Source organism: Emys orbicularis, chromosome 13 (assembly GCF_028017835.1).
Source record: "Emys orbicularis isolate rEmyOrb1 chromosome 13, rEmyOrb1.hap1, whole genome shotgun sequence".
Classification (NCBI taxonomy): Eukaryota; Metazoa; Chordata; order Testudines; family Emydidae; genus Emys; species Emys orbicularis.
The window spans coordinates 15,345,279-15,489,457 of NC_088695.1; the positions used below are offsets into that span (position 1 = coordinate 15,345,279).

General features: G+C 44.9%; 8 protein-coding genes, 1 non-coding gene and 4 pseudogenes across 9 annotated transcripts; 11 read left to right on the forward strand and 2 right to left on the reverse strand.

Annotated features, from left to right (window-relative positions):
• Window positions 1-13,794: 13,794 nt before the first annotated feature.
• LOC135888476 (olfactory receptor 6N1-like) lies at window positions 13,795-14,760 on the forward strand. The gene has a single exon (XM_065416280.1). It carries the CDS (start codon window positions 13,795-13,797, stop codon window positions 14,758-14,760), a length of 966 nt encoding a protein of 321 aa, XP_065272352.1.
• A 9,356-nt stretch (window positions 14,761-24,116) lies between these two features.
• On the forward strand, window positions 24,117-25,082 carry LOC135888474 (olfactory receptor 6N1-like; annotated as a pseudogene).
• A 5,888-nt stretch (window positions 25,083-30,970) lies between these two features.
• Window positions 30,971-31,933, forward strand: LOC135887283 (olfactory receptor 6N1-like). Its single transcript, XM_065415036.1, has one exon. It carries the CDS (start codon window positions 30,971-30,973, stop codon window positions 31,931-31,933), a length of 963 nt encoding a protein of 320 aa, XP_065271108.1.
• A 12,110-nt stretch (window positions 31,934-44,043) lies between these two features.
• LOC135888478 (olfactory receptor 6N1-like) lies at window positions 44,044-45,006 on the forward strand. Its single transcript, XM_065416282.1, has one exon. The coding sequence runs from the start codon at window positions 44,044-44,046 to the stop codon at window positions 45,004-45,006; it is 963 nt and encodes a 320-aa protein (XP_065272354.1).
• Window positions 45,007-53,512: 8,506 nt separating this feature from the next.
• Window positions 53,513-54,491, forward strand: LOC135888014 (olfactory receptor 6B1-like; annotated as a pseudogene).
• Window positions 54,492-62,933: 8,442 nt separating this feature from the next.
• LOC135888013 (olfactory receptor 6N1-like) lies at window positions 62,934-63,943 on the forward strand (annotated as a pseudogene).
• A 2,847-nt stretch (window positions 63,944-66,790) lies between these two features.
• Window positions 66,791-67,800, forward strand: LOC135888473 (olfactory receptor 6N1-like; annotated as a pseudogene).
• Window positions 67,801-72,826: 5,026 nt separating this feature from the next.
• On the reverse strand, window positions 72,827-72,936 carry TRNAL-CAA (transfer RNA leucine (anticodon CAA)). Its single transcript has 2 exons — window positions 72,899-72,936; window positions 72,827-72,873 (listed from the first exon to the last, which is right to left on the reverse strand). It is a non-coding gene; the product is annotated as a tRNA-Leu (tRNA).
• Window positions 72,937-88,332: 15,396 nt separating this feature from the next.
• Window positions 88,333-89,345, forward strand: LOC135888244 (olfactory receptor 6N1-like). The gene has a single exon (XM_065416054.1). The coding sequence runs from the start codon at window positions 88,380-88,382 to the stop codon at window positions 89,343-89,345; it is 966 nt and encodes a 321-aa protein (XP_065272126.1). The 5' UTR covers window positions 88,333-88,379.
• Window positions 89,346-100,316: 10,971 nt separating this feature from the next.
• LOC135887498 (olfactory receptor 10A7-like) lies at window positions 100,317-101,324 on the reverse strand. Its single transcript, XM_065415242.1, has one exon. It carries the CDS (start codon window positions 101,322-101,324, stop codon window positions 100,317-100,319), a length of 1,008 nt encoding a protein of 335 aa, XP_065271314.1.
• An 18,734-nt stretch (window positions 101,325-120,058) lies between these two features.
• LOC135887499 (olfactory receptor 11L1-like) lies at window positions 120,059-121,009 on the forward strand. Its single transcript, XM_065415243.1, has one exon. The coding sequence runs from the start codon at window positions 120,059-120,061 to the stop codon at window positions 121,007-121,009; it is 951 nt and encodes a 316-aa protein (XP_065271315.1).
• Window positions 121,010-134,360: 13,351 nt separating this feature from the next.
• Window positions 134,361-135,311, forward strand: LOC135888439 (olfactory receptor 10A7-like). Its single transcript, XM_065416250.1, has one exon. The coding sequence runs from the start codon at window positions 134,361-134,363 to the stop codon at window positions 135,309-135,311; it is 951 nt and encodes a 316-aa protein (XP_065272322.1).
• A 7,674-nt stretch (window positions 135,312-142,985) lies between these two features.
• LOC135887936 (olfactory receptor 5AP2-like) lies at window positions 142,986-143,936 on the forward strand. The gene has a single exon (XM_065415736.1). It carries the CDS (start codon window positions 142,986-142,988, stop codon window positions 143,934-143,936), a length of 951 nt encoding a protein of 316 aa, XP_065271808.1.
• The last annotated feature ends 243 nt before the right edge of the window (window positions 143,937-144,179 follow it).

The window sequence follows — 144,179 nt, forward strand, 5'->3', positions numbered from 1 at the left end:
CCCAGGACAGCTTCCGCCACTTTCTCCAGATTGTCTGTGTGGCTCTGTTCATGATGGCCAAGAAACAGAAGGGAATTGTTGCCTTCTGTAGCTTCCACGGGAGCCCAGGACCGACAACATGGAAAAAGCGGCGAGAGCAGAGTTTGTAGTGGAAGCGTGAGCAGAGTTTGCGGTGGAACTGTGCGTCTCTGTTCACGATGGCCGAGAAACGGCAGGGAATTGTTGCCTTCTTAGTTTCCACAGGAGCCCAGGACAGACAACATGGAAAAAGCAGCAGAAGCTGTGTGGCTCTTTTCACGATGGCCGAGAAATGGCGGTGAATTGTTGACTTCTATGGCTTCCATGGGAGCCCAGGACAGACAATCTGGAGAAAGTGTCAGAAGCTGTCCGGCTCTGTTCATGATGGCCGAGAAATGGTGGGAAATGGTTAGATGAAAGCGTAGATAGAAAGAAGAGAGGACATTCGAAGTGGATTCAACATACCAGGAGACAGGTGGTGCACCGTGCTGCACCATCTGCTGGCAGCATGGCATCTGCCATAGCTTTCACGGAGGGAGGAGCAGGTGACGGCACACACCCAGAAAAAACCCGTGAGAATGTTTTTGCCCCATCATGCACTGGGAACTTAACCCACAATTCCAATGGGCGGCAGAGACTGCAGGAACTGTGGGATAGCTACCACAGTGCAACGCTCCACCATTCAATGCTAGACTCGGTACTGTGGACTCACTCCACCGAATTCACGTGCTTTAGTGAGGACACATAACATCGAATGTATGAACTCGATTCTGGAAATTCGAATAAAATAACTTCGAATTAATTTCATACTGTAGACGTACCCTTAGCCTCACCTTCCCACCGCAGTGCCAATCAGCGTTCATAGCACCATTTCACAGAGATGGAGCTTGAGATCTATGTCTTGTGACACGTCCTCAGTTGGGGATCTGCTGTTATACCAATAGAATTAAAACCAGCAGGATCTTATTAAGAGGGATAAGGCAAAGATGCCACATTTATTGTAAATATAATGGTAAAGCAAAAGATAAAAGTAAACAACGTTGTTTGACTACTTATTCCTATCACTACTTTTTTCTTATATACACACACACACATATATATATATATATTCATTCACACAATCATTCATTCAAGTTCTGTATAGGTGTTATAGTTACCAGCCTAGAAGTTGCTCATGCCAAGTTACTGGCCAGGTATCTTGGTCATGAGGATGGAGCCGAGTCTGTGTCAGGTGCACCTGATGCTCCTGGAGGTTGGCAGCAGAGCCAGAGACTCAAAATCCTCAGTCTTGAGAGTCCATTCTTACAGGAATTAATTCCTATGTTAGTCTATGGGAGCTGTTTCATTCTGCTGTTGCTGACTCAATCAGCAGATGGCACATTCTGGACACATTCCTGGGCACATTCCTGGTGGCTCCAAACTGTCCAAAGTTTGTGTTTCTCATCCTTCCAGGTGATGGGGTGGATCCCAGTTTACCCTCCGGGGGTTCTGGTGGTCCACTTTACACATTCTTCGGCCGATGGATACTCCCTTTCTAGGCTGGCACCATTCATGTACATCAAGCATTCATCAACATACATTCCATATCTTAACCATATTTTAATTTACTGTCTCCACCACTTTCGGGGTGTGTGATAATTCATTTGAGACTCCCAGCCCTTTAATCTCAGAGGGTGGAGGTCTGTTCCTAGGGGCCGTTGCTGTTACAATGAAGTGAAAGTCACTTAACGGCTTATAGTGTTTGTTTACATTGTATCAATTACTTCAAGAACAAAGTCAATTAACTTGTTTGTAAGTTTTACATAGTAATAAAGAATCTTTCACAGGATAAATACAATCAATGGTTTCTACAGACAGTAGCTTACAAGTTTTAACAGAAGACCCAAGAGATTTTTGTACTTGGTGAAACTGTTGGATTTTAAAGTGTGGGGGACAAATTATGAGGGGTTATAATGACAGCCTTTTGCTTGTGCTGTCCACTGGGGTGGAGTGGCAGGGTGCACAGAGCCTCCCCTCCCCGTGTTCTTACACGTCTGGGTGAGGAGGCTATGGAACTTGGGGAGGGTGGTTATACAGGGGCTGCAGCGGCACTCTGTGATCCTGCTGCCATTCCTGAAGCTCCACCAGATGCCGGAGCATGTCCGTTTGATCACGCAGCAGCCCCAGCATTGCATCCTGCCTCCTCTGATCCTCCTGCCGCCACCTCTCATCTCGGGCGTCCCTCCTGTCCTCACGTTCACTGGCAGCTTTCCTGTACTGTGATACCATGTCCTTCCACACATTCAGATGAGCTCTTTCATTGTGGGTCGATTCCATGATTTCAGAGAACATTTCATCTCGCGTGCTTTTTTTTCACCGCCTTATCTGAGATAGCCTTTGGGACGGAGGAGGGAGGCTTGAAAAATTTGCAGCTGCGGGAGGGAAAAAAGGGAGAGAAATATTTTAAAAGATACATTTTACAGAACAATGCTTGTACTCTTTCACAGTGAAAAACACTATTCACATTACATAGCACATGTGATTTCGGTACATGGTCGCATTTTGCATCTTAATATTGAGTGCCTGAAGCTTTGGTGTTAGAGATCACAGACGCAGGTCCGGGCAACAGAATTCGGCTTGCATGCGGCCACGGTAAGCCATTGTCTTTCGGCTTCTGCAACCTTCCTAAGAGCAGCGCCCTCCTTTCCCACATATAAAGCAAAGTCCGTTGAGTGCTGCGGTTTTCCTGTTAACGTGCAGCACCAGAAACCAAACGAACTCCCCCACCATTCAATTATCTGGTATGATCGCTTTACCCCTCCCCGCACCGTGTGGCTGGTATCAGAGAAGATCCCTGCTAGCCAAACGTGAAAAGCTCAGCGCCAATGCCTCTGCACAGTCTCAGGTTCAATCTATGCATTTCCATTGGAAACAGACCCCACCGCAACAGAAATGCACTGGATGGATGGGAAACCCCAGCTAAACCTTTGAGAGCCACTGCTATTGTTGTATGTGCTTTTGTAGCCACAAATGTCGCAATCATGCTGTTGTACAGTTTTGTTCCCAGTGGCTCTAATTTGGAACAGCGAACTCCTAGCAGTCGGTAAGAAATGAGGAAAGATGTGATTATGCTCGCTAGGGTCACTAGAGTTTAGAGATATGGGAAGGTGCATCGGTGCTACCCAGTGGATAGCAGCCAAAGTGGAAGTCACGAAAGGAGAAGTGATGTTGCCAAATGACCAGCAAAGGGAAGTGGACAGAGGTAAAGCTGTATAATGCAGATTAGATGGCATCAGTGTAAATGGTGAGGAAAGAATTTTGTGGATCAATGGACCTCTATGCTATGTAATGAACTGGAAATATCTTTAGAAACCAAAGTGAGGAATGTGGGTGAGCAATGTATAATTGACGATACTGAGGAATTCTGAAGCCGTGTAATAAGGGAATCAGAGACAGCCAGCCTAGCTAGTCCTAAGTTACCAACACTACCTAAAGATAGGAAAAGTGTACCATGGTGGAACAATGACCAACGGAGACACAAGAGGATCAAGGATGGAAAGAGGCAGCTACAGTATCCACTGTAGTTAACTCCAGAAGAGAGCAGAGGGTAAGAACAGAGCAATAGATTGCTCATTTCCTTCAATCTGCTGCCCCTAGGGTCGATTACACAGCATGTCAAAGGGCAGTCGTCTTGGCCAGTATATTTCAGAACAGGATAAAGTCTTGTAATGTGAAAAAGAAAGGTCAGTGATGCTGCAAGGTGTCCACTAGAGGGCAGCAAATTCAAAGCAGGAGAAATGGGCAGCTATTTTCTGAAGTGCCCAGTAGGTGGCAGCAGATATAGGCTTAATATTGTTTATTATTCTATGGGCAGTTGGTTTTAAGAGGCCATCACCTGGAGTTTCATCATTATGTGACGTATTTTCCCCTGTGGGATTTTTTTCCCTTTTATAAGTGTAAGCAAGGTCTGCATGAACTCTCCCCTGACCTCTAGTGATGAACTAGGGAAGAAGACTTCATGAACTGACCTTGTTTGCATAGACACACCTATTCTGCCTAGCATGATGGAAATGCTTTGCCCAAATAACGACTTTTGCTGGTGTTGTATCACAAGTCACTTTGTTATTGGAGCAGGTGTAATAAAGAGTTGTGTATCCCTATGTTGGGATCAAGGGTAGCAGAACTATACTTGGCATACCCTGATGGAGGGACTCACCCTCAGCTATACTGCATTTGCTAAGCAGGAGACATGGGTGCCAAAGCTGAGTGGAATTGAGAGAGGGCGGGGGCAGGTAGTTTGTGGTGTGGGCTTTGCTGAAGGGTACCAAACACTACTTGACCCTTCTTTCTTCCACTGTTTAATAATAGAGTTTAGTAAGACTCACTTGAAAGTCTTGTTGCAAACCAACAGAATTGAAATCACTAATAACCAGCTCTAAGCATTAGACCTGTTTTGTGGCGGTGTCTCTGATGCCAGAGACTGTCCAATCTGCACTAGTAGTGGGGCTTGCCCACGAACAGCTGAAATCACAGAGAGCTGTGTTAAGTTGTGGGCCCTCAAACCACTCCAGAGGGTACAGGGAGTGACGGGCAGAGTGGCAGGTGTCAGGGCATGAACCTGGGTAGCGGACGGAACAAGGTGCTTTTTTCTCCACAACACCCCCGGGTGGGAGGTGAACTCACGCCAATACACTTCTGAACTCTGGGTCTTTACTGACCAAGGACAATAACTGTGAGTGGTGTGTGGTGAAGGGAGGGGCACGCTAAAGGAAGTTTTGGTTGCTGGACTTAAGAACCTGAGGCACAAGGACACTGCCCAACATACTCTGGTGTGGGTGTTTTGCTCATGGTTTTATGTGATGAATCCTGCTTGCAGCATTTTCCCAAGTTAATGCCGGGTTACTTTCCCCCTTTTTATTAAAACTTTCTTTTCTGCACTCAGACTCTGTGCTTGTGGGCGGGGATCTGTTGCCTCTAGAGGCGCCCCAGGGGTAGTGTGTAATTATCTCAGGTTACTGGGTTGGGGTTCGAGCCGGTTTTGTGTTGAATTGTTGGAAAGGAAACCTTAGATATTGAACCCGGCCCCTGTTGCTGCCAACTCCACCTGGAAGAAGGGTTACATGAGGAATCACTAATTCACATTGGGCAATGTTCGCAACAAAGATTTGGAGACACAATATAAGTCAGCTGAAAGATAGGTTAAAGTGGGACCCTAATTAAAAAGTTCAAACATCATCAACATAACAACAAACCAACCACACAAAAATGGGTTGGGAGTAATGTTTTCCCAATCTATTTTGCAACCAAACTAATAATAAATACATCAAGTGGTTTGTTGCCGTAAAACTGAAACAATAATTTTATTTGTGTTCATATGAGAAAACTTGGGTTAAAAAAATGAGAATTTCATGCTTGTATACCAACTTCTGGAAAGCAGGTGTATGGAGATTTGTGATACGCAAAAACGGAATGGATCTATAGACAATATACAAATAATTTAAGGAAATGTGGGGGAGGGGCTGCCCCCTAGTGGATGGAGCTAGATCCTATGAAATGTGCCCTCTTCGACTAGTATCTAATTCAAGTATTCCAGAACTCAGATACTGGTCTGTGCTTTGATCAGGTTGACCCCAGATTTACCTGTTCTCTTTTCATAGGAACATAGGAATTGCCAGACTGGATCAGACACTAGGTCCATCTAGTCTAATATCCTGTCTGACAGAGGCCATACCCAGATGTTTAAGAGGAAGTTGGAAGAATTGCATAGGAGGTAGAGGTGGGATAATCTGCCACTCATTTAGCTCTCATCTTGGTCTTTGTTACTTAGAGATTGGCTCAAGCCCTGAAGCATGAGGTTTAATACCCTTCCAGAATGTTGGTTGTCACTAATTATGATAAAACTGCACATTACTGATATCCATGTAAATATCCAATCCCTGACATTCCATAAGTGATCTCTCTCCTGCCATCCATCTCCACCCTCTGACAAACAGAGGCTAGGGACACCATTCCTTACCCATCCTGGCTAATACCCATGAATGGACTTAACCTCCATGAATTTATCCAGCTCTATTTTAAACCCTGTTATAGTCCTAGTCTTCACAACCTCCTCAGGCAAAGAGTTCAATAAGTTGATTGTGTGCTGTGTGAAGAAGAACTACCTTTTATTTGTTTTAAACCTGCTGTCCATTAATTTCATTTGGTGGCCCCTAGTTCTTATATTATGGGAACAAGTAAATAGCTTTTACTTATCCACTTTCTCCTCATCACTCATGATTTTATATACCTCTATCATATCCCCCCTTAATCTCCTCTTTTCCAAGCTGAAAAGTCCTAGCTTCTTTAATCTCTCCTCATATGGGACCCATTCCAAACCCCTAATCATTTTAGTTGCCCTTCTCTGAACCTTTTCTAATGCCAGTATATCTTTTTTTAGATGAGGAGACCACATCTGTACGCAGTATTCAAGATGTGGGCATACCATGGATTGTATAAGGCCCATAAGATATTCTCCATCTTATTCTCTATCCCCTTTTTAATGATTCCTAACATCCTATTTATTTTTTTGATCACCGCTGCACACTGCACGGACATCTTCAGAGAACTATCCACAATGACTCCAAGATCTTTTTCCTGATTAGTTGTAGCTAAATTAGCCCCCATCATGTTGTATGTATATTTGGGGTTATTTTTTCCAATGTGCATTACTTTACATTAATCCACATTAAATGTCATTTGCCATTTTGTTGCTCAGTCACTTAGTTTTGTGAGATCTTTAAGTTCTTCACAATCTGCTTTGGTCTTAACTATCTTGAGCAGTTTAATATCCTCTGCAAACTTTGCCACCTCACTTTTTACCCCTTTCTGCAGATCATTTATAAATAAGTTGAATAGGATTGGTCCTAGGACTGACCCTTGGGGAACACCACTAGTTACCCCTCTCCATTCTGAGAATTTACCATTTATTCCTACCCTTTGTTCCCTGTCTTTTAACCAGTTCTCAATCCATTCAAGGACCTTCCCTCTTATCCCATGACAATGTAATTTACGGAAGAGCCTTTGGGGAGGGACTTGTCAAAGGCTTTCTGGAAATCCAAGTACACTATGTCCACTGGATCCCCCTTGTCCACATGTTTGTTGACCCCTTCAAGAACTCTAATAGATTAGAAAGCCATGATTTCCCTTTAAAGAAACCATGTTGACTTTTGCCCAATAATTTATGTTCTTCTATGTGTCTGACAATTTTATTCTTTACTATTGTGTCAACTAATTTGCCCGGTACTGACATTAGACTTTCTGGTCTGTAATAGCCAGGATCACCTCTAGAGACCTTTTTAAACATTGGCGTTACATTAGCTATCTTCCAGTTATTGGGTACAGAAGCCAATTTAAAGGACAGGTTAGAAACCATAGTTAATAGTTCTTCAACTTCTCATTTGAGTTCTTTCAGAACTCTTGGGTGAATGCCATCTGGTCCTGGTGACTTGTTACTGTTAAATCTGAGGAATTGTCACAGATTGAGGTCACTAGAGGAAGTTTTGGAATTAATTGATACATTTATTCCAAAACCTCCTCTAGTGACCTCAATCTGTGACAATTCCTCAGATTTGTCATCTACAAAAGTGAGCTCAGGTTTGGGAATCTCCCCAACATTCTCAGCTGTGAAGACTGAAGCAAAGAATTCATTTAGTTTCTCTGTGATGACTTTATCGTCTTTAAGTGCTCCTTTTGTATCTCGATCATCCAAGGGCCCCACTGGTTGTTTAGCAGGCTTCCTGCTTCTGATGTACTTAAAAACATTTTGTTATTAACTTTTGAGATTTTGGCTGAAACCGTGATGCTTTTCAGTTTAATAATAACCATGACATGCCCACGGGTTAGTTACCTTAGAACAACCCCTGTGCAGTGACTCGGTACTTAGTGCTGCTTTTCACCACCTCAGATATTTCAATTAGGATGTGAGTTCGAATACACTGTCCCGCTCCATATCTCTTGAGTCAGTAAGACCAGGGATAGGGAAGACTAGTTAGGCAGCCTCCAAATGTCCAGGTTCCATTCTGTAACCAGGCAGGGGTTGAAAAAGAACTGAATATAAAAAGGACACATTTATGGAAAACCCTTTCCAAACTGTCATCTCTACAATCTCTCAGGCACTTTTGCAGGTACAGATTTGAGAACTCCTCAGTGCCACTTGGGATGAATATTGGCCAAATCAAAGAGATCAGAAAACCTAAGAAGTTTACTTTAAAACAGGGTTTCCCCCAAAAGTGGGCACCGTGCATCACCCCAGTAGCCTCAGGACAGAGAAGGCTGGACATTTCCTTTCCCATATCAAACGATTTATTTTCTGTTCCTTTGGAAGAGGCAGAAACCTCTCAGAAATGAGAATCCAACACACTGAATGCTCAGGCAACCCATAGGGCACATACTAGGAATGACAGTGGATCTATAGGGAAGTTATTGCAATAGTTATTAGGATACAGACCAGAGGGCTGTTGCATCAAAAATATGTAAACACATGATGGAATAGCATTAGAAAGAAGCACAGTGACACTCGTCAGAGAGGTCATGCAGAGAAGTACCCTGCCTTGCCCAGCTCCCACTCACTGGTAATGACCCAGCTTTCACCCTTAGTGTCCTAGGCTGAAAATATTGTGTGGGGAAAAGGTCCTTGCACACTAGTCCTGTTCCTTGCGTACGCCTGAGATCCCTAAAAGAGGGGAGACCCTGCTTGTTGTCTGTGGCCACCTCTGTTCCAGGATTGGTGTATATAGTGTAAACATACAAGTTACACTAAGAGGCCACACCACTGGATTCTCCTCCAATGGGAAACTGTGACAGTCTAGGTGGTTACCCAGGGTACAACCTGGAACTGTGAGACGTGATCTGCCCCCTGAACACACTAGCCTGGGTGACTGTCACAATGCTCTGCTAGTGACAAGAAGCAAACCCCTCCAGGTGCTGATATCCCTCAGTCCAGCAGCAGGTGGTGCCCCACACCCAGCTAAATTGCATGAATGCTCCCACAACCACTCATAAATCTCACAGAGAAGGACACCAACCGGATCCCACCAGCTCCCAGGCTTCTACCTCAGGGATATACCATCTTGGACAGAACAAAACCAATTTATTAATTGATTCACCACTTACTTCAAGGGAAAGTGGAAATGCACAGCCTTTGCCACCTGAATAGATTTACCAAACACTTCAGACAAACTCACTGGTGAGGATAAACATAAAAGTAAGTTTATTGGCTAAAAAAGATAGATTTTAAGTGATTATAAGTGATAGCCAAAAAGTTCAGATAAGTTACCAAAAGAAATAAAAGCAAAACACATTCTAAACTAATCTTAACACTCAGTAGCCTTACAACTTAGATGCTTCTCAGCACAAGGTAACTGGTTGCCCTTCAGCCTGGCTCTCCCCTTTGATCAGCGATTCAGTCGCTTGGTGGTGGTGTTTGTAGATGGAGATGGAAGAGAGAGAGCATGGCAAATGTCTCTCCCTTTTATAAGGTTCTTTCTCCCCTCGTGTATTTGCCCCCCCCCTTTCAGAGTCAGGTGAGCATTACCTCATCATACTCCCAAACTGACCAAGGGAAGGGGGATGGCTGACTCGAGAGTCAAACTAATTCTTGTTCTTGCTACGCTGGGTTGGTGTAATCAGGCGCAGACTCACCCCTGCGGTGCCTCCTCCTGGTCTTCTCGGGAATTAGCTCACCAGTCATAAGAGCACCCTCTGCAGGCCAGGTGTCCCGCCTGTCATTGGCCCCCATGTCCCTCCCGGACCCTGGTGCCCTTGGCTGCCCCCCTGGCAGTACCCCACTCTCTCTGGGTCTCCCCACCCAGGGGGACCCCCACCCCCTATCCCCACGTCACCTCAGTCATGGCTACTGCCAGTCACCGTCTAGCCTCCGTGCCCTTCCCAGCCCCCAAGACCTTTCCCCAGCCCTGCCTCACTCTAGGTCCCCAGGTTAGTTCCCCAGCAGGCAGGCCTGTCTCTCTCTCCAGTCAGAGTGAGACTCCTGAGCTTCTGGCTGCCCTGGCCTTCTTATAAGGCCTAGTTGCTCAGTTTGGGGCATGGCCCCAGCTGCAGACACTTCGGCCAATCAGCCGGGGTTTCACTCCCTTCCGCAACCTCAGCCCTCTGCAGGGCTTTTCCAACCCCTTCAGGGCAGGAGCGGGTGTTCACCCTGTGACAGTTAGGTTTGTATCATAAACATCCTGATGAGGTGTGAACTGTCCCTCTGCTTCTGGAGCGTTTTGTCTGGGCTTGTTTTAAGCCTTGAGGATACATTTTCAGCCTCATACCTATATACATGAATTTACAACTAGTACATTACTACACCTCTACCTCGATATAACGCTGTCCTCGGGAGACAAAAAATCTTACCGCGTTATAGGTGAAACCACGTTATATCTAACTTGCTTTGATCCGCTGGAGTGTGCAGCCTCCCCTCCCTCTCTGAGCACTGCTTTACCGCGTTATATCCGAACTCCTGTTATATCGGGGCAGAGGTGTATAACAATGATGATCAGTGCGTCATGAGCCTTCCAAAGACACCCATCCTGACAAACTTTGCATTGGATGCTACACAATCATATTATAAGGATGAACATGAGGGTGCAGGGTGTTCCCCCGATGTACAGAATGTCACAGAAACCTATTTGCAAGATTGCAAGATGCTGAGTTCCACTACTGCTCAGAAGAAGTGGGAGAGTATTGTTAAATAAACATTTGTAATTAAGAATAACAAAAGTTCCTTGGGAGCAATATTTCCGGGGGGGGGGGAGGGAGGGAGAGTCTTTCATTTGCAAACTATGATTAAATCTACTTTACATTCAGTTTCCTGTGTGTTGGTTAAACTGCGTTGCTTCAGCACCAGTCTGGCAGGCCTGACCTTCTTAGACATTGTTACTCACGTAGTTGCCTTCAACAGAACAACTGACAAGAGTAAAGATGACTGAGTAGAGTCAGTCTCTGCACAGTCATGCACTCCATGGGTGTTGCATTAGATTTCAGCCATGCAGAGCTATGATCTAATTCATCAGAAAGGCGATTCCTTTGGGTGGGGGAGGTTGGTTGCATCAGGACAGCCGTTTGTGTCTGCAAACACAGAAAAAGTACTAATTCCCCAGGCTCAGCCTCTTCAGAGGTTGAATCAAGGGAGACGCAGCTTTCCATGGAGAAGGATACAAGTATGAGGACACCTCTGCACTTTGTAAATAGTGGGGGAAGAGCATGTTCTAAGACAGATTGCAGCAGCCGCTCATCCATTCAAGGATATGCAGGTCTCTCTACTGAGAAAATCCAGCTTTTGCAGAAAGAGGAGATAGAAGAACCTCAGCTGAGGATCCTGAGTCCTGGTGGCCAAACATTGGTAAACAAGAGCTCATTGCTTCAAGCTTGGGCTGTGCTGTGGTTACAGGTGAGCACCGTCTTCCTGACTGCATTTCTGTACCACCTTCCAAACAGGGGCATGAATGTGCTTTGTGAGTATTACAGGGATAAGATGGGTGAGGTAATATCTTTTATTGGATAAACTTATGTTGGTGAACAAGAGAAGCTTTTGAGCTACACAGAGCTCTTCAGGTGAACATTTACAGTTTTAGCCTCTCCTTCCCACAGCAGTGACAGTCAGCGTTTATAGCACCATTTAATAGAGATGGAGCTTGAGATCCATGTCTTGTGACAGGTCCTCAATTGGGGATCTGCCCCACTGACACAAATGGGGCTACCTTGATTTACACCAGATGAGGATCTGGCTTAGTGTGTCCCCAAATGGGGTGGTGAGTGGTGACAGAGTGTTACTAGCCCGGATCACACATGCCAGATTGTTTCTAGACTCTGAGTTCAGGGACAGCATCTTTTTTCCCCAACCCTTCAGTGCCATTCTTGTTCTTGTATTATCATCCCACACTCATTATGGAGTGCAGAGGGTCACTCCCCAGTTCGGGTTGCACATCAGCCTGGTTTGGTCCCTTACTAAGATACACCGCCCAAAGAGCTGTATTTTATTACTGCTACACAGTGAACGTCGGGAAATAGAAAAGGCATTGCCAGTCCCTCACCACGTCACCATCACCACCGCAGTAACTAAGGGAGAATTTACTCCACTTCATAATTTTCAACATAAACTGATCTCTTGTGAGGGGATGAAAATTGTTCCTTTTCCTATAGGGCATTGAAATGTTGAATATACCAGGATATATGTTGTGACGTTATAGACACAAACTGTGACTGTATAGACTGCAACCAAGCTCTTGTACAGAGAGGATTAAGTAAGGTGTCTATGAGGAGGTTATAATTTGCTGGTTATGATTATGCTACCTGTTCCCATGTATCATGTTTGTATTTAAAGTTATAAGTATTGTCTCTATACTATCTGTATTTCAAACTTGTGCTATGCTTCAGGGTGAGACCCCACACAATTTGCATCTGCCTGGCATGCTTGATGACCCATTAATGACCATGAGCTGTATAACTGACCCATTGAGAGAAGGCAGATACACCTTGTGACTCAGAAAGGCATACAGGGAAATGCCTATGGACAGAACTCTAAGGTTTTTCTATGCCATGTGCTGGGTAGCATGTATTTGAGACAAAGGAAGAACAAGCCACATGGAAAAGGACTATAAAAGGCAGCTGCATCATCTCCATTTTGTCTTCAATCCTGCTTCTTACCTCTAGAGGAACTTTGCTACAAACTGAAGCTCTGAACAAAGGACTGAATGACCCATCCAAGCTGTGGATGTACTCCAGAGACTTGATTTGAATCAGCAGTTTATTCCATCACCGCTAAAAGCCTGAACCAAGAACTTTGCCATTACTGTATGTAATTGATTCCATTTAACCAATTTTAGCTCTCATCTATATTTCTTTCTTTTTATGAATAAACCTTTAGATTTTAGATTCTAAAGGATTGGCAACAGTGTGATTTATGGGTAAGATCTGATGTGTATATTGACCTGGGTATGGGGCTTGGTCTTTTGGGATCAGGAGAATCTTTCTTCTTTGATTGGGATATTGCTTTTCATACCAGTCATCCACATAAAGAGTGATGTTGGTGGTGATATTGGGAAATTGGAGTGTCCAAGGGAATTTCTTGTGTGACTTATGGTTAGCCAGTGAGTTTAAACAAAGTTCTCTCTGTTTGGCTGGTTTGGCGTCCCTTAATAGTAAAGGAACTCTAGCTTTGGGCACTAACTGCCCTGCTCAAAGCAATTTTATCCTGAATTGATACTCTCAGTAGTGTACTGCCAGAGGCTGCATCATTCCATATAGTTAGATTAATTTCCATTATTTCTAACAAGAAATCAATATATATGGAAACTAGACTTCAATGAAAAATCTGAGGCCAAGATTTTAGTTGACGTAATTATTCGTTTTGACTCCTAAGACCTGGCATGGTTCTGGCTATTGACAGAAGTGAAATATAGAACTTAAGCATCATTGTTAAGCTCTGGTATGTCACAAGATGGGATATGATAGATAGCCAAGGTCTGATATGACAGATCAGACCAATTCTCTATCAGAGATATAGACTGTTATATTAGTCATTGCTCTGATATGGCAGAGGGAGGTCTACATATGCACGAATGTTTTGTCTCCCGACTGAGACTGCTGGCACTTTGCTCTGAAATCTACATTTAGCCTTAAAATTTCAGCCTGTAACCAGGAGAGGAAGGGAATGTTCTGAATATTTATGGTATTAATTCACAAGACATGATTAACTTTTAATGCTATGTTCTTCCAATTCTATTTCCCAGCTTGTTTTTTTGTTCCTAGCCCCAACCCATGGCAGACACAGATTGGAGAAACCAAACGACCGTCACACAATTAATCCTCCTGGGATTTGGGGATTTCCCTCACCTGCAAATTCTTCTCTTTCTACTGTTCCTAGTGATCTACATGGCAACCGTGGCTGGGAACACTCTCATCGTGGTGCTTGTTGTCACTGGTCAGCACCTTCACACCCCCATGTACTTTTTTCTGGGCAACTTGTCCTACTTGGAGATCTGCTACACCTCGACCTTCCTGCCCCGGTTACTGTCTAGTCTGCTGACTGGGGACAGAACCATCTCAGTGAGTGGCTGCATCACACAACTGTATTTCTCTGGCTCTCTGGCAGCTACAGAATGCTATCTCCTAGCAGCAATGTCCTATGATAGGTATTTAGCGATATGTAAACCCCTGCACTATTCAACTCTTATGAATAACAGGTTTCGCCTCCAGTTGGCTGCTGGGTCATGGTTAAATGGTTGTTTGGCCAGTACTGTCTTAATATTATTCATATCACAGTTAACATTCTGTGGCCCGAATGAAATTGACCATTTCTATTGTGATCCCATCCCACTGATGGAACTCTCCTGCAGTGACACTCACCTGAGCATGTTGGTGGATTTCATAATAATCTCCGTATTCACCCTGCCTCCATTCCTACTAACCCTGATGTCCTACGTGTTTATCCTTGGCAGTATCCTGAGAATCCCTTCCACCACCGGGAGACAAAAGGCCTTTTCCACCTGCTCCTCTCACCTCACTGTGGTGACAATTTTCTATGGAACCATAATGACTGTCCACATGCTACCAAAACGTGATACACTCAGAGATCTGAAGAAAGTGCTCTCTTTTTGCTTCACGGTCCTAACTCCCCTTGTAAACCCCCTCATCTACAGCCTGAGAAACAGAGAGGTCAAGGAAGCACTGAGCAAAGCAGTCAGTAAATATAGCTTTCACCAAAAAAACATGAAGAGACTCTGAGATAATAATTTAGCCTGAGGTTTTGGAAGCTGCCTGGTTGTTGAAGCAATCAGTCTGCGATGCACTGTACCTCAAAATACCATCCTGTAACCCCCATATTCATCTTTTGTATATGGTTGTGATATGGTTGTGAAAACATGCCTTGTAAGGTATCATATGAAAGGTCATGATCTGCTGAAACTCATTCTTCTGTCAATATATATATATATATATATATATATATATATATATATATATATATATATATATATATATATATATATATATATATATATATATCATTAAATATGGCGTTATGATATTTTTTTATATGGTTGTTATTGAAATGTGTTGAAAGTTTGGGAGTCGACCACTGTTAGTTCTCCAGTTACAACATAGGAGCTGGCCCACACCCAGGCGGACATTAAATGACCATCACCAGCCATTGACCAGCAGGAGAATTGTAAACAAGTGTTTTACAATTCTGTAACAGACAGTGTGCAAGCACCACACAATGGGAATTGCTCAACTCTGTGATTCAGCAAGGCCCACCAGGACATGTTTCGGCCAGTATTTTTCCAGGGACATGAATTGAAAGTATAAAATAAGGGACAGCGGCATCATGAGACCACCTCTCAACTCCCCCACCTATTCTGGAAGCAACAAGAATGCTGGGAAGACAAAGACTTTGAACTGGGGAGGTTGGTCCCAGGCTGAGAATTGAATTCATCCTGTGTATTAAGAACTGTAACCTAGCTGCAACATCCAGTGGTGTGAGAAAAGCTTTTTGATTCAGATCTTACTGAGTCTGATAAAGTTTAGGATTTAGAATGTGTTTTTAATTTTTTTTCTTAGGCATAAAGGTCAGTGATAGATTTTAAGTGATCATAAGTGTTAGGTAGCTATCATTCTGTAGTTAATAAACTTATTTTAAGGTTCAATCTTAACCAGTTTTTTCGTCTACAATGCTTGGGGAATCTGCTCAGATTACAAGGGCTGGTGCATGTCCACTATCCTTTCATGAAAAGCCAGGCCCCAGCAATGACCTCTGGACACTTCACCAAGAATAGCTTTATAGCTCTTATCTGAACTAAACCTGGCTGTGATACATGGAGTGTTTAGACCCAGCTCGTAGATTGCCAAGGCACCCATAGAACTGAGGCAATTTCTGGGATTGGGTCTGTCAAATGATCACTGACGAAGGACTCTGCTTGTGTCCCTGCAGGGCACCAGCTGTTTTGCTGCCACCAATTGCACACAGCAGTCCAAAGGGAGGGGACCTGTTAAAAAGAGTGTCCCCAAAATTCACTGCAATGAGTACATGCCCGGAGAGGGCTAGTTCTCAGGACATGGTGTCCAGCTTTCCCAAGCTGTCTTGGACAGCTCTACTGCATGCATGTCCCTCTCCTCAGGGCATGACACAAACTATGGTGAGAGGAAGTGGCTACCGCCTAGCAATGAGCAGAACTCCTGTGGTGCCAAACACAGCAGTGCTGGCTCAGCCACTGTGAGTACGTCAGGATTTGGCCAGAGGCAGGGGAGCTGGGCACCAGTGAGAACTGTATGACCTCAGCACTGTGGAAAGGATTTTCCAAGTGACCTAACAGAGTTAAGAGTCCATCTCCCATTTCAAAACTCCTTTAGACACCACCTAGAATCTCAGCCTGGAGAACCACTGGGCTGCTGTCACTGTCGCTTCAATCTATGTATTTCTACTGAAAACAGAGTCCACAGCAACAGAAATGTACTGGATTAATGGTCAACTGCTGCTAAACCTTTGAGACCCGCTAATGTTGTACGTGTAGTTGTAGCCACTAATGTTGCAATCATACTGTTGTGTGATTTGGTTCCCAATGGTTATAATTTCAAACTGTGCACATGTAGCAATAGGTAAGAAATGAGGAAAGTTGAAGTTATGCTGTGTAGGGCCACTAGAGGGTAGAGGAATGGGAAAGGTTCAGCCCAATGGACAGCAGCCAAAGTGGAAGGGCAAGAAAGCAGAAATGATGTTCCCAAATGACCAACAGCAGGAAGTGGAAAGGGAGGTGAAGCTATAAAATGGTATATAAAAGGTAAGGAAAGAGCATTGAAGAGAAAAGGATCTTTATGCTTTGTCATGAACTGTGGATAGTAGCAGATATTATGGAGTGAGTTATGGGCTGTTTTACTAAATAATGTCCACCAGGTGACATGAGAGTCAAAAATGGGAAAAAGAACAGGAGTACTTGTGGCACCTTAGAATCTAACAAATTTATTTGAGCATAAGCTTTCTTGGGTTAAAATCCACTTCATCAGATGCATGCAGTGGAAAATACAGTAGGAGGATATATATATACACACAGAGAGAACAAGAAACAATGGGTGTTACCATACACACCTGAGTGATCAGTTTAGGTGAGCTATTACCAGCAGGGGAGAAAAAAAACTTTTTGTAGTGGTAACCAAAATGGCTCATTTCCAGCAATTGACAAGAAGGTGTGAGGAACAAACAGTAGGGGGGAAGAATAAACATGGGGAAATAGTTTTACTTTGTGTAATGACCCATCCACTCCCAGTCTTTATTCAAGCCTAATTCAATGGTATCCAATTTGCAAATCAATTCCAATTCAGCAGTCTCTCGTTGGAGTCTGTTTTTGAAGTTTTTTTGTTGTAATTTTGCGACTTTTAGGTCTGTAATCGAGTGACCAGGGAGATTGAAGTGTTCTCCAACTGGTTTTTGAATGTTATAATTCTTAACATCTGATTTGTGTCCATTTATTCTTTTACATAGAGATTGTCCAGATTGGCCTATGTACATGGCAGAGGGGCATTGCTGGCAAATGATGGCATATATCACATTGGTAGATGTGCAGGTGAACAAGCCTCTGATAGTGTGGCTGATGTGATTAGGTCCTATGATGGTGTCCCCTGAATAGATATGTGGACAGAGTTGGCAACGGGCTTTGTTGCAAGGATAGGTTCCTGGGTTAGTGTCCATAGGGTGCAGGGAGCGGCCAACGGAGAAGGAGATGTCAGGGGAAGAACCTGGGCAGTGGAGCGGGCAAGGTGCTTTCCACCGCCCCCAACAGGATGGGAGGTAAACTCACGCAGATGCACTTCTGAACTGTGGGACTTTATTGACCAAGGACAATAACTGTGAGTGGGGTTTGGTGAAGGCAGGGGCACACTAAAGGAACTTTTGGTTGCTGAACTTAAGAACCTGAGGCACAAGGTTGCCTCTAGAGGCTCCCAAGTGGTAGTGTGTAATTGTCCCAGGTTACTGGGTTGCGGCTCGAGCCAGTTTTGTGTTGTAATGTTGGAAAGTAACCCCTAGATATTGAACGTGGCCCTTCTTGCTGCCGACTCCAACTGGCAGAAGTGTTACATAAGGAATCAATAAGTCACCTTGGGCAATGTTCACAACAAAGATTTGGAGATACAAAATTAGTCAGCTGAAAGATAGGTTGAAATGGGACCTTTATTAAAAAGTTTAAACACCATCACTTTAAAAACCAACCAACACAAAAATGGGTTGGGATTAATGTTTTCCCAATCTATTTTGCAACCAAAATAATAATAAATAAATCAAGTGGTTTGTTGCGGAGAATCTGAAACAGCAATTTTATTTGGGTTCATATGAGAAAACTTGGGTTAAAAGATAAGAACTTAATGCTTGTATACCAACTTCTGGAAAGCGTGTGTATGGAGAATATCCTGATAATATCAAATAATATCAATGTCAAAATAATTTAAGGAAATGTGTGTGGGGGACAGTCCTCTAGTGGATGGAGCTAGAACCTGTCAAATGTGCCTCTTCTGCTAGTATGTAATTCAAGTATTCCAGAATTCAGATATTGGTCTGTGCTTTGAGCAGAATGACCCCAGATTTACCTATTCTCTTTCCATAGCATCATAGGATTTGACAGACTGGATCAGACACTAGGTCCATCTAGTCCAATATCCTGTCTGACAGTGGCCAGACCCAGATGTTTAAGAGGAAAGTGGAAGAATCCCACAGGAGGTAGAGGTGGGATAATCTGCCCCCTCCCCGCCCCCCATATAGCTCTCACCTTGGTTGCTATTACATAGGGATTGGCTCAATACCTGAAGCATGAGGTTTAATACCCTTCCAGAATGTTGGTTGTCATTAATTATGATAACCCTGGACATTACTGATATCCATGTAAATATCCAATCCCTGATGTTTCAAACGGTGATGCTTTGCAGCTTAATAATAACCATGACATGCCCACAGGTTAGTTACCTTAGAACAACCCCTGTGCAGTGACTCTGTACTGAGTGCTGCTTTTCACCACCTCAGATATTTCCATTTAGGGCGCGAGTTCGAATACATTGTCCCGCTCCATATCTCTTGAGTTAGTAAGACCAGGGATAGGGGAGACTAGTTACGCAGCCTCCAAATGCGCAGGTTCCATTCTGTCACCAGTCAGGTGCTCAAAAAGAGTTGACTATAAAAGGACACATTTATGGAAAACCCTTTCCAACAGTCATCTCTGCAATATCTCTGGCACTTTTGCAGGTACAGATTTGAGAACTCCTCAGTGCCACTTGGGATGAACATTTGTCAAATAAAAGCTATTAGAAAACCTAAGAAATTCACTTTTAAAAAGGGTTTCCCCCAAAAGTGTGAACTCTGCATAATCCCAGTAGCCTCAGGACTGAGAAGGCTGGACATCTCCTTTCTCATTTGAAGCGATTTATTTTCTGTTACTTTGGGAGAGGCAGGAATCTCTCAGAAATGAGATTCAAACACAGAGAATGCTCAGGCAACCCACAGGGTGTGTCCCAGGAGCAACAATGGACCTATAGGGAAGCTACTGCAATAGTTATTAGAATACAGACCAGAGGGCTGTTGCATTGAAAATATGTAAACACATGATGCAATAGCATTAGAAAGAAGCACAGCAACACTCATCAGAGAGGTCATGCAGAGAAGTACCCTGCCTTGCCCAGCTCCCACTCCTTGGTCATGACCCAGCTTTCACCCTTAGTGTCCTAGGCTGAAAGTATTGTGTGGGGGAAATGTCCTTGCACACTTGTCCTGCTCCTGGCATATGGGCTAAGATCCGTAAAAGAGGGGAGACCCTGCATGTTGTCTGTGGTCACTTCTGTGCCAGGATTGGTGTATATAGTGTAAACAAAGAAGTTACACTAAGAGTCCACATCACTGAATTCTCCTCCAATTGGAAACTGTGATGGTCTAGGTAGTTTCCCCGGATACAACCTGGAACTGTGAGACCTGCTCTGCCCCCTGAACTCACTAGCCTGGGGTGTTTGTCACAATGCTCTGCTAGTGACAAGCAGCAAACCCATACAGGTGCTGTTATCAGTCAGTCCAGCAGCAGGGAGAGCCCCACACCCAGCTAGATTGCATGAATGCTCCCACAGCCACTAATGAATCTCACAGAGAAAGACACCAGCCAGATCCCCCTGAACTCCCAGCCTTGTATCTCAGGGATATACCGCCTTACAGTGAATAATGCCAATGTATTACTTGATTCACCACTTACTTCAAGGGAAAGTGGACATGCACAGCCTTTGCCACCTGAGGAGATTTACCAAACACTTCAGACAAACTCACTGCTGAGGATAAACATAAAAGTAAGTTCATTGACTACAAAAGATAGATTTTAAGTGATTATAAGTGATAGCCAAAAAGTTCAGAGAAGTTACCAAAAGAAATAAGAGCAAAACGCATTGTAAGCTAATATTAACACTTTCAGTACCCTTACAACATAGATGCTTCTCACCACAGGCTGGCTGGTTGCCCTTCAGCCAGGCTCTCCCCTTTGATCAGTGCTTCAGTCACTTGATGGTGGCGTTTGTATATGGAGGTGGAAGAGAGAGAGCATGGCAAATGTCTCTCCCTTTTATAATGTTATTTCTCCCCTCTTGGCTTTGCCCCCCCTTCAGAGTCAGGTAGTCCTAGGCTGGGCTGGGTTTCTCCCAAACACACCCTGATGAGGTGTGAACTGCCCCTCTGCTCCCAGAGCATTTTGTCTGGACTTCTTTTAAGCCATGAGGGTACATTTTAAACATCATAACTATATACATGAAATTACAGCCAGTACATTACTATAACAATGATGATCAGTGCATCATGAGCCTTCCAAAGACAGCCAACATGACAAAATTTGCATTGGATGCCACACAATCATATTATAAGGATGAACATGAGGGTGCTGGGTGTTCCCCCGGGTGTCACAGAAATCAATTTGCAAGATGCTGAGTTCTGCTATCGCTCAGTGGAGTATTGTTAAATAAACATTTCCAATTCACAATTATAAAGTTCCTTGGGAGAAATATTTCCGGGGGGGGGGAGGGGCAGGAGGAGGGAGATTCTTTCATCGAAATCTTTCTTTTGCAAACTATGGATTAAATCTACTTTACATTCAGTTTCCTGTGTGTGTGTTAAACTGCATGGCTTCAAAACCCAATCTGGCAGGCTTAATCATCTTAGCCATTGTTACTCTTGTATTTGCCTTCAACAGAACAACTGACATGAGTAAAGATGACTTGGAAGAGTCAGTCTCTGCACAGTCATGCACTCCATGGGCGCTGCATTAGATTTCAGCCATGCAGAGCTATGATCTCATACAGCAGGAAGGCGATTCCTCTGGGTGGTGGAGGTTGGTTGCATCAGGACAGTTGTTTGTACTGTCTGCACAATAAAAAAAAGCGCTAACTCCCCAGGCTCATCCCCTTCAGAGGAGAAATCAAGGGAGACGCAGCTTTCCATGGAGAAGGATAAAAGTATGAGGACACCTCTGCACTTTGTAAATAGAAGAGGAAGAGCATGTTCTAAGAAAGATTGTGACAGCCGCTCATCCATTCAAGGAGATGCAGGTCTCTTCACTGAGAAAATCCAGTTTCTGCAGAAAGAGGAGAGAGAACAACATCAGCTGATGATCCTGAGTCCTGGCGGCAAAACACTGATAAATAATAGCTCATTGCTTCAAGCTTGGGCTGTTCTGTGGTTACAGGTGAGCACCATCTTCCTGACTGCATTTCTATACCACCTTCCAAAGAGGGGCATGAATGTGCTTTGTGAGGGACATGATGGATGAGGTAATCTCTTATATTGGATAAACTTCTGTTGGTGAATGAGAGAAGGTTTTGAGCTACACAGAGCTTTTCCGCAGGTGAATATTTACTGTTTAACTTCTCCTTCCCACAGCAGTGCCAGTCGGCATTTATAGCACCATTTAATAGAGAGGGAGCTTGAGATCCATGTCTTGTGACAGGTCCTCAGATGGGGATCTGCCCCACTAAAATAAATGGAGCTACCTTGATTTACACCAGCTGAGGATCTGGCACAGTGTGCCCCAAATGAGGTGGGAAATGGTGACAGAGTCTTACAAACCCAGATCACACATGCCAGTTTGTTTCTACACTCCGAGTTCAGGGACAGCATCTCTCCCCCCTCCTCCCACCAGTGCCTTTCTTGTTCCTGTATTATCATCACACACTCATTATGGAGTGCGGAGGGTCACTCCCCAGTTAGGGTTTCACATCAGCCTGGTTTTGCCCCTTCCTGAGATCCACCCTTTAAAGAGCTGTATTTTATTACTGCTACAGCAGTGCTACTTAACATCAGGAAACAGAAAAGGCATTGCCAGTCGTTGACCATGTCACCATCACCACCAGAGGAACTAAGGGAGAATTTACTCCACTTCATAATTTTCAACATACACTGATTTCTTGTGAGGGGATGAAAATTGTTCCTTTTCCTACATGGCATTGAAATGCTGAATATACCAGGACATATGGTGTGACGTTATTGACACGAACTGTGACTGTATAGACCATTGTTGTAACCAAGATTCTGTAGTGGCACTAAATCTTGTAAAAAGGGAGATTAAATAAGCTGTCTACGAGGAGGTTATGATTTGCTGGTTATGATTATGATATCTGTATGCATGTATCATGTTTGTATTTAAAGTTATAAGTATTGGTTCTGTACTGTCTGTATATCAAACTTGTGCTATGCTTTTGGGTGACACGCCACACAATTTGTCATCAGCACTGCCTAGCCTGCTTGATGACTCATTAAGGACCATCGGCTATACAACTGACCCATCGAGAGAAGGCAGATACACCTTGTGACTCAGAAAGACGTACAGGGACATGCCTATGGACAGATTTCTAAGGTTTTTCCATGCCATGTACTGGGTAGCTTGTATTTGAGACAAAGGAAACACAAGCCACATGGGAAAAGGACTATAAAAGGCAGCTGCATCATCTCCATTTTGTCTTGAATCCTGCTTCTTACCTCTGGAGGAACTTTGCTAGAAACTGAAACTCTGAAATAAGGACTGAATGACCCATCCAAGCTGTGGATGTACTCCAGAGACTTGATTTGAATCTCCAGTTTATTCCATCACTGCTACAAGCCTGAACCATGAATGTTGCCATTACTGTATGTCATTGATCCTATTTAACCAATTTTATCTCTCATCTATATTTCTTTCTTTTCATGAATAAATCTTTAGATTTTAGATTCTAAAGGATTGGCAAGAGCGTGATTTGTTGGTAAGATCTGATTTGTATATTGACCTGGTCTGGGACTTGATCCTTTGGGATTGGGAGAACCTTTCTTCGTTTACTGGAATATTGGTTTTCATAATCAGTCATCCGCATAAAGAGTGATGCTGGTGGTGATTTTGGGAAACTGGAGTGTCTAAGGGAATTGCTTGTTTGACTTATGGTTAGTGAGTGGGGTAAAACAAAAGTCCTCTCTGTTTGGCTGGTTTGGCAGGCCTTAATAGTAAAGGAACTCCATCTTTGGGCTGTAACTGCCCTGCTCAAAGCAATTTGTCCTGAATTGATACTCTCAGTAGTGTCCCGCCAGAGGCACATCATTCCATATGGTTAGATTAATTTCCATTAATTCTAACAAGAGATCAGTGCCTAGGGATACTAGACTGCATTGAAAAATCTCAGTCCAAGATTTTAGTTGATGTGGTTTTGACTCCTAAGACATGGCATGATTCTTGCTATTGACAGAAGTGAAATACAGAACTTAAGCATCATAGTTAAGCTCTGGTATTTCACAATATGCGATATGATAGATAGCCAAGTTCTTATATGACAGATCAGACCAATTCTGTACCAGAGGTATGGGCTCTTATATTAGTCATTGCTCTGATATGGCAGAGGGAGGTCTACATGAGTATCAATGTTCTCTCCTCGGATCGAGACTCCTGGCACTTAGCTCTGAAGTCTACATTTAACCTTAAAATTTCAGCCTGTAACCAGGAGAGGAAGGGAATTTTCTGAATATTTATGATATTAATTCACAAGACTTGATTAACGTTTAATGCTATGTTCTTCCAATTCAATTGCCCAGTTTGTTTTTTTGTTCCTAGACTCAAACCATGGCAGACACAGATTGGAAAAACCAAACGGCCGTCACACAATTAATCCTTCTGGGATTCGGGGATCTCCCTGACCTTCAAATTCTTCTTTTTCTAACGTTCCTAGTGATCTATATTGCAACCGTGGCTGGGAACACTCTCATCATGGTGCTTGTTGTGACAGATTAGCACCTTCACACCCCCATGTACTTCTTCCTGGGCAACTTGTCCTACTTGGAGACCTGCTATACCTCGACATTCCTGCCCAGGTTACTTTCCAGTCTCCTGACTGGGGACAGAACCATCTCAGTCAGTGGCTCCATCACACAACTGTATTTCTCTGCTTCTCTGGCTGCTACGGAATGCTATCTCCTAGCAGTGATGTCCTATGATCGGTATTTAGCAATATGTAAACCCCTGCATTATTCAACTCTTATGAATAACAGGTTTTGCCGCCAGTTGGCTGCTGGGTCATGGTTAAATGGTTGTTTGGCCAGTACAGTCTTTATATTATTCATATCACAGCTAATATTCTGTGGCCCGAATGAAATTGACCATTTCTATTGTGATCCCATCCCACTGATGGAACTCTCCTGCAGTGACGCACTCCTGAGCATATTGGTGGATTTCATAATAGTCTCCGTATTCACCATGCCTCCATTCCTACTAACCCTGACTTCCTACGTGTTTATCCTTGCCAGTACCCTGAGAATCCCTTCCACCACCGGGAGACAAAGGGCCTTTTCCACCTGCTCCTCTCACCTCACTGTGGTGACAATTTTCTATGGAACCATATTCATTGTCTACATGCTACCGAAAGGTGATACACTCAGAGATCTGAAGAAAGTGCTCTCTGTTTGCTTCACGGTCCTAACTCCCCTGGTAAACCCCCTCATCTACAGTTTGAGAAACAGAGAGGTCAAGGAAGCCTTGAGCAAAGCACTCAGTAAATGCGGCTTTCACGAAAAAAACATGCAGAGACTCTAAGATAATAATTTAACCTGAGGTTTTGAAAGCTGTCTGGGTGAATGAAGCAATCAGTCTGTGATGCACTGTACCTCAAAATAGCACCCTGTAACTCTCATATTCATCTTTTGTATTTGGTTGTGATATTTTATAAAAAGCATTCCTTGTAAGGTATCATATGAAAGGTCATGATTTGCTGAAACTCATTGCTCTGTCAAAATATGTATATCATCATTGTATATGGCGTTATGAGATTTTGTTATATGGTTGTTATAGAAATATGTTGGAAGTCTGGGAGTCGCCCACTGTTAGTTCCCCTGTGACAACATAGGAGCTGACCCACACCCAGGCGATTGTTAAAAGACCATCACCAATGATTGACCAGACGGGGAATTATAAAAAAGAGGTCTACAATTCTGTAACAGGTAGTTGCGCAAGCACCACACAATGGGAATTGCTCAACTCTGTGACTCATCAAGGCCCACCGGGACATGTCTCAGCTAGTATTTTTTCCAGGGACATGAATTGAGAGTATAAAATAAGGGACAGCGGCATCATGAGACCAGCTCTCTCCTCCCCCACCTATTCCGGAGGCAACAAGAATGCTGGGAAGACAAAGGCTTTGCACTGGGGAGGTTGGTCCCAGGCTGAGAAGGGAATTCATCCTGTGTATTAACAACTGTAACCTGGCTGCAACATGCAGTAGGGTGTGTAAAGCTTTTTGTATTCAAATCTTACTGAGTCTGATAAAAAGTAAACACACATTCTAAATCCTAAACTTTATTTCTTAGGCATAAATTTCAGAGATAGATTTTAAGTGATCATAAGTGTTAGGTAACTACCTTTCTGAAGTTAATAAACTTACTTTAATGTTTAATCTTAACCAGTGAGTTTGTCTAAAATGCTTGGGGAATCTGCTCAGATTAAAAGGGCTGGTGCATGTCCACTATCCTTTCATGAACAGCCAGGCCCCAGCAATGACCTCTGGACACTTCACTGAGAATAGCTTTATACCTCTTATCTGAACTAAACCTGGCTGTGACCTTCTCCAGCAAAGCAACAGCATCAGGCTCAGAGGGCCCTTGGAGGCAGGGTGGTTGGGCAAACAAAAACCTACACTCACAAGCCAGGGATACTGGGACTGTTCAGACGCAAGTGGGAGTTTTCCAGGGCACCCGTAGAACTGAGGCAATTTCTGGGGTCAGGTCTGTCAAACGGTCACTGACGAGGGACTCTACATGAGGCCCTCCAGAGCACCAGCTGCTCTGCTGCCACCAACTTCACAGAGCAGTTCAAAGGGAGGGGACCTGTTACAATGAGTGTTCCCAAAAATCACTGCAGCAAGCGCACATCCTGAGAGGGCTCGTTCTCAGGACACAGTGTCCTGACAGCCCCAGATGTCTTGGACAGATCTGCTGCATGCAGGGGCTCTCCTCAAGGCATGACATAACGTGTGGTGAGAGGAAGTGGCTACCGCCTAGCAACGAGCAGAACTCCTGTGGTGCCAAACACGGCAGTGCTGGCTCTGCCACTGTGAGCACGTCAGGACTTGGCCAGAGGCAGGGGAGCTGGGCACTAGTGAGAACTGTAGGATTTCAGCACTGCAAAAAGGATTTTCCAAGTGACCTAACAGAGTTAAGCGTCCATATCCCATTTCAAAAGGGTTTGGGTGCCTAACTCCCTTAAACGCTGCCTAGAATCTCAGCCTGGAGAACCACTGGGCTGCTGTCACTGTAGCTTCAATCTATGTATTTCCACTGGAAACAGACTCCGCAGCAATAGAAATGCACTGATTAATGGTAAACCGCTGCTAAACCTTTGAGACTCACTAATGTTGTACGTGTAGTTGTAGCCACTAATGTTGCAATCATGCTGTTGTGTGATTTGGTTCTCAATGGTTATCATTTCAAACTCCGCACACCTAGCAATAGGTAAGAAATGAGGAAAGATGCAGTTATTCTGTGTAGGGCCACTAGAGGGCAGAGGAATGGGAAAGGTGCAGCCCAATGGACAACAGCCAAAGTGGAAGGGCAAGAAAGCAGAAATTATGTTCCCAAATGACCAACAACGGGAAGTGTATAGGGAGGTGAAGCTGTATAACGGTGTATAAGTGGTGAGGAGAGAGCATTGAAGAGAAAAGGAGCTTTATGCTATGTAATGAACTGTGGATACTAACAGATATTATGGAGTGAGTTATGGGCTGTTATACTAAGTAATGTCCACCAGGTGACATGAGTCAAAAATGGGAAAGAGGTGGCTATAGCAAGAAGAATCCTCTAGAGCAGTGGTCTCCAAACTTTTTTGATCGTGCACCCCTATCAGTAAAAACTTTTTGAGCACGCACCCCCAATATATGTATATTTATTTATGTATAAATTATAAACATGTACTACTCTACTAATATATTATGTACATTATAAAACATACAGAAAAAATATAAATTAAAAAAGAATGAGATAAAAATGAAATAAACAATATTTCTTAAATATTTTTTTATTTTATTTATTAACTGTACAAAAAACCTTTTTGCTCTCACAAAAATATTATGAATAATAATATTTTTAGTGAGAGCAATGTGATTGAATGTGCTTCATTATGTCTGAAAAGCTTGGTTTAATGCTTTGTGAGGCATGGTTTTCAGCTATTACAGCCATTAAAACCAATGTGCGAAATAAACTGAACTTAGAACCAGACCTTCAAATCGCTGTATCACAAAGATATGTAGATCCAAATGGAAGAAGTGCATCGTTGGCTGCGCTTACTAAATCACGATACTCATTTTTCAATCCCATCCACCAATTATGCAAAGGTTTTTGTTGAAATTCGGCAAGTAAATTTCCATCTTCCCTGATATCAATCAGTTGTTCTTGTAAACTAATCGGAAAGTGTTGCATTTTTATATTTTTAACAAATGGGTTCAAAACCCACTGAAACTCTTTGTTTGGAAGATTTTTAAACAGGTTAGAAAATTCTGTTTCCAAGTTTTTTAAGTGTGCAGATATGAGAGTTTTTATAGGTGATACACTTACATAGTTTTCAGCAAGAAAAGCACATAACGATGGAAACATTTCCAAACATACGTTTTCAAAATGCTCTCTCCATAGCACGAGTTTCTTTTGAAAAGCAGTTACTTTCTCACTCATTGTTAAAACATCACCTTTACCTTGAAGGGACAGATTAAGTGTGTTTATTTTTTTGAAAATATCTGTTAGGTAGCATACTACTGACAGCCACGTGTCTTCACAGAAAAGGTCAGCAAATTTGGAACACTTGTCTTTTTGTAAAAGAAAAATGCATAACTCAACTTTAAGTTTGACAACTCTTTTAAGCACTTTGCCATGAGATAACCAGCGAACCTCTGTGTGGTAGAAAAGCTTTTCATAGTCACTCCCCATGTCATTACGAAGTATTGTAAAGATTCTACTATTTAAAGGTCTTGTTTTCTTATAAAATTAACCACATTGATGACATCCTGTAGCACTTCGTGCACTTCTGGCTCCAACTTCTTTGCTGCAATAGCTTGCCTATGAATGATGTAGTGAATGAACTTCACGTGTGGTGCTATCTCTGTAACCTTACCCCGGAATCCTTTCTTTATTCCAATCAAAGCAGCAGCTTTGGTTACACTTACATAGTTTTTCCATGAAACATTGTTTTTATTAAAGAAGTCATTTACTGTTGAGAATATATCTTCTCCGGTATATCTTTCCTTTAGTGGCTCACAAAAAAGTAGTTCTTTGTGTATTTCATTATTGAAACAGAATATAGCAAATACCAGAAGCTGAGACATGTTAGAAACATCTGTACTTTCATCCAATTGTATAGCAAACCTCCCACACTGCGTAATTTGTTCTAATACTTGTTTCTTCAAATCTTCAGTAATGTTTTCTATGCGTCTTCCAACAGTATTTGCTGACAAAGGAATGCATTTTAGTTTGTCGCCATATTGTTTTCCATATATTATTTCATCCATTTTTGCCACAGCAGGAAGAACAAGTGTTTCTCCAATGGTATGTGTTTTTTTGTCTTTTGCTATTAAGTAAGAAACCTCAAGAGAGGCTTCTAAACATTTATCATTAAGTTTAGTGAAATTTTCTAAAGTACTGGATTGAGTATCGCATGACTTTAGATATCGCTGAAAAAATTGTAGAGGTTTGTCTTCATGTTCCGGAGGCTTAGTTTTTAAATGTCTTGCTATTCGTGATGGCTTCATACTATCATTAGCTAATTTCTCAAGGCACAACATACACTTAGGGTGAGGTTCATCGTTAACGATAGTGGATGTAAATCAATATTTCAAATAGTCTTCTCGATAATTTTGAATGTTTTTGGCCGACTTCTTGTCAGATCTGATTAGATTTTCATTGTTTTTACCTCGTAATGTGGCTGATGAAGAGCTCGTACTAGGAGTAGGAGAACTGTCAGCTCTGCTATTTTCTTGTTGTTCGCTTGTGCTCACGTTATTAGTATTATCTTCAATCCGCAATTTCTTTGCAGGAATCTTTTTAAGCCACTTGTCCATTTTAGATAATATAAACTATAAATCCACTTAACCGGGCACACATAAACTACAATCTGTCGCAATATGCTGAAAGCGAACGAACAAGTGAGGGCACCACTGTCAACCCTTCCACATTGTGGAACTCCCACTCTTCCCTCAGGATACCTTGCAGGGCCAGCTCCAGGCACCAGCTTAGGAAGCATGTGCATGGGGTGGCACACTGTAAGGGGCGGCATTCTGGCCAATCTTAGGGTGGCGCTCCTCCTGCTGCGCCGCCCTTCTGCTCCAGCGGCGCTCCACCTGCCGCGCCCCACAATGGATCATCTTGCACACCCCACTGTGCTAGAGGAGAGCAGAGTAACAGGCTGTCATGCTGGGAAATCAACATTAGATGGCAGCAGAGTAGAGAAAATGAAATGGGGGGGTCAGAAATATTGACGAGTGACCAATAGATTTCGGTGGCCAATAAAATAATGAGAAAGTTACACTGTTAAATGCCCCCCCCCCCAGTGCCCTTCTTGTCCTTCTATTATCATCCCACAATCATTAAGGGCCACAGTCTTTCTTGTTCCTGTATTTTCATCCCACAATCATTATGGAGTGCGGAGGGTCACTCCCCAGTTAGGGTTGCACATCAGCCTGGTTTTGTCCCTTCCTACAATCCACAAGAGCTGTAGTTTATTACTGCTACATAGTGAACGTTGGGAAACAGAAAAGGCATTGCCAGTTCCTGACCATGTCACCATCACCACCACAGGAACGAAGGGAGAATTTACTCCACTTCATAATGTATGGCATAAACTGATCTCTTTGTGATGGGGTGTGTGTGAGTGTGGAAGAAACTATTCCTTCTCCTACCGCGCACTGAAATGCTGAATATACCAGGAAACATTGTCAGATTGATTTCCATTTTTTCTAATTCTTCTGATCGATGCCTAAGGACAATAGACTTCACTGGAAATCTCAGTTCAACACTTTAGCTGATGTATTTATTGATTTTGACTCCTAAGTCATGGCATGATTCTGGCAATTGCCAGAAGTGAAATACTACCTTTAAGCATCATTGTTAAGCTTCAGTATGTCACTAGATGGGATACAATACTAGATAAAGAAAGAGTCTGATCTGTCATATCAGTACTTGGCTACCAGAGATATGGACTGTTATATTAGTCATTGCTCTGATGTGGCAGAGGCTGGTCTACATGGATACAAAAGATCTGTTGTCGAACTGAGACTCCTTGCACTTTAACTGAAGTCAACATCTAGCCTTAAAATTTCAGCTGGTAACCAGGCGAGGGAGGGGAGTTTCTGAATATTTATGCAATTAATTCACGACACTTGATTACCTTTCAGCTCTGTTCTTCCAATTAAATTGCACAGTTTGCTTTATTATTCCTAGACTTAACCCATGGCAGACATAATCAGGAGAAACCAAACAGCTGTCACAGACTTTATCCTCCTGGGATTCGGCGATCTCCCTGACCTGCAAATTCTTCTCTTCCTGATGTTCCTAGTGATCTACATGGCAACCGTGGCCAGGAACATGCTCATCACTGCACTAGTTGTGGCTGATAAGCACCTTCACACCCCCATGTACTACTTCCTAGGGAACTTGTCCTGCTTGGAGACCTGCTACACCTCCACCCTCCTGCCCAGGATGCTGGTCAGTCTCCTGACTGGGGACAAAACCATCTCATTCAGTGGCTGCCTCTCACAACTGTATTTCTTTTGTGCTCTGGCTGGTATGGAATGCTGTCTCCTAGCAGTGATGTCTTATGATCGGTATTTAGCGATATGTAAACCCCTGCACTATTCAACTCTTATGAGTAACAGGTTTTGCCTCCAGTTGGCTGCTGGGTCATGGTTAAATGGTAGCTTGGCCACTACCATCTTTATATTATTCATATCACAGTTAATTTTCTGTGGCCCGAATGAAATTGACCATTTCTATTGTGATCCTATCCTACTGATGGAACTCTCCTGCAGTGACACACACCTGAGCATATTGGTGAATCTCATATTCGTCTCCGTATTCTCCCTGCCTCCATTCCTACTAACCATGACATCCTATGTGTGTATCAGCGCCACCATCCTAAGAATCCCTTCCACTACCGGGAGAAAAAAGGCATTTTCCACCTGCTCCTCTCACCTCACTGTGGTGACAATTTTCTATGGAACGATAATGATTTTTTACATGCTACCAAAATGTGATACACTCAGAGATCTGAAGAAAGTGCTCTCTCTTTGCTTCACAGTCCTAACTCCCCTTGTAAACCCCCTCATCTACAGCCTGAGAAACAGAGAGGTCAAGGAAGCCTTGAGCAAAGCAGTCAGTAAATGTGGCTTTCACAAAAATATGCAGAGACTCTGAGATTATAATTTAGCCTGAGGTTTTGAAAGCTGCCTGTGTGATTGAAGCAATGAGCCTGTGATGCACTGAATCTTTTTTATGTACTTGTGAAAAAAACATGGCTTGTAAAGTATTATATGAAAGGTCATGATCTGCTGAAACTCATTCCTCTGTCAAAACATGTATATCATCATTGTATACGGTGTTATGAGCTTTTGTTATATGGTTGTTATTGAAATATGTTGGGAGTCTGGGAGTCGCCCACTGTTAGTTCTCCAGTGACAACATAGGAGCTGACCCACACCCAGGCGAGCGTTAAATGACCATCACCAGCCATTGACCAGCAGGGGAATTGTAAACAAGAGATTCATAATTCTGTAAAAGACAGTTGCGCAAGCACCGCACAATGGGAATTGCTGAACTCTGTGACACAGCAAGGCCCACCAGGACATGTCTTGGCCAGCATTTTTCCAGGGACATGAATTGAGAGTATAAAATAAGGGACAATGGCATCATGAGTCCACCTCTCTATTCCCCCACCTATTCTGGAGGCAACAAGAACACTGGGAAGACAAAGAGTTTGAACTGGGGAGGTTGGACCCAGGGTGAGATGGGAATTCATCCTGTGTATTAAGAACTGTAACCTGTCTGCAACATCCAGTGGAGAGAGAAAAGCGGTTTGAATCAAATCATACTGAGTCTGATAAAGTTTAGGATTTAGAATGTGTGTTTCCTTTTTTTCTTAGGCATAAAGGTCAGAGATAGTTACCTAACACTTATAATCACTTAAAATCTATCTTTCTGTAGTTAATAAACTTATTTTAATGTTTAATCTTTACCAGTGAGTTTGTCTAAAATGCTTGGGGAATCTGCTCAGCTTATAAAGCCTGATGCATGTCCACTATCCTTTGATGAAGTGGTGAACTAATTAATGAGCTTGCATTGTTCAAGAGAAGGTCTTGAGCAGTGTAAGATGGTACATTTCTGGCGATGCGAGGCTGGAGGGATTTGCTGCTGTCTCCCTCTGTATAGTTCATGAGTAGCTTGGAGAGCATTCACGCTCCTCAGTTGAGTGTGTCTCTGTATGCTGGTGACTGAGTGATAACAGCAACTGAGGAGGGTTGCTGCTTCTCACAATTAAAGCATCATGAGAGACAGCCCATGTTCCCATCATGAAGTTTTCAACTGGGCACCAGGAGCAGTGGAGACAATATTAACCATTTTTTTATATCTGTAAAAAAGCCAATATTATCATAATAAATGTTAGTATTTTTATTGTCCAAACTCTTGGTGCAGCCTTTGTGGGGTCATAAGCCTAGGAAATCTGCCACCTCTGAAACTGTGCCTAATTCCATCCCCATCATACCCCCCCTGCAAACCAACCACCTTCATTACAGCCAGGCCCCAGCAGTGACTTCTGGACACTTCACTAGGAACAACTTTATAGCTCTTATCTGGACTAAGACCAGCTGTGACCAGCTCCAACAAAGCACCAACACCAGGCTCACAGGGCCCTTGGAGGCTGAGAATTTGGGCAAACAAAGAGGTAGACTCACAAGCCAGGGGCACTGGGAGTGTCCAGACCCAGCTGGGGGTTTGCCAGGGTACCCGTAGAACTGAGGCCATTTCTGCGATCGAGTCTGTCAAATTGTCATTGGCGAGGGACTCTGCATGCGGCCCTGCAAGGCACGAGCTGCTTTGCTGCCACCAATTGCACAGAGCAGTCCAAAGGGAGGGGACCTGTTACAATGAGTGTCCCCAAAACTCACTGCAACAAGTACATGCCCTGAGAGGGCTCATTCTCAGGACATGGTGTCCAGCTTTCCCCAGCTGTCTTGGACAGCTCTACTGCATGCAGGTCCCTCTCCTAGGGGCATGACACAATCTATGGTGAGAGGAAGTGGCTACCGCCTAGCAACGAGCAGAACTCCTGTGGTGCCAACCATGGCAGTGCTGGCTCAGCCACTGTGAGCACGTCAGGACTTGGCCAGAGGGAGGGGAGCTGGGCACCAGTGAGAACTGTAGGACTTCAGCACTGGAGAAAGGATTTTCCAAGTGACCTAACAGAGTTAAACGTTCATCTCCCATTTCAAAAGGATTTGGGTGCCTAACTCGCTTAGACGCCTCCTAGAATCTCAGCCTGGAGAACCACTGGGCTGCTTCAATCTATGTATTTCCACTGGAAGCAGACTCCCCAGCAACAGAAATGCACTGAATTAATGGTAAACCCCGAAAAACCTTTGAGACCCACTAATGTTGTATGTGTAGTTGTGGCCACTATTGTTGCAATCATGATGTTGTGTGATTTGGTTCCCAATGTTTAAAATTTTGAACAGCGCACACCTAGCAATAGGTAAGAAATGAGGAAAGATGCAGTTATGCTGTGTAGGACCACTAGAGGGAAGAGGAATGGGACAGGTGCAGCCCAATGGACAGCAGCCAAAGTGAAGGTGCAAGAAAGCAGAACTTATGTTGCCAAATGACCAACAGAGGGAAGTGGAAAGGGAGGTGAAGCTGTATAACACTATATAAGTGGTGAGCAAAGCGCATTGAAGAGAAAAGGAACTCTGTGCTATGTAATGATCGGGGGATAGTAGGAGATGTTAGGGATTGAGAAATGGGCTGTTATACTAAATGTCCACCAGATGACATGAGAGTCAAAAATGGGAAAGAGGCAGCTATAGCAAGAAGAATCCACTAGAGGAGACCAGAGTAACAGTCATGCTGGGAAATCGACATTAGATGGCAGCAGAGTAGAGGAAAGGAAAGGGGTGGTGGTCAGAAATACTGACCAATAGATTTCAGTAGCCAATAAAATAATGGGAAAGTTATACTGTCAAATGGCCACTAGGCGGCAGCATAGAACCATAGGGTTAGAAGGGACGGCAAGGGTCATCTAGTCTAACCCCCTTCCAAAATACAGGATTTGTTGAGTCTCAGCCATCCAAGACTGATGGCTGTCCAGCCTCCTTTTGAAAACTTCCAGTAAAGGAGATTCCATGACTTCCCTAAGCCATCTGTTCCATTGACCTACTGTCCTTACTATTAGGAAGTTTTTCCTGAGGTTTAATCTAAATCTGCTATGCTGCAGTTTGAACCCATTGCCTCCTGTCCTGCCCTCTGTGGCAAGAGAGAAAAAAAATTTTATGGCAGCTTTTCAAGTATTTGAAGACCACTATCATGTTCCCCCTTAGTCTCCTTTTTTCCAAACTAAACATACCCAGTTCTTCAGCCTTTGCTCTTATGGCTTGCATTCCATCCCTTTGATCATCTTTGTCGCTCGCCTCTGGATCCTTTCCAGTTTCTCTACATCTTTTCTATACATTGGTGACCAAATTGGACACAGTCTCCACCTGAAGCCTAACCAGAGCCAAGCAGAGTGGTACTATCACCTCCCGAGATTTGCATGTTATGCCTCTGTTAAAGCAACCTAAAATTGCATTTCCGTTTTTTTGCAACAGCATTGCACTGCTGACTCATGTTGAGGTTGTGATGCACCACCACTCCCAGATCCTTCTCAGCAGTGCTGCTGCCAAGCCATTTATTCCCCATTCTGTATTTGTGCATTTAGTTTTTCTTCCCTAAGTGAAAACATGTTGTAAGGGTGATATATGGGCAGCTATTTTCAGAAATGCCCACTAGATGGCAGCATATATTGAATATTGTTAAAGGGATAGTGTAAGTACCTTATAACAGGCCATCACCTTGTACAGGAATTTCCCAAAAATATAAGCTGGTGTTTGTTCATGATCTCAAATATTTTATACATAGGTTCATTAGACTTAAAAAAAGTTGCAATTATAGAAATCACGCTGTACAAGTCCCATTGCACATCGTTAGCTACAGATGCATCCGAAGAAGTGGGCTGTAGCCCATGAAAGCTTATGCTCTAATAAATTTGTTAGTCTCTAAGGTGCCACAAGTACTCCTGTTCTTTTTGCAGATACAGACTAACATGGCTGCTACTCTGAAACCTGAAGATATTGAGGAATTCTGAAGGGAATCAAAGACAGACAGCCTAGCTAGTCCTAGGTTACCAACACTACCTAAAGATAGGAAAAGTGTACCATGGTGGAACAATGACCAAAGGAGACAGGAGCATCACAGATGGAAAGAGGCAGCTACAACATCCACTGCAGTTAACTCCAGAAGAGAGCAGAGGGTAACAACAGAGCAATAGACTGTCATGCTGTGTAATTGACCGTAGGGGCAGCAGATTGAATGAAATGAGGAAAGGTCTGTGGTATTGGCCAATATATTTCAGAACAGGATAAAGTCCTGTAATGTGAAAAGGAAAGGTCAGTGATGCTGTAAGGTGTCCACTAGAGGGCAGCACATTCAAAGCAGGAGAAATGGGCAGCTATTTTCTGAAATGCCCAGTAGGTGGCAGCAGATATAGGCTTAAAACCTACTGCTCATAGAATAATAAATAACATTAACAGGCCATCATCTAGCGTTTCATCATTATGAGAAGCATTTTCCCCTGTGGGATTTTTTTCCCTTTTATAATTGTAAGCAAGGTCTCCCCTGACCTCTAGTGATGAACTAGGGAAGAAGACTTCATGAACTGACCTTGTTTGCATAGACACGCCCATTCTGCCTAGGCATGATGGAAATGCTTTGCCCAAATAATGACTTTTGGTGGTGTTGGATAACAAGTCACTTTGTTATTGGAGCAGGGGTAATAAAGAGTTGTGTATCCTTATGTGAGGATCAAGGGTAGCAGAACTATACATTGCATACTCTGATGGAGGGACTCACCCTCAGCTAAACTGCATTCGCTAAGCAGGAAATAGGGGTGCCAAAGCTGAGTGGAATTGGGAGAGGTGGCGACAGGTAGTTTGTGGTGTGACCTTCTTTTCTCCACTGTTTAATAATAGAGTTTAGTAAGACTCACTTGAAAGTCTTGTTGCAAACCAACAGAAATCACTAATAACCAACTCTAAGCATTAGACCTGTTTTGCAGCAGTGTCTCTGATGCTAGAGACTGTCTAGCCTGCACTAGTAGTGGGGCTTTCCCACTAACAGCTGAAATCAGAGAGAGCTGTGTTAAGTTGTGGGCCCACAAACCACTCCAGAGGGTACAGGGAGTGGCCGGCGGAGTGGCAGATGTCAGGACAACAACCTGGGCAGCGGAGTGAGCAAGGATCTTTTTTCTCCCCAACCCCCCCCCGGGTGGGAGGTGAACTCATGCAGATGCACTTCTGAACTCTGGGTCTTTACTGCCCAAGGACGATAACTGTGAGTGAGGTGTGGTGAAGAGAGGAGCACGCTAAAGCAACTTTTGGTTGCTGGACTTAAGAACCTGAGGCACAAGGACACTGTCCAACGTACTCTGGAGTGGGTGTTTTGCTCATGATTTTATGTTATGAATCCTGCTTGCAGCGTTTTCCCAAGTTAATGCCGGGTTACTTTCCCCCTTTTTATTAAAACTTTCTTTTCTGCACTCAGACACTGTGCTTGTGAGAGGGGAACTGTTGCCTCTAGAGGTGCCCAAGGGGTGATGTGTAATTGTCTCAGGTTACTGGGTTGGGGCTGGAGTCGGTTTTGTGTTGTATTGATGGAAAGGAACCCTTAGATATTGAACCCGGCCCCTGTTGCTGCCGACTCCAACTGGCAGAAGGGTTACATGAGGAATCGATACGTCACATTGGGCAATGTTCGCAACAAAGATTTGGAGACACAAAATTAGTCACCTAAAGGATAGGTTGAAGTGGGACCCTTATTAAAAAGTTCAAACACCATCACCATAAAAACAAACCAACCAACCCAAAAATGGTTTGGGAATAATGTTTTCCCAATCTATTTTGCGACTAAACTAATAATAAATAAATCAAGTGGTTTGTTGCCGAAAAGCTGAAACAATAATTTTATTTGGGTTCATATGAGAAAACTTGGGTTAAAAAAAATGAGAACTTCATGCTTGTATACCAACTTCTGGAAAGCAGGAGTATGGAGACAATATAAATATATTGTATGGAGACAATATAAAAATAATTTAAGGAAATGTGTGGGGGGGACTGCCCTCTAGTGGATGGAGATAGATCCTGTCAAATGTGCCCTCTTCGACTAGTATCTAAGGGCTAGTCTACACTACTCGCCTGGATCGGCGGGTAGAAATCGATCTCTCGGGGATCAATTTATCACATCTCATCTAGACGGATAAATCGATCCCCGAATCGACACGCTAACTGCCACCTCGTCAGGAGGAGTAAGCGTCGTCAACGGGGGAGCCCCGGCGGTCGATTTGCCACCGTCCTCACAGCGGGGTAAGTCAAATAGGATACGCCAAATTCAGCTACGCGAATTTGCGTATCTTAAATCGACCCCCCCCCCCTTAGTGTAGTCCTAGCCGAATTCAAGTATTCCAGAACTCAGATACTGGTCTGTGCTTTGAGCAGAATGACCCCAGATTTACCTATTCTCTTTTCATAGGAACATAGGAATCACCAGATTGGATTAGACACTAGGTCCATCTAGTCTAATATCCTGTCTGACAGAGGCCATACCCAGATGTTTAAGAGGAAGATGGAAGAATCCCACAGGAGGTAGAGGTGGGATAATCTGCCCCCCTCTCCGCCCCCCATATAGCTCTCACCTTGGTCTCTATTACGTAGTGATTGGCTCAATACCTGAAGCATGAGTTTTAATACCCTTCCAAAATGTTGGTTGTCATTAATTATGATAGCTCTGGACATTACTGATATCCATGTAAATATCCAATCCCTGACATTGCAAATGGTGATGCTTTGCAGCTTAATAATAACCGTGACATGCCCGCAGGTTAGATAGCTTAGAACAACCCCTGTGCAGTTACTCTGTACTGAGTGCTGCTTTTCACCACCTCGGGTATTTCAATTAGGATGCCAGTTCGAATACATTGTCTCTCTCCTTATCTCATTAGTCAGTAATGCCAGGGATAGGGGAGACTAGTTAGGCAGCCTCCAAATGTCCAGGTTCCATTCTGTAACCAGGCAGGGGCTCAAAAAGCGCTGACTATAAAAGGATACATTTATGGAAAACCCTTTCCAAAGTGTCATCTCTACAATCTCTCTGGCACTTTCGCAGGTACAGATTTGAGAATGCCTCAGTGACTCTTGGGATTAACATTGGCCAAATCAAAGAGATCAGAAAACCTAAGAAGTTTCTTTAAAGTAGGGTTGCCCCAAAAAGTGAGAACCGTGCATCACCCCAGTAGCCTCAGGACAGAGAAGGCTGGACATTTCCTTTCCCATTTCAAACGATTTATTTTCTGTTCCTTTGGGAGAGGCAGGAACCTATCACAAATGAGAATCCAACACACAGAATGCTCAGGCAACCCATAGGGTACGTCGCAGGAGTGACAATGGACCTATAGGGAAGTTAATGCAATATAGGGAAGCTATTAGGATACAGACCAGAGGGTGTTGCATTGAAAATATGTAAACACATGATGCAATAGCATTAGAAAGAAGCACAGCAACGCTCGTCAGAGAGGTCATATAGAGTAGTACCCTGCCTTGCCCAGCTCCCACTCATTGTTCATGACCCAGCTTTCACCCTTAGTGTCCTAGGCTGAAAGTATTGTGTGGGGGAAAGGTCCTTGCACACTAGTCCTGCTTCTGGCGTACGGTCTGAGATCCCTAAAAGAGGGGAGACCCTGCTTGTTGTCTGTGGCCACCTCTGTTCCAGGATTGGTGTATATAGTGTAAACAAATGAGTTATACTAAGAGTCCACATCACTGAATTCTCCTCCAATGGGAAACTGTGACGGTCTAGGTGGTTTCCCCGGGTACAACCTGGAACTGTGAGACCTGCTCTGCCCCCTGAACACACTAACCTGGGGTGTCTGTCACAAGCTCTGCTAGTGACAAGAAGCAAACCCCTCCAGGTGCTGTTATCACTCAGTTTAACAGCAGGTGGAGCCCCACATCCGGCTAGACTGCATGAATGCTCCTACAGCCACTCATGAATCTCACAGAGAACGACACCATCCGGATCCCACCAGCTTCCAGTCTTGTACCTCAGGGATATACGACCTTGGACAGAACAATGCCAATTTATTAATTGATTCATCATTTACTTCAAGGGAAAGTGGACATGCACAATCTTTGACACCTGAACAAACACTTCAGACAAACTCACTGGTGAGGATAAACATAAAAGTAAGTTTATTTGCTACAAAAGATAGATGTTAAGTGATTATAAGTGATAGGCAAAAAGTTCACATAAGTTACCAAAGAAAATAAAAGCAAAACACATTCTAAACTAATCTTAACACTCAGTACCCTTACAACTTAGATGCCTCTCACCACAGGCTAACTGGTTGCCCTTCAGCCAGGCTCTCCCCTTTGATCAGCGATTCAGTCACTTGGTGGTGGTGTTTGTAGATGGAAGTGGAAGAGAGAGAGCATGGCAAATGTCTCTCCCATTTATAAGGCTCTTTCTCCCCTCATGGATTTGTCCCACCCCCTTTCAGAATCATTACTTCATCATAGTCCCAAACTGACCAAGGGACTCTCTCTCGAGAGTCAAACTAATTCTTTGTTCTTGCTAGGCTGGGTTGGGTTTGTCTCATACACATCCTGATGAGGTGTGAATGGTCTCCAGGACCGGCTCTAGGCACCAGAGTCCCAAGCATGTGCCTGGGGCGGTACTTTTCAAGGGGCAGCATTCCGGCCCTTTGGGCCGGCCCTTTCTTTTTTTTGCTTTGGAGGCAGCACTCCGGCTCTTTTTCTTTCTTTTTTTTGCTTGTGGCGGCAAAAAACCTGGAGCCGGCCCTGACTGTCCCTCTGCTCCTGGAACGTTTTGTCTGGGCTTGTTTTAAGTCTTGAGGATACATTTTCAGCCTCATACCTACATACATATATACATGAATTTACAACCAGTAAATTACTATAACAACGATGGTCAGTGCATCATGAGCCTTCCAAAGACACCCAACATGACAAACTTTGCATTGGATGCCACACAAACATGTTATAAGTATTAACATGAGGGTGCAGGGTGTTCCCCCGAGATACAGAATGTCACAGAAACCTATTTGCAAGATGCTGAGTTCCACTACTGCTCAGAAGAAGGGTGAGAGTGTTGTTAAATAATCATTTGTAATTAAGAATAACAAAAGTTCCTGGGGAGAAATATTTCCAGGGCGGGGGGAGGGGGGGAAAGAGTCTTTCATCCAAATCTTTCATTTGCAAACTATGGATTAAATCTACTTTACATTATGTTTCCTATGTGTTTGTAAAACTGGGTGGCTTCAGCACCCAACCTGGCAGGCCTGACCTTCTTAGACATTGTTACTCATGTAGTTGCCTTCAATGGAACAACTGACATGACTAAAGATGACTGAGTAGAGTCAGTCTCTGCACAGTCATGCACTCCATGGGTGCTGCATTAGATTTCAGCCATGCAGAGCTATGATCTCATACAGCAGAAAGGCAATTCCTCTTGGTGGGGGAGGTTGGTTGCATCAGGACAACCGTTTGTACTGTCTGCACACAAAAAAAGCACTAATTCCCCAGGCTCAGCCTCTTCAGAGGTTGAATCAAGGGAGAGGCAGCTTTCCATGGAGAAGGATACAAGTATCAGGAGACATCTCCACTTTGTAAATAGAGCAGGAAGAGCATGTTCTAAGACAAAGTGCGGCAGCTGCTCATCCATTCAAGGAGATGCAGGTCTCTCTACTGAGAAAATCCAGCTTCTGCAGAAAGAGAAAAGAGAAGAACCTCAGCTGAGGATCTTGAGTCCTGGCGGCCAAACACTGATAAATAAGAGCTCATTGTTTCAAGCTTGGGCTGTGCGGTGGTTACAAGTGAGGACCATCTTCCTGACTGCATTTCTGTACCACCTTCCAAACAGGGGCATGAATGTGCTTTGTGAATATTAGAGGAACAAGATGGGTGAGGTAATATCTTTTATTGGATAAACTTCTGTTGGTGGAGGACAAAAGCTTTTGAGCTACACAGAGCTCTTCTTCAGGTGAATATTTACAGTTTTAGCCTCACCTTCCCACCGCAGTGCCAGTCAGCGTTTATAGCACCATTTAATAGAGAGGAGCTTGAGATCCATGTCTGGTGACAGGTCCTCAATTGGGGATCTGCCCCACTGACACAAATGGAGCTACCTTGATTTACACCAGTTGAGGATCTGGCTCAGTGTGTCCCCAAATGGGGTGGTGAGTGGTGACAGAGTGTTAGTAGCACGGATCACACATGCCAGATTGTTTCTAGACTCTGAGTTCAGGGACAGCATCTTTTTTCCCCAACCGTCCAGTGCCGTTCTTGTTCTTGTATTATCATCCCGCACTCATTATGGAGTGTCGGGGGTCACTCCCCAGTTCGGGTTGCACATCAGCCTGGTTTTGCCCCTTCCTAAGATCCACCCTCCAAAGAGCTGTATTTTATTACTGCTACATAGTGAACATCAGGAAATGAAAAGGCACTGCCAGTCCCTCACCACATCACTATCACCACCACAGCAACTAAGGGAGCATTTACTCCACTTCATAATTTTCAACATACACTGATCTCTTGTGAGGGGATGAAAATTGTTCCTTTTCCTAAAGGGCATTGAAATGCTGAATATACCAGGATATATGTTGTGACGTTATTGACACGAACTGTGACTGTATAGACCATTGTTGCAACCAAGATTCTGTAGTGGCACTAAATCTTGTACAAAGGAGATTAAGTAAGGTGTCTATGAGGAGGTTATGATTTGCTGGTTATGATTATGATACCTGTTTTCATGTATCATGTTTATATTTAAAGTTATAAGTATTGGCTCTGAACTGTCTGTATTTCAAAATTGTGCTATACTTTTGGGTGACACCCCACACAATTTGCATCTGCCTGGCCTGCTTGATGACCCATTAAGGACCATCAGCTATACAACTGACCCATTGAGAGAAGGCAGATATACCTTGTGACTCAGAAAGGCATACAGGGAAATGCCTATGGACAGAACTTTCAGGTTTTTCCATGCCATGTGCTGGGTAGCTTGTATTTGAGACAAAGGAAGCACAAGCCACATGGCAAAAGGTTTATAAAAGGCAGGTGCATCATCTCCATTTTGTCTTCATTCCTGCGTCTTACCTCTGGAGGAACTTTGCTACAAACTGAAGTTCTGAACGAAGTACTGAATGAGCCATCCAAGCTGTGGATGTACTCCAGAGACTTGATTTGAATCTGCAGTTTATTCCATCACTGCTAAAAGCCTGAACCAAGAACTTTGCCATTACTGTATGTAATTGATTCCATTTAACCAATTTTAGCTCTCATCTATATTTCTTTCTTTTTATGAATAAACCTTTAGATTTTAGATTCTAAAGGGTTGGCAACAGTGTGATTTGTGGGTAAAATCTGATGTGTATATTGACCTGGGTCTGGGGCTTGGTCCTTTGGGATTGGGAGAACCTTTCTTCTTTTACTGGGATATTGGTTTTCACTTATGGTTTTTTTGGACTTATGGTTAGCCAGTGAGGTAAAACCAAAGTCCTCTCTGTTTGGCTAGTTTGGTGTCCCTTAATAGTAAAGTAACTCCATCTTTGGGCTGTAACTGCCCTGCTCAAAGCAATTTTATCCTGAATTGATATTCTCAGTGGTGTCCTGCCAGAGGCTGCATCATTTCATATAGATAGAATAATTTCCATTCATTCTAACAAGAGATCAGGGTATATGGACACTAGACTGCAGTGAAAAATCTGAGTCCAAGATTTTAGTTGATGTACTTATTGGTTTTGACTCCTAAGAACTGGCATTATTCTGGCTATTGACAGAAGTGAAATATAGAACTTAAGCGTCATTGTTAAGCTCTGGGGTATGTCACGAGATGGGATATGATAGATAGCCAAGTTCTGATATGACAGATCAGACCAATTCTGTACCAGGGATATGGACTGTTATATTAGTCATTGCTCTGATATGGCAGAGGGAGGTCTACATGGCTACCAATGTTCTGTCCTCGAACTGAGACTCCTGGCACTTTACGCTGAAGTCTACATTTATACTTAAAATTTCAGCCGGTAACCAGGAGAGGAAGGGAATATTCTGAATATTTATGGTATTAATTCACAAGACTTGATTAATTTTTAATGCTATGTTCTTCCAATTCAATTGCCCCGCTTGTTTTTTTGTTCCTAGACTCAACCCATGGCAGGCACAGATTGGAGAAACCAAACGACCGTCACAGAATTAATCCTCCTGGGATTCGGGAATCTCCCTGACCTTCAAATTCCTCTCTTTCTAATGTTCCTAGTGATCTACATGGCAACCATGGCTGGGAACACTCTCATTGCAGTGCTTGTTGTGACTGATCAGCACCTTCACACCCCCATGTACTTTTTTCTGGGCAACTTGTCCTACTTGGAGATCTGCTATACCTCGACCTTCCTGCCCAGGTTACTGGCCAGTCTCCTGACTGGGGACAGAACCATCTCAGTCAGTGGCTGCATCACACAACTGTATTTCTCTGGCTCTCTGGCAGCTACGGAATGCTATCTCCTAGCAACAATGTCCTATGATAGGTATTTAGCTATATGTAAACCCCTGCACTATTCAACTCTTATGAATAACAGGTTTTGCCTCCAGTTGGCTGCTGGGTCATGGTTAAATGGTAGCTTGGCCACTACCATCTTTATATTATTCATATCACAGTTAATTTTTTGTGGTCCGAATGAAATTGACCATTTCTATTGTGACCCCATCCTACTGATGGAACTCTCCTGCAGTGACACACACCTGAGCATATTTGTGAATCTCATATTAGTCTCCGTATTCACCCTGCCTCCATTCCTACTAACCATGACGTCCTATGTGTGTATCAGCGCCACCATCCTAAGAATCCCTTCCACCACCGGGAGAAAAAAGGCCTTTTCCACCTGCTCCTCTCACCTCACTGTGGTGACAATTTTCTATGGAACCATAATCATTGTCTACATGCTACTGAAACGTGATACACTCAGAGATCTGAAGAAAGTGCTCTCTCTTTGCTTCACGGTCCTAACTCCCCTGGTAAACCCCCTCATCTACAGCCTGAGAAACAGAGAGGTCAAGGAAGCCTTGAGCAAAGCCGTCAGTAAATGTGGCTTTCACAAAAACATGCAGAGACTCTGAGATAATAATGTAGCCTGAGGTTTTGAAATCTGCCTGGGTGATTGAAGCAATGAGCCTGTGATGCACTGTACCTCAAAGTAGCCCCCTGTAACCCCTATATTCATCTTTTTTATATGGTTGTGATAAAAAACATGACTTGTAAGTCATGATCTGCTGCAACTCATTTTTCTGTCAAAATATGTATATCATCATTTGTATATGCCATTATGAGATTTTGTTATATGGTTGTTATTGAAATATGTTGGGAGTCTGGGAGTCGCCCACTGTTAGTTCTCCAGTGACAACAAAGGAGCTGACCCTCACCAAGGCGGGCGTTAAACGACCATCACCAGCCATTGACCGGCAGGGGAATTGTAAACAAGAGATTCACAATTCTGTAACAGGCAGCTGCCAAGCACCACACAATGGGAATTGCTGAACTCTGTGACTCATCTGGGCCAGTATTTTTCCAGGGACATGAATTGAGAGTATAAAATAAGGGACAGTGGCATCATGAGACCAGCTCTCTCCTCCCCCACCTATTCTGGAGGCAGCAAGAACGCTGGGAAGACAAAGACTTTGAACTGGAGAGGTTAGTCCCAGGGTGAGATGGGAATTCATCCTGTGTATTAAGAACTGTAACCTGGCTGCAACATTGAGTGGGGTGAGAAACGCTGTTTGAATCAATTCTTACTCAGTCTGATAAAGTTTAGGATTTAGAATGTGTTTTTAATTTTTTTTCTTAGGCGTAAAGGACAGAGATAGTTACCTAACACTTATATCACTTAATCTAGATTTCTGTAGTTAATAAACTTATTTTAATGTTAACCTTAACCATTGAGTTTGTCTAAAATGCTTGGGGAATCTGCTCAGATTACAAGAGCTGATGCATGTCCACTATCCTTTGATGAAGTGGTGAACTAATTAATGAGTTTGCATTGTTCAAGAGAAGGTCTTGAGCAGTTTAAGATGGTACATTTCTGGGGGTGTGCGGCTGGGGGGATTTGCTGGTGTCTCCCTTTGTATAGTTCATGAGTAGCTTGGAGAGCATTCATGCAACTCAGTTGGCTGCTGGGTGTGTCTCTGTATGCTGCTGACTGAGTGATAACAGCAACTGGGGAGGGGGGGTTGCTGCTTCTCACTATTAAAGCATCATGAGAGACAGCCCAGGCTGGAGAGATAAGGGGGCACAGCGGTCCCACAGCTCCAGATTGTACACCGGGGGTCCCGTCGCATAGCCCCATTAAAATTAAGTTGAAAACTCCCATTGTCCATCTAAGTGGAAGGGCCAGGGAGGGAGGTGGCCAAAACCATGTTCCCATCATGGAGTTTTCAACTGGGTATCAGGAGCAGTGGAGACAATTTTTTAATATCTGTAAAAAAGCCATTACTATCAAAATAAATGTTAGTATTTTTATTGTCCAAACTCTTGGTGCAGCCTTTGTGGGGTCATAAGCCTAGGAAATCTGCCATGTCTGAAATTGTGCCTAATTCCATCCCCATCATACCCCCCCTGCAAACCAACCACCTTCATTACACTCACACAAGCCAGATGCAAACAGCAAGGCCCCAGCAGTGACCTCTGGACACGTCACCAGCAACAGCTTTATAACTCTTACCTGGGCTACACTCGGCTGTGACCAGCTCCGGCAAAGCAACAGCTCCAGGCTCACAGGGCCCTTGGAGGCAGGGAGGTTGGGCAAACAAAGAGGTAGACTCACAAGCCAGGGGCACTGGGACTGTCCAGACCCAGCTGGGAGTTTGCCAGGGTACCCGTAAAACTGAGGCCATTTCTGCGATCGAGTCTGTCAAATGGTCAGTGGCGAGGGACTCTGCATGCGGCCCTGCAGGGCACGAGCTGCTTTGCTGCCACCAATTGCACAGAGCAGTCCAAAGGGAGGGGACCTGTTACAATGAGTGTCCCCAAAACTCACTGCAATGAGTGCATGTCCTGAGAGAGCTAGTTCTCAGGACATGGTGTCCAGCTTTCCCCAGCTGTCTTGGACAGCTCTACTGCATGCAGGTCCCTCTCCTTGGGGCATGACACAACCTATGGTGAGAGGAAGTGGCTACCGCCTAGCAACGAGCAGAACTCCTGTGGTGCCAAACATGGCAGTGCTAGGTCAGCCACTGTGAGTACGTCAGGACTTGGCCAGAGGGAGGGGAGCTGGGCACCAGTGAGAACTGTAGGACTTCAGCACTGGAGAAAGGATTTTCCAAGTGACCTAACAGAGTTAAGCATCCATCTCCCATTTCAAAAGGATTTGGGTGCTTAACTCGCTTAGACGCCTTCTAGAATCTCAGCCTGGGGAACCACTGGGCTGCTGTCACTGTAGCTTCAATCTATGTATTTCTACTGAAAACAGACTCCTCAGCAACAGAAATGGACTGGATTAATGGTAAACACCTGCTAAACCTTTGAGACCCACTAATGTTGTATGTGTAGTTGTGGCCACTAATGTTTCAATCATGCTGTTGTGTGATTTGGTTCCCAATGTTTAAAATTTTGAACAGTGCACACCTAGCAATAGGTAAGAAATGAGGAAAGATGCAGTTATGCCTTGTAGGACCACTAGAGGGAAGAGGACTGGGAAAGGTGCAGCCCAATGGACAGTAGCCAAAGTGGAAGGGCAAGAAAGCAGAACTTATGTTGCCAAATGACCAACAGCAGGAAGTGGAAAGGGAGGTGAAGCTATAAAATAATACATAAAAGGTGAGGAAAGAGCATTGAAGAGAAAAGGAACTTTATGCTATGTAATGAACTGTGGATAGTAGCAGATATTATGCAGTGAGTTATGCACTGTTATACTAAATAATGTCCACCAGGTGACATGAGATTCAAAAATGGGAAAGAGGCAGCTATAGCAAGAAGAATCCATAGAGGAGAGCAGAGTAACAGGCTGTCATGCTGGGAAATCGACATTAGATGGAAGCAGAGTAGATGAAATGAAAGGGGGGGTGGTCAGAAATACTGACTAGTGACCAATAGATTTCTATTTATGCTACAATAAATTTGTTAGTCTTTAAGGTGACACAAATACTCCTATTCTCTTTGCGGATACAGACTGATACGGCTACTACTCTGAAACCTTTCAATAGATTTCAGTGGCCAATAAAATAATGGGAAAGTTATACTGAAAAATGGCCAATAGGTGGCAGCATAGAACCATTGGGTTAGAAGGGACCGCATGGGTCATCTAGTCTAGCCCCCTGTGAAGATACAGTATTTGTTGAGTCTCAGCCATCCAAGACTGATGGCTGTCCAGCCTCCTTTTGAAAACTTCCAGTGAAGGAGATTCCTGAGATTTAATCTAAATCTGCTATGCTGCATTTTGAACCCATTGCTTCTTGTCCTGCCCTCTGTGGCAAGAGAGAACAACTTTTCTCTTTTTTATGGCAGCCTTTCAAGTGTTTGAAGACTGCTATCATGTCCCCCATTAATCTGCTCTTTTCCAAAGTAAACATAAACAGTTCCTTCAGTCTTTTGCTCATATGGCTTGCATTCCATCCCTTTGATCATCTTTGTCGCTCGTCTCTGGATCCTTTTCAGTTTCTCTACATCCTTTCTATACATTGGTGACCAAAATTGGACAGAGTCTCCGGCTCAGGCATAACCAGAGCCGAGCAGAGTGGTACTATCACCTCCCGAGACTTGCATGCTATGACTCTGGTAATGAAACCTAAAATTGCATTTGCTTTTTTTGAAACAGCATCTCATTGCTGGCTCATGTTGAGGTTGTGATCCACCTAATGCCCAGATCCTTCTCAGCAATGCTGCTTCCAAGCCAGTTATCCCCCATTCTGCCTTTGTGCATTTGGTTTTTCTTCCCAAAGTGAAAGCATGTTGTAAGGGTGATATATGGGCAGCTATTTTCAGAAATGCCCACTAGATGGCAGCATATATTGAATGTTAATAAAGGGATGGTGTAAGTACATCATAACAGGCCATCACCTTGGACAGGAATTTCCCAAAAATGTAAGCTGGTGTTTGTTCATGATCTCAAATATTTTACACATTAGGATCATGAGAGTTAAAAAAAGTTTCAATTATAAAAGTCACACTTGTTTCAACCTCTGAAGGGGCTGACCTGGGAAATTAGTGCTTTTTTCTTACATTCAATCTCCTGTGTGTTTGTTAAACTGTGTGGCTTCAGCACCCAGGTAAGCCTGAGTCATGTTAGCCATTGTTACTTGTGAAATTCTTACACTGAAGGCTGTTGTCACTTGTCGGCTCTGTGTGTGTTCTCTCTGTGCTGCACCAGCTCTGTGCAAAAAGCTGGCCTAGCAGACTCTGATTGAACTGCCCAAGAAGACTACAGTCTCGGTTCAGTGGCGAAGGTGCTCGGCCAGGTTTATTGTCAATGAAGCATGATCCTAGTGTCCTATATGTACTACAGGTACACTAACACATGTATGCCCATTACAATGGACTCGGCTCAGTGAGTGGCAGGACTCTCTGCTCCCCCTCAGCCAGACCAAGACACCCCCTCTCTGACCTCTCTTTTATACACTGATACAAACAAGTGACCTATTGCCCCTCTGACATGGCTAGTTACCACTTTACCTTCTACCTGTGGCTATGATCAAAACATCTCTATCCATCACCCTGTTATCCTGACCTTATCTTTAGGAGGCATCAGTGTGTCCCTGTTATCTTTGGGGAGTGTGTTTACACCATACTTGGTATTGGGGTGTTCTGGTACTACCCTTCTGGCATGAGTTTACATGAGTGTCCTGTGCCTAGCACTTCTGAGGAATGTTTTGTAACGGCCTGCTCACAGCCTGACTTTTCCTACCTTTGTTTTATATCAGCCGGGCCTGGCTACTTTAGTTCAGTCCTTAGGTCTCCAACAAGGCCCCTTATACCAGGCCTCATGTCTCAGGCTCTCTTCTTCTATTAGAAAGGCAACGGGACAACTGACATGAGTAAAGATTGCTGAGTAGAGTCAGTCTCTCTACGGCCAGGCACTCCGTGGACACTGCATTACATTTCAGCCATGCAGAGCAATGAGCTCATACAGCTGGTATCAGAAAGAAGATTCCTCTGGGCGTGGGAGGTTGGTTGCATCAGGACAGTTGTTTGTACTGTCTGCACAGAAAACACAGCGCTAACTCCCCAGGCTCAGCCCCTTCAGAGTTGGAATCAAGGGAGACGCAGCCTTCCACGGAGAAGGATACAAATATGAGGACTCTGCACTTCGTAAATGGAGGGGGCGGAGCATGCTCTAAGACAGATCGCAGCAGCTGCTTGTCCATTCAGATAGATGCAGGTGTCTTTGCTGAGAAGATCCAGTTTCTATTGAATGATGAGACCCAAAAACCTCAGTGGTGGAAACCGAGTCCTAACTGCCAAACCCTGAGAAATAAGAGCTCATTGCTTGACGCTTGAGCCATCATGTGGTTACAGGTGAGCACTCTCTTCCTGACTGCGTTTCTATACCACCTTCCAAACAGGGGCATGAAAGAGCTTTGTGAATATTGTATGCAGCATTATTGTAGCCGTGTTGGTCCCACAATATTAGAGACAAGGTGGGTGAGGTGATATCTTTTATTGGACCAACTTCTGCTGGTGAGAGAGACAAGCTTTCGAGCCACACAGAGCTCAACTTGAAAGCTTGTCTCTCTCACCAGCAGAAGTTGGTCCAATAAAAGATATTATCTCACTCACCTTGTCTCTGTGAATATTAGCAGTTTTAGACTCACCTTCCCACAGCAGAGCCAGTCGGTGTTAATACACCATTTAACAATGGGGAAATTGAGATACATGTCTTGTGAAAGGTCCTCAGCTAGGGATCTGGCCCATTGACTCCAACGGAGCTACGGCTGATTGATACCAGCTGGGGATCTGGCTCAGGGTAACTAGAGTGAAGCATGGAAGAGAATAATGGAAATCAAAACTAAGTGAAGCTGATAGAAAGGAACATTCAAATGGCATGTAAGGTGGGTAAAGTGTAAGAACAAAATTAGGAGCATAAGAAGGAATTTGAAGAACAAATGGTAAATAAAACTGTTTCACTATATCTGAGTCAGGGAGGTTGCAAGAGAATCCATGGGTCCACTGAAACATCACGGAATAAAAAAGATATAGACATTACAGAAGGGCTAAGTTTGAGATTTGCAAAGCCACCAAGGAATTGGGTGTCCATGTCCAGAACCCTAATTTGACAACTTCACCTCAAATGATTTCTTTGTATCGATCTTCACCAAAAAGTGTTACAAAAAGTTATCTATGCCAGGTCAACCTTTTTCAGGTAACATCCTATCAGAGGCTGAAGTATAAAAAGTGTAGCTTCTTGAGCTAATTGGAATTTGGGGTTTCTCTGTATCACTTTAGGAGAACATAATAACATAGGAACTGCCAGATTAGCTCACACCCAAGGGCCATCCTGTCCAGTATCGTTCTCCGAGAGCGGGCAGTACTAGATGTTTCAGAGGTAAATGTCAGAACACTGCAGTAGCAGTTCTGGGATGATCTCCCCCAACATGTGTCATGTTGGACTGCAATAGTTAGAGATTGGCTTAACCCCCCAAACATGAGATTTAATATTTATTCCAAAACTGTTGTTGCCATTAATTATGAAACTCTGGATATTTATATCTGGATATTGATATCAATCTCTTCTGCAATCTAGTTAACTCCTTCATATCAATGACTTCCTGTAGCAGTGAGTGTGATGCTCCCAATGAGGATGCAACAGTGTTATTGCTAAACTCAGGGCAGACAGTTACAAACCAGGGCACAAACCCCTCGTTGGTTGTGAGTTCTAAACTTAGATTTCACCAACCAACTGCACCGAGTGCAAACTCCTTAGGCACTTTAACAGCCCTGATAGTTACTTACAGTCCCCTTGGCTGCACCAGTCTGTCCTGCCACCCAGGTGACCGTATCTGTGGTACATGGCCCCTTACGCCAAGAATCACAGCAATATTCAGGTTACTCCCGACTTCCCCCAGGTCAATTGCGCTTTAGGTCTCATACCAAAGATGACACTTGTAGCCAATGCTGTAGTGAACTATATGAAGATTTCTTAAATAGGAAAAGGAAATGAGAGTTATTTACAAGATTAAAGCAAGAAAACAGACCCGTGAATGAGTCTCAGTCGGAGGTTTCAAAAGGTAATACAGGCTTCTCTCAGCAGCAAGGCTGATTGCAGCTGTGTATCTGTCAGTGTCCCACTGAGACAGGGAGACCTTGGCAGGAGCTGGCACCTGGTCTGCCAGCATCACAGTGAGTGCCACACTTTAACTATACCCTGTGTGAACAAGTATTTCATTTTATAGATTTTAAGTTTCCCACCTTTTAATTTCATTGTATGTCCCCCTTGTTCTTGCAGTAAGTGGCAGGGAAAACAGAAGTTCCACATTCTGCCTTCTCCAGATCATTATTTATAATGTCCCCTTTTATCCCTCTCCTTTCTAAGGTAACAATCCTGACCTTTGCAATCTCTCTTCAGATGGTAGTCTTTCCTATCTCAATCATTCTTGCCACTCTTCTCTGAGCACCTCACCCCTACCCGCCCCCCGACCTGAGAAGGCCTTTAGAGTGTAGATAACATTGAGGTTCTTCAGCGGGACATGTTAGTCCTTATGGAACACAGGACTGAGTCCCTATGGGGTGGATTACAAGATCACAGGGTAGCACGTTCCAGATTGTTTGACTTCAGTGGCATCTTTCTTCACCAGTCCTGTTCTCGTTCCTGTATTATCAGCCCACAACCATTCAGGAGTGATGAGTCACTCCACAGCTAAGGGGCAAAACTAGGCAGATTTGCAACCCTCCTAACACCCACCAACAAGACAAGCTGTAGTTTAATACTGCTACATAGTTAACACAGGGAATTCTCATCCAAAAGAGAAAAGGGATTGACAGTCCCTCATCATGTCCTTCGTCTTCTCATTACACGAGCTAAGAATTTACTTCACTTCATAATGTCTGACATAAACTGACCTTTTGTGAAGGGTTGAAAATAATTATTCCTTTTAAAATTGGACACTAAAATGCTGAATATATCAGGATATATTATATTAATTTCCATTAATTCATAAATTCTATTAATTAACAAGATCCGTGCCTAAGGACACTAGACTGCATTGAAAAATCTCAGACCAAGATTTTAGTTGATGTATTTATTGATTTTGACACCTAAGACATGGCATGATTCTGGCCCTTGCCAGAAGTGGATGCTGCATTTAAGCATCATTGTTAAACTTCAGTATGTCACTAGATGGGATATGATAGTAGATAAGGAAAGGGTCTGATCTGTCATATCAGTTCTTGGTTACCAGAGAAATGGGCTGTTATAGTAGTCATTGCTGTGATATAGCAGAGGCTGGTCTACATGGATACCAATGTTCTGTTCTCAGACTGAGACTCCTGGCACTTTGCTCTGAAATCTACATTTAGCCTTCAAATTTCAGTCTGTAACCAGGAGAGGAAGGGGAGTTTCTGAATTTTTATGGAATTAATTTAAAAGACTTGATTAACTTTAAATTCTATGTCCTTCTGATTCAGTAGCAGTTTTTTTATTCCTAGACTAAACCCATGGCAGACACAGCCAGGACAAATCAAACGGCCATCACGGAATTCATCCTCCTGGGATTTGGGGTTATCCCTGACCTGCAAATTCTTCTCTTCCTGATGTTCCTAGTGATCTACATCACAACTGTGGCCGGGAACATCCTCATCATTGCACTAGTTGTGGCTGATCAGCACCTTCACTCCCCCATGTACTTCTTCCTGGGGAACTTGTCTTGCTTGGAGACCTGCTACACCTCCACCATCCTACCCAGGATGCTGGCCAGTCTCCTGACTGGGGACAAAACCATCTCATTCAGTGGCTGCATCACACAACTGTACTTCTTTGCTTCTCTGGGATGTACAGAATGCTATCTCCTAGCAGCAATGTCTTATGATCGGTATTTAGCGATATGTAAACCCCTGCACTATTCAACTCTTATGAATAGCAGGTTTTGCCTCCAGTTGGCTGCTGGATCATGGTTAAGTGGTTGTTTGGCTACTGCCATCTTTATATTATTCATGTCACCATTAATATTCTGTGGCCCGAATGAAATTGACCATTTCTATTGTGACTCCATCCCATTGATAAAACTCTCCTGCAGTGACACATACCTGATCACATTGCTAGATTTCATACTAGCCTGTGTATTCACCCTGCCTCCATTCCTACTAACCCTGACATCCTATGTGTGTGTCATCGCCAGCATCCTAAGAATCCCTTTCACTACCGGGAGGCAGAAGGCATTTTCCACCTGCTCCTCTCACCTCATCGTGGTGACAATTTTCTATGGCACAATAATGATTGTCTACATGCTACCAAAACGTGATAAACTGAGAGACCTGAAAAAAGTGTTTTCTCTTTGCTACACAGTCCTGACTCCCCTGGTAAACCCCCTCATCTACAGCCTGAGAAACAGAGAGGTCAAGGAAGCCTTGTGCAAAGCAATCAGTAAATGTGGCTTTCACAAAAACGTGCAGAGACTCCTAGAGAATAACTTAGCCTGAGGTTTTTAAAGCTGCCTGGGTGATTTAAGCAATCAGCCTCCATTAAAATTAAGTTGAAAACTCCCATTGAAAAATCTCAGCACTAAAATGAAAAAGAATTGGAGATGATCTGCATAGCATTTCTAAGACAGTTTTTGTGGTCCCTCGCTGTGTCCATGTAACACAACTTATAGGAAAGTGCCATTGTGGACAGCTCTGTCACTCTCTCATGTTCAGCACTGATACATGCTGTATTATGGTATTTTTCTCCATGGTGTTGGCCGTTCACCCTATGTGAGAAGGGTGTACAGTGTCCGAAACTGCACAGAGCAAATATTGTGTAAGGCACAAAATCCACTAAACATCAAAGTAAATCCCTGTGTACATCCCCTGCTCTCTATGTTAGATAATAAAGTCTTCTAATCAAATTCAGATGAAGTGGGAATTTTTCATAATGTTTCATATGAATATTGTGTGTGCCTCAGTTTCCCTTATGTGGTGCATATTTAATTAGGTGGGGGAAAGGACTGTTTACTCTTTGCAGACACTTAGAGACATAGGTATGACCGACGCCTAGCTGCCTGGGGCCTGGGTACCCATGCCCTTGGAGACTACCAGAAGACAATGGCCACTACAATTGCCCGGACATTTGGCGCCTAGCAACAAATGACCATGGATGGCCCACCCTCAGCAGGAAGCCAGCTGGGTGTGACAAGCTGGAGGACAAAGGACTGGGGAGGGGCCAGGTGGGATTCTTAAGTGTGGGCTGCTGGAGGCAGGGAGAAGCTGTTGGAGTGGGACTACAGAGGGGTCAGAGAGCTCTGGGCTTTGGGACTGACCCAGATGTAACTTTCCGTTCTCTATGTTAATGAAGGACTTTCTACGCTGTGTTCCAGACATCTCATAAACTCTCCTGCTTTTACAAGGCTGGCTGAAAGTAACTTCAGAGTCAGGAAGTCAGGGATGCATTGCTCCCTTTGGGTTTGCAAATCTTCCCCAGGTGTCCAATTCAAGTGGACTCACTGAAGGGAGCTCACAGTGAGGAGCAGCGGTGCCAAAGGCTGCTACATTAGGTTCCAGGAGGCGGTGAAGCCAAGAGGCCTACCCTAGTGAGCGTGTGACCCTAAGGGGGTTGACAACCTGAAGGGGTCCTCCCAGGAACTCTTCCAGAGCTGTTCAAGAGCACCAGACCTGTGGATCTGTGACAGGATGACTTCATCATGCTTGTAGCTACAGGTCATTTCTTCTGCCCCTAAGGACACAATGGAGAATCCTAACAGAGTTCAGGTCAGTGTTGTCCTTTTAACCAGGGAGGGAGGTGGCCATAAACATCGTTCGATCATAGACTTTCTAACTGGGCACCAGGCGGAGTGGAGACAATTTTAACCAATTTTTTATTTTCATAAAAAAGCCATTTCTGATCAAAATAAATGTTTGGACAATAAAAATACTAACTCCCGGTGCAGCAGAGATAGAGAAGTAAGCCTGGGAAATCTGGCACCCCTGAAATTGTGCTTGTTGCCGTCATATAGACATATTGCCCTGAGGTAAGTGGGGAAATGGGATCCTGGGAGGAAGCACAAGCAGGAGAGCGCAAGAGGGGAGGACTCCTGTCTCATACTGAGAAAGAGGGACGATCCATGAGTTATCTTAATTGCCTATTCACAAATGCAAGAAGCCTGGGAAACAAGCAGGGAGAACTGGAAGTCCTGGCACAGTCAGGGAACTATGATGCAATTGGAATAACAGAGACTTGGTGGGATAACTCACATGACTGGAGTACTATCATGGATGGATATAAACTGTTCAGGAAGGACAGGCAGGGCAGAAAAGGTGGGGGAGTTGCGTTGTATGTAAGAGAGGAGTATGACTGCTCAGAGCTCCGGTATGAAACTGCAGAAAAACCTGAGTGTCTCTGGATAAAGTTGAGAAGTGTGAGCAACAAGGGTGATGTCGTGGTCGGAGTCTGCTATAGACCACCAGACCAGGGGGATGAAGTGGACGAGGCTTTCTTCTGGCAACTAGCAGAAGTTGCTAGATCGCAGGCCCTGGTTCTCATGGGAGACTTTAATCACCCTGATATCTGCTGGGAGAGCAATACAGCGGTGCACAGACAATCCAGGAAGTTTTTGGAAAGTGTAGGGGACAATTTCCTGGTGCAAGTGCTGGAGGAACCAACTAGGGGCAGAGCTTTTCTTGACCTGCTGCTCACAAACAGGGAAGAATTAGTAGGGGAAGCAAAAGTGGATGGGAACCTGGGAGGCAGTGACCATGAGATGGTCGAGTTCAGGATCCTGACACAAGGAAGAAAGGAGAGCAGCAGAATACGGACCCTGGACTTCAGAAAAGCAGACTTTGACTCCCTCAGGGAACAGATGGGCAGGATCCCCTGGGAGAATAACTTGAAGGGCAAAGGGGTCCAGGAGAGCTGGCTGTATTTTAAAGAATCCTTATTGCGGTTGCAGGAACAAACCATCCCGATGTGTAGAAAGAATAGTAAATATGGCAGGCAACCAGCTTGGCTAAACAGTGAAATCCTTGCTGATCTTAAACGCAAAAAAGAAGCTTACAAGAAGTGGAAGATTGGACAAATGACCAGGGAGGAGTATAAAAATATTGCTCAGGCATGCAGGAGTGAAATCAGGAAGGCCAAATCACACTTGGAGTTGCAGCTAGCAAGGGATGTTAAGAGTAACAAGAAGGGTTTCTTCAGGTATGTTAGCAACAAGAAGAAAGTCAAGGAAAGTGTGGGCCCCTTACTGAATGAGGGAGGCAACCTAGTGACCGAGGATGTGGAAAAAGCTAATGTACTCAATGATTTTTTTGCCTCTGTCTTCACGAACAAGGTCAGCTCCCAGACTGCTGCACTTTGCGGCACAGTATGGGGAGAAGGTGACCAGCCCTCTGTGGAGAAAGAAGTGGTTCGGGACTATTTAGAAAAACTGGACGTGCACAATTCCATGGGGCTGGATGCGCTGCATCCGAGGGTGCTAAAGGAGTTGGCGGATGAGATTGCAGAGCCATTAGCCATTATTTTTGAAAACTCATGGCGATCGGGGGAGGTCCCGGATGACTGGAAAAAGGCTAATGTAGTGCCCATCTTTAAAAAAGGGAAGAAGGAGGATCCGGGGAACTACAGGCCAGTCAGCCTCACCTCAGTCCCTGGAAAAATCATGGAGCAGGTCCTCAAGGAATCAATTATGAAACACTTAGAGGAGAGGAAAGTGATCAGGAACAGTCAGCATGGATTCACCAAGGGGAAGTCGTGCCTGACTAATCTAATTGCCTTCTATGATGAGAGAACTGGCTCTGTGGATGAGGGGAAAGCAGTGGATGTGTTATTCCTTGACTTTAGCAAAGCTTTTGATACGGTCTCCCACAGTATTCTTGCTGCCAAGTTAAAGAAGTATGGGCTGGATGAATGGACTGTAAGATGGATAGAAAGCTGGCTAGATCGTCGGACTCAACGGGTAGTGATCAATGGCTCCATGTCTAGTTGGCAGCCGGTTTCAAGCGGAGTGCCCCAAGGGTCGGTCCTGGGGCCGGTTTTGTTTAATATCTTCATTAATGATCTGGAGGATGGTGTGGACTGCACTCTCAGCAAGTTTGCCGATGACACTAAACTAGGAGGCGTGGTAGATACACTAGAGGGTAGGGATCGGATACAGAGGGACCTAGACAAATTAGAGGATTGGGCCAAAAGAAACCTGATGAGGTTCAACAAGGACAAGTGCAGAGTCCTGCACTTAGGACGGAAGAATCCCATGCACAGCTACAGACTAGGGACCGAATGGCTAGGTAGCAGTTCTGCAGAAAAGGACCTAGGGGTCACAGTGGACGAGAAGCTGGATATGAGTCAACAGTGTGCTCTTGTTGCCAAGAAGGCTAACGGCATTTTGGGCTGTATAAGTAGGGGCATTGCCAGCAGATCGAGGGACGTGATCGTTCCTCTTTATTCGACATTGGTGAGGCCTCATCTGGAGTACTGTGTCCAGTTTTGGGCCCCACACTACAAGAAGGATGTGGAAAAATTGGAAAGAGTCCAGCAGAGGGCAACAAAATGATTAGGGGTCTGGAGTGCATGACTTATGAGGAGAGGCTGAAGGAACTGGGATTGTTTAGTCTCCAGAAGAGAAGAATGAGGGGGGATTTGATAGTAGCCTTCAACTACCTGAAGGGGGGTTCCAAAGAGGATGGAACTCGGCTGTTCTCAATGGTGGCAGATGACAGAACAAGGAGCAATGGTCTCAAGTTGCAGTGGGGGAGGTCTAGGTTGGATATTAGGAAACACTATTTCACTAGGAGGGTGGTGAAGCACTGGAATGCGTTACCTAGGGAGGTGGTGGAGTCTCCTTCCTTGGAGGTTTTTAAGGCCCGGCTTGACAAAGCCCTGGCTGGGATGATTTAGTTGGGAATTGGTCCTGCTTTGAGCAGGGGGTTGGACTAGATGACCTCCTGAGGTCCCTTCCAACCCTGATATTCTATGATTCTATGATTCTATGATATGCATCTGCAAATCTACCGCCTTCACTGCGCTCACACAGGCCAGATGCAAACAGCAGGCCCCAGCAGTGACCTCTGGACACTTCACCAGGAACAGCTTCATAGCTCTTACCTGGGCTAAGCCCAGCTGGGACCAGCTCCAGCAAAGCCACAGCACCAGGCTCACAGGGCCCTTGGAAGCTGGATGTTGGGCAAACAAAGAAGTAGACACAGAAGCCAGGTCCACTGGGACTGTCCAAACCCAGCAGGGGGTTTGCCAGGGTACATGTAGAACTGAGGCCATTCCTGGGGTCGCGTCTGTCAAACGGTCACGGAGGAGCGACTTGGCATGTGGCCCTGCAGGGCAGAAGCTGCTCTGCTGCCACCAGCTGCACAGAGCAGTTCAAAGGGAGGGGATCTGTTGCAATGAGTGTCCCAAAAACTCACTGCAACAAGAGCCCGTCCCTAGAGGGGTAGTTGTCAGGGCACGGTGTCTAGTCAGCCCCAGGTGCCTTAGACAGCTCTGCTGTATGCAGGACCCTCTCCTTGGGGCGTGAGGAAACCTCTGGCGAGAGAAAGTGGCTACCACCTACCAATGGGCAGAACTCCTGTGATGCCAAAATGGCAGTGCTGTCTCAGTCACTGGGAGCATGTCAGGGCTTGTCCAGAGACAGGGGAGATGGCACCATTGAGAATGGTAGGACTTCAGCCCTGCAGAAATTACTTTCCAAGGGCCCTAATGGAGTTAGGCACACAAATCCCTTTGAAATGGGAGTTGGTTGCTTAACTCTCTTAGATGCCTATGAGAATCTCAGCCTGGAGAGCCACTGGTATTCTGTCATGGTATGTTCAATCTATGCATTTCCATCGGAAACAGATCCCACATCAACAGAAATGCACTGGATGGATGGGAAACCCCAGCTGAACCTTTGTGAGCCGCTGCCGTAGTTGTAGGTGCTGTTGTAGCTACTGTAAATAGATGTTTTGGCTCTGTGTGTATGTTCTCGCTGTGTGCTGCACTGGCTCTGGCCAGGTAGCCAGTACAGCAGACTTTGGTCAAACTTCCCAATAAAACCACCAGACTCCAGTTCAGTAGCGAAGGCACTCGGACAGGTTTATTGCCGACAAAGCACGGTCCTAGTTGCCCGGATGAATATCTATAGTTACACCAGAATATGTATGCCTGTGACAATGGATATGGCTCAGTGAACAGCGGGTATTTCCGTTCCCTCCTAGGCAGGACAAAGATACCCCCTCTGCGACTCTTCTTTTATATACTAATACAAACAAGTTTCGTATTGCCACTCTGACATAGTTTGTTACCACCCAATATCTTATCAAAACAACTCTATCCATCTTACTGTCATCCTGACCTTACCTTTAAGGGGTCAGAATGTTCTTCTTATCTTTGGGGAGTGTGCTTGTACCATTCTTGGTATTGGGGTGTTCTGGTACCATCCCTCTGGAATATGTTTATGTGACTGCTTAGTGCCTAGGACTGCTTCTGTTTTTGCAATAATGGGAAAGTTTATATATCAGAGAGTGAACCTGTAAGAAGCCATATTTTGTAACATCCTACTTCTGCTCACAGACTGACTTTGCTTTATAGCAGAAGGGCCTGACTTCTGTTCAGTCCTTAGACCTTATGTCTCAGGTTCCCTCTACTACAGCCACTAATGTTGCAATCAGGCTGTTCTACAATTTGGTTCTCAGTGGCTATACTTTGAAATAGCGCACACCTAGCAGTAAGTAAGAAATAAGGAAAGGTGTGATTAAGCTCTCTAAGGTCATTAGGGGGCAGAGGAATGGAAAAGATGTAGTGGTGTTGCCCAGTGGATAGCAGCCAAAGTGAAAGGGCAAGAAAGAAGATGGTATGTTGCCAAATGACCACCTGAGGGAAGTGGAAAGGGAGGTGAATTTGAATAACGGTGTATAAATGGTGAGGATTGGGCCCTGAAGAGAAAAGGATCTCTGCAATATGTAATGAACTGTGGATAGCAGCAGATGTTGTGGAGTGAGAAATCGGCTGTTATACTAAATAATGGTCAGCAGGTGATATGAGTCAAGAACTGGAAAGATGCAGCTATGATAGCAAGAAGAATCCACTAGAGGACAGCAAAGACACAGGCTGCCATGCTGGGAAATCAACAATAGATGGCAGTAGAGCAGAGGAACTGAGAGGGGTGTTAGAAATACTGACTAGTGACCAATAGATTTTTGTAGCCAATAGAATACTACTAGAAAAAGGGCCACTAGGTGACAGCATATATTGAATATTAATAACCGGGTGGGGCAAGTACATTATAACAGGACATCATCTTTGACAGGCATCTCCCAAGAATGTAAGCTGGTGTTTGTTCATGATCTAAAATCTTTTCCACGTGGAATCATTAGACTTAATAAAAGATACAATTATACAGGTCACACTGTACATGTCCCATTGGGCATTGTTAGCTATAAAGCTTTGGAGACAAAAAATCAACGAAGTGGGAGAAAGGTTGAAGTGCGACCGTACTAAAAACTGTGAAGACCGAATACAAATATGAGGCAGCATTTGCACTTTGTAAATCCAAGAGGAAGCTCATTGCTCAAATGTAGATGAAATGCACCTGCTCATCCCTTCAGGTAACTGCAGGTCTCTTCACTGAGAAAATCCAGTTTCTGCAGAAAGAGGAGAGACAAGAACCTCAGCTGAGGATCCTGAATCCTGGCGGCTGAACCCTGAGAAATAAGAGCTCATCGCTTCAAGCTTGGACTGTGCTGTGGTTACAGGTGAGCACCATCTTCCTGACTGTATTTCTATACCACTGCAAACAGAGGCATGAATGTGTTTTGTGAATATTAGATGGACAAGGTGGGTGAGATAATATCTTTTATTGGACCAACCTCTGTTGGTGAATGAGAGAAGCTTTTAGCAGTTTTAGCCTCACCGTCCACCGCAGTGCCAGTCAGCATTGATAGCACCATTTCACAGAGATGGAGGCTGAGATCCATGTCTTGTGACAGGTCCTCAGTTGGGGAACTGCCCCACTAACACAAATGGAGATACCTTGAATTATATCAGCTGGGGATCAGGCTCAGTGAGTCGCCCAAGAGGGTGGGGAGTGGTGAAGGAGTCTTACTAGCCCAGATCAAACATGCCAGATTATTTCTAGACTCTGAGTTCAGGGACAACATCTTCCACCCCCACCCCCAAATGAATTTCTTGTTCCTGTATTATCATCCCATACTCATTAAGAAGTGGGGAGGGTCACTCCCCATTTAGGGTTGCACATCAGCCTGGTTCTGTCCCATGCTAAGATCCACCCTCCGAAGAGCTGTATTTTATTACAGCTACAGTTAACGTTGGGAAACAGAAAAGGCATTGCTAGTCCCTGACCCCATCACCACCATAGGAACTAAGGGAGAATTTACTCCACTTCCGAATTTATGGCATTAACTGATCTCTTTTGAGGGGGTGAAAATTATTCCTTCTCCTACAAGGCACTGAAATGCTGAATATACTAGGATATATGGTATATTAATTTCCATTAATTGTAACCGGAGATCAGTGCCTAAGGACACTAGACTGGGTTGGAAATCTCAGTCCAACATTTTAGTTGATGTATTTATTAATTTTGACTCCTAATCATGGCATGATTCTGTCCATTGCCAGAAGTGAAGTACAGCATTTAAGCATCATTGTTAATCTCCTGTATGTCACTAGAAGGAATATGACAGTAGATAAAGAAATGGTCTGATCTGTCATATCAGTACTCGGTTACCAGAGAAATGGCCTGTTATATTAGTCATTGTTCTGACATGGCAGAGGGAGATCTACCTGGACACCAATGTTCTGTCCTCGGGCTGAGACTCCTGGCACTTAGCTCTGAAATCTACATTTAGCCTTAAAATTTCAGCCTGTAACCAGGAGAGGAAGGGGAGTTTCTGAATATTTATGCAATTAAATCATGAACTTTTAACTATGTTTTTCCAATTCAATTGCCCAGTTTGTTTTATTGTTCCAAGACTAAACCCATGGAAGATAGAGACTGGAGAAATCAAACAGCTGTCATGGAATTCATCCTCCTAGGATTCAGGGAACTCCCTGACCTGCAAATTCTTCTCTTCCTGATGTTCCTAGTGATCTACATCGCAACCGTGACTGGGAACATTCTCATCACTGCACTAGTTGTGGATGATCAGCACCTTCACACTCCCATGTACTTCTTCCTGGGGAACTTGTCGTGCTTGGAGACCTGCTACACCTCAACCATCCTGCCCCAGATGCTGGCCAATCTCCTGACTGGGGACAAAACCATCTCATTCAGTGGCTGCCTCTCACAACTGTATTTTTTTTGTGCTCTACTATGTACAGAATGCTATCTCCTAACAGCAATGTCTTATGATCGGTATTTAGCAATATGTAAACCCCTGCACTATTCAACTCTTATGAATAACAGGTTTTGCCTCCAGTTGGCTGCTGGGTCCTGGTTAAATGGTTCTTTGGCTAGTACCATCTTTGTTTTCTTCCTATCACAGTTAACATTCTGTGGCCCGAATGAAATTGACCATTTCTATTGTGATGTCATCCCATTCATGGAACTGTCCTGCAGTGACACACACTGGTTAGTATTGTTCCATTTCATACTATCCTGTGTATTCATCTTGCCTCCATTCCTACTAACCCTGACATCCTACGTGTGCATCATTGCCAGCATCCTGAGAATCCCTTCCACCACTGGGAGACAAAAGGCCTTTTCCACCTGCTCCTCCCATCTCATTGTGGTGACAATTTACTATGGAACCCTAATGATTGTCTACGTGCTTCCGAAATACAATATATTAAGCCTACTAAACAAAGTGCTCTCTCTTTCCTACACAGTCATGACTCCACTGGTAAATCCCCTCATCTACAGCCTGAGAAACAGACAGGTCAAGGAAGCCTTGAGCAAAGCAGTCAGTAAATATGTGGCTTTCACAAAAACGTGCTGAGACTTAACCTGAGGTTTTCAAGCTGCCTGGGTGATTTAGGCAATCAGCCCCCATTGATATTAAGTTGAAAACTCCCATTGGAAATCTCAGCACTAATATGAAAAAAATTGAGATAATCTGTATGGAGTTACTGAGACAGAATGTTTATGTTTCTGTGCTGTGTCCATGTAACCCAACATATAGGAAAGGGCAGTTGCGGACAGCTCTGTCACTCTCTCATGTTCAGCACTGATACACCCAGTATGATGGTATTTTTCTCCATGGCCTTGGCTAAATGTTCACCCTGTGGGATGAACTTGTACAGCGTCTGAAAATGCACACAGCTGACATTGTGTAAGGCACAAAATCCACTAATTATCCAAGTAAATCCCTGTGTATATCCCCCGTTCATTGTTTCTCTATGTTTATAGGCGCTGACTTTCCCGCTTTTCCGTGGGTGCTCGCCCCCCCCTGCCCCCGGCCCCACCGCCACTCCACCCTTTTCATGAGGCCCCACCCTTCCCCCATTCCCATTCCAACCCCACCCTGCCCCTATTACAACTCTTTCCCGAAAGCCCTGCCTCGGCCCCGACTCTTCCCCACCTCCTCCCCTGAGCACACCACGTTCCCCCTCCCTCCCAGAATGTGCTAATGCTGCCAAACAGCTGTTTGGCGGTGGCTGGGCCAAAGGTCATTAGGGGGCAGAGGAATGGAAAAGATGTAGTGGTGTTGCCCAGTGGATAGCAGCCAAAGTGAAAGGGCAAGAAAGAAGATGGTATGTTGCCAAATGACCACCTGAGGGAAGTGGAAAGGGAGGTGAATTTGAATAACGGTGTATAAATGGTGAGGATTGGGCCCTGAAGAGAAAAGGATCTCTGCAATATGTAATGAACTGTGGATAGCAGCAGATGTTGTGGAGTGAGAAATCGGCTGTTATACTAAATAATGGTCAGCAGGTGATATGAGTCAAGAACTGGAAAGATGCAGCTATGATAGCAAGAAGAATCCACTAGAGGACAGCAAAGACACAGGCTGCCATGCTGGGAAATCAACAATAGATGGCAGTAGAGCAGAGGAACTGAGAGGGGTGTTAGAAATACTGACTAGTGACCAATAGATTTTTGTAGCCAATAGAATACTACTAGAAAAAGGGCCACTAGGTGACAGCATATATTGAATATTAATAACCGGGTGGGGCAAGTACATTATAACAGGACATCATCTTTGACAGGCATCTCCCAAGAATGTAAGCTGGTGTTTGTTCATGATCTAAAATCTTTTCCACGTGGAATCATTAGACTTAATAAAAGATACAATTATACAGGTCACACTGTACATGTCCCATTGGGCATTGTTAGCTATAAAGCTTTGGAGACAAAAAATCAACGAAGTGGGAGAAAGGTTGAAGTGCGACCGTACTAAAAACTGTGAAGACCGAATACAAATATGAGGCAGCATTTGCACTTTGTAAATCCAAGAGGAAGCTCATTGCTCAAATGTAGATGAAATGCACCTGCTCATCCCTTCAGGTAACTGCAGGTCTCTTCACTGAGAAAATCCAGTTTCTGCAGAAAGAGGAGAGACAAGAACCTCAGCTGAGGATCCTGAATCCTGGCGGCTGAACCCTGAGAAATAAGAGCTCATCGCTTCAAGCTTGGACTGTGCTGTGGTTACAGGTGAGCACCATCTTCCTGACTGTATTTCTATACCACTGCAAACAGAGGCATGAATGTGTTTTGTGAATATTAGATGGACAAGGTGGGTGAGATAATATCTTTTATTGGACCAACCTCTGTTGGTGAATGAGAGAAGCTTTTAGCAGTTTTAGCCTCACCGTCCACCGCAGTGCCAGTCAGCATTGATAGCACCATTTCACAGAGATGGAGGCTGAGATCCATGTCTTGTGACAGGTCCTCAGTTGGGGAACTGCCCCACTAACACAAATGGAGATACCTTGAATTATATCAGCTGGGGATCAGGCTCAGTGAGTCGCCCAAGAGGGTGGGGAGTGGTGAAGGAGTCTTACTAGCCCAGATCAAACATGCCAGATTATTTCTAGACTCTGAGTTCAGGGACAACATCTTCCACCCCCACCCCCAAATGAATTTCTTGTTCCTGTATTATCATCCCATACTCATTAAGAAGTGGGGAGGGTCACTCCCCATTTAGGGTTGCACATCAGCCTGGTTCTGTCCCATGCTAAGATCCACCCTCCGAAGAGCTGTATTTTATTACAGCTACAGTTAACGTTGGGAAACAGAAAAGGCATTGCTAGTCCCTGACCCGATCACCACCATAGGAACTAAGGGAGAATTTACTCCACTTCCGAATTTATGGCATTAACTGATCTCTTTTGAGGGGGTGAAAATTATTCCTTCTCCTACAAGGCACTGAAATGCTGAATATACTAGGATATATGGTATATTAATTTCCATTAATTGTAACCGGAGATCAGTGCCTAAGGACACTAGACTGGGTTGGAAATCTCAGTCCAACATTTTAGTTGATGTATTTATTAATTTTGACTCCTAATCATGGCATGATTCTGTCCATTGCCAGAAGTGAAGTACAGCATTTAAGCATCATTGTTAATCTCCTGTATGTCACTAGAAGGAATATGACAGTAGATAAAGAAATGGTCTGATCTGTCATATCAGTACTCGGTTACCAGAGAAATGGCCTGTTATATTAGTCATTGTTCTGACATGGCAGAGGGAGATCTACCTGGACACCAATGTTCTGTCCTCGGGCTGAGACTCCTGGCACTTAGCTCTGAAATCTACATTTAGCCTTAAAATTTCAGCCTGTAACCAGGAGAGGAAGGGGAGTTTCTGAATATTTATGCAATTAAATCATGAACTTTTAACTATGTTTTTCCAATTCAATTGCCCAGTTTGTTTTATTGTTCCAAGACTAAACCCATGGAAGATAGAGACTGGAGAAATCAAACAGCTGTCATGGAATTCATCCTCCTAGGATTCAGGGAACTCCCTGACCTGCAAATTCTTCTCTTCCTGATGTTCCTAGTGATCTACATCGCAACCGTGACTGGGAACATTCTCATCACTGCACTAGTTGTGGATGATCAGCACCTTCACACTCCCATGTACTTCTTCCTGGGGAACTTGTCGTGCTTGGAGACCTGCTACACCTCAACCATCCTGCCCCAGATGCTGGCCAATCTCCTGACTGGGGACAAAACCATCTCATTCAGTGGCTGCCTCTCACAACTGTATTTTTTTTGTGCTCTACTATGTACAGAATGCTATCTCCTAACAGCAATGTCTTATGATCGGTATTTAGCAATATGTAAACCCCTGCACTATTCAACTCTTATGAATAACAGGTTTTGCCTCCAGTTGGCTGCTGGGTCCTGGTTAAATGGTTCTTTGGCTAGTACCATCTTTGTTTTCTTCCTATCACAGTTAACATTCTGTGGCCCGAATGAAATTGACCATTTCTATTGTGATGTCATCCCATTCATGGAACTGTCCTGCAGTGACACACACTGGTTAGTATTGTTCCATTTCATACTATCCTGTGTATTCATCCTGCCTCCATTCCTACTAACCCTGACATCCTACGTGTGCATCATTGCCAGCATCCTGAGAATCCCTTCCACCACTGGGAGACAAAAGGCCTTTTCCACCTGCTCCTCCCATCTCATTGTGGTGACAATTTACTATGGAACCCTAATGATTGTCTACGTGCTTCCGAAATACAATATATTAAGCCTACTAAACAAAGTGCTCTCTCTTTCCTACACAGTCATGACTCCACTGGTAAATCCCCTCATCTACAGCCTGAGAAACAGACAGGTCAAGGAAGCCTTGAGCAAAGCAGTCAGTAAATATGTGGCTTTCACAAAAACGTGCTGAGACTTAACCTGAGGTTTTCAAGCTGCCTGGGTGATTTAGGCAATCAGCCCCCATTGATATTAAGTTGAAAACTCCCATTGGAAATCTCAGCACTAATATGAAAAAAATTGAGATAATCTGTATGGAGTTACTGAGACAGAATGTTTATGTTTCTGTGCTGTGTCCATGTAACCCAACATATAGGAAAGGGCAGTTGCGGACAGCTCTGTCACTCTCTCATGTTCAGCACTGATACACCCAGTATGATGGTATTTTTCTCCATGGCCTTGGCTAAATGTTCACCCTGTGGGATGAACTTGTACAGCGTCTGAAAATGCACACAGCTGACATTGTGTAAGGCACAAAACCCACTAATTATCCAAGTAAATCCCTGTGTATATCCCCCGTTCATTGTTTCTCTATGTTTATAGGCGCCGACTTTCCCGCTTTTCCGTGGGTGCTCGCCCCCCCCTGCCCCCGGCCCCACCGCCACTCCACCCTTTTCATGAGGCCCCACCCTTCCCCCATTCCCATTCCAACCCCACCCTGCCCCTATTACAACTCTTTCCCGAAAGCCCTGCCTCGGCCCCGACTCTTCCCCACCTCCTCCCCTGAGCACACCACGTTCCCCCTCCCTCCCAGAATGTGCTAATGCTGCCAAACAGCTGTTTGGCGGTGGCTGGGCGGGAAGCGCTGGGAGGTGGGGGAAGAGCGGAGACTTGGTGCGCTCAGGGGAGGAGGAGGTGGGGCAGGGGGTGAGGGGAGCTTGGCTGTCGGTGTGTGCAGAGCACCCACTAATTTTTCCACATGGGTGCTCCAGCCCCGGAGCACCCACGGAGTCGGCACCTATGTCTATGTTAGATAATAAAGTCTTGTAATCAAATTCAGACAGTCAAATACAAACAAAACACAATGGGTGACATCATGTTTGTTTCTGCACATCATTTTTTATGCCCCTAAAGACGAAATGGAGGATCCAGCCGGAGCTCAGGACAGTGTTGTCCATCTAACTGGAAGGACCAGGGAGGGAAGTGGCCATAACCACATTCCCATCATGGAGTTTTTAACTGGGCACCAGGCAGAGTGGAGACAATTTTAATCATTTTTTTATTTCCGTAAAAAAGCAATTTTTGATCAAAATTAATGGTTGGACAATAAAAATATGCACATAAGCCTGGGAAATCTGCCACCCCTGAAATAGTGCTTATTGCCACTGTGACGGGTTGGATCACAGAAACCCCCTTGGGAGCTGCCACCCGATGTGCAAAGACTACCCCTGCTTCTGTTTTCCCTGCCAACTCAGGACTCCAGCACCCTGTCTTGCTGAGCCAGACACTCCCGTCTGCTCCAACACAGACCCAGGGTCTGAATCACTTGCCCCAAAGCTGCAAGTTTACCTGAAAACAGCTCACAGAAGTGTGCTTGTCTTTAGCACTCAGATGCCCAACTCCCAATGGGGTCTAAACCCAAATAAATCCGTTTTACCCTGCATAAAGCTTATGCAGGGCAAACTCATAAATTGTTCGCCCTCTATAACACTGATAGAGAGATATGCACAGTTGTTTGCTCCCCCAGGTATTAATACATACTCTGAGTAAATTACTAAATAAAAAGTGATTTTATTAAATACAGAAAATAGGATTTAAGCGGTTCCAAGTGGTAACAGACAGAACAAAGTAAGTCACCAAGCAAAATAAAATGAAATGTGCAAATCTATGTCTAATCAAACTAAATACAGATAAGTTCCTCACCAGTTCCAGAATGCTCCCTTTTACAGGCTAATCTCCTTTTAGCCTGGGTCTGAAACCTGTAGTTACTGTCCTTTGTTTCAGTTTCCTTCAAGTATCCTGGGGGGCGGGGTGTGGAGAGGCTCCTTCTTTAGCCAGCTGAAGACAAAATGGAGGGGTATCCCACGGGTTTAAATAGACTTTCTCTTGTGGCTGGAGACCCCCCTTCCTCACTCCTATGCAAAGTCCAGCTCCAAGATGGAGTTCTGGAGTCACCTGGGCAAGTCACATGTCCCTGCATGATTCAGTCTTTACAGTCCGAAGCCATTGTCCACATGGTATCTTATATGTCTCCGGGAAGACTTCTTATGTGGATTGGAGCATTCCAAGATGCATTGTTCCCCAAGTGCTTCCTGATCAGGTACTTAACCTTGCAAATTCCTTCCTAAAGAAACTGATCAAATGCCTCCCAAAGCTTACTTAGAAACCAAGCAAGTATACAGCCCATATTCTTAACCTCAAGTAGAAAATGATATATGTGTATAGATAGGATGAATAGATATAGTAGACCATAACCTTTACGGAGATATATTACATGGCACAGGCAGCACAAAACATATTCCAGTTATTTCATACATACATTTATAAGCACACACACACACACACACACACCATAAAGCCTTATGGGGTTACACTGTCACAGCCATCATAGCCCTCTGCAAACCCACCACCTTCACTGCTCTCACACAGGTCAGATGCAAACAGCCAGGCCCCAGCAGTGACCTCTGGACACTTCACCAGGAACAGCTTCATAGCTCTTACCTGGGCTACACCCAGCTGTGACCAGTTCTGGCAAAGCACCAGCTCCAGGCTCACTGGGCCCATGGAGGCTGGGATGTTGGGCAAACAAAGAGGTAGACTCACAAGCCAGGGCCACTGGGACTGTCCAGACCCAGCTCACAGTTTGCCAGGTCACATGTAGAGCTGAGGCCATTCTTGGGGTTCGGGTTTGTCAAACAGTCAACGAGGAGGGACTTGGCCTGTGGCCCTGCAGGAGGGCATCAGCTGCTCTGCTGCTGCTGCCAATGGCACAGAGCAGTTTAAAGGGAGGGGAGCTGTTACATTAGGGGTCCCCAAAACTGACTGCAAAAAGTTCCCATCCCACGAGAGGTAGTTCTCATCACATGGTGTCTAGTCAGTCCTAAGTGCCTTAGACAGCTCCACTGCACTCAGTGCCCTCTCCTCGGGGCATGAGGCAACCTATGTTGAAAGGAAGCGTCTACCACCTACCAACAGGCAGAATTCCTGTGATGCCAAAATGGCAGTGCTGGCTCAGTCACTGGGAGCATGTCAGGTCTTGGCCAGAGGCAGGGGAGCTGGGCACTGGTGAGAACAGAAGAACTTCAGCACTGCGCGAAGGATTTTCCAAGGACCCTAATGAAGTTAAATGCCCAACTCCAATTTCACAGGGATTTGGGTGCATAACTCCATTAGGTGCCTCTGAGAATCTCAGCCTGGAGAGCCAGTGGGATTCTGTTATGCTAGGTTCAATCTATGCATTTCCGTTGGAAACAGAAATGCACTGGACTGATGTGATACCCCCGCTAAACCTGCAGCCGCATCTGTATCTCACCCAACCCCAGCCAACCGTGAGAAAAGAGAAGTAAACTGAACAAGACTGCAGGGGATTGCAAAAACTAGTGAGACAGTGAAGGCCAGCGAGGGGGAAAACAACCGTTTTGCATCCCTGAAGCTGGTGAGTTTTGGGAAAGCTGAGGGAGCCATAGAATCATAGAATATCAAGGTTGGAAGGGACCTCAGGAGGTCATCTAGTCCAACCCCCTGCTCAAAGAAGGGCCAATCCCCTACTAAATAATCCCATCCAGGGCTTTGTCAAGCCTGACCTTAAAAACCTCTAAGGAAGGAGATTCCACCACTTCCCTAGGTAACCTATTCCAGTGCTTCACCGCCCTCCTAGTGAAAAAGTTTTTCCTAATATCCAACCTAAACCTCCCCCACTTCAACTTGAGACCATTACTCCTTGTTCTGTCATCTGGTACCACTGAGAACAGTCTAGATACATCCTCTTTAGAACCCCCTTTCAGGTAGTTGAAAGCAGCTATAAAATCCCCCCTCATTCTTCTCTTCCGCAGACTAAATAATCCCAGTTCCCTCAGCCTCTCCTCATAAATCATGTGCTCCAGCCCCCTAATCATTTTTGTTGCCCTCCGCTGGACTCTTTCCAATTTTTCCACATCCTTCTTGTAGTTTGGGGCCCAAAACTGGACACATTGCTCCAGATGAGGCCTCACCAATGTTGAATAGAGGGGAATGATCAGACCCCTCGATCTGCTGGCAATGCCCCTACTTATACAGCCCAAAATGCCGTTAGCCTTCTTCGCAACAAGGGCACACTGTTGACTCATATCCAGCTTCTCGTCCACTGTAACCCCTAGGTCCTTTTCTGCAGAACTGCTGCCTACCCATTCGGTCCCTAGTATGTAGCAGTGCATGGGATTCTTCCGTCCTAAGTGCAGGACTCTGCACTTGTCCTTGTTGAACCTCATCATATTTCTTTTGGCCCAATCCTCTAATTTGTCTAGGTCCCTCTGTATCCTATCCCTACCCTCCAGCGTATCTACCACTCCTCCCAGTTTAGTGTCATCTGCAAACTTGCTGAGGGTGCAGTCCACGCCATACTCCAGATTATTAATGAAGATATTGAACAAAACCGGCCCCAGGACCGAACCTTGGGGCACTCCTCTTGATACTGGCTGCCAACTAGACATGGAGCCATTGATCACTACCCGTTGAGCCCGACGATCTAGCCAGCTTTCTATCCACCATATAGTCCATTCATACAGCCCATACTTCTTTAACTTGCCAGCAAGAATACTGTGGGAGACCGTATCAAAAGCTTTGCTAAAATCAAGGAATAACACATGCACTGCTTTCCCCTCATCCACAGAGCCAGTTCTCTCATCATAGAAGGCAATTAGGTTAGTCAGGCATGACTTGCCCTTGGTGAATCCATGCTGACTGTTCCTGATCACTTTCCTCTCCTGTAAGTGCTTCAGAATTGATTCCTTGAGGACCTGCTCCATGATTTTTCCAGGGACTGAGGTGAGGCTTACTGGCCTGTAGTTCCCCGGATCCTCCTTCTTCCCTTTTTTAAAGATGGGCACTACATTAGCCTTTTTCCAGTCATCCAGGACCTCCCCCAATCGTCATGAGTTTTCAAAGATAATGGCCAATGGCTCTGCAATCACATCTGCCAACTCCTTTAGCACCCTCGTATGCCTCACATCTGGCCCAAAATGTGTCAGAAGTGGGATTTGAACCCACGTCTCTATACAGAGACCCAGAACACCCAGGAGAATGGAAGATAAAGCCTTGAGTCTGGCACCTTAGACCATTCGGCCATCCTGACACTGATGGGCCAGCCTGACACTGACAGAAAGCTGGTTTGGACTGGTACAAAGAGCACGGGGGACAGAGGTCCCTGAACAAAACACCCCCAAAAGACCCCAGGACTTAAAACCCTCCCAAGAGCTGAAGCAAGTCAGAGATCAACAGCGGACCCTGGACGGCCTGTGCACAGGACAGAACTCTCATCTACCCTTCCCCCTCTTCTTCTGACGTTACACCCAGGCTTGGCCAGCGTTGGGTTGTGCGTGTGTGAGTATGAAAGTGGGTTAGGGTGTGGGCACTAACGCTTTCTTTCTTCCCCTGAGTGACGTGGGAAGCACCCAGCACTCACTGGTGTTATTTTATTAATAAAGCTTTAAAACTTAGACACTTGGTGTGCTCCTTCATCTCCTCTCCTAACGATCCTGCGGCCTCAGCCTGATCACCTGACGCCTCAGGCAGATTGGTAACATAAATCTGTCACATTTTTGCTGGAGAATTGTGGGGGCGGGGAAGGGCCCTGCAGAGCGCAACAACTGGTCTGCCCTTGTTATTTCATGTTTGCTCTGCCTCACATGCTTGGTATATTATGTTGAAGCTTTTATGATTAAAGGTGTGCCCCACCCTCAGTCATAGCATGACTGAGAAACGGAGGGAGGTTTAGCATTCCTCTCTCCACCCCGGTCAGTGGGGGAAGGGTGCAGTTGGGTCTACCCCCGGCCGCAGAAGTGCCGGGCAATAGGAGGAGGACTTATTGATCCTCGCTGCGAGTGAAAGGACAAAGCCATAGCATGACTGAGCAGAAGAGGAGAACTTAGGGTTTCTTGCTCTGCCCCTGGTGTGAGGGGTTGGTATTTGGTGTATGGACCCTCGGTGATAGAGGCCAAGTAATACAGAGGGAGGCTTAGCGTCCCTTCCTCTGGCCCGGTGTGTGTGTGTGTGTCTGTGAACATTGTAAGCCCCGGTGCCGGCGTGCCAGCGTGGGCAACATGAATTTTCAAGTGACTAAAAAAACCTTAAGAGCTGTACTAACAGATTGTGATGAAAGCCACGGAAAAGTTATAAAGGTAAAAGAGATTTATAAAGAAATATGTTCAGGCGGTATTTTCTGTATGAGACCCAACTCTGAAGGATATAGGAGTGTGGGCAAATAGTGGTAGCACCTGTGTAGGAAATGTTTAAAAGGAAGCAATCCAAAGATGATACTTCGTTCAAAAGATTCCTCCTTTTAAACAGATCTTGCTCTGTTAAACCAAACTCTGAAGGATATAGGAGTTTGGGCAGTGTAGTATTTCTTGTGAGTGATATTGTGGTGATTTCACAATTTTGAAAGAAATATTTAAGGAAAGGGACCAGGAGGGGTGGTGGCTAATTAAGAAGCCCACCCTCCTTGCTAAATTGGTAGTGGAACAAAGTCTGTGCCCATGGAAAGGGACGGTGCAGCGAGGAAAACAGGATCAGGCCCAGACAAGCAGGCAGGCAACAGATAAAGAAATTGGAAAACAAGTTGGAAGCCCTGAGGGCATAGTGGCAGGAGTAAGGAAAGGAGTAAGTGCAAACATGGGGGAAAATAGTACTTGGAATGATGAAATCTGAGTTGATGGACGTGTCATTTTGGGGGATAAGCAAGTGATTTAAGGAAAGAGAGTGAGAAGTTAACTCTGCAGAGGCTGGAGGGAATTAAGCAGTTAAACTTTGTGAAAAGGTTAAAAAAGAAAAGTGTTATAAAAAGAGAATTCTTGGTTTCTTTGCAATCATTCTGTAGGAAAAATGGGCCCTTTTCCAAAGGAATGTCTTTAAATAATCCAGGCAAAGGGACTATCTAATTGAAATCATTTGACTATGGACAATTTAGTCAAATGTGCTAAAAGAATATAAGGGGGTTGTATTGGAACTTAACTGCCCCAAATGTATAAAGGGAATGTAATTTATATACAGCTATGTAAAGTAGAGCAGTGTAGAAGGAATGTGCATTTTCCCAGGACATGTGCAGTGTATATTGTAGAAGGGGTAAAAGAAATGCAAACATACCATGCTACTGAATTAAAATCCTATTAGGGCTCCAAAGAGAGCCACAATAGGTTGTGTTTTCTTTTGCAGATTTTGTATGTTTTAAAGGCAGGAGTTGAAAGTGAAAAGTAATCAGAACTCTGGTGAAAGTTGATTGTGTCCCTTTTAAGACAGAGTCTCTGAGCTGCTAATGGCTTTGGATCCAAAGGCAAACCAGAAAGCGTCTGTGTTAATGCAAATTGATAAAGGTAGAAGCCATTGAAACCTGACCTGCCTACAGAACAAACACAGGAAAATATGGGGGTAATTCCTCTGTTTTGCCTGCAAGGGTATTTGTAAAAGGAAGGAATGTTTTAAGCAATAATCTGCCACCCCCAAAGGGGTAGAAATATAATATTTTTGTCTTTCAGAAAATCAGGAAAAGCTGACACCAGCTGAAGAGCAACCCAAATTTCCATGAATCTACTGTCACAATAGAAATTGCGTTCTGTGTTCTATGTTTTGTTTTGTGTTGTTTGTCTTGTTGCTAGCACTGTTGTGTATTTAAAAAAAATACTGTAGGGAAACATCCTCAGGTAGTAGGCACCATATTAGGAGGAATTGTTTTTGGAGCAGGGATTATATAAATACTGTAAACCTGGAGGTAATTAAGAATAAATTAAGCTCTCTGTCCCAGCTACAGGACAGCCTAATACAGAAACAAATGGAAATGAAAAACCATACTGCTATATCTAGGGGATGTACTGAAATGCAGATACTTGCTTTGTCCACCTTGGAACACAAAATGTTTTGGGTAATATCAGGAAACACTAAGGTTTTGATACACTTGCTAAAGCAAAGCAAAAGATCACTGTTCGATACTTATCAATACGAATGGATGCAGTATGTTTCTAGCATAGTAAGGCCAGACCTTTTAATTGGGGAAATTGTTGTTAAAAACGCACACCAACAAGCTCTGGAAGCAAAGATATGGAAAGCTAGTCCACTCTTCATATGGCACATGGAATCCTTCTGGCTACCCCAGACCTCGAGCCAGTGGGCTGGGGAGGGAAGGAAGCTATTGGACACCAGAGGTTGTACCGAGTGGACTCCTCAAAAGTGGGTGTGCTTGTCTTTGCCTGTTGCTCCAGAGCCCTGTAGTAAAGACATGTCACTAGGATCCTGTTTGTGGGATGAATTGGATAATGAGACCAAAGTACTGTATAATGGGCAATGTGTATGTGTTAATTCCTGTGAAGAACTGTTTTGGGAGGATGGAAGTGTTAGCAACCTGCTAGTAGACAAATGTAAATGTAATGATGTAAGTACTGTGTTTACCAATAATCACATTTACTATTTGCCACAACCAAAAAAGTCTCAGCTTTGCCCAGTTGAGGGGGGAGCTATGTGAAACCCGCAAAGCCATAGAGGCCGCTTTAGATAAGGAAAAGGCCAAGCGGAAAGGGATCATCATTAAAGACATCTGGGGATGGCAAATTGGAGACGAGGTTTCTGGTCAGGGCGTCGTGGGCCTCAGTTGTGGGCCAGCCACATGCTTGGACCATCCAGGTTTCCATCTGTCCATGGGATTATCTGGATGATTACAATTATGAGGAGGGAAAATACCTCCAAAGGCTCTCCATGGCTCGAGTTGCTGATGGGGCCCTAGCCACAGTGTGGCAGAAGGCTGGAGGGGAGATGCCTTGGGGGCAATGTATAATCTGGGTAGACACCTTAGGACCCCAGCAAAATACCTGGTGGGTGGCCCCAGACCTCCCCTGGACTCCAGAGGAACAAACCCTGTGCATCATGTGGTGACCTGGAGCAGATTGGGAGGCCCTTTGGCAAGCAATAACAGGCCCTGATCTCTGGACAGAATATTGTTTGTTGTGACCTCCTAAACCAGGCAAACGATATCCATGACTGTCATAAACAGACAGTTAAGGGTTAATGCCTCTTTTACCTGTAAAGGGTTAAGAAGTTCACCTAGCCTAGCTGACACCTGACCAAAGGAACCAATGGGGGAACAAGATGTTTCAAAAGGAAGGAGGGAAGTTCCCTTTGTCTTAGTTCAGTTTCAGTTTTGGCCGGAGTGGAAAAGATCAAGGAATCAGCCTTTTATCAGAGTAGTGAGTATTAGAAAAGGAATAAATAGGTTTATGTTTATTTTCTTTTGTAACTTGTCTTGTGCATTAGGGGAATAATCAAATTGGGTATTCTTTTGTGTAACTAAGGGTTTTGCCCAGGGGAACATCCTCTGTGTTTTGAATCTGTTGTCTGTGACATCAGCTTGTATGCTATCTCCCAGAGGTTTTTCTTTTACCTTTCTTTTCTTTAATTAAAAGCCTTCTTTTTTAAGAACCTGATTGATTTTTCCTTGTTTTAAGATCCAAGGGGGTTGGATCTGGATTCACCAGGAATTGGTGGGGGAAAGGAGGCCGGATGGTTAATTTCTCCTTGTTTTAAGATCCAAGGGTTTGGATTGGTGTTCACCAGGGAATTGGTGGAGGAGTCTCTCAAGGCTACCCAAGGAAGGGTTATAGTACTTGTGAGGGAAAGATTTTGGTGGAGAAGACAGAGTTTCCCAAATGACTCAAATATTTGGGTGGTGGCAGCATACTGATCTAAGTTGGTAATTAAGCTTAGGGGTTCTCATGCACGTCCCCACATCTTTACACTAAAGTTCAGAGTGGGGGTGAAACCTATGACAATGACGGAAGCCAGGAAGGGCTGTAACGGGACAACTAATGACTTAGAGAGTTTTATATGTGCCCCAGTTTCCCGAATAGATGCATTTACGTTGTTCTTTTTCTTTCCCCTTTTGCTTTGTTAACAGGACAAGGCAGTAATAGTGAGAGCCCAGGGACACCCCAAACAGGAGTGGTGGAACCACTCTTGCTGCTTTAGGCCTGCAGAATTTGTCAGTGTGATACAATGTATGTATGGTGGTACATATCTGTGGGAATCCTCGTGTGTCCGACACTTTTGTCCTCCTTTGTTAACTTTACCACTGTTCAGAATTGGCCATGGTGGGAGAAAAGGTCGATTATCCATTGGCAGGGGGGCAATTGTGTCTTGTCATCCTGGGAATGTGGCATCATGTATTACCTGGGTATTTTCTGAGGGGTGGCCCCCTGCCGAGAGCCCCAGGTCGCCTGGCCCTGCGTATCCCTCCCCAGTTGGATCCCAGATAGGATTAACCCAGAAGGGCCCCTTACCTTGCCAGGCAACACCACATGGGACAACACTACGTCCCATCACCGTCTAAACCCCCCCTCCCAAAGAGTTTGTTTCCACCTGGGAACAATGACCCCTATCTTTAGAGGAGGAAGATCTCTATTCGTACTGCCAATGCTTGAGGTTCCACTGGGAAGGAGAAACCTGGGAGCAATGGCTTGAGTAGACCACTGATGGGAAGGTAGAGGGGGAGGTTTTCAATATCCACATTGACAGCTGGCATGGGAAGGTGGTCGCAGTATTAGTCCCCAGATGGTGTAGGGTTCAACCTAACCCCCGCAGTTCCAAATGTTGGAATATTACTCATATTAGTCATTCGTCCACACACACGTCCCGCCAGTGTGGGGAGGTGAATGTTACATGCCCCGATCGACAGGGCCGGCTCTAGGTTTTTTGCCGCCCCAAGCAAAAAAAAAATTTGGTTGCCCCCACCCCAGCCCTGGGCTCTTCCCCCCCCCCACCAGTGCCCTCCCCCACCCGCACCCCCTGATGCCCCAGCCCTGGGCTCTCTCTTCCCCCCCACTCGCACCCCCTGCTGCCCCAGCCCTGAGCTCCCCCCGTAAACATGACCTCCTTGTTCACCACAGCAAACCCCATTTACACTTGCAGTGGGGATCAAACCGTTTCTCCTATTTTTATTTCACTTTAATATATATCTCACCCCTGCAACTCCATCTTTAGTGCTCCAAATGCACATGGAAGGCATAGGGACTAAGCCTCAAACCTTGTACCCAGAAAGGGATGGGGAGCTAGTAAAGAGGGTTCAGGCAGAGGAGCAGGTGTGGGGGTGCTTGGGGGCTCTACACTGGCAGAAAAGCGGGGTGTGATGTACTCGCGGAGGAGGGTGGAGGAGAGGGGGTATCAGGAAGGTTGTGGGAGAAGAGGTGCAGGGGAAGGGGAACGTGCGGGAGGAGAGGGCTGGGGGAGGGTACAAGGGGAGAGGTGCGGGTGAAGGGAGAGTACAAGGGGAAGGGGTGCGGCGAAGGAGCGATGGGGGAGGTACAAGTGGAGGGGCTGCAAGCGGGATGGGGGGTACAAGGGCTGAGAGGGGCAGGTGCTGACAGCTGCTTCCCCAGCCCCGTGCAGGCAGAGCCGAGAGGACAGACACTGACCCCCAGGTGCCCGAGCCGCGGGTCCCCTGGCAGGGCAGTATCCCCCGCTGCCCTGCTCGGAACCGGGCTCTGCCTCTCCCTGCCCGGGGCAGGCAGCGCGGGGCTGAGGCGAGGGAGGTGCGCAGTGGGCTGGTTCCGGGGGCAGGAGGGGGCGGCAGCAGCTCCCTGGCAGCTCGGGCTGCCCAGCCACTCGCCCTCTCTGCGTGCGAGCCGGGATCTGCGCCCCCTGCCCAGCCCGGCGGCGCCCTGCACAGCCCCCTGGGATGGGGAAATGCCGCGCCGCCCTGGGGAGACTCAGAGCAGCAGCGGCAGCAGGAACCCTCCCCCCACCCTGCATCCCGGGTCCCACTTCCCTCCCTCCCTCCCCGGCTCCTCACACCCAGGCTGGGCTGCAGTTCAGGCTGCCCGGCCGCTGGAGAGCCGGAGCATCATCCCCCAGAGCTGAGCCCCTCTCGCCGCCGGAGCCCGGGCTCAGCTCCGGGGGATGATGCTCCGGCTCTCCAGCGGCCGGGCAGCCTGAACTGCCGTCCAGCCTGTGCGACTCAGGCTGCCATGAGCGCCATCTAGCGACTGCAGCCAGAACTGCAGTGTCAGTTCCAGCGCAGCCTGAAAGCCTCAGCTGACAGGGAACATCTTGCTTCAGGGCCGGCTCCCGGCTTTTTGTGCCCCAAGAAAAAAAAGGGGGGGGGGGGCTGGAGTGCCGCCCCATGGAAAGTGCTGCCCCAAGCACATGCTTGGAGCGCTGGTGCCTAGAGCCGGCCCTGCCGATAGATTCCTGACATCCCTTTGAATTGTTGTCTCCTTCATGTAGTCCCCAGTCCGCAGGGAGCGATGATTGGAAAGCACCGCCGCATCTAAATAGGTACCAATGTCCTGTTCTCAAAGTGAGACTCCAGGCACTTGCTCTGAATTCTACATTTAGCCTTAAAATATCAGCATGTAACCAGGAGAGGAAGCAGAGTTTCTGAATATTTACTCAATTAATTCACGAGACTTGATTAACTTTTAACTCTATGTTCTTCCAATTCAATTGCAGTTTGTTTTATTATTCCAAGACTCATCCCACGGCAGACAGAAACTGGAGAAATTAAAAGGCTGTCACAGAATTAATCCTCCTTGGATTCAGGGGTCTCCCTGACCTGCAAATTCATCTCTTCCTGATGTTCCTAGTCATCTACATGGCAACCATAGCTGGGAACACCCTCATTGTGGTGCTCATTGTGACTGATCGGCACCTTCACACTCCCATGTACTTTTTCCTGGGGAACTTGTCCTGCTTCGAGACCTGCTACACCTCGACCTTCCTGCCCAGGTTGCTGGCCAGTCCCCTGACTGGAGACAAAACCATATCAGTCAGTGGCTGCTTCTCACAACTGTATTCCTCTGGTGCTGTGGTGGCTACAGAATGCTATCTCCTAGCAGTGATGTCTTATGATCAGTATTTAGCGATATGTAAACCCCTGCACCATTAAACTCTTATGAATAGGAGTGAGAAATGGGCTGTTATACAGGCAGTCCTCGGACTTAAGACACAATTGGTTCCATGGTTAAATGGCTGTTTGGCTACTGTCATCTTGGTGTTATTCATATCACAGTTAATATTCTGTGGCCCGAATGAAATTGACCATTTCTATTGTGATCTCATCCCACTGATGGAACTCTCCTGCAGGGACACATACCTGATCATATTGCTGGATTTCATATTAGTCTCTGTATTCACCCTGCCTCAATTCCTACTAACCCTGACATCCTACATGTGTATCGTCACCAGCATTCTGAGAATCCCTTCCACCACTGGGAGGCAAAAGGCATTTTCCACCTGCTCCTCTCACCTTATTGTGGTGACAATTTTCTATGGAACCCCAATGTCTGTCTGCATGCTACTGAAGCACGATATACAAAGCGCCCTAAACAAAGTGCTCTCTCTAAGAATGGAGATTCCACAACCTCCCTAGGTAACCCATTCCAGTGCTTCACCACCCTCCTAGTGAAATAGTGTTTCCTAATATCCAACCTAGACCTCCCCCACTGTAACTTGAGACATTTGCTTCTTGTTCTGTCATCTGCCACCACTGAGAACAGCCTAGCTCTATCCCCTTTGGAACCCCCCTTCAGGTAGTTGAAGGCTGCTATCAAAACCCCCCTCACTCTTCTCTTCTGCAGACTAAATAACCCCAGTTCCCTCAGCCTCTCTGCATAAGTCATGTGCCCCAGCCCCCTAATCATTTTCGTTGCCTTCTGCTGGACTCTCTCCAATTTGTCCACATCCCTTCTGTAGTGGGGGGACCAACATTGGATGCAATACTCCAGGTGTGGCCTCACCAGTGTCAAATAGAAGGGAATAATCACTTCCTTCAATCTGCAGGCAATGCTCCTACTAATACAGATCAATATGCTGTTGGCCTTCTTGGCAAGGAGGGCACACTGCTGACTCATATACAGCTTCTCGTCCACTATAATCCCCAGGTCCTTTTCTGCAGAACTGCTGCTTAGCCAGTTGGTCCCCGGCCTGTAGCGGTGCATGATACTTCCTTCCTAAGTGTAGGACTCTGCACTTGTCCTTCTTGAACCTCATCAGATTTCTTTTGGCCCAGTCCTCCAATTTGTCTAGGTCACTCTGGACCCTATTCCTACCCTCGAGCGTACCTACCTCTCCCCCCAGCTTAGTGTCATCTGTGAACTTGCTGAGGGTGCAATTCATCCCATCATCCAGATCATTAATGAAGATGTTGAACAAAACCAGCCCCAGGACCGACCACTGGGACACTCCGCTTGACCTCTGTTCATTGTTTCTCTGTTAGACAATAAAGTCTTGTAATCAAATTTAGACAGTCTAATACAAATAAAACACAATGGATGACAATAAAAATACTAACTCCTGGTGCAGCATAGGTGGGGACGTAAGCCTGGGAAATCAGCCACCCCTGAAATTGTGCTTAATGCCATCCTCACCATATCCCCCTGCAAACCAGCTAACACCATTGCACTCACACAGGCCGGATGCAAACAACCAGGCCTCAGCAGTGACCTCTGGATACTTCACCAGGAACAGCTTTATAGCTCTTATCTGGGCTAAGCCCAGCTGTGACCAGCTCTGGCAAAGCACCAGGCCCAGGCTCACCAGGCCCTTGGGGGCAGGGAGGTTGGGCAGACAAAGAGGTAGACTCATAAACCAGGGCCATGGGGACTGTCCAGACCCAGCTGGGGGGTTGCCAGGGCACACGTAGAACTGACATTTATGGGGTTGGGTCTGTCAAATGGTCAGCGAGGACTTGGCCTGTGGCCCTTAGGGCAGCAGCTGCTCTGCTGCCACCAACTGCACAGAGCAGTTCAAAAAGAGAGGACCTGTTACAAGGAATGTCCCTAAAACTGACTGCAACAAGTGCCCATCCCGAGAGAGCTAGATCTCAGGGCATCATGTCCAGCAAGCCCCAGATGTCTTAGACAGCTCTGCTCCACGCAGGGCCCCCTCCTCAGGGAATGAGGCAACCTATGGTGAGAGGAAGCGGCTACCACCTACCAACAGGCAGAACTCCTGTGGTGCCAAAATGGCAGTGCTGGCTCAGCCACTGGGAGCACATCAGGGGTTGGCCAGAGGCAGGGGAGCTGGGCACCAGTGAGAACGATAAAATTTCAGCCCTGCGGAAAGGATTTTCCAAGGAACCTAATGGAGTTAGGCACCCAAATCCCTTTGAAATGGCAGTTGAACACTTAACTCCCTTATCGGGGGTAGTCGTGTTAGTCTGTATTCACAAAAACAATGAGTCTTTAGAGTGCTACCGGACTCCTCATTGTTTAACTCCCTTAGATGCCTCTGAGAATCTCAGCCTGGAGAGCCACTGAGATTCTGTTATGGTAGGTTCAATCTATGCATTTCCATTGGAAACAGATGCCACAGCAACAGAAATGTACTGGACTGATGGGAAACTCCTGCTAAACCTTTGAGAGCTTCTACTATTGTATGTGCTGTCGTAGCCACTAATGTTCCATTCAAACTGTTCTACGATTTTGTTCTCCATGGCTCTAATTTGGAACAGCGCACACCTAGCAGTAGGTAAGAAATGAGGAAAGATGTGATTATACCCTCTAGGGTCACTAGAGGGCAGAGGAATGGAAAAGGTGCAGCCGTGCTGACCAATGGCCAATGGATAACAGTCAAAGCGGAAGGGGAAGAAAGGAGAAGTTTTGTTGCCAAATGACCCTCAGAGGGAAGTGGAAAGGGAGGTGAAGCTGTATAATGGTATATAAGTGGTGAGGAATGGGCCCTGAAGAGAAAAGGACCTCTACGTATGTAATGATAGTAGCAGATGTTGAGGTGTGAGAAATGGGCTGTTATACAGGCAGTCCTCGGACTTAAGACACAATTGGTTCCTGAAAAATCGCGTCTTAAGTCAAAACATCCTAACTCGGAACCGATTTTTCCATACATACAATGTTATGAATGGGGGAGGGTTGTAAAGTAGAAACCAGCATCGTAAAGTCGATTTTATACTTCAATTTATAAACATCATAAGTACCCTTCATCTTAACTCAAACGTCATAAAGTCTATGTACTAAATAATGCCCAGCATGTGACAAGAATCAAGAACTGGAAAGAGGCACATATAGCAAGAATAATCCACTAGAGGAGAGCAGAGTAACAAGCTGATATGCTGGAAAATGACCACTAGATGGCAGCAGATGAGAGGAAATGAGCTGGGGGTTGCAGAAATATTGACTAAAGACCAATAGATTTTAGTAGCCAACACAATAATGGGAAAGTTATACTGTGCAATGGGCACTAGGTGGCAGCATGTTGTAAGAGTGAGACATGAGCAGCTATTTTCAGAAGTACACACTAGATGGCAGTATATATTTAATATTAATAACAGTGTGGCGTGAGTACTTTATAACAGGCCATCACCTTGGACAGGCATCTCCCAAAAATATAAGCTGGTGTTTGTTCATCATCAAAATATTTTCCATATAGGATCATTAGACTTTTAAAAGATGCAATTATACAAGTCACACTGTACAAGTCCCACTGGGCATTGTTAGCCACAAAGCTTTGGAGACACAAAATGAACCAAGTGGGAGAAAGGTTGAAGTGGGACCGTATTAAAAAGTGTGAAGACCGGATACAAATATGAGGGAGCATTTACACTTTGTAAATCGAAGGAGAAGCTCATTTTCCAAACGTAGATCAAATGTACCTGCTCATTCCTTCAGGTAACTGCAGGTCTCTTCATTGAGAAAATCCAGTTTCTACAGAAAGAGGAGAGACAAGAATCAGCTGAGGATCCCGAGTCCTGGTGGCCAAGCCCTGAGAAATAAGAGCTCATCGCATCAAGCTTGGGCTATGCTGTGGTTACAGGTGAGCACCATCTTCCTGACTGTATTTCTATACCACCACCAAACAGAGGCATGAAAGTGCTTTGTGAATATTAGATGGACAAGGTGGGTGAGGTAATATCTTTTATTGGACCAGCTTCTGTTGGTGAATGAGAGAAGATTTTGAACTACACAGAGCTCTTCTTCAGATGAATATAAGTAGTTTTAGGTTCACCTTTGCACAGCAGTGCCAGTCAGCGTTCATAGCACCATTTAACAGAGATGGAGCTTGAGATCCATGTCTTGTGACAGGTCCTCAGTTGGGGATCTGCGCCACTGAGACAAATAGAGCTACTTAGACTTACATCAGCTGGGGATCGGGCTCAGTGTGTGCCCCAATGGGGTGGGAAGTGGTGCTAGAGTCTTACTAGCCCGGATCACACATACCAGATTCAGGGCCAGTCCACAACATTTTGGCACCTGAGGCAGGGAGCTCAAATGATGCCCCCATGTCCCCTCGCTTGGGCCAAAACTTTGAAAGGTCTCAATTCTGCCTTCTTCCTGTTCTACTCCTCTCATGGTACTGCTCTGCTACTTACCCCAATAAACGAGAACTAACAACTTAAAATGTCTTGTTCAAAAATTTTAAGTAACACTTAACTTTCAAATGCCTGAACAGCAAATGTAACTTTTCTTGTCTGCATAGTAAACACTGGCATTTTTATCTGTTTGAATAATCAAAGTGGTGCTTTCTGTGCCATCTTGGTTGCAAAGATTTGAACTGCTTCCTGCTGAAGGTCTACAGTCTGGGCCAGCTCATGCTCTATTGAGTTGGTTGCAAGGCCGACCAGCCTCTCCTGTGTCATTGTGGAGCGTAGATGTGTTTCTATTAGCTTCAGCTTGGAGAAGCTGCGTTCTCCACTGGCAACTGTTACAGGAAGTGTTAGAAGTATGCACAGAGCAAGAAAAGCATTTGGAAAGAGGGTGATCATCTTATTTGTGCACATATATTCCAGAACAGCCTTTGGAGTTGATCCTGCTGAAATGTATCTTGAAAGGGCTTTCAGTTCATCACCTAAATCACTCGCATCAATATCACACATGTCATCATGTGTCAACACTGTCTCTAGTGTCCTGCATTGCTGGTGTAGGTCTTCTTCAGGTATAGTGAGGAGTTTTGGAATATACAACATCCCAAATATACTGCTGTGTTCCTTGAGCTGCATGAAACATTCTTCAACTGACTGTATTGCACAATCTAGCACCTGGTTAAAGAATTCAACTTTGAATTGTTGTTTGGGGTCTCTTATGGGATTATCCCGTGCCTCGTAACCAAAATGTCTTCTTCTTCTTCTTCTTCGGTGACTCTTGTATTCTTGAATGGGTGGGAAAATAGCTTCAGTGTGAAGTTCCTCTGCCAACTTCTGTGCACTCTTCAGAACATTTTGAAATCCCTTATCTGACTGGTAAGACTGTAGGTATGACTTTGCTTTGTCCCGTTCCGTTGCTCCTGATCTATCAAGATCAACACCTTGGAGACTCTTGCTTACAACATTTATTTCAAACAGTATGTCATGCCACAACACTAAGCCACACAGAAATTTGAAGTTATGTATGTTTCTGGTGATTCCATTTCCCTCTGCCACTGTTCTCCCATGAACAGTTCCTGTCATAGCATTATCCTCCATAATGGCAACTATGGCATCATCTATCTTCCCAATTTGGTGTTTGATAGGCTTTATTGCCTCCACTCGACTTTCCCATCATGTAGCACTCAGTGATTTCAGTGTCAGAGAGGATGTTCCCAGATGTTGCTTCAAAATTTGCCATCGATGAGTTGATGCAGCGAAAAATACACAGATGCTTTGAATTACATTAAAACATTCAGCAGCCTCACTAGAAGCTGATGCTGCATCACTCACCACCAAGTTCAATGGATGAGAACTGCATGGGACAAAATAAGCTCAAGGGTTTAACTCTAGGAGCCATGTCTGCACTCCTCTGTTCTTTCCTCTCATGTTGGCACCATTATCGTAGCCCTGACCTCTCATGTCAGCTATCGCAATTCCCATATCTTACAGCTTTTTAAGAAGCACATTTGTCATACCAACTCCTGTAGTATCATCAATGTCAATAAATTCTAGAAAATACTGTCTGAAAGTCACTATTGCAGGGACATTTTCACTAGGTTCTGTTGTTGTTACAAAACGCACCATTCAAGTCATTTGTTCCGTATGGCTGTCAGGTGTGCAGTCCAAAATAACAGAGTAATATCTTGCTGACTTCAGATCTGCCACAATCTTCTGTTTGACTTTTGTTGCCAGTAACTGTATGATCTCATTTTGAATTGTTTTTCCAAGGTAGTGGTGTGTGTACATTTCTTGGGTGGTGACTCTTCTTAGATGCTCCTGGAGTACAGCATCAAACTCAGCCATCAGCTCTGCAATTTTAAGGAAGTTTCCATTGTTTGGCACATACAGCTGATCTGAAGTGCCACGCAGTGCTAGGTTTTGGGTAGCAAGCATTCTCACAATGGCAATGAGCCTTTTCAGAACATTTTGCCAGTAAAGAGACTCTGATGCAATCTTCTCTTGATGCTGATCATCTATGGTGGCCTTTAACCTTAGTGTCATCTCCAGCTCTTTCCTCCTATGGAATGCTCTCTGGTGATTTGCTGCCTTCTCATGGCATGGCAGATTTCTAGCCAGATTTCTCCAGTCCTTTGTTCCTTTAGAACCCAATGTGGCTGGAACATTAGACTAGAAGAGTTTGCAACAAAAACAGTATGCAGCATTCTGGGTTTTTGAGTACATAAGCCATTGCCTCTCCACTTTGGCACCATTGGGGATTTCACGCCAGTAATGTGTTGGATGGAAACTTCTATTTTCATTGTCTTTGGGGAACATGATGTTTTTCACTTGCTGTGGCCCATGCAGTACAAGGAAGTCCCTCAGGCTACTGCTCAACTCGGTCCACAGTCTTTCTTGTTCCTGTATTTTCATCCCACAATCATTATGGAGTGCGGAGGGTCACTCCTCAGTTAGGGTTGCACAAGAACCTGGTTTTGCCCCTTTCTAAGATCCACCCTCCAAAGAGCTGTATTTTATTACTGCTACATAGTCAACATCAGGCAACAGAAAAGACATTGTCAGTCTATGACAATGTCACCATCACAACCACAGGAACTAAGGGAGAATTTACTCCACTTCCGAATTTATGGCATAAACTGATCTCTTGTGAGGGGGTGACAATTATTCCTTCTCCTACAGGGCACTGAAATGCTGAATATACCAGAATATATGGTTATATTAATTTCCATTAATTCTAACAGAAGATCATGCCTAAGGATACTAGACTGCACTGGAAATCTCAGTCCAAAATATTGGTTGATGTATTTATTGATTTTGACTCCTAAGTCATGGAATGATTCTGGTCATTGCCAGAAGTGAAATACAGAATTTAAGCATCATTGTTAAGCTTCAGTAAGTTACTAGATGGGATATGACAGTAGATAAAGAGGTGGTCTGATCTGTCATATCATTCTGCCATATCAGAGCAATGACTAATATAATAGTCCATTTCTCTGGTAGCTGAGTACTGAGGTCTTCATGGATACCAATGATCTGACCTCAGACTAAAACTCCTGGCACTTAGCTCTGAAGTCTACATTTAGTCTTAAACTTTCAGCCTGTAACTAGGAGAGGAAGCAGAGTTTCTGAATATTTACTCAATTAATTCACAAGACTTGATTAACTTTTAACTCTGTGTTCTTCCAATTCAATTGCACAGTTTGTTTTCTTGTTCCTTGACTCAACCCATGGCAGACAGAGACTGGAGAAATCAAACAGTCGTCACAGAATTCATCTTCCTGGGATTCGGGGATCTCCCTGACCTGCAAATTCTTGTCTTCCTGATGTTCCTAGTGATCTACATCGCAACCGTGACTGGGAACATCCTCATCACTGCACTAGTTGTGGCTGATCAGCACCTTCACACCCCCATGTACTTCTTCCTGGGGAACTTGTCCTGCTTGGAGACCTGCTACACCTCAACTATCCTGCCCCAGATGCTGGCCAGTCTCCTGATGGGGGACAAAACCATCTCATTCAGTGGCTGCATCACACAACTGTATTTCTTTGGTGCTCTGGCGGCTACAGAATGCTGTCTCCTAGCAGCGATGTCTTATGATCGGTATTTAGCTATATGTAAACCCCTGCACTATTCAGCTCTTATGAATACCAGGTTTTGCCTCCAGTTGGCTGCTGGATCATGGTTAAATGGTTGTTTGGCTACTGCCATATTTGTATTATTCATGTCTCACTTAATATTCTGTGGCCCGAATGAAATTGACCATTTCTTTTGTGATCTCATCCCATTGATAAAACTTTCCTGCAGTGACACACATCTGATCATACTGCTAGATTTCGTACTGGCCTGTGTATTCACCCTGCCTCCATTCCTACTAACACTGACATCCTATGTGTGTATCCTCACCACCATCCTGAGAATCCCTTCCACCACTGGGAGGCAAAAGGCATTTTCCACCTGCTCCTCTCACCTCATCGTGGTGACAATTTACTATGGAACCCTAATGACTGTCTACATGCTACCGAATCGTGACACATTAAGCTTCCTAAACAAAGTGCTCTCTCTTTCCTACACAGTCCTGACTCCCCTGGTAAACCCCCTCATCTACAGCCTGAGAAACAGAGAGGTCAAGGAAGCCTTGAGCAAAGCAGTCAGTAAATATGTGGCTTTCACAAAAACATGCAGAGACTCCTAGATTATAACTTTGCCTAAATCAGCCAGGCAGCTGTGAAAACCTCCGGCTATCAGCCCCCATTGAAATTGAGTTGAAATCCCCCATTGAAAATCTCAGCACTAATGTGAAATAAATGGAGATGATCTGCATGGAGTTACTGAGACAGTCTTTGTAGTCCTGTGCTGCCTCCATGTTACACAACGTATAGGAAAATGAAGTTGTGGACAGCTCTGTCACTCTCTCATGTTCAGAACTGATACATGCAGTATGATGGTATTTTTCTCCAGGGTCTTGTCTTAACATTCACCCTATGTGAGGAGCGTGTAAAGTATCTGAAACTGCACAGAGCCGACTTTGGGTAAGGCACAAAATCCACTAACGATCAAAGTAAATCCCTGTGTATGTCCCCTATTCATTGTTTCTCTATGCTAGATACTTAAGTTTTGTAATGTAATCCAGACAGTCAAATAGAAATAAAACACAATGGGTGACATCTTGTTTTGTGCTGCAGTTCTTGTGCCCCTAAGGCCACAATGGACAATCCAGCAGGAACTCGGGTCAGTGTTGTCCATGTTAGTGGAAGGACCAGGGAGCGAGGTGGCCATAACCATGGTCCCATCATGGTGTTTTTAACTGGGCAACAGGCAGAGTGGAGACAATTTTAACCATGTTTTTATATCCGTAAAAAAGTCATTTCTGATCAAAATTAATGTTCGTACAATAAAAATACTAACTCCTAGTGCAGCAGAGATGGGGACGTAATTCTGGGAAATCTGCCACCCCTGAAATTGTACTTATTGCCATCATATCCCTCTGCAAACCCACCACCTTCACGACGCTCACACAGGCTGGATGCAAACAACCAGGCCCCAGCAGTGACCTCTGGACTCTTCACCAGGAACAGCTTCATAGCTCTTACCTGGGCTAAGCCTGGCTTGTGACCAGCTCTGGCAAAGCCACAGCACCAGGCTCACAGGGCCCTTGGAGGTGGGGAGGTTGGGAAACAAAGTGGTTGTTCTCACAGCAAAGCAGTGTAAGAGACACCCCAGGCTGGAAAATTGAGGGGACACAGCTGTCCCTCTCTCCAGATTGTACCCCGGGTAATGTCACAGTATCTTATCTCTTGCTCTATCTCCAGCACTGTTTTGATCCACTCTGCCATTCTCAGGGGGTTGATATCCCCTATCTTTGCGTCCTTATCTAGGGATTTTACTATTAGGTAATTTCCCCCCATTTCCTTTTCCTGCCCTCCTATTTGGTAGTCCTTCTTCTGGGTGCAGCGAATCTACCCTTTTCTTTTTCTTTACTTGCATCCAGTCTTCCTCAATGCTTTCCCTATCCTCATGGTCTAGCCTGGTTTCAGTTTCATTTATCTAGTCCATCTCACTCTGCCTAACCAGCCAGCAGCTCCTCTATCAGCCCACAATCACCACTGAGACAGCCCTGCTTCAGCCAGACCCTAAATACTTCCTGGTGCACCCATGAATTTATATAGGGTTAAGGAGCCAATCAGGGATTACTGAAACCATGTAGTCAGATCACTTGAGGTGGAACATCCCATGGTGTTCAACCACTGCAGATTGTGTGCTGCAGAGAGTAATCAAATTACAAGTAGCAATGTGGGGATGTTGGTTGCCTGGTAGCCTTATAGACCAGGGTGCAAGTCCCCCCAGGCCTTACATCACGCCTGTTGGCAGTGCTGCCCAGTCAGGTTCCTCTGTAAGGATGATTGTATGCTTGGCAGATAAGGGAAGCTTGCCTATAAAATCCAACATAATGGCCACCCCTAGATGGGTTTTCTGAAGGTGTTAGGATGCTGAGGGGCTCCTCCTTCATAACTGAATGGATAAGGGACAGGAGGCCTTGGGGAATAGGACACCTAGTAAATTATAGGGCTTGAGGATGCATGTCAGCTCTGTGTGGGTGTGGTCAAGGTCAGGGAGGTAGTCCCCTTTTGGGGACAGGGCATTCATAGAATCATAGAATGTCAGGGTTGTTTTGGCTTATACAAAGATACCAAGACTTTCTCAGTAACGGTAGCCCACGTTTGGACAAACTTTGTCATGAGAAGAGATATGAGACAACATGAATCAAACTATGTGTGTCTAAATGGCTGCCCATTACTGTGGTCTTTCAGACCCATCAATATAGCAACTGAGTTCCTGGTCCAATTTGAGAGAGGTTGACATTTTGTTGAATCTTCTGCATAAAACTTATCCATAATATAGCCAAAGAATCAACATGGAAGCCAGCTCTATTCCTGCAACTCCATTATCAGATCATGGGGTTTCCTTTCCCCAAACTTCTTTGCTGGATTACAGCTTAAGTCTGTTTTCTCCAGTCATCTCCAAGAGGTGTTTTTCTCTTCTTCAGTTTATATTTTTCCTAGATACACCCGATGGCAAACACAGAAGGGGGGACTCAAACGTCCATCACAGAATTCATCCTCCTGGGATTCGGGGATCTCCCTGAACTGCTGACCCTTCTCTTTCTGCTGTTTCTAGTGATCTACATTCTGAGCTTGGCTGGGAACATCCTCATCATTGCTCTAGTTCTGTCTAATTGGCACTTTCACACCCCCACGTATTTCTTCCTGGGGAACTAGTCTATTTGGAAACCTGCTACACCTGGACCATCCTGCCTGGGATGCTTGCCAGTCTCCTGACTGGGGACAAAACCATTTCTGTCAGTGGTTGTATGACACTATTTTATTTTGTCAGTTTTTAGTAGATGCACAATGCTGTCTGCTTGCAGTGATGTCTTATGATCAGTATGTAGCGATATGCAATCTGCTGCATTATGCAGCCCTCATGAATGGCAGGTTCTGCCTGCAGTTAGCAGCTGGGTCTTGGATTAATGGATTTCTGGCTATGACCATAATAATAGTTCTTATGTTACAATCAGGGGCAGCTCCAGGCACCAGCGTAACAAGCGCGTACCTGGGGAGGCAAGCTGCAGGGGGCAGCCTGCCGGTCACTGTGAGGACGGCAGTTAGGGGTCCTTCGGCGGTGTTTCTGCGGGTGATCCGCCGTTCCCGCAGTTTCGGCGGCAATTCGGCGGCGGGTACGCCGAAGCCACAGGACCGGCAGATCACCCGCAGAAACGCCGCCGAATCCGCGTGACCGCAGACCGCCCGCAGGCATACCGCTGAAGGCTGCCTGACTGCTGTGCTTGGGGTGGCAAAAAACATAGAGCCGCCCCGGTTACAATTAACTTTCTGTGGCCCCAATGAAATTGATCATTTCCACTGTGAATCCACAGAAATAATAAATCACGACTGCAGTGACACCAACCAGATAGCGCTTGCCAATACCATTGTGGCTGCTATATTAATTCTGCCGCCATTTGTTTTAATCGTGACCTCCTGCATGTGTATCATCGTCCCCATGCTGAGAATCCCTCCATCACCAGGAGGCAAAAGGCATTTTCCACCGGCTCCTCTCACCTCATCGTGGTGAAAATTTTCTATGGGACCCTAATAATTGTCTACATGCTACCAAAAACTAACACACTAAGAGACCTAAACAGAGTGTTCTCTGTCTGCTACACAATTCTGACTCCTATGGCCAATCCCTTCAGATACAACCTGAGAAACAGAGAGGAGAAGGAGGCCCTGAGAAAAATTGTCAAGTATGTGTAGATTTTACACAAATTTAGAAATCACAATTTTTCTTTCTTATTGTATTAAGAGAAAATGGTGAAACACAGAGCTGATTTATTGTTTTATAAAGACAGATTCTGGGTGGTCCCTAGTTCTGGCTAGGTCTTTGGGAATGTGCTGCTATAATATTTGAGCATGTACATATACTGATATGTGAAATCAATCAATATCTGAAATGTGAGATCAATCAATACCAGGTTTTGGACTGAAAAAAAAAACACAATCAAGGAGCGCTGGTTTCTGCTGGGAATGAGGGGAAGCTTTTCAAATCCAAAACAAACCAATATTCAGCCATTTGTCCCTTCTGGCCTTGGAGTCTGACTTCAACTTGGCTCTCCCACATCCTAGGGAGGTTATAGAGCAGGGGTGGGCAAACTAGGGACCGCGGGCCATTCTTATTCGGCCCGCAAGCTCAGGAGGGGGAGCGGGGCCGGGGGTTTAGCCGCGCTCCACCCTGCGCTCCGGCCGGGGGAGCGGCCCGGGGGGGTTCGCCGCGCTCCACCCGGTGCTCCGGCTGGGGGAGTGGGGCCAGGAGGGTTGACGCACTCTGACAGGTGCTCCGGCTGGGGAAGCAGGGCCCGGCGCTCCGGCCGGAGGACCGGGGCCACGGGTTTCCCCGCGCTCCGCCCGGTACTCCGGCCGGGGAAGCGGAACCGGGGGGTTCGCCGCGCTCCTCCCGGCGCTCCGGCTGGGGGAGCGGGGCTGGGGACTTGCCGCGATCAGCCCTGTCCTTCAGCCGCAAGAGTGGAGCCCGCCACTCCAGCCGGGGGAGTGGGGCCGGCGTTTTTGCCGTGCTCCGCCCAGTCCTCCGGCAGGGGGAGAGGGGCCCGGCGCTCCGGCCAGGGGAGCGGGACCGGGGGTTTCGCCGCGCTCCGCCCATTGCTCCTGCTGGGGGAGCGGAGCCCGGGGTTTCACCACGCTCAGTCTAGCGCTCTGGCAGGGGGAGAGGGGCCCGTTGCTCCGGCCGAAAGAGCGGGGCCGGGGGTTTCGACGCGCTCGGGCTGGGGGAGCGGAACCGGGGGTTCGCCACGCTCTGCCTGGCGCTCCAGCAGGGGGAGAGGAGCCCGCCGCTCTGGCCGGCAGAGCGGGGCCGGGGGTTTCGACAGGCTCCGCCTGTTGCTCCGGCCGGGGGAGCATCCCAGAGGTTTCGGTGCGCTCTGCCCGGTGCTCCTGCTGGGGCAGCGGGGCTGGGGGCTTGCCACGCTCCGCCCAGTCCTCTGGTTGGGAGAGCGGGGCCGGGGGTTTTGCCATGCTCCGCCCGGTGCTCCGGCCGGGGGAGCGGGGTCGGGGTTTTCGCCGCGCTCCTCCCAGCGCTCAGGCCGGAAAAACGGGCCCAGCGCTCCGGATGGGAGAGCAAGGCCGGGGGCTTTGCTGCGCTCTGCCCAGCGCTCAGGCCGGGGGAGCGGGGCCCTGTGCTCAGGCCAGGGGAGCAGGGCAGGGGGTTTCCCCATTTTCCGCCTGGGCCTCCAATGGAGCGGGACCAGAGGCTTGGCGCACTCCGCCTGGGCTCCTCAGTGATGAGCGGTCATTTTCAGCACCATCTTTAGGGAAGATTCTGCACGGAAAACGCCTCAGGTCATTCCTCAGGTATGACCTCACCACCCCACCCAGCAGCTGACGCATACCAAATCCCCTCCCTGTTTCCTATGGCCCCACCCTTGAGTGGAGGGAAACCACACAGGGCCACAGCTGCTCCAGTCTGGGTTCCTCTGCACCTGGCTCAGCTTCCTTGTTGTCACACTGCCAGCAGGGCCTGTAGGAGTCCCTGGTACCACCCCATGAAGCCCCCCATGCGCCACCCCTCATGAGTCCTCTTGCCACACCGGGGTAAAATCCCTTATTATATACAAACTTTTAATGGACACAACCACGCAAACAGAACTCAAAGTACAACAGTAAAAACTTTATTTGGGGGAGGCTGGGACATAAAGTTGCAGGTGAGTTTACACCTGCCTCTTCTTGTCCACATGGAGTCTGGGATAGAGCCATGGCTCAAAATTGTCAGGGGCACTGACGCCCGACACATCCAGGCTAGAGAGAGGGCCCAGTTTTCTCACAGTGCTGCCGTCTTGTAAAACAGCAGTTCGAAATAAGGGCAGCAGTTAGGATTTTCTTTTCCCTTTCAAAAATGAGTGCTGCCAAAAAAAAAAAAAAAGTGGACAATGACTGTCGGGTTTTCAACAAAGAATGGAATACAAAATATTTTTTTCACAAACGTGAACTCGAAGGATGTATGCCTGATTTGTCAGGAGAGCATCGCGGTGTTCAAGGAGTACAACTTGGATCGCCATTTTCAAGGAAACATCCTAATTATGGCAGCAATTTAACAACTGAGGGAAGGGCAAGAAAAGCTGAGCAACTGAGTTGCTCAGCTTTTCTTGCCCTTTCCTCAGTTGTTAAACTTAAAGCTCAGTTGCCACAAACTTAAAAACTCAGCAAAATATTTATGTGCGACGGTCTGCAATTCAGGAAGCCACTACAAAGGCAAGTTACGTTCTGGAGTTTAAAATCGCTAAACAAAATAAGCCTTTTGCTGAAGGGGAGTTTTTGAAAGAATGCATGGTTGATGTTTCTGGCATGCTGTGCCCGGAATACCAAAACAAATTTGAGAACATTAGTTTGTCACGAAGAACTGTTACTCGCCGTGTAGAAGTGATTGATGAACATTTGGCTTCCTAAATGAACAAGAAAGCACAGGGCTTTACATTGTTTTCATTAGCTCTCCATGACAGCACTGACATTAAGGACACAGCACAGTTACTAATTTTTGTCAGAGGAATTGATGACAAATTTGAAATCACAGAGGATTTTTTATCAATAGAATCAATGAAAGGCACAACTAAGGGATTGGATTTATATGAGAGGGTGTCTGGTGCCTTGAATATCTGAAGCTCTCCTGGAGTAAACTGGCAAACGTAACCACAGATGGATCACCAAATTTAACAGGGAAAAACGTAGGACTTTTAAAAAGAATTCAGGACAAAGTAAAAGTAGATGACCCTGATAAAGAGGTGATTTTTCTGCATTGTATTATACATCAGGAGGCCCTCTGCAAAAATGTCCTGGACATTGATCATGTTGTTCGCACAGTAGTGAAAACAGTAAACTACATAAGAGCGAGGGGACTTAATCATCGGCAGTTCATTTCCCTTCTTGAAGACACTGACGCTGAACATCAGGACTTACTTTATCATACAAATATCCATTGGCTAGACCTAGGAAAGGTATTGCTGGTATTTGTTATAGTTTCAATGGATAATATTGATGTTTGTTTATTTTTAAGCATTTTATTTTTATGGATTTAAATTTTCAGTTGCAGAAAATTATGGGGGATCAGACAGTGGGTGGGTCAGTCAATAATTATTTAATTACAGTGGATGTTGAGATTCAAAAAGTTAAAGCTTTATAACTGTTAAAACACAAATTGTTGACATCACATGTCAAAATATACAAAGTAAATATCCTTAAATCAAACTAAGCTCTCAAGCAGCATTTTTCTTTCTTTGCTGATCTGTACATTTCAATGAGCATCAAGGAAACATTTTTTTCATCAATTTGTGTGTTTGATAAAATCAACATTTACCAATAAAAATCTAATTCTTCCAAGCCTAAGTATAGTTGATTCTTTCCTCTTTTTTACCCTCTACAGAATCCTCCAAGCTCTCACTGATGATTTCTTACTTCTTGCTCACTATCTATTTTCCACAATAGACTCCCCATATGTATCCCTTACCCTGTGCTGCCATCTAGTGCATAATGTATTGTCTTTATAATTTGTGCTGCATGGCTATCTAGTAGCCATAGCACTACTGCTGCTTCCTTACTCTGTTCCTGTCCAGGGAACACGTTTCTATAGGTATCCTTTTCTGTTACGTTACACTCAGCTCCTGCCAATAACACAACAGAGATGCCCTTATTCTCTGATGCCACCCAATGGCAATGTACAGCTGTCCCTTTTCACCATCCTTATCTTCCACTCTCACCTAGCAGTCATTAAACAGTATAACACCCTGTTCCCTCTTCCTTATCTCCTGTCATCTAGGGGTGTTCCCAGAGTAAAATGATCATTTCTCCTCTCATTACCATCTGCTGCTACCCAGTAGCCACTTTATAATACAGTTGTATCTCTGGCCAGGTTTACACAGAAATTTCCAGTATAGTAATGTTGGTTAGGTTTTTTTTAATGACGCTTCTACCCCAGCAAAATCCCTAGTGTAGACCTGGGTATACCAACAAAAAATGTGCTCTTACTAATATAGCTTATTTCATTCAGGGAACCCATCTGTATCAGCTGTACAAGCAAAAGCACTTTTTGGCTGGTGTGGTAAAAGCCATGTCCGAGGTAAGATGTGAGGTTTTTTTTACTAATATAGCTATACCGACACAGTTGGATGCAGTTATACCAGTGCTAAGGTTCCTTATACCAGTATAACTCCGGCTACGTTGACCCTACCAGCGCTGCAGCCAGGTGGCTGTAGTGTAGACACTTGTTACAGTGATGGAAGGGGTTTTTCCATTGCTGTAATAAAACCAGCCCTTGAAAGGTGGTAACTAGGTCGATGGGAAAATTCTTCTGTCAACCGGCAGTGTCTACACAGGGGTTCAGGTCAACTTAACCATGTCTTGGGGGTGTGAATTCTTCACACCCGTCACAACGTAGCTAGGTCGACATAAGTGTTCGGTGTAGACCAGCCTCATTCCCCTTCCCGTGGAGGAATCGCTCCACCAGTGTACATAGGCTGACAGACTCCATCACAGCCCGGGGCTGTGGCCCTGTTCATTGTCCAGCACAAGAAGAGGAAACGTGGAGTGACAACGTAAAGTAACAGTTCAGTTCTCCACCTGGATTGTGGGGGCCCCTGACATCTTAGTGGGCAGGGTCTCTAGCCAAGGGGGGTTCTGCAGGGCCTCTGCCCCCCTTGCAATTAGACAAGTGTCTCCCCAGCCCTCTACTGGTCCCAGGCTCCCGGGGAGCTCAGCTATATGCCCCAGCTGGGAATCCCAATTAGTTGATGGTGCCCAGATGGGTTGAATGATTCCCAGCACCTGCTCGCCATGCTCCTCTCCAGAACAGGGCTGGGGGCTGCCCTGGGGCAGACCGCCCTCTTACACTGTATGAAACTCCTTTATACAGACAGAGCCGCACACCCACTGCAGGAGCACAACTGCCTTAACTACACAGGGACAGCTAAAGAGGTGCAACGTTTGTGTGTCGATAAGCCCTTATTAGACACCCTCCTGCTGCTTCAGCAGAGACAAATGCTGGGAATTCTCCCTACAGAAACTATCCTCAGCTCCTCCTTTTTTGGCACCACATGGACACCAGGGGCCTGCGCTATAGAGGGTCTGGGACGAGGGGCATTCAGCTAAAGGGAATACTCCTTCCCGCTCTGAGCACTCCTCAACCCCAGGGTCCTGTCCTCTCCCATGGTTCCCAGGTTCAGTCCCACAAATATCCCACCCCATGGCCCCACCCTCATTTAGGCTGTATCCAATGCAATCTAGGAGAGTGGGGAGCAAGTGTTCCATGCAGTCCTTCTCCCCATGCAGTCCTTCTCCCCCTGCGTCCAGGCCGATAGTCACTCCTGTCCCAGGGCTAGAGCATATGCAAAGCTGCCTCCGTCTGGGCACCCAGGCATCCATCTCACCCCAAAATGAACCTTAAACCAGGTATTTCCCTGTCTATCTCAGCTGCTGGGCTTAGTCTTGTAGGCATGCTCAGAGCACACCTAGCCCTACATAAAAGGGCTGGACGTGGGGCCTCCATTATAACTTTGAGCCTGGTGGTTAGGCTGCTCATCCAGGATGTGAGAGACACAGGTTCAGTTTGCCTGCTGGCTTAATCTTGGGTAGGCATTCCAACTTGGGTTTCCCACCTTTCAGCTGAGTACCACAAACCACTGACCTATTGGACACCCAGATGTGGGGGGCCCTCAAAATCTCCTGGTGAAGCTGCTCTGCTGTGTAAAAATAATTAAACATGCACTGGGGCAGACAGGGTGACTCTGCAGTCCTGGGTCTTGGATACTCACCTGACCCAAGGAAACCCAAGGTCAAATTCCTGCTCCACATCAGGCAGGGGAGATTGAACCTGAGTCTCCAACACCCTGGGTGAGTACCCCCTACACACACACACACACCCACCCCTTGGGGTTCAGAGCTGAAAATCCCAAGCAGAGATAAGTGCCTAACGAGGTGAGGGAGGGAGTTTGAAGCAACACCCCTTTCTTTGGCCTTTCCTATTGGCTAGTTTAGGCAGCTCCTCGCTCAGCATTCTGGTTTCTGTGGACCCAGTTCTTAACCACCTAACTCTCCCCATGCATCATATAGGGATCCTGGGTGCTGAACTCAGGACTGAGGTTCCCATCCACTAGCAAGGCACTAGAAGTTAGTCGTTGAGATACCTATGTTCCCTTCGTGGATCTCGCCCTAAGTTGTTTTATTTTATATTCCAACTTTTAGTGTACACAATTCACCAAAATATCATCTACCCAAATTCAGCAGGTAAAAGACAGGTCAGTTTTATTCTGACTATAACGATCCTGGTCCTGACTCCTCTTACGTTTTTAAATCTTTGCACATCTGCAAATGTTACAAGCGCATGTCACCAAAGTCTGAGCGAGAAGTAAGGGCTACACAGCATCTGAATATCAAACAGCAAAGCAGCTGCGCTTGTCACCATTTTGAGGTTTCTGAATTCTCATACAATCTAGACCAGGGTTTCTCAACCTGTGGGTCGGGACCCAAAATTGGGTCACCAGAATGTTTCAAAGGGTCACGTAGCAGCTCCTGTCCCACAGGGCTGGCTGGGCTCATCTCCCTGCTCCAGGCACTGCAAACTCTGGGGCAGAGGTGGTGCTAGCCCATCGGGGGCCCTAAGCAAGAATATTTTGGGGGACCCCCACGCACACCACACATACTAATAATTAATAGGGGGTCCCCTTGAGCTGCTCGGGGCCCTAAGCAATTGCTTAGTCTGCTTAAGCCTAGCATCAGCTCTGCTCTGGGGTCCCAGCACCACTCAGGTTTGGCCCAGCCGTCATGATGGCAGGGGTCCGGGTAGGCCAAATCTGAGTGAGTGGTGCTGCAACTCCATGAGCCAGGCCAGACCTTCACTCACACAAATTTGGTCCAGTCAGTGGGGTGGGGCCAAACCTGAGTAGCACTGCAATCCCAGAGGTTGCAACGCCCAGAGCCAAGAGCCAAGCCCAGCCAGCCCCACAGCACAGGAGCTGCAGAAGCCGCCACTATGGGGTGAGTGCCGGGCAGGACCCAACCCCCCCGGGGGGGCAGGACCCAACCAAAACCACCCCAGGGCCTCCACCCCCAGACTATTTACTGGGTCGCAACAGGCCATAAACACAAATGGGTCCCGAGTCCAAAAACGTTGAGAACCACTGATCTAGACACTTACTGACAATTTTTCTCAGGGCTTCCTTGACCTCTCTGTTTCTCAGGCTGTATATGAAGGGATTGACCATAGGAGTCAGAATTGTGTAGCAAACAGAGAACACTTTGTTGAGGTCTCTCAGTGTGTTGGTTTTTGGTAGCAGATACACAATGATTAGGGTCCCATAGAAGATTGTCACCACAATAAGGTGAGAGGAGCAGGTGGAAAAGGCCTTTTGCCTTCCAGTGGTGGATGGGATTCTCAGGATGGTGGAGATGATACAAACGTAGGATGCCAGGGTTAATGCAAATGGGGGCAGGGTGAATAAAGCAGCCAGGATGGTGGTTACAAGCTCTAGCTGGTAGGTGTCACTGCAGCAGAGAGTTATTATTTTTGTAGATTCACAGAAGAAATGTTCAATTTTATTGGGGCCACAGAAAGATAATTGTGACATGAAGGACACTGGTGTGGTGCCAGCCAGAAGCCCACTTATCCAAGACCCAGCTGCTAGCTGAAGGCATAAGCTGCCATTCATAAGGACTGCATAGTGCAGTGGTTTGCATATTGCTAAATACCGATCATAAGACATTGCAGCTAAGAGAGAACATTCTGTAGCCCCAAAGAAACAAACAAAATAAAATTGTGTCATACATCCCCTGACAGAAATGGTTTTGTCCCCAGTCAGGAGACTGGCCAGCATCCTGGGCAGGATGGTGGAAGTGTAGCAGGTCTCCAAGCAAGACAAATTCGCCAGGAAGAAGTACATGGGGGTGTGAAGTTGCTGATCAGCCACAACTAGCGCAACAATGAAGATGTTCCCGGCTATGGTCACTATGCAGATTGCTAGAAACAGCAGGAAGAGAAGGATCTGCAGCTCAGGGAGATTCCCGAATCCCATGAGGATGAATTCTGTGATGGATGTTTGATTTCCCTCTTCTGTGTCTGCCATGGATTGTATCTGGGGGAGATAAAACAAACTCTCCAATATAACAAGACTACAGCATTTGTTAAACTTTAATAACTATCAGTTTAAAAGCATTTATATTCAAATGCCCCAGTCGCCTTCTGGCCACCAACCCAGATACTGGCTTGAGAACACAAACTGGGGCAGTGGCGTTCATACAACGGAGGTTGGTGCTGAACTACCAGGCTGCAGAATCATTCTAAGGCTACATCTGAACTAGAAATCCTCTGCTGTAGCTGCACTGCTGTCACGTAGACACTTACTACAGCGATGGAAGGGGTTCTTCTGTCGCTGTTGTAAAATCCACCTCTCCAAGAGGCGGTAGCCAGGTCGACTGCAGAAGTCTGCTGGTGACCTAGCAGTGTCTATAGCAAGGTTTAGGCTGGATTAGCTACAACAGACAGGGCATGAAATTTTTCACAGCCCTGAGCAATGTAGTTAAACTGACCTAACCTGTAGTGTAAATCAACCCTTACTCTCCTTCTCCCACCACATTACTATTCATTGTCATTATGAAAGACTATGAATAGTCATTTGGGCCGGGGACAGCCTGTGAAAGTGACTCTGTAGCCCAGTGGCTAGGGCTGTCACCTAGGGTGTGGGTGAGACTCAAGTCCCTGCCCCCAATGACAACTTAATTATTTAGTGGAACAGCTCCAAGAGGAGAGACTGAGAACACCCCTTAGCTCAATGCCTAGGCCATTTGCCTGCAATGTTAGAGATCCCTATTCAAATCTCTTCTTGTGTTGCCACAGTGGGAATAAAACCTGGGTCTACCCACACTCTAGCCGAGTGCCTTAGCCACTAGACTAAAGCTCATAAAGTAGCAACTTTACCCTTCTCCTCCAGCTGGTTTGTGAATCCTTTTCTTTGCTCTTGTCAAAATTCCTGAAACTCAAAACAATTTTTTATGGGACAAAATTAAGTGTTTCCTTTTGTTTCAACATCACAGAAACATTTCCAGTCAAGTTTTCCGTTTCGGCAACATCAGAACATTTTGATTTGTTTCAGCTCAAAATTTTTGTTTACTTTTCAATTCACTGGATTTTTGGTTTGACCAGAAGCAATATTGATATATATTATTTTTTGAAATTTCCAGTGAACCGAAAAACCCGTGATTTGCCCAGCTCTATCAATGACATTGGAAAGTGAGTGAGCAAAACTGACACAGCAATGTGCTGCTAAGGCAGATCTATACACAAATCTGAGGCTAACGCATCTGATTAAGAACAGATTTAGCCTTGCTCCCCAGAAACTGCTCCAAGGAGCCATCACTAGTGGCTTGTAATGGGTATGCCGGCTCCCCAGGAAGAGTCTGGCAAATGGAGGTGTGCAGACTGGATTCCCTTCCAAAGTTTCCCTCTTCCCCAGCAGAACCCAATGCTTCATGACGGTGGTTTTGCCAGTCCAAAACCTCACCTCCAAAGCCTTTCTATGCAGACATTTGTTTGATTTCATTTGTGAATGCGAATCAGTTTTTATGTTGCTATGTGATCATCACTAACTTTTGGATTTCTCTGCCAATAGATATTGATTCAAACTGCTTAGTGACATTCTGAAACCTGAAAGTAAAATCTCCATTAATATCCACAGTAGTGAAGTCATTCACTTAGAAGGGATATAAAAATCACATGATTCTGAAAATGTGCCAACTATCATGTCTAAGGGTTTTGTTTTTCTTTCACATTTCCTTTTTCCTGTTCCCACTCTGAACTTCAGCAACTTTGAAAAAGTTAGAGAGGGAAGAGGAAAAAATAAAGTCTGTTACTTTACCACCTTTGCGATTTTTCAAACTTTGAGGAAGTTTTGGAAAGTCACTGAGTGGCAAAATGGAAAAGGAATAAAAAGTGGAAAAGTGTGTGTGTGTGTAAATGACACTATTTATTTTATTGCACCCAGTGGTTTGAAAACCATCACCAAAAGTTTGAAAAAATGCAAACTACTTTGATTAATGGAAACAACTTTCAAATGTCAACATTTCTCACATATGCGGTGTTGGTCCCAGGATATAGAGAGACAAGGTGGGTGAGGTGATATCTTTGACTGGACTAACCTGTTGGTGAAAGAAATAAGATTTCAAGCTTACCCAGAGCTCTTCTTCCGGTCGGGGAAAGGTGCTCAGAGGTATGTCTACACTGCAATTAAACCCCCCGAGGGGGGAGGTCCAAAATGTCTACACTGCAATTTGACAGCTCGGTAGCCAAGCCCAGTGAGCCCAAGTCAGCTGACATGGGCCAGCTGCATGTATTTAACTGTAATATGACATAACCAAAGTGTCACAGCTAAATGCAAGGTGGAGCAGATTGTTTAGCATAAGTAGTTAACACATTTCAAGGGATCATTCAAGGTGAAGTGGCCCGTTAACCCCACCCCCAGCTTCCCTCCCCCATGACTGGAGAGGTATTAAGTGGGTTATAGATTGTGGTAATCGACCAAAAATCCAGTGTCTCTGTTCAATCCATGATATTTAATTTCTAGCAAAGTTACGAATTTAAGCTCCCAGGCTCATCTTTTGAGAGTGCTGTGCAGGTTGCCTTTGAGGACAAGGATTGATATGTCAGATATAAAGTGATTGCTTTGTGAAAAGTGCTCACTCACAGAGGACAGAATGTTTTTTGTCTTTTATCACTTTTTTTCTGTGAGTTCATCCGAGAGCGTAGTGATGGTCTGGTTTCACCCACACCATTGTTGATGGTCATTCAGTGCACTGGATGAGGTGCACCACACGTTGGGATAGACATGTGTAGGACCCTTGGATCTCAAAAGGTGCGTGGCGGGGGATGTTGGTCATTGTAGCTGTGGAGACATGTCTGCAGGTTTTGCATCTGTTCTAGTAGGGTCTGATCTGGTGCCGCTTTCATTGCCGTGTCTTGGTCTGCAGGGAGCTCGCCTACTCTTCTGGCCCAGTGACCCTGTCTCCAGCCCAGGGACCCTGTGTGAAGCAGCTGGAGCCAGTTGCCCTCATCCCCTTGCTCCTTCCTACCTGGACTCTTCTGTAGGTTTTCCCAGATTCACATTCTGGGTCTCCTCCTCGGAAAGTCTGACTTCCAGGGCAGCTCCTTGCCAGTCTGTGGCTGAAGGGGTCTTCTCTCTGCAGTGCCTCAGTCTCTAGCAGCCAGCCCCTCCTTCTGCTCTGCAGCCCTTTTATCTCTGCAGCTCTTGTGAGGCCACCAATCAGCCCCAGCTGAGCAGGCAGGTTCTGTTTCCTATTAACCCTTTAATGGCTGAGACAGCAGCAGGTCCATACACCCCCTGACAGAGAGGTTCTGTCTCAGTGCATGGCAGCAGCATGAGGGATAATGCTTACCTGAGACCATAGGATATTCAGGCTCCAGTTGATGAGCTTGGATCTCTCAGGGTTGGTGACCAGGAATCAGGTTCTTCTCTCACTTCCCTCCAGAAATAGGGTTCTCTCCCTCCGAAGAGATAAGCAGGTGCCGAGATCTCCCTTGGAGCATGTTCTCCTCTCTCTATTGACAGAGCGCACTCGCCTCCTCGTATTTGTATCCTCTGCAGGAGAAGGTTTTGTCTCCCCTGATGCTACTTCTGAAGAACATTTCCATCGGCTGAGACTGGGAAGCTGCCGCTGGGTTTGCAACATAGATGGCACAAACACCAGTCCTGATGAAATCAGCGTGCCTAGCCCGAATTAGCCTCGGCCTCTCTGTGGGATGATTATGCTGCTGGATTTAGCTAGGGCCTACCTCCCATTGAAAGTCAGTGAACGCTAAGCATTTAACTCCCTCAGGCTCTTTTGAAAATCCAAGGCTTGGTGATGTGTGGAAAGCACAGGAAAGGACAAATGGAAATCTATTATAACATTTCTCCCAATGGAATTTAGAGAGAGAGGTGTGTGCATATAGGTAGATAGATTAGATACCGGTATATTTGCAGATTGTTTGAATCCAAGTTTTTGAAAAATTTTAGAGTGTCAGAGGTATGCAGAGAATTCCCCACTGTTTAGAGCTAAAGTGAGATTCAGCCTCAGACCTGTCCATAGTCACCTAGCAGAGGAAGCCATGGCTGGGCCACGGCTGCAGTGAGATCTTTACAGACAATTCCCATGAACCAAGAAGCAGTGTTTTGTTTAGGTGCCTGAGAAAAGAAGAGGATGGGTTAATGAGTCTCTTTCTCTGATGATTTCTTGGGGAATAGAAAGACGGTAGTCAGTGACTTTGGAATTGCCAACTCTTGCAATTATATTGTGAGTTTTGTGATATTCATGTTATACTCCCAGCTCCTGCCGGCAGAAGATTAGATGACAATCTCAATTTAAAAAAAAAAACTAGTACGTTTCTAGCTCTCAAGGTTGTGGAGAATAGCTTGAAAACATGGCAGAAGTGCACATACACACACACACCCACACCCACCCACAAGGCTCAAAACCAAGAAGGCCAATAAAACAAACCCAACATTTTTTTCAAAAAAAATCTCATGACTTTAAGCCAATTTCATGATTCTTGTGTGCCTACCTCATGACTGGTGAATATTTGGGGTGAGCAATACCCAGCAGGGCCGGAGCTCTCAGATGAAGATGGGAGAACGGCACAGGAGGACGATGCCCTGAGAGCAGGGCGATAGAAGAGGCCCAGTGAAGGCAGGTGGAGAGTGACTGACTGATCCCAGTCTTCCAGCCCAAACAGTAATCACAGCCTGGCTTAGGCGGGAATCCTGCCTCCCAGTGCAGCCCAGTTACTGGTGGGAAATGTGACCAGTATAAATACACTGCTATAATTATACTGGTAGAACTCTTCACGTGGACACTTATTCTAGACTAAGAATGCCATTTTCCAGTTAGCTTATATTGCTTTGAAAGTGACATAGTCTAACCTGGAAAAGGTCCCTCTTAGCTGAGATGAGTGTCCCTGTGCGGAGTTACACTGGCATAACTATAGTGGTATAATTAGACCTGTATAATTATGATGGTAACATAGAGAAGCCCTAAAGCATCCCCTTGACTAGGAAAAGAGCTGAGTTTAGGTCAGGCTCAGCTGAACCCGATCACTTTCCCCAGCTCCACCACCACTGCTGATTCAGACCTGGGGCACTCATCAGTCATTGATAGCCAGCCCCTGGTTCAGGTTAAACAACATGTTTTGTCTCACCCAAAACGGACTTTTTCAATTAGTTGAAATTTCCAAAAATGTTCAGATTCGGTTTGATGCAGTTCGATTTCCCTCTCCTGATTTTCTGAACTGCCACCAAACCAAAAATATCAGGTATTTGCCCTCCTCAGCTTGGGATCCCTGTGTTCAGTCCCTGTTCCACCATAGATTCCCCGTCTGACCAAGATCTGAGCCCCAGTTCCCCAGCTGTACAATAGAGATAACAGCCATTCCCGACCTCCCGGGGGTGGTGAAAGAACAAATACATTAAAACTGTGGGTCACCCAGATACTACAGTGACAGGAGGCAGATAAGTACTTTAGACAGGGGACTTAGGCAGATAAGAGACAGGGGACTTGAGAGCCTGAACACTCCCAAGTCCCAGATGCTAAAACTGCCCATGGGGCACCCCTGGTTTCTGACAGTGGAATTACACCTCTAAATGGGCTATGATGGGAACTGATCACAAGGTGGAAACAGCAAATATATGAATGAGGGAATGTGGCAGTGGTGGAGATGGAGATACACACTCAGTGAGGGGCTGTCTAACAATGACTAATGAGAACCCTGCCCTGCCTGGTCAGGTCTCACTCAGAGATGATAGTGGAGTTTGGGGAAAGTGATCTAAGTTCAGCCTTCTTCCTAGTTAAGGTGCTGCTTTAGGGCTTGTCCATAGGGGGAATGTTACCAGTGTAATTATACAGATATAACTATACCGCTATAGCTATACCAGTGTAACTTCCCATCCAGACACTCTTATCCCAGCTAAGAGTGACTCCTTTCAGTTTAGATTGTCACTTTCAAAGCAATATAAGCTAACTGGGAAATGGGAAGCTATTGCACGCGAAGGCGGCACATGAGCTGATTTTCAGTGGCACTCACACTGCCCAGGTCCTGGCCACCGGTCCGGGGGGCTCTGCATTTTAATTTAATTTTAAATGGAGCTTCTTAAACATTTTAAAAACCTTATTTACTTTACATACAACAATAGTTTAGTTATATGTTATAGACTTATAGAAAGAGACCTTCTAAAAACGTTAAAATGTATTACTGGCACATGAAACCTTAAATTAGAGTGAATACATGAAGATTCGGCACACCACTTCTGAAAGGTTGCTGACCCCTGGTCTAGAATAAGTATTCCCATGGAGATTTTTACTAGTATACCTACAGCAGTGTATTTATACTGGTCAAATTTCCCACCAGTAACTGGTCTAGATGACTGGGCTGCACTGGGAGTGAATGTGCTGAGAGTCAGGATTCCTGCCTAAGCCAGGCTGTGATTACTGTTTGGGCTGGAAGACTGGGATCGGTGTCTTTCTCCCCCTGCCCTAACTGGACCTCTTCCACTGCCCTGCTCTCACGGCACTGTCGTCCTGTGCCCTTGCTCTATGTTAACCGGGGAGTCCTTGCTGTGTTTTGCCAACCCTGAATGTTCACCAGTCATGAGTCAAACTCCCCAAAATCATAACATTGGCCTAGAAATCCTGAGATCAAAAAAAAAAAAAAAAAAGGGGGTTTGAGGCTTTAAACGTGCATTGTGTCATTCTCAAGCTTTTCTCCACAACCACGAGAGCGAGAATCTTAAAATAAATCAATCAATGAATACAAGCTGAGATTCAACTCTGATCTCCTGTCGGCAGTGGCTGGGAATAGAAAATATAACATCAAATATCACAAAACTCACAATAAAATTGCAAGCATTGGCAACAACGTGACCACTGACCTCCCTTGTCTCCCTTGTCTCCTCAAATCATTGCAGATTGACCAGAACACACCCACTGCAGTCAGGGCCCAACCCAGCTTCCTCTGCCATGTAATCGTGGAGAGGTCAGTGGTTCAACCTCACTTTAGCAATATGCATTGAAAATGTGCTGTGTGTATCTGCAGCTAAATATAAGGTGGAACAGATTGTTCAGCATAAGGAGTTAAGACATTTCAAGGGACCCTTCAAGGAGAAGTGGCCAGTTAACATCTCTGGAGTCATAGAATAAAAGGGGGTTAGTGGGTTACAGATTGTTATAATGAGCCATAAACCCAGTGTCTGTGTTCAGTCCATGATTTTTAGTGTCTAGCAAAGTTATGAATTTAAGCTCTCAGGCTCGTCTTTTGAGGCATTGTGCAGGTTTCCTTTGAGGACGAGGACTGCTAGGTCATATATGGAGCGATCGCTTTGTGAAAAGTGTTCATCCAAAAGGGATATGGTGTTTTTGTCTTTTATTACTTTTTTCTGAGAGTTAATTTGAGAGCATAGTGATTGTCTGTCTGGCTTCACCCAAATAGTTGTTTTGGGGGCATTTAGTGCACTGGATGAGGTACACAACGTGTGATAGGCATCTGTAGGACCCATGGATTTTGAAAGGTGTGTTGTGTGGGAAGTGGGTATTCTTCATCACAGAAGTGGAGATATGACTATACATTTTGCATCTGTTCTGGCAGGGTCTGGTGCCGCTTTGAGTTAGTGTCTCCTGGTCTGTGGGGAGCTTGCTTCTTATGATGAACTTGGAGAGGTGGGGGGGGGGGGGGTTGAAGACCGGAAGAGGGGGTTCAGGGAAGATTTCTTTCAGGATGGGGTTCCAGTTGAGTATGGGTTGCAATTGTTGAATGATGCCCTTAGTTTTCACTTACCACACAACATGGGAAGCCATACAGTGTATGTGGCTGGAGAGTTTTTTCCACATTAAAGCAGGTTCTCTCAGGGTATTTGGATGGCTTGTTCCATGATGCAATCTACTTCTTTGGAGTGTCTTTGTTTGGTGAAGGCACTCTTAAGCGTGTTAAGGTGAATATCCCAGACTTCCTCCTTGGTGCATATTCTGTAGTATCTGAGTGCCTGGCTGTAGATAACAGATTTTTTGTTGTGTCTGGGATGGTTGCTGGATCTGACGGTAGGTATAGTGATCCATGGGTTTCTTGTATATGGTTGTCTGTAGGGTTCCATTGTTGATACTGATTGTGGTGTCCAGGAAGTTGATGCTGGTATGAGAGTGTTCTAGAGAGGGTTTGATGGACGGGTGGTGGTGGTTGAAGTTGTCTTGGAAATCTATAGAGGAGTTTAGGTTGTCTGGCCATAGGATGAAAGTATCAAAGTATCTCAGGTACATGCACCATGAAACCAGTGATATACCTGAGATACGCAGACAATGCACAGTGGTGCACCTGGGTGATAAGTGGCTCCCACCTAATGTCTGGAGAAGTTTGTCTCAAGGCATGCTACCTGTGAGTGACCTGCCTTTAACTACGAGGCCTAGAGAACCTAATTTCTAGCATATATACATAACTCCTCACATTTTCTGTGCATACATCTCACAATGATTCTGATGACCAGTGTGACACACTAGAGACCTTGCATGACCCCTTTTGGTGAACCCATGGGATCCCAGTTGTCATCAAATGTCCTGGGGTCACACTAAACACCTGTAAAAATCTGTGCCTCAATCCACAAAGGGACTTAAGCATGGTGTTACCCAGCTTCTAGGCACCTTGCCATGCAGCAATCCCACAGCTCAGGTCAGGCTCCTGACTCCCATTGATTTCAGTGGAAGGTAGGAGCCCAAGTCCCTTTGAGGATCTAGACCTAAGAAAGGACTCGACAAAAGCCAGCCTGCTGGGCTGGGAGCCATCTCAGCTCGCCCATGGGAAATGCTGAGGAGAGGGATGTGACTAAATCTCAGCCTGAGGGAGGAGAGTGTCTGTGTGTGGGGTTCTCAGCTGTGACCCCCCCCCAGCAGGGGCAATCACCTTGGAAGTGGGAAACCAGGGTTCTTATCCCCCTCTGCTTGTCATGGAGCAGGGTTTGAACAGGGGTGTCCCTTCTCACGAGTGCTCTGACCACTGGGATGTAAAGTCATTCCTCTTCTCCCTTTGGCCCAATGCATAGTGAGTTATTTGTACACGGTGGAACGGCTTCAGCAGGTGAGACTGCACACATCCCCTGCCCCCCCACTATCAGAATTGCCCATAGCCCAGTGGCTAAGGCACCCACCTCTGAAGTGTGATACCCAAGTTCTAATCCCTTCTCTACAACAAGCAGAAGGGGGAGTTCAGTGTGCATCTCCCATGCCCTGGCTGAGAGGCCTAACCCCAGGGCTAAAGGCTATACGGGAGGTTGCCACCGCCCCTGGCCCTGTAGTACACAATTAAATCTTCTCTGAGCATGTCTATTGCATGAGGCCCACAGACAGAAAAAGGTGGGGATCCTCCTGCATGAGGTAGGAGCTTCCACACTTAGACAGAAGTGTCAGGCCACAGACTTAGGCAGGTTGGGACCTTAATGGTGGAAATTCAGATGCCAATGAGACTTTAATGCTGGATATTGAGGCTCAGTAGGAGGTTAGGTAGCAGCTGAGCCAGGATTTTGAGGTCCTCAGAGCCATCAAAATGTTAGACTTAGGTGTTTGTCACTTTAGGTGCTGAAGTCCTTTTGTGGATCTAGCCCCTAAATCTGATATTCAAAAGGAACTGATGCACTTAGGAACACAAATCTCATCAACAGTCAGTAAGACGTAGGCTCCTATGTACCTATGTCACTTATGAAAAAGGGTTTAGGCTCCTAAGTCACTTAGGCACTCCAGAAATCCCCCCTTGTGTGCCATCCCCTCCCCGCAGTTTTACAGTCACTAGGAAACAATAGAGGGTAAAAATATAACAAAACAGGTTGTATATAATACAGGGGTAGGCAACCTATGGCACATGTGCCAAAGGCGACACGCGAGCTGATTTTCAGTGGCACTTACACTGCCTGGGTCCTGGCCACCGGTCGGGGGGCTCTGCATTTTAATTTAATTTTAAATGAAGCTTCTTAAACATTTTTAAAACCTTATTTACTTTACATACAACAATAGTTTAGTTATATGTTATAGACTTATAGAAAGAGACCTTCTAAAAATGTTAAAATGTATTACCAGCATGCGAAACCTTAGAGTGAATAAATGAAGTCTCGGCACACCACTTCTGAAAGGTTGCCAACCCCTGCTATAATATACTACTACTACTATATAGTATAATGGGCACTAGGGGGCAGCAGGGGGTGAGGGGTGGGAAGGGGCGGCTATACTATACAATGGTCCGCTGAGGGTGAGGGGTGGGAAGAGGGGGCTATACTGTATAATGGGGACTATGGGGCGGATGAGGTTTTCTGGCCAATGTTTTATGGGTCAATTCTTATGAGCTCTAGATGGCAGCTGATCATGGGGAATGACAAATGGAATATTAAATATTAAAATCGTGATTTTAGTTAAAATATTGTTTAAGTGATTACGAGTTGATAAACTTGGAATTAAAACTGTAAGCCAAGATTTGTGAAGATTCAGATCTATCCCTATATTATATTATATCCTATATTATATATTCTAGCCCTATATTCAGCCAGTATTATTCAAAGAGTTAAGTAATAAGATTTCATCCATATCTGCTATATTTTTGTCAGATTACTTAAAAAAAAAAAGAAAAAAAGAAAAAGCAACCTTTTTTTTAAAAAGTGCATTTATGTGAGCCACAAATATTTAGCACTGGGCATTATGAAGAACAAAGCTTTGGAGACACAAAATTATTCAAACTGGTGATAAATTCGACTGAGACCTTACTAAGTGGTTAGGGAGCAAATTATGCTAGAAGAGGACTGGGAATAACAGTTTGTTTTGCATTCAGAAATAAGTGGATATTTGTGCTCTTCCGTAAAGGATGAAACAAACATTTCCTTCAGGGCAAGAAGTGACAGTATGTCAAACTTCATGCTGAAAAAGCAGTTTTTAGACTCAAGTTGTAGAATATATTGTAATACACACAACTGATATGATATTCACTGTACCCACAGAGGACCATAAACGGGCTAGTGTGAATTTATAACTCTGTCCTCCACAGGATGCAGTCAGTATTGTTCTCTTAGTTATCAAACACTCCAACAGACCCATTAGAGGCCTATAGTTCTGGTACAAGATTATCTATATTATATCATTGCTGTGGCACTGAAGATCCATGTGGCCCTGAAACTTTTCAGGGATTTGGAAAGAAACTGTTTGCACTTTTCTAATCTCAGGTCCCTGGACTTCTATTCCTGCATGCTCTGGGCTTATCCAAGAAGACTAAAGGAGTTAGCTGCCAAACTCTCATAGCAATGCTATGGGAATTGGGTGTTTATTGTATACATTACCTCTTCTTTGAAAATCCCAACGTAAATGTGTGAAACACCTTGTTCTACCTGCATTTTATCTGAGCATCAATCAGGTAACATTTTCAAAAACACTTAAGCAAACATCAAAAGTGACTTAGGAGCCAAAGTCATGTTTACTTTCAGTGAGACTCAGGCTGCTAAGTCTTAGTAAGTAAGACACTTTTGAAATGGGACTTAGGCACCTAAATCACTTTTTAAAAACAGACGCTTTTTAAAATATTACCTGAACTGATCATCCGATGTTATATTACTGGGTACAGGTGTGGTTGCTATTCAGGGCAGTAGAAAGTTTGTTTAGAGAAAGTGCAAGTTCAGCTAACTATGCTGACTTTCAAAGCTGCCTCGGGGTATTGAATGGGAACTCAGTGTCTAAATCACTTAGGCAGCTCTGTAAATCTCAGCTGTAAACATTATTCCTAAAATCAGTGAGTTATTACTTCACAATCAGAAAAACATTCACCCAGTAAACAGAGATTTGTTTTAGGATAAAATGTTTTTTTCTCTCTCCAGGACTTTCCCTTCAAGACTAGAAGTTTGACTCTAGCGACATTGTCTAAAATAAACCAAACCCTAACTTTCCCTTGCCTGTTACCTTCCCCACAAAAGACGTGCCTCGGGAGACTGCACCTCCCCACAGAAGGATATATAATGAATTAGAGAAGATGTTCCTCATTTGACAGAGGGTATGATTCACAAGGCACATTACCAGACATAACAGAGCCATGGTAGCCCATCTGGGTTATGACATTCTATTTACTGGGCACATGGAAATACGTGGATGTGGTGGGGACAGAAGATGGACTGAATAACCTGGATCCTGTTCCCGGAAATGCTGAGTGAGGAGGTGACAACAGAGACTCCAGCTGGTGATAGACCATAGAGGTAAATCAGCCTTTTCCTCCCTCTTCCTTCAATCCAGAGGTTTTTGAAGCAACATAAGTTTGTTAGATAACTGATTCCATGGGAATCCAAGGGGAATTTGGCAATGATCTCTCTTAAACTCCCAACCCAAAGCAAAATAGCTGAATTTGGAAAAAGGAAAGACCTCTCAGGTCACTGCCATCCTAGCTCATTATCTGGCTCCCATCACTGTGGCATCTGGGCACCTCACTGTCTTTAATGTATCTATCCTCCCACCACCCTATGAGATGCTATTATCCCAGCTTTAAAGACGAGGACCTGATGCCCAGAGGGACAAATTTATAGAGGTATTTCAGGACCTAAAGACACAGACACTCCTAGTGGGTTATGAAATCAATGAGCATTAGGTACTGCCCCTACTCAGGCCCAATGTGCATTTTTAGGTATCTACCGGCCTTTGGAAATCTGGCCTAAAGTCACACAAGGTGTTTGTGATCAAGGAGGGAATTGAACCAACATCTTCCAAATCCAAGACGAGCTCTTCAAACACTGGAGCATCCTTCATTCCGCTTTAAGCTTCCCCCCATGCTATGCACAAGATTTTACTTTTATTTCTGGCACAGACCTCGCTGGGGCCTGGAGAGGGTGTGACGTTACTGACATGAACTGTGTCTGTATAAGTCACCGTTGCAACCAAGGTCCTATAGTTACTCCAAATCTTGTACAAAGGAGGTCAAGTAAGGTGTCTATGAAAAGATTGTAATTTTCTGGTTATGATTATGCTGTCTGTATGCGTGTATTGTTTTTGTATTTGAAGTTATGAATATTGGCTATGTACTTGTATCTCAATGTGTTTGATTCTAAGTAGCATCAGTGAAGCATTTGCTCAGTGTAGTGTGGAGAACAGCAATTTAACTGGTAAGGAAGCTGCCCCACTCTCCCAGTATTTGTCTGTAACCAGCCCTGTGTGCTGGGACAAGGGAGAAGAGAAGGAAATTTTGGAGGAGCCTAAGCAGGCTTGTGAGCTGATGGCTTTGTCTAGTCAGCAGTTTGGGAAGGCAAGGTTAGTGGAAGATGATCCCCATACCTTACCTGTTATCTGTGTGGAGAATGACACTGTAACTAGGTTGCATCCAGTTAGTGTCCTAGCAAAAACCTAGAGACCAAACGATTTGGGTACTGTTGCTTTGCCTGTTGCTAGTGTGTTGCTGGGAAAGAGTGTATGAACTCTTTCTGATCAGATTAATATCCTAGCCAGGGCACAAGGAGAGCATAAAGGTGATTTGATTGTTTGGAAACTTGTAGCAAGAAGGAAAAGATTCCTGAGCTTGTGTGTGGCAGAGGGAAAGAAAGTACCTCTAACCTTTTATCTAGTGACTATATGAGTTTGCCTGAAAGGGGATTGTGTAGGAATCACCTGATGGGCCAAAGGTGATTCTGGATATAAGTGAAACACAGGAGTTGGTAGTGGCTCAGCAGAGCAATGCTTCTGTGGAGCAAGGTTAAGATGAATTGATGCTTAGAAAGATTCCTGAAGAGAAACGTTTTCAGGGTAGTCTTTGCAAGCAATTTGCTGCAACTGAAGGGTGTGGAAGCGATTTGATCAAGGAAGTTTTGGTTCCTAACAGCCAGAAATTTTCTGTTGTGAATGTATCCACTGACTTTCCTTTTGAAAGATCTAGTGTGAGTAGCTTTGAGTAGGTCCCAGATAAAGTGAAAATCATTTAAAAAGTTGAACAGCCCTATAACCAAGTGGCTGTGCTTGACCAGTTTGTTGGGAAGACAAGGTTGTTGAGAGAGCAATGTCTCCATTCTGATTCTTTAAGTAAGCAGTCTGTGCTTCAGGGTCTGAGGACAGATTTGGTTACTGGTGTTTCAGAGCAGAAGAGTTTTATGGCTGAATGCTTAAGGATGCAGGGGAGAGTAAGCAAACTCTCACCCTCAGACACTTTGTCTTAAAGAGATACCACACAAATTCAGAGTCCAGCCTTGGAATTGGTAACAGTTGAGAATCTGAAAACTAGTATACAAGCTAGTGTCTGGGTTGATGCACATTACCTGGCTGACAGAGGGAAGAAAGACTTGCTGGTGGTCGTTAGCAAAGAGGACAAGCCCAGCCAGCTAATGGATTATGTTAAGCAAGAGAAATCAGGGTTTGATCCTACAGGACAAGAAGGAAAAAGAGAACTTAATTTTGCAAAGGGAAGCCACAGGGTAGCCCTAAAATGCCAAAACCCCAATGGTATTGAGCCAAAGGTGTGGCATAACAAAAATGTAAATGGACACTTGCAATGGATTTGTTGTTATCGCTAATGGTAATTTTTATAACTAATGTGTTGCTGGTACCAAGAACTGTAAAAATGTACAGTGTGCCTAATTCTTTGGGGAAACCCTTGAACATATTAAGAGTGATACATAAGAACACACTTTGTGTTAAAATACACTGTGATATGTGATAAAATACAGTTAGTGCCTGTAAACAGTCTTGGAACTTTTCACAGGAGAAAAGACATTCCAGAACTGATGTGCTGTATGAAAAGGGAAACTGAGGCACACTACTATATTGCTTTCACAGCAAAATGCCAAGATTCCTATACTATGGACAACATTAATATCTACATTGTCGTGATATTAATTGGGTTCCAAACATTTGCCAGAGCTTGTATGGATAAATTAGCTGTGTTCTTTAGCTCTTGGCAAGATCACATGAGACATACAGGAACCATGCTGCAAAAGCAGATCCAATCCACTATTGTTCTAACCAAGTTTTACCTTGAGTTTCTAAAGAGATTCAACTATGTTATTGAACATGACTTTGACATACCATTTCTGTTATACACTGATACGGCTTCTAACCCAATACTAGCTGTAGTAAGACAGAACCAAGGATGGGGAGCTCTTGGGATGCAGTCAGCAATGTTTGTGTCATCCCTTCCTGCATCAATTTTGCATTGGAGGTATGAAGTTATTGACATGAAGTATGACCGTATAGATCACTGTTGCAACCAAGGTCCTATAGTTACACCAAATCTTGTACAAAGGAGGTCAAGTAAGGTGTCTATGAAAAGGTTGTGATTTGCTAGTTATGATTATGCTGTCTGTATGTGTGTATCATTTTTTTTATTTGAAGTTAAGAGTATTGGCTATGTACTTGTATCTCAATGTATTTGATTCTAAGTAGCATCAGTGAAGCATTTGGTCAGCTTCTTGAGAAAGGACTATTCTGAGTAAGTGCCCAATCAAGAAACACTTAACTGACCTTGGGAGACTCCAATCCACATCTGAGGAGCCTTCCTGGGAACGGTCAAGGTAGCGTGTGAGCAATGGCTGCTGCCTGCAAACTGAGTCATGCATGGTCATGTGCAGGGCCAGCTCTAGGCACCAGCAAAATAAGCTGGTGCTTGGGGCGGCACATTTTTAGGGGCGGCATGGCCGGCGCCAGAATGCCGCCCCTAAAAATGTGCCCCGGCCGCCCTAGCTCACCTCCGCTGCTGCTGCTGCTCACGCGCCGCTACTCGCCCTCCCTCCCAGGCTCTCAAGCCTGGGAAGGAGGGGGAGCAGCGGCGCCCGCGCCGCGGCCACTCGGAGTCTCCCCCTCCCTCCCAGGCTCTCAAATCTGGGAGGGAGGGGGAGATCCCGAGCGGCCGCGGCGCGAAACAGCGGTTTCGCGCACCGCTGCTCCCCCTCCCTCCCAGGCTTGAGAGCCTGGAAGGGAGGGGGAGAAGCGGCGCCCGCGCCGCGGTCACTCGGAGTCTCCCCCTCCCTCCCAGGCTCTCAAACCTGGGAGGGAGGGGGAGATCCCGAGCGGCCGCGGCGCGGGCGCCGCTTCTCCCCCTCCCTCCTAGGCTTGAGAGCCTGGGGGGAGGAGGCAGGGAAGGGGCAGAGTTGAGGCGGGGCCGGGGGTGGGGTAATTAAAAAACGGGGGGGGGGCGGCCAAAATTGTTTTTGCCTTGGGCGGCAAAAATCCTAGAGCCGGCCCTGGTCATGTGACTTGCCCATGTGACTCCAAACTCCATCTTGTTGCTGTTATTTTCCACAGTAAGAACAAAGGTGTTTCCTTCCATATGGCAGATGATATAAAAGGCCCTGTAAACCCTTCCATTTGGTCTTCAATCCTGCTTCTTACCTCTGGAGGAACTTTGCTACACTGAAGCTCTGAACAAAGGACTGAATGACCCATCCCTGCTGTGGATGTACTCTAGAGAATTGATTTGAACCTGCAGTTTATTCCATCACTGCTACAAGCATGAACCAAGAACTTTGCCATTGCTTTATGTAATGGATTACTTTCACCAATTTTAGTTCTCATCTATATTTTGTTCTTTTTATGAATAAACCTTTAGATTTTATATTCTAAAGGATTGGCAACAGCGTGATTTGTGGGTAAGATCTGATTTGTATATTGACCTGAGTCTAGGGCTTGGTCCTTCGGGATCAGGAGAACCTTTCTTCTTTTACTGGGATATTGGTTTTCATAACCTGTCATCCCCATGAGGAGCGGTGCTTGTGATGATACTGGGATACTGGAGTATCTGAGGGAATTGCTTATATGACTTCTGGTTAGCCAGTGGGGTAAAACCGATGTCCTCTCTGTTTGGCTGGTTTGGTCTGCCTTGGTAATGGAGGAACCCCAGCCTTGGGCTGTGACTGCCCTGCTCTAAGCAGTTTGTCCTGAATTGTTACTCTCAATAGTGTCCCGCCAGATGCCGCTTCATTACAGAGGATTAGGGAGATGAGGTGGGTAAAGCAGAGCTGATATTTGCTGCTGTGCTCAGCATGCAGGGAGCTCTGTGCAGCTTGGCTGTCACTGCCCCACTCACTCTCTCCAGTGACAGCTGGGTGCGGAGGGTCCCTGCCCGGCCGTGGGGCTGGTGACTCCCATCCCTGCCGATGCACGGCGCGGGGGGATGCTGCGCTAACGCCGCCTGTTTCTGATGGATATTTTCTGTTGTTGGTTTCAGTGTCTCCGCTGATAGCGACGTTTATCGATGTCTATTGATTGAAATCAAATCCTGCTGAGCCAAGCTATACATTTTGAAGAAGGTTCAAAACGTTAGCTGTCCAAACCCCATTGAAGTCAAAGGGTCCCATCCTTGAAGTCAGTGGCGATTTTATCTTTGACTTCAGCGAGAGAAGGCTCAGACTGAACAGAATTATTCTGGTTTGTAAAATTAATTCTGTGCATAACTTTGTGCAGGATCAGGTCCTTACTTAGCAGTTAATAAAGATTAGTAAATTGGTCCAGTAAAAGATATTACCTCATCCACCTTGTCTCTCTCAGGATCGGTAATGGCAAGTGAGGCAGTATTGGAAATACGACAGCCACAAACAAAAAGAGAAAGAATTGATATTTTAACAAAATATGAAGAAGAATAGAATAAAATGTAGAGCTGATAAAAATTTCTGATGGAATATTTTTCCATCAGAAAATACCAATTCATCAAAATCAAAATGTTCCATGGCAACATATTTATTTTTACAAAATTTTGTTTAAGAAAAAAAAAGTTATTGTATATTGTTTGATCAAATGAAATAAAATAAACCAGAAATAATTTTAAGATATTCAAATAAAACAATAAAATATAAAAACATAAAAGTAATATAAAATACAACTCTAGAAAGAAAATCAATAAAATATACACTTTTTAAACGTCAAAATTGGCATGAAAACCAACTTTTCAAACCATGAAATAGAAATTGGGTTCCCCACCGCTCTTATAATATGAATATATAATGGTTCTTACAAATTTTGAACAGAAATCATTCATGCAAAAGAGGGTAAATTTTTAGCAAAATGGGTGATTTCTAGGATTATTTCTTGTTTTTAATAACTGTTGGGTAATTGTATAACCAGTGATAACATTTCCACCACTGGGAGCCAACTGAAGGGATTTTCAATTGTCATTCCTTTCTGCATAAGATGGTCACCTGGTTGGGTCTTTGTATGTGGAGTGTCCTACTGCAGGATTATGGACTATTGTCATAGAGGAGCACTGTTTGTTTAGGATAAAATTTTCAAAAGGTACTAATAGAATTAGGCTGCCAATTTCCCCTGCAATTCACTTGCAGTTGATTGCCCACCCACTGAAATTCCCAGCCCTATTTGACTTTGTTTCTTTGTTGTGGCTTCCCCTAAAATATAAAATCCGACCCATTTCAACAGTGGAACTCCAGCCTATTTTTTTCTGCTTTTAGATACCAGGCCGTGATATATGTGACTATTTGAACCAATATCAGTCTAATCTGTCTCCTCTTTCTGTGTTTCTGTGCTCTTGTGTATGAGCCACATCACCATAGTATTTCAGTGCGTGGTGCCATCTGTCAAGGTACTGCACAGGTTTCCAGAGAGATTAACATTTTGTTTAACCTGTAGTCTGCTCAGATATGAAATCTGTCCCGGGGATCAAAAGAGATGGCATCCCCGCCTCCCCCCCCCCGCCCCCCCACTCCTCCATTCTCTACTCAGCTATTGTTCCGGTAGCCAGCAGAGGCAGACATTCAAAAAAGAATGCTGATGTTTTACTGAGTGAATGGTGTTCATTTATGTCACACAGTAAATTTCTTTCCCATAGACACACCCCATGATGAACCCACAACAGGGAAATCAAACGTCCATCACAGAATTCATCCTCCTGGGATTTGGGACGCTCCCTGAACTGCAAATCCTTCTTTTCCTGCTGTTTCTAGTGATCTACATTGCAACCGTGACTGGGAACATCCTCATCGTGGTACTAGTTGTGACTGATCAGCACCTTCACACCCCCATGTACTTCTTCCTGGGGAACTTGTCCTGCTTGGAGACCTGCTACACCTCGACCATCCTGCCCAGCTTGCTCGCCAGTCTCCTGACTGAGGGCAGGACTATTTCATTCAATGGGTGTCTCACACAATATTATTTCTTTGCTTCTATGGTTGCGACAGAATGCTTTCTCTTATTGGTGATGTCTTATGATCGGTATTTAGCCATAGGCAATCCACTTCACTATGCAGCCCATATGAGTGTCAGGTCTTGCCTCCAGCTTGCAGGTGGCTCTTGGACAGGTGGCTTCCTACTTAGTAGCATAACAACATTGTCGATATCCCAGCTGACTTTCTGTGGACCCAATGATATTGACCATTTCTTTTGCGATTTTATCCCCCTGGTAAAAATCTCCTGCAATGATCCTCAGATGATGGAAATGTTGGCTTTCGCACTCAGCTTGATTTTGTTACTGGTCCCATTCCTACTTACTTTGATGTCCTACATCTACATCATTGCAATCATCCTAAGAATCCCTTCCAGCACCGGGAGGCAAAAGGCCTTTTCCACCTGCTCCTCCCACCTCATTGTGGTGACCATGTATTATGGAACTCTATTGATTGCCTATATGTTCCCCACGACCAACTCACTGAGAGACTTCAAGAAAGTTCTCTCTGTCTTCTACACTGTCCTGACTCCCCTGGTGAATCCCCTCATCTACAGCCTGAGAAACAAAGAGGTCAAGGAGGCTCTGAGGAAAGCTAGCAGGAAGTTCATGTTTGGACAATACTAACCAATCAGTTTCCTTAGGTTAAAATAAAATAGACATACCATAGGCTGGTTTAGGGCCTTAATCAAAGCCTGCTGTAGTCTAATGTCATGGTTCCATTAGTTTCCTTGGGCTTCTTGCCATGCTCTTACAGAATCACAGAAACATGGGCACAGATAGACCTCTTAAAACCTGTGACCCCATTCTTTTTAGGACTTATGTAAGATGCCACAGGTGGATACTACTGGGCTGGTGGAAGATTTGAACTTGAGACTGATCAAAGATCAGAAAATGAGGGAGACTGTGCTCAGTGAGAGGGTGCAGGCAAAATTCACTCAGCAGGAATGCTGAGCACCCATTCATTGTAGGGTTAGAGACTTCTTTACCAACACACACATACACACACAAATATGATACCTATATTATAAAAATATTGAGTTGCAACATCACCATGGAACTCCAATGTTAGGCAATTATATAATTAACTTTCGTTTCTTATAGTGTATTTTATCCCCAGGCTTCTTTCCAAAGGAACAGAAAAGCAAAAGGAAACCCTCTAACCCAGTGGTTCTCAACCAGGGGTATGCGTACACAGGTCTTCAAGGTGGTACATCAACTCATCTAGATATTTGCCTAGTTTTATAACAGGCTACATAAAAAGCACTAGCAAAGTCAGTACAAACTAAAATTTTCTACAGACAATGACTTGGTTATACTGCTCTATATACTATACACTGAAATGTAAGTACAATTTTTATATTCCAATTGTTTTATTTTATAATTATGTGGCAAAAATGAGAAAGTCAGCAATTTTTCAGTATCAGTGTGCTGTGACACTTCTGTATTTTTATGTCTGATTTTCTAAGCAAGTAGTTTTTTAAGTGAAGTGAAACTTGGGTTTCACAAGACAAATCAGACTCCTGAAAGGGGTACAGTAGTCTGGAAAAGTTGAGAGCCATTGCTCTAACCTGTGCCACAGGACACCAGCCCAGGCCTCTTATTTGCCCATTTTCAACAATGATTTAAAGCCAGTTTTTCAGGATACTTGGCTGCCCAGTGGGATTTTCAAAAGCATCTGGGCACCTAACCTGACAGATCTGGCCCTGCAGGCGAGTCAGGCAGGGGAACGTCTATCTTCCTCAGGTCTATGCATCGCTCTGGGGCTTCAGAGTCCGGGTGCCTGGTGTGGGGCTGCAGAGGGCATGTCCAGAAGCACAAGTATAGGGGCCTGTGGCCCTTTTACGGCAAACACTTAGGGCATGTTTACACTACGAAATTAGGTTGATTTTATAGAAGTCAATCTTTAGTAAGCAATTTTATACAGTTGATCGTGTATGTCCCCACTAAGCGCAGTAGGTTGGCGGAGTGCATCCTCAATACTGTGGCTAACATCGACTCATGAAGTGGTGCACTGTGAGTATCCATCCCACAGTCCCTGCTGCCCATTGGAATTCTGGGTTAAGCTCCCAATGCCTGATGGGGCAAAAACATTGTCGCGGGTGGTTTTGGGTACATGTTGTCAGCCTCCCCTCCCTCCCTTGCTCTCTCCTTGAAAGCAACGGAAAACAATTGTTTTGCACCTTTTTTCCTGGGTTATCCATGGCCGGGAACATCCTCATCGTGGCACTAGTTGTGCCTGATCAGCACCTTCACACCCCATGTACTTCTTCCTGGTTAGCATGGAAGCCGCTCAGATGCACACTGCTTTTGTGAGCATTGTAACCACCTCACGCATGATCCTGCAGTATGTGCAGAGCCTAGATAGGAACGGCCAGCACAGGGAAGATTGTGAGGAGGACATGGACACAGACATTCCTGAAAACATAGGATGTGGCAATTGGGATATCATGGCAGCACTGGGGCATGTTGATACAATGGAATGCTGATTCTGGGCCCAGCAAACAAGCACAGACTGGTGGGACCGCATAGTGTTGCAGGTATGGGATGATTCCTAGTAGCTGCAAAACTTTCACATGCGTAAGAAATACCAAGATGAGACCTGCCCTGACAGTTGAGAAGCGAGTGGTGATAGCCCTGTGGAAGCTTGCAATGCCTGACTGCCAATTCCGAGTGGGCAAATATACTGTGGGGGCTGCTGTGATCCAAGTAGCCAGGGCAATCAATACCCTTCTGCTAACAAGGATAGTGACTCTGGGAAATGTGCAGGTCATAATGGATGGGTTTGATGCAATGGGGTTCCTTAACTGTGGTGGGGCGATAGACGGAACGCATATCCCTATCTTGGCACCAGACCACCTTGCCAAACAGTACATAAACTGCAAGGGGTACTTCTCAATGGTGTTGCAAGGAAAGGTGGATCACAAGAGCCGTTTCACCAACATCAATGTGGAATGGTCGGGAAAGGTGCATGACGCTCACATCTTTCAGAACTCCGGGCTGTTTGGAAAGCTGCAAGAAGGGACTTTCTTCCCAGATCAGAAAATTACTGTTGGGGATGTTGAAATGCCAATAGTTATCCTTGGAGACCCAGCCTACTCCTTGCTCCCATGGCTCATGAAGCCATACACAGGCAGCCTGGACAGCAGTGAGGAGCAGTTGAACTATAGGCTGAGCAAGTGCAGAATGGTGGTAGAATATGCCTTTGGACATTTAAAGGGGCACTGGTGCAGTTTGCTGAGTAGGTTAGACCTCAGCGAAAGCAATATTCCCATTGTTATTGCTGCTTGCTGTGTGCTCCATAATATCTGTGAGAGTAAGGGGGAGACGTTTATGGTGGGGTGGGAGGTTGAGGCAAATCACCTGGCGGCCAATTTTGAACAGGCAGACACGAAGGCAATTAGAAGAGCACACCGAGGCGCGCTGCACATCAGAGAGGCTTTGAAAAACAGTTTCATGACTGACCAGGCTATGGTGTGACAGTTGTGTGTGTTTGTCCTTGATGCAAACCTGCCCCCTTTGGTGAATGTACTTCCCCGTAAGCCAATCTCCCTCCCCCCTTCGATCACAGCTGGCACAGGAAATAAAGTCCCTATTGTTTTGAATCCATTCATTCTTTATTTATTAAAAAAAAAAATAAGGTCACTGACAACGCTGACTAGTAAAAAGTAGCCCCAGTGGGGTGGGGGAGGAGGGAAGGACAAGGCCACATTGCTTATTGTAGCCACGCTACAAATCAAAGCTGTTTGAATGACAACCTTCTATTGCTTGGGCCTTCCTCTGGAGTTGAGTGGCTGGGTGCCCGGAGCCTCCCGCCCCCTGCGTTCCTGGGCATCTGGGTGAGGAGGATATGGAACTTGGTGAGGAGGACAGGCGGTTACACAACGGATGCAGCGGTGGTCTGTATTCTAGTTGCCTTTCCTGCAGCTCCACCAGATGCCTGATCATGTCCATTTGCTTCCCCATTAGCCTCAGCATCTCCTCCTGCGTGTTCCGATCACGCTCACTGTATGCTTTCCTGGCCTCTGCCCCGAATGCCTCCATGCATTCAGCTATGCCCTATCAGTGCGGGAGGACTGCATGAGCTTTGAAAACATGTAATCGCAAGTGCGTTTTTTTCGCCTTCTAATCTGTAATAACCTCAGGGAGGGAGATGATACGGGGAGCATAGAAACATTTGCAGCTGCAGGGAAGAAAAAAAGGGAGAGTGGACTTTTAAGAAGTTACATTTCTGAGATCAAAAGGGAGACTTTCACAGTGAATCAAGCAATTCACAGCAGACAGCACATATGTTTTAGGTACAAGGTCGCATTTTGTCTTTTATATTGAGCACCTGCCAATATGGTGACACATCACACATGGCTGGGCAACAGAATTCAGATTCCAGGAAGCCATGGTAAGACAAAGCGTATGCGGGGTTGGCTTCTTCCGCGTTCATAACTTGTGGGAATGGTTTCAAACTGCAGCGCCCTCCTTTCCAATAACAACCAATGCCTGTTGTGTTTGTCATTTAAAAGGAGGGGCTGTGGTTGCCGTTTAAAAGGAGGGGCTGCATTTTTGGGGTGGATGTGCAGCAAACCCCTTCCCGCCCACATACACGTGGTTATTGTCCGGGATGATCCCTTTTAGCCAAGTGCAAACAGCCCAGTATGACTGGGGTCTAATGTGCCGGGGATCACTAAACAGAGGGGATTACTGTTCCCTTACAAAAATTCCCCTATTTCAACCAGGTGACCATGAATGATATCACTCTCCTGAGGCTGACACAGAAAGAGAAAGACCAAATGTTGCTTGAATGTGACAAAACCCAGAAACATTCGCTGCCATGCTTTGTGCTGCAATGATTCCAGACCACTTGCTACTGGCTTGGTGTGGTAAAGTGTCCTACCGTGGAGGACAAAATAAGGCAGCCCTCCCCAGAAACCTTCTGCAAAGGCTTTCACAGTACCTCCAGGAGAGCTTCATGGAGATATACCTGGAGGATTCCCGCTCCATCCCCAGACACGTTAACAGACTTTTCCATTAGCTGTACTGGCCACGAATACATCCCAATTGTTCAGGGCAAATCAAACATTAAACACAATTGCTTTTAACCCCTCTAGTGTCGTTACAAATGTGCACTCACCAGAGGTGCCTTCTACGCCTCCAGGGTCCGGGAACAATAGGCCCTGGGAGGTTATTGGCTACAAGGTGAGGAAAAGGTCCTGGCTGCTGCGGAGAACGGATTCTCCGCTTGCCTACTGGGCATTCTCCTCCTGCTCCTCCTCTTCCTCATCCACAAAATCCTCCTCCCTATTGTGTGAGACTCCCCCCTTGCAGGTGTCCACGGACAGTGGTGGGGTAGTGTTAGGGTCCCCCCCTAGAATGGCATGCAGCCGATCATAAAAGTGGCATGTCTGGGGCTCTGACCCGTAGCAACCGTTTGCCTCCTTTGTCTTTTGGTAGGCTTGCCTGAGCTCCTTAATTTTCATGCGGCACTGTTGTGTGTCCCTGGTGTAGCCTCTCTCCACAATGCCCTGGACGATTTTGGCATATATATCAGCATTTCTTCTTCTGGATCAGAGTTCTGCCTGCACAGTTTATTCTCCCCATGCTGCAATCAGATCCAGTGTCTCCCGTTCATTCCATGCTGGAGCTTATTTGCGATTCTGGGGGGACTGCATGGTCACCTGTTCTGCTGAGCTCACCTGTTCTGCTGAGCTCCTGAACAAACAGGAAATTAAATTTGAAAGTTCCCAGTGCTTTTCCTGTGTACCTGGCTAGTGCAGCGGAGTTGAAAGTGCTGTCCAGAGCGGTCACATTGGAGCACTCTGGGATAGCTCCTGGAGGCCAATATCATCAAATTGCACAGTGCTGCGTCTGCACTACCCCAAATTCAACCCAGGAAGATAGATTTTTGCGCTACTCCCCTTGTCGGGAGGAGTACAGCAGTCAATTTTAAGAGCCATTTAGGTCAGCGGAACGGGGTTGGTTGTGTAGACGCATTCCTTATAAAATCGACCTAATGCAGCTAAATTTGACCTAACCTCATAGTGTAGACCAAGCCTTAGGTGCCTACAGGGTTTGCCGGCAGCTGAGCAGGGTTTTGTGAATCCCAGGGGGCTGGATTCTGGGATTCAGAGGCCTAAAATGGAAGCTTTGTGACTCTATCCCTAGCTCCACATCCTTATCCTCACGTTATAGCTGAGGAAACAAAGGCAGAAAGAGGTGACGTTACCTGCCCACAGTCACTCAGTGGGCTAGTGGCAGGGACAGGCATAGAAACCAGTTATCCAGAGCCCTAGTTCAGTGCACTGTCCACTCCACCATGTCCAGTTGTAATGGACAATGGGACCTAAGGGTGTTAGGTGCCCAACTCCCATTCACTGTCCATAGGATTTGGGTGCTTAACATCAGCCTCTTATGGGAAAACCCAGCCTGTACATTTATAGCCAAACCAATGCCCTGAGAATTCCTTCCATGCCCAGGTGATGCTTCCCACCACTTCCTTTTCATGTTTTACCATTTTCTCAGTGACCCTAATAGCTGTGTATCTGATACCAAGAGCATTGTGCAATAAAGAAATAAACTAAGTCTTCTCTTTCTGTCGTCTTTGTTGTCATACCTCCCATCTATCCCCTTTGTAACCAGTGTGAGGAATAAATATGTCAAGGTTTGTCTACACATAGAAGTTGCACCACTTTACCTATACTGGCCTATCCCTGCCTGTGACAGGGCCGCGTGCCCTTGGACTGGAGAGCCTGGGGCCAAGCCAGCCCTAATTAGAGAAGAAGCCCAGCTGAGGGGAATCAGGCAATGTTCAATGAAGGGCAGAAGGGGGCTAGAGTAAGAGGCCAGCTCAGGAGGCTGAAGTGAGACTTGAGAGAGTGAGAGAGGCTCCTGTAGGGAAAACCCTGAGACCAGGGGAATTGCTCCAGGTAGGAAATGCTGGGAGTAGCCTGCTAAGGCGGGAAGGACTCAGACCAGACGGGGGGAGTTTCGGGTGTATGCAGCTGGAGCCAGGGCTTAAATGTTTATAGAGTATTTCCCGGAGCCCCCCACTGCACCCCGCAATATGCTATGTAAACTCCAGGGGGGTTGAAAATATTTACGAGAGCTCCAGACAGCTCTGGATGTATTTAAGCCCTCATCTGGAGGGAAGACTTCTGGGTTTAGTTTTGAACTTTAAGTTAATAAACGAAACTGAAAGGAGGGCTGTTGTGTCTGGACTGGAAAAAAAAACCTGTGTGGAGATTATTTGGGGAACAAATAAGGGAAACTGAGGTGAGAGGCTGTTTTCTGGGCTGCCCACTCATCTACACAGAATGGACGCAATTACACTGATTCAAAGGCGCTTATAACAGTATAGTTAATTCCGATACAGGAAGGGGAATAAGTGACACCTGTATAAGGCACCTTTATATCGGTAAACTGTGTCCGCATTAGAGGTTGTTATGGAAATAGTTCTACGGGTACAAAGTCATATCTCTAACCCAAATAGCTATACTGATTCAAAATTTGGGTGGAGACATCGTGCAAGTGAGTCCCTGTGAAAACACATCTATACATTCCTAGCTTGAAACACACACTGATAATCCAGGGAAACTGTCCTTTGCATTCATAGAATCATAGAAGAGTAGGCTGGAAGGGACCTCAATAGGTCATCTAGTCCAGTCCCCTGCACTCAAGGCAGGACTACGTAATAACTTGACCATTCCTGACAGGTGTTTGTCTAACCTGTTCTTAAAAACCTTCAATGATGGAGATTCCACAAACTCTCTAGGTAACTTACTTAACTACCCTGAGAGGAAGTTTTTCCTAATGTCCAAACTAAACCCCTCTTGCTGCAGTTTAAGTCCATTGCTTCATGTCCTATCCAGCTTAAAGAGAACAACTCCTCCTTGTAACAACCTTTTATGTACTTGGAAGTTGTTATCATGTCCCCTCTCAGTCTTCTCTTCTCCAGACTAAACAAACCCATTTTTTTTCAATCTTCCCTCATAGGTCATGTTTTCTAGACCTTTCATCATTTTTGTTGCTCTCCTCTGGACTTTCTCCAATTGAATTTTAATCCTATCCTCCAAAGAACTTGCAATTCCCTACCAGCTTGGTATCGTCCACAAACTTTATAAGTGTATTCTCTATGCCATTATTTAAATCATTGATGAAGATATTGAACAGAACCAGACCCAGAACCGATCCCTGCCCTTCCAGCTGGACTGTGAACCACTGATAAGCCTCTGGGAATGGTTTTCCAACCAATGATTTACCCACCTTATAGTAGCTCCATCTAGCCTATATTTCCCTAGTTTGTTTATGCATTAATATGGAATGCGGATAATCCGAGTCAAAAGCAGCTGACTGATGGAAAGAGAGGTCAGAGTGAAGAATTCACAGCTTAGATACTTGGGGGGCATCCACGCTGAAGCCGAGGGTGTGCATGGCAGCTCCTGTAGATGTAGCCACTGTAGCTATACCCTAGCTAGCTCGCTAAAAATAGTAGTGAGGAAACCATGGTACCGGCTTCAGTGCTGGCTGCACAAGCAGGACTGTATCGTTGGCCAAGGGGCATTGGGGGCAGCAGAGGGTGAGTGATGGGAAAGGGGCAGCTCTGCTGTATCATGGATACTAAGGATAGCAGAGGGTGAAGGCAGGGAAAGGGGTGGCTATAGTGGAAGATGGGCATTCGGAGGAAGCAAAGGTTAATGTGGCCAATGTTTTATGTAGCCTTTCTAATGATCTCTACATGGCAGCTGATTGCAGGGAATGGCAAATAAGCAATATTTTTTAACTGAAATCACGGATTTAACAATTACTGTCTAAGTGATTAGGAGCTAATAAACTTGGAAATAAAAAATTAAGCCCCGCTGTGTGAAGATTCAGGTCTATCCCTGTGTTATAGCCAATTTTCAGTTGAAACATGTATTCTTCAAAGACTTCAGCTGTGGGATTTCATCCCTGTCAGCAATATGTTTGCCAGAGATTAATTTAAAAACAAAACAAAAATAGAAAGCTTTTTCCAAAATACAATGATGTGAGCCACAAATATTCCACATTTGGGCATTATGAACAACAAGGCTTTGGTGACACACAATTATTCAAACTGGTGATAAATTGGAATATGGATTTATGACATGGTTAGGGAGCAAATTACGCTAGGAGAGAACTGTGAATAACAATATACAATCAGAAATTAGTGAATATTTGTATTCTTCAGAAAAGGCTGGAAGAAGCATTACCTTCAGGGCAAGATGTGGCAGTATGTCAGAAACATCATGCTGAAAAACGGACAGTTTTGGAGTCAAGTTGCAGAATATATTGCAATACACACAACTGAAATGATTATATTGACTGTACCCAAATTGGACCATGAATTGGCTAGTGTGAATGTATAATGCTGTCCTCTACAGGATGGAATCCGTATTGTTTGGTTGCTTATCAAACACTCCAGTAGACCAATCAGAGGCCTATAGTTCTTGTACGAGATTATCTAATTTGTACAATTCCTGTGGCACTGAAGATCCACATGACCCTGAAACTTGTCAGGGATTTGGGAAGAAATGGTTTGTACTTTATAATCTCAGGTTTCTAGCCTCAATGCTTGCATGCTCTGGGCTTTTCCAAGAAGCCTAAAGTAGTTTTCCAAATTCTCACAGGAATTCAGTGGGATTTAGGTGTATATTGTATACATTACCCCCCCTTTGAAAATCCCAGTCTAAATGTGTAAAGCACCTTGTTCTACCTGCATTTTATCTGAGCATTAATTGGGTAACATTATCAAAGACACTTAAGCAAATGTCATAAGAACATAAGAACATAAGAACATAAGAAAGGCCGTACTGGGTCAGACCAAAGGTCCATCTAGCCCAGTATCTGTCTACCGACAGTGGCCAATGCCAGGTGCCCCAGAGGGAGTGAACCTAACAGGCAATGATCAAGTGATCTCTCTCCTGCCATCCATCTCCATCCTCTGACGAACAGAGGCTAGGGACACCATTCTTACCCATCCTGGCTAATAGCCATTTATGGACTTAGCCACCATGAATTTATCCAGTCCCCTTTTAAACATTGTTATAGTCCTAGCCTTCACAACCTCCTCAGGTAAGGAGTTCCACAAGTTGACTGTGCGCTGCGTGAAGAAGAACTTCCTTTTATTTGTTTTAAACCTGCTGCCTATTAATTTCTTTTGGTGACCCCTAGTTCTTGTATTATGGGAATAAGTAAATAACTTTTCCTTATCCACTTTCTCAACATCACTCATGATTTTATATACCTCTATCATGTCCCCCCTTAGTCTTCTCTTTTCCAAACTGAAGAGTCCTAGCCTCTTTAATCTTTCCTCATATGGGACCCTCTCTAAACCCTTAATCATTTTAGTTGCTCTTTTCTGAACCTTTTCTAGTGCTAGAATATCTTTTTTGAGGTGAGGAGACCACATCTGTACACAGTATTCGAGATGTGGGCGAACCATGGATTTAAGTCAAAACTGACTTAGGAGCCTAAGTCCTGTTGATTTTCAGTGAGACCTAGGCTGCTAAGCCTTAGTAACAAAGACACTTGTGAAAATGGGATTTAGGCACCTAAATCACTTAAAGACTATTAAAATGTTACCTGAACTGATTATCCAATGTTATTGGAGGGGGACTGGGTACAGGTGTGGTTGCTATTGAGGGCAACAGAAGGTTTCTTTGGAGAAAGTGCAAGCTCAGCTAACTATCCTGAGATTTTCAAAGCTGCCTAAGGGAATTGAATGGGACCTTGGTGTCTAAATCACTTAGGCATCTCTGGCAATCTCCGCCGTAAACTTTATTCCTAGAATTAGTGAGTTATTACTTCACAATCAAAATAACATTCACCCAGGAAACATAAATTTGTTTCAGGATGAAAAGTGTTTTCTCTTTCCATGACTTTCCCTTTGAGACTAGAAGTTTGACTCTACTGACATTGCCTAGAAAAAAATGAAACACTAACTTTTCCTTGTCTGTTATGTTCCCCTCATCAGTCGTGCCTCAGGAGACTGCACCTTCTCACAGAAGGATATATACTGAATCAGAGAAAACATTCCCCATTTGTCTCAGGGTATGATGCACAGGGCATGTTAACAGACATAGCAGAGCCACGGAAGCCAATCTGGGTTATGACGTTCTATTTCCTGTGCACATGGAAGTACGTGGATGTGGTGGGGAGAGAAGATGGACTGAATAACCTGGATCCTGGTCCCAGAAATGCTAAGTGAGGAGGTGACATCAGATTCAAGTTTGTGACTCACCCGCCTTAGAGGTAAATCTACCTTTTCCTGCCCCCACTCCTTGAATCTTGAGGTTTTAGAAGCAATGTAAGTTTGTAGGATTCCCATGAAATTAGTTACCTAATGGGAAGATCGCAATGATCCCTCTTTAAACTCTCTACCCAAAGCACTATGACTGAATTTGGAAATATAAAATGCTTCTCAGGTTACTGCTATCCTAGCTCCTTGTGTGGCCCCCATCAACATGGTATCTGGGCACCGCACTGTCTTTAATGTATCTATCCTCCCAACGCCCCATGAGGTGTTATTATCCCAGCTTTACAGATGGGGACCTGACACCCAGAGGGACAGATTTATAGAGGGGTTTCAGCACCTAAAGACACAGGCACCCTTAGTGGGATTTGAAATCGATGGGCGTTAGGTACCTCCCCTACTCAGGCCACAATGTGCATTTTTAGTTACCTACCTGCCTTTGGAAATCTGGCATGAAAATCACACAAGTAGTTTGTGACAAAGCAGGGAATTGAACCAACAGCTCCCAAGTACAAAGCGAGCTCTTCAAACACGGGAGCATCGTTCATCAAGCTTTGAGCTTCCCTCCATACTGCATACAGGATTGTACTCTTAATGGCAGCTCCCACCTCACTGCGGTGTTGAGAGCATTAATGAGATGAGGTTGGTAAAGCAGAGCTGATATTTGCTGCTGTGCTCAGAGCTCGGGGTGCAGACATTGGCTATAAGTAGGCTTGGCAGAATTTGTTTTTCTTTTTCTTTTGCCCTTTTGATGATTAATATTGGGATTTTAATCTTTATGATTATTCCTGATAATTTCAATTTTTACAGTTGCAGAAAATTCAGTGGTGGTAGGTTAGGGTCAGAGTTAGGGCAGTGGGGTTGTGGGGGGCCCCCAGCAGTGACAGCAGGGATACTGTTCACTCCCTGCCGGCTGAGGGGTCCAAGACACCCGGGTGAAAGGGGCAGGGAAGGTGACTGCTCTGGCCCAGTGGAGCAGAATTCCATGGCCAGGACTGCGAGGGTGCAGAGGGCTCTTGCACAGCCGTGGGGCTGATGGCACCCAATCCTGCAGTGCAAGGCATGGGGGGAGGTTGCACTAACGCCAACTGTTACGGATCTTTCCTGTTGTTGATTTCAGTGTCTCAGCTGATATTGACGTTTACCAACATCTATCGATTGAAATTGAATCCTGCCGAGCTGAGCTGTAAGTGTCAAAGAAGGCTCAAGGCGTTAGCTGTCCAAATCCCATTGAAATCAATGGGCCCCATCCTTCAAGTCAGTGGAGATTTTATCTTTGACTTCAGAGAGAGAAGGCTCAGACTGAACAGAATTATTCCCGGTTTGTAAAATTAACTCTGTGCATAGCTCTACACAGAATCAGGTCCTTACTTAGCAATTAATAAAGATTAGTAAATTGGTCCAATAAAAGATATTACCTCACCCACCTTGTTTCTCTAAGGATTAGTAATGGTAAGAGAGATTGTGGCTCTCTCATCTGACATGACTAATAAAAAGAGGGGAGGAGAGAGAGAATTAATATTTTTTAACCAATGTTTAAGAAGAAAAGGATAAGAAATAGAGCAATAATGGACTATTTTTGCATCAGAAAATGTCAGTTAATTGAGATCAAAATGTCCCATGGGTACATATCAATTTCTACAAAATTTTGTTTAGGAAAAAAGTTATTGTACATATTTTATAAAATGATATCAAATGAAATAAAATATAAAAATAAACTAGTATAAAATACATTTAAATTATAAAATAGGATTCAAATAAAATACACTAAATATATAAAATAACATAAGTAATATAAAATAAAAATAGTCAAGAAATAAAATTAAAAATAAATAAATACATTTTTAAAAAGACAAAATTGGAATGAAAACCAACATTTGAAATCATGGCATATTCAATGAAATGGAAATTTGGGTTCCACACCACTATCATAATCTGAAAATAGCACATTGTATAAAATTAGAAATTGGTAAGGAAAGTTTTTTCTTGCAAGAGAGGATACATTTCTACCTAAAATGGTGGTTTCTAGCTAGATTTTTTTTTTTTTGGTTGGTTGGTTGGTTGATTCTTTTTAATGAAGATTGGGTCTCTGTGTAGAGTGTCCCACTGCAGGACAATGAACTATTGTCCTAGGGAAGGACAGGTATTTGCCTGTTTAGGATAAAAACTTTCAAAGGGTGCTTATAATTAGGCTGCCCATTTCACTGCAATTCACTTGCAGTTGGCTGCCCAACCATTGCAATTCCCAACCTTATTTGTTTGGTTTGTTTCTTTGTTGTGGCTTCCCCTAAAATATAAAATCCTGACCCATTTCAGCAGTGGAACTCCAGCCTGTCCAAGGACATTGTTCTGCTTTGATAGACCAGGAAGTGAAATCTGTGACTATTTGGACCAATATCTATCTGTTTTTCTGTACTGTTGTACATTAGCCCCGTCACCACATTACTTGGTTGCTTGGTGTGATTTGTCAAGTTACTACACAGGTTTCCAGAGAGATTAACGTTTTCTTTAACCCGCAGGCTGATCAGATATGAAATTTATCCCAGGAGTCAAGTGAGATGGCATTTTCTCCCTTTCCCATCCGCTAGCCTCCACTCTCTACTTAGCTATTGTTCCGATAGCCAGCTGGGAGGACAATGAAAACAATGCTGATGTTTTATTGAGTGAATGTTCTTCATTTATATCCCAGAGTGAATTTCTTTCCCATGGACACAACCTATGATGAACCCAGAACAGAGAAATCAAACGTCCATCACAGAATTCATCCTCCTGGGATTCGGAACTCTCCCTGAACTGCAAATCTTTCTTTTCCTGCTGTTTCTCGTGATCTACATGGCAACCATGGCCGGGAACATCCTCATCGTGGTTCTTATTGTGGTTGATTGTCGCCTTCACACCCCCATGTACTTCTTCCTTGGGAACTTGTCATGCCTGGAGACCTGCTACACTTCCACCATCCTGCCCAGCATGCTGACCAGTCTCCTGAGTGGGGACAGAACTATTTCATTTAGTGGGTGTCTCACACAATATTATTTCTTTGCTTCTATGGTTGCTACAGAATGCCTTCTTTTATCAGTGATGTCATATGATCGGTATTTAGCGATATGCAATCCAATGCACTATGCAGCCAATATGAGTGGCAGGTCTTGCCTCCAGTTTATAGGTGGCTCTTGGATAGGTGGCTTCCTATGTAGTGGCATAATAACATTGCCAATATCTCAGTTAGCTTTCTGTGGCCCCAATGGTATTGACCATTTCTTTTGTGATCCTATCCCCCTGATAAATCTCTCCTGTAATGATCCTCACCTGATGGAAATGTTGGCTTTCACACTCAGCTTGATTTTCTTACTGGTCCCATTCCTACTTACCTTGATGTCCTACATCTGCATCATTGTGACCATCCTGAGAATCCCTTCCATCACGGGGAGGCAAAAGGCCTTTTCCACCTGCTCCTCCCACCTCATTGTGGTGACCATGTATTATGGAACTCTACTGATTGCCTATATGTTCCCAACAAGCAACACACTGAGAGACTTCAAGAAAGTTCTCTCTGTCTTCTACACTGTCTTGACTCCCCTGGTCAATCCCCTCATCTACAGCCTGAGGAACAAAGAGGTCAAGGAGGCCCTGAGAAAAGCTAGCAGGAAATCCATGTTTGGACAATGCTAACCAATCAGTTTCCTTAGGTTAAAATAAAATAGACATACCATAGGCTGGTTTAGGGCCTGAATCGAAGCCTGCTATAGTCCAAGGTCATGTTTCCATTAGCTTCACTGGGCTTCCTGTCGTGCTCTTACGGAGTCACAGCCATGGGAGAAAGTGGAGAGAGATAGGTCCTAAAAAGAATGGGGTCACAGGTTTTAAGAGGTCTATGTAAGTCACTGGTGAGTACTACTGGGCTAGTGGGAGTTTTGAACTTGTGGCTGCTCTAAGTTCAGACAATGAGGAGAGATTGTGCTCAGTGAGAGGGTTCAGGGATAATGGCCTCACTTGGAAAGCTGAGCATCCATTCTTTGTAGGGTCTCTCTCTCTCTCTCTCTCTCTCTCTCTCACACACACACACACACACACACACACACACACACACACTCTAATGTTAGGAAATTGTATAATTAACTTTTGATTTTTATAGTGTATTTCATCCCCAGGCTTCCTTCAAAAGGAACAGAAAAGCAAAAGGAAACCCTCTAACCTGTGCCACAGAACACAGGATTCCCATATAGTGCCCATCTATAAAAAGGGACAACCGGGGAATTACAGACCAGTCAGCTTAACTTCAGTACCCAGAAACATAATGGAGCAAATAATTAAGCAATCAATTTGTAAGCACCTAGAAGATAATGAGGAGATAAGTAACAGTCAGCATGGATTTGTCAAGAATAAATCATGTCAAACCAACCTGATAGCATTTGCTGACAGGGTAACAAGCCTTGTGGATAGGGGAAAGTGGTAGATGTGGTATATCTTGACTTTAAAAAGGCTTTGATACTGTCTCGCATGACCTTCTCATAAACAAACTAGGAAAATACAATCTAGATGGAGCTACAATAAGATGGGTGCATAACTAGTTGGAAAACTGTTCCCGGAGAGTAGTTATCAGTAGTTCACAGTCATACTGGAAGGGCATAATGAGTGGGGTCTGGATCCCGTTCTGTTCAATATCTTCATCAATAATTTAGATAATGGCATAGAGAATACACTTATAAACTTTGTGTACGATACCAAGCTGGGAGGGGTTGCAAGCGTTTGGAGGATAGAATTACAATTCAAAATGATCTGGACAAACTGGAGAAATGGTCTGAAGTAAATAGGATGAAATTCAATAAGGACAAATGCAAAGTACTCCACTTACGAAGGAACAATCAGTTGCACACATACAATATGGGAAATGACTGCCTGGGAAGGAGTACTGTGGAAAGAGATCTGGAGGTCACAAGCTAAATATGAGTCAACAGTGTACAGGTCTGTCACATCTTACGTGCATTTAACATGCGTGATTTCAGCTTTACGCGGTTGGCAAAAGCAAAAAAACAAAAACAAAAAGAGAAAAATAACAATTTTAATACTGTACCTGTAGTGCAGGCGATTCCGCCCGCCATTACACTCAATGTAATTTTGACTATACGCGATTTTCGCTTTATGCGCTGACTGCGGAACGTAACCCCAGAGTAAGATGCGACAGACCTGTAATGCTGTTGCAAAAAAAGCAAACATCATTCTGGGATGTATTAGCAGGAGTGTTGTAAGCAAGACACAAGAAGTAATTCTTCCACTCTACTCCTCACTGATTAGGCCTCAACTGGAGTATTGTGTCCAGTTCTGGGTGCCACATTTCAGGAAAGATGTGGACAAATTGGAGAAAGTCCAGAGAAGAGCAACAAAAATGATGAAAGGTCTAGAAAACATGACCTATGAGGAAAGATTGAAAAAAATGAGTTTGGTTAGTCTGGAGAAGAGAGGACTGAGAGGGGACATAATAATAGTTTTCAAGTATATAAAAGGTTGTTACAAGGAGGAGGGAGGAAAAATTGTTTTTCTTAACCTCTAAGGATAGGACAAGAAGCAATGGGCTTAAATTGCAGCAAGGGCGGTTTAGGTTGGACATTAGAAAACTTCCTAACTGTCAGAGTGGTTAAGCACTGGAACAAATTGCCTAGAGAGGTTGTGGAATCTCCATCATTGTAGATTTTTAAGAGCAGGTTGGACAAACACCTTCCAGGAATGGTCTAGATCAGGGGTCGGCAACGTTCAGCACGCGGCTCGCCAGGGTAAGCACCCTAGCGGGCCGGGCCAGTTTATTTACCTGCTGACGCGGCAGGTTCGGCCGATCGTGGCCCCCACTGGCCGCGGTTCGCCATCCCGGGCCAATGGGGGAGGTGGGAAGCCGCGGCCAGCACATCCCTCGGCCCGCGCCACTTCCCGCCGCCCCCATTGGCCCGGGACGGCGAACCGCAGTGAGTGGGGGCCGCGATCGGCCGAACCTGCCACGTCAGCAGGTAAATAAACTGGCCCGGCCCGCTAGGGTGCTTACCCTGGCGAGCCGCGTGCCGAACGTTGCTGACCCCTGGTCTAGATAATACTTAGTCCTGCCATGCGGGCAGGGGACTGGACTAGATGACCTCTCAAGGTCCCTTCCAGTTCTGTGATTCTATGATGCAAAATTAGGGTGGAGACCTTGTGTAAGTGAATCCCTGTGAAAATACATCAGTATACTCATGGCTTTGAAACTACGGTAATCCAGGGAAACTGTCTTTTGCATTCATAGAATCATAGAGTAGGACTGGAAAGGTCCTCAATAGATCATGAAGTCCAATCCTCTGCACTCAAGGTAGGACTACATAATTACTAGACAATTCCTGACAGGTGTTTGTCTAATCTGTTCTTAAAAGCCTTCAATGAGGGAGATTCCACAACCTCCCTAGACAATTTATTTCAGTGCTTAACCACTCTGATAGTTAGGAAGTTTTTCCTAATGTCCAAACTATACCTCCCTTGCTGCAATTTAAGCCCATTGCTTCTTGTCCTGTCCTCAGAGATTAAGGAGGACAACTTTTCTTCCTCCTCCTTGTAACAACCTTTTATGTATTTGAAAACTGGTATCATGTCCCCCCTTAGTTTTCTCTTCTACAGGCTAAATACTGGAAAATGGGCATTAGGGAAAGTCAAGGTTAATGTGACAAATTTTTATGCATCCTTTCTAATGATCTCTAGATGGCAGCTGTTCATATGGAATGGCAAATAGTCAGTAATTGTTAAATCCGTGACTTCAGTTAAAAAATATTGCTTAAGTCATTAAGAGTCAATAATCTTGGAATTAAAAATTTAAGCCACGGTTTGTGAAGATTCTGGTCTATTGTTCTGTTATAGCCAATTTTCTGTTTAGACATGTATCATTCAAAGAGTTAGGCAATGGGATTTCATCCCTGTCAGCAATAGTTTTGCCAGAGATTAATTAAAAAACAAAACAAAAAAAGAAACCTCTTTTTCCAAAATACAATGATGTGAGCCACAAATATTCCACATTTGGGCACTATGAAAAACAAAACTTTGGTGACACACAATTATTCACACTGGTTATAAATTGGACTGAGACCTTATGACATGGTTAGGGAGCAAATTATGCTAGGAGAGGACTGGGAATAACAATCTTATAGTTTGCTTTGCGTTCAGAAATAAGTGGATATTTGTATTCTTCTGTAAAGGCTGGAACAAACCTTTCCTTCAGAACAAGAAGCACAGTTTTGGAGTCAAGTTGCAGAATATATTGAAATACACATAACTGAAATGATTATATTGACTGTACCCAAATCGGACCATGAATTGGCTAGTGTCAATGTATACTGCTGTCCTCTACAGGATGGAATCTGTACTGTTCGGTTGCTTATCAAACATTCCAACAGACCAATTAGAGGCCTACAGTTCTGGTACAAGATTATCTAATTTGTACAATTCCTGTGGCACTGAAGAGCCATGGAACCCTGAAATTTGTCGGGGATTTGGGAACAAACTATTTGCACTTTATAATCTCGGGTCTCTAACCTCCATGCTTCCATGGTCTGGGCTTTTCCAAGAAGCCTAAGGGAGTTAGGTGCCAAACTCTCATAGCACTTCCGTGGGAGTTGGGTGTTTATTGTGTACATTACCAGCCTTTGAAAATCCCAACCTAAATGTGTAAGACACCTTGTTGCATCTGCATTTCATTTGAGCATCAGCTGGCACTTCCTCGTTTCAGAAATGACTGACCAGGAGACATTGAGATAAGGATAACATTTTCAAAAAAACGTAAGCAATCTTCAAAAGTGACATAAGAGCCTAAATCCCATTGCCTTTCAGTGAGATTTAGGCTGCTACACCTTTGTAACTAAGACACTTTTGAAAATGGGATGTAGGCACCTAAATCACTTAGACTATTTTAAAAATGTTATCTGAACAGATTGACTGAGCTTATTGGATGGGGACTGGGTACATGTCTGCTTACTATGAAGGACAACAGGAAGTTTGGTTGGAGAAAATGAAAGATCAGCTAATGCTCTGCTGAGATTTAAAAAACTTTCTAAGGGAAATGGATGAGAACTCGGTGTCTAAATCAGTTAAGCGGCTCTAAAAATCTCAGGTGTAAATTTTATTTCTAGGGTTAATGCATTATTTCTTGACAGTCAACGTAGCATTCACCCAATAAAGACAGAGATTTGTTTTAGCATTAGAAGTTTCTTCCCTCTCCAGGACTTTCCCTTTGAGATTAGAAGTTTTACTCTACCGACATAGTATTTGGTTTATTTTTAGACAAACTTTTCCTTGCTTGTTACATTCCCCAGAACAGACGTGCCTTGGGAGACTGTACCTTCCAACAGAAGGATATATAATGAATCAGAAAAGACTTTCCACACTTGGTGGAGGGCATGAGGCACAGGGCACGTTACCAGACATGACAATGGCGCCTCGGTAGCTGTTCTGGGCTATGACTTTCTATTTACTGGGAACATGGAAGTACGTGGATCCAGTGGGGAGAGAAGATGGACTGAATAACCTGGATCCTGGTACCTGATATGCTATGTGAGGAGGTGACAACAGAGACTCCAGCTGCTGATAGACCCGCCTTAGAGGTAACTCAACCTTTTCCTTCCTTCTCGTTTCAAGGTTCAAGCTCAAGGTTTGGGAATCCAAGGGGAACTGGGCAATGAACTCTCCTAAAGTCCCAACCCAAAGCAAAATGGCAGAATTTGGAGAAAGAAAAGACCGGTCAGGTCACTGCTATCTTAGCTCCTTATCTGCCCCCCATCACCATGGTATCTGGGCACCTCACTGTACTGAATGTATCTATCCTCCCACCACCCCATGAGATGCTATTATCCCTGCTTTCCAGATAGGGACCTGACACACAGAGGGACACATTTATAGAGGTGTTTCGGCACCTAAAGATACAGAGACAGTCCTAGTGGGTGTTAGGTACTGCACTTACTCAGGCACCAATCCACATTTTTAGGTACCTTCCAGCCTTTGGAAATTTGGCCTGACAGTCACAGAAGGAGTTTGACAAAGGAGGGAATTGAAGTAACATCTGCCAAGTCCAAGGTGAACTCTTCAAACACTGGAGCACCCTTCATTCCACTTTAAGCTTTCCTCCGGGCTACACACAAGATTTTACTTTTCTTTCTGGCACAGACCTCACTGGGGCATTGAGAGGGTTAGTGAGATGATGTGGGTACAACACGGCTGATATTTGCTGCTGTGCTCAGTGCTAAGAGAGCAGACACTGGCTATATACAGGCTTGGCAGAATTCAATTTTATTTGTGCAATTTCAACTAATATTGTTTTGTATTTTTAAGTTTCTTTGCGATTTTTAACTATTTTAGTTTTTATAGTTGCGGGAAATTCAGTGGGGGGTAGGGTTGGGGTCAGGGTTAGGGCAATGGGGTTGTGGGGGACTCCCAGCAGTGACAACTGAGATACAGGTGGCTCCCTACATGGCCGAGGGGTCCAAGACACCGCAACTGCTATGACCCAGCAGAGCAGAGATCTGTGGCCAGGGCTGCAAGGAGGAGGAGAACGATGAGCCCCGGGCCATAGCAGAGGCCACCCCATAGTTGAATGGCTCCGTCTATGGGTAGAAGCCATCCAGCAGTGGGGGGTGGCCTCTCCCATTGCCAGGGACTCATCCTCATCCTCGCAGACCAGGTTATGGCTCTGGGTTCTTTCCCTCCAGGACTGTAGCCTTCCCCGCACCTTGCACCTGTAGGGATGGCTGTCACCATGCTGTGAAAGCTGGGGTCAGAGGGATCCCTGCATGGCCGTGGGACCACTGACACACATCCCTGCCGGCACATGGCATGGGGGGAGGCTGCGCTAACGCCGCCTGTGACCAATATTTTCTGTTGTTGGATTCAGTGTCTCAGCTGATAGCAATGTTTACCAACATCTATCCATTGAAACCAAATCCTGCCGAGTCATGAACTCTATAATTTCATGATCACTTTCACCCAAGCTGCCTTCCACTTTCAACTTCTCAACCAATTCCTCTCTATTTATCAAAATCAAATCTGCAACAGCCTCTCCCCCTAGTAGCTTTCTCCACCTTCTGAAATTAAAAATTGCCTCCAATTTGGCAGATTTGAAAAAATGGCAGATACGACAGCCACTAAAAGAGAGAGAGAGAATTAATATTTTTTAACCAAATACAGGAAAAAAAGAATAAAATGTAGAGCTGATAAAAAATTCTATTGGAATATTTTTCCATCAGAAAATACCAATTCATCAAGATCAAAATGTTACATGGAAACCAATTTATTTCTACAAAATTTTGTTAGGGAAAAAAAAGTTGTTATATATTGTTTTATAAATGAAATACAATAAAATTTAAATAATTTTTAAATGTACACATAAAATACAATAAATAATAAAAAGCATAAGTTATCTAAAATAAAAATAAGCTAGAAATAGAATTAATAATACATACATTTTTAAAAAGTCAAAATTGGCATGAAAGCCAACATTTGACATCATGGAATTACCCATGAAATGGAAATTTGGGTTCCTCACCTCTCTACTAATATGAAAATATAACATTTCTTACAAATTTCCAATAGAAATCTTTATGCAAGAGAGGGTAAATTTTTAGCAAAATTGATAGATTCTAGCTTTAAAAGGAGATTGGGTAACTGTATGACCAGCAGTAACATTTCCAACACTGGGGCCCAACTGCATAAGATGGTCACCTGGCTGGGTCTCTGTATGTGGAGTGTCCTACTGCAGGACTATGAGCTATTGTCATAGGGAAGGACAGGTGTTTCTGCATAAAATTTTCAAAGGGTGCTAATAGAGTTAGGCTGCCAATTTCCCCTGCAATTCACTTGCAGTTGGCTGCCCACCCATTGCAATTCCCATCCCTATTTGTTTGGTTTGTTTCTTTGTTGTGGCTGCCCCTAAAATATAAAATCCTGACCCATTTCAGCAGTGGAACTCCAGCCTATTTTGTTCTGCTTTTAGACACCAGGCCGTGACTATTTGAACCAATATCTACCTAATGTGTCTCCTCTATCTGTGTTTCTGTGCTGTTGTGGCTGAGCCCCAACACCATTGTATCTGAGTGCTTGGTGCCATCTGTCAAGGTACTACACAGGTTTCCAGAGAGATTAACATTTTGTTTAACCTGCAGTTTGTGCAGATATGAAATCTATCCCAGGGATCAAGAGAGATGGCATTTCCCCTCCCCTGTCTTCTATTCTCAACTCAGCTATTTTTTCAGTAGCCAGCAGAGGGAGCCAATGAAAACAATGCTGATATTTATTGAGTGAATTTTGTTCATTTATATCACAGAGTTAATTTCTTACCCATAGACACACCTCATGGCGAGCCCAGAACAGGGAAATGAAACGTCCATCACAGAATTCATCCTCCTGGGATTTGGGACTCTCCCTGAACTGCAAATCCTTCTTTTCCTGCTGTTTCTCGTGATCTACATTGCAACCGTGGCTGGGAACATCCTCATCGTGACCTTAGTTGTGACTGATCAGCACCTTCACACCCCCATGTACTTCTTCCTGGGGAACTTGTCCTGCTTGGAGACCTTCTACACCTCCACCATCCTACCCAGGATGCTGGCCAGTCTCCTGACTGAGGACAGGACTGTTTCATTTAGTGGGTGTCTCACACAATATTATTTCTTTGGTTCTCTGGCAGGTACGGAATGCCTTCTCTTATCGGTGATGTCTTATGATAGGTATTTAGCTATATGCAATCCAATGCACTATGCAGCCCGTATGAGTGGCAGGGTCTGGCTCCAGCTCGCAGGTTGTTCTTGGCTAGGTGGCTTCCTAGGTAATATCATAACAACGTTGTCGATATCACAGTTAACTTTCTGTGGCCCCAATGATATTGACCATTTCTTTTGCGATCTTATCCCCCTGATAAATCTCTCCTGTAATGATCCTCACCTGATGGAAATGTTGGCTTTCACACTCATCTTGATTTTCTCACTTCTCCCATTCCTACTTACCTTGATGTCCTACATCTGTATCATTGCGACCATCCTGAGAATCCCTTCCACCACTGGGAGGCAAAAGACCTTTTCTACCTGCTCCTCTCACCTCACTGTGGTGACCATTTTTTATGGAACTCTACTGATTGTGTATATGTTCCCAACAACCAATACACTGAGTGACTTCAAGAAAGTTCTCTCTGTCTTCTACACTGTCCTGACTCCCCTGGTCAATCCCATCATCTACAGCCTGAGAAATAAAGAGGTCAAGGAGGCCCTGAGGAAAGCTTGCAGGAAATGCAGGTTTGGACAATGCTAACTGATCAGTTTCCTTAGGTTAAAATGAAATAGATATAACATGGAGTGATTTAGGGTCAGTATCAAAGCCTACTAAAGTAGAAGATCATGTTTCCATTTGCTTCCATTGGTTTCTTGTTATGCTTTTGCAGATCACAGCCCTGGGAGAAGTGGAGGTGCATAGACCTTTTAAAAACCTGTGACCCTGTTCTTTTTAAGACCAATTTCAGATGCCACTGGTGGTTACTACTGGACTGGTGGGAGA

Excerpts from the sequence above, each read along its gene's own strand:
- LOC135888476 (XM_065416280.1), top strand. The coding sequence starts at position 13,795 with ATGGCAGACACAGATTGGAGAAACCAAACGACCGTCACACAATTAATC.
- LOC135887283 (XM_065415036.1), top strand. The coding sequence starts at position 30,971 with ATGGCAGACATAATCAGGAGAAACCAAACAGCTGTCACAGACTTTATC.
- LOC135888478 (XM_065416282.1), top strand. The coding sequence starts at position 44,044 with ATGGCAGGCACAGATTGGAGAAACCAAACGACCGTCACAGAATTAATC.
- LOC135888244 (XM_065416054.1), top strand. The coding sequence starts at position 88,380 with ATGGCAGACAGAGACTGGAGAAATCAAACAGTCGTCACAGAATTCATC.
- LOC135887498 (XM_065415242.1), bottom strand. The coding sequence starts at position 101,324 with ATGGCAGACACAGAAGAGGGAAATCAAACATCCATCACAGAATTCATC.
- LOC135887499 (XM_065415243.1), top strand. The coding sequence starts at position 120,059 with ATGATGAACCCACAACAGGGAAATCAAACGTCCATCACAGAATTCATC.
- LOC135888439 (XM_065416250.1), top strand. The coding sequence starts at position 134,361 with ATGATGAACCCAGAACAGAGAAATCAAACGTCCATCACAGAATTCATC.
- LOC135887936 (XM_065415736.1), top strand. The coding sequence starts at position 142,986 with ATGGCGAGCCCAGAACAGGGAAATGAAACGTCCATCACAGAATTCATC.